General features: G+C 47.2%; 1 protein-coding gene and 1 long non-coding RNA gene across 2 annotated transcripts; both read left to right on the top strand.

Annotated features, from left to right (window-relative positions):
- The first annotated feature begins 5,495 nt into the window (after positions 1-5,495).
- LOC115614120 lies at positions 5,496-14,828 on the top strand. The gene is made up of 2 exons (XR_003993634.1): positions 5,496-11,514; positions 12,677-14,828. It is a non-coding gene; the product is annotated as an uncharacterized LOC115614120 (long non-coding RNA).
- Positions 14,829-40,195: 25,367 nt separating this feature from the next.
- On the top strand, positions 40,196-103,184 carry MMP17 (matrix metallopeptidase 17). Its single transcript, XM_030501894.1, has 10 exons — positions 40,196-40,769; positions 80,141-80,273; positions 82,104-82,230; positions 88,959-89,242; positions 92,093-92,269; positions 92,404-92,503; positions 94,669-94,751; positions 98,745-98,897; positions 101,111-101,368; positions 102,194-103,184. The coding sequence occupies exons 1-10, from the start codon at positions 40,641-40,643 to the stop codon at positions 102,520-102,522; spliced, it is 1,773 nt and encodes a 590-aa protein (XP_030357754.1). The 5' UTR covers positions 40,196-40,640; the 3' UTR covers positions 102,523-103,184.
- Positions 103,185-104,567: the final 1,383 nt, after the last annotated feature.

Genomic DNA, 104,567 nt, shown 5'->3' on the forward strand with positions numbered 1-104,567 from the left:
TGCAGTGTTAAATTTACAGCAGCTATATTTTTCCCTTCTAAATGGAGTTAAAAGTCTCACCATAGTTAAATAATTGGCAGATTGGATGCCAGTTGTTTGTCATGTAATAGGAAAAAAGCCCAACTCTTTGATAAAATAGACTGGGCAGCTTGTTTTGCTGCTGCTTTGCAGATTTATTCTCTTTGAGAAGGTTGTTGCTTTAATGACTTCTTAAAATATTATCCTTCCCTCTGAGCAAGTCTTTTTTGTCCTTTTTTTTCTTACTCCGTTTTGTGGTATGAAGTGAGATGAAGGGTTTATCACCAAGAAGATTTAGATTAAACTACATTTTTATACAGTTTCTGTTGTTTACTGAGGTTTGTTTGCATTTAGCACTCTCTCATGGGTAGGTGTATTCTCCAGAATTTAAAAAGTAGTAGTGATTTTATGGAGTTATTTTTCATTCTTTCCAACCACAATGGGCACTTTCACTGTATTAAAGGAGCTTGAACTGCTTTACTCGAATAATTCCTTTGTATGTATTCACATTTAGAAACCAGTGCTGCTTTTTTTGGTCTGTCTTCACAGGCACTGGCTGTGTTATAACTGATGGTGAATACAGCATGGAGCTTGTGGTACAGTTGGTACTGTTTCTGGTGTCTGGTGTATCAAGAGAATGTGTAACCAATAACAAGAAAGTTGCCTAAGAACTTCAAACTAGAAGATATTCACATTTCTGTTTTCCAGGTACAGATTTTCAGTGCAAGCCCTGGAAGAGACATCCGTATGGACCCAGTTACAGGACCCTCCTGAAGCATCTGGGACCACAGGCAGTAAGTCTGGGCTTTGCAGAAAAAGGGAGATTGAAGTGGTGCTTGTATCTACCTCCTATCCCCAAAAACTGTATGTACTCAATTCCTTGCAATGTGGCCACACACCAAGAGGTCCAAAGAGGCCCTGTGTCACCTGACTGTATTGCCAGAATCTTGTTTCTGATGGGAAATACATGAGGTTGCTACAATGGGGAGTTAGGGATTGTAGTGGTAGGACAAGGGGTAATGGCTTCAAACTTAAACAAGGGAAGTTTAGATTAGATATAAGGAAGTTCTTTACAATGAGGGTGCTGAGGCACTGGAATGGGTTGCCCAAGGAAGTTGTGAAGGCTCCATCCCTGGCGGTGTTCAAGGCCAGGTTGGACAGGGCCTTGGGCACCTGATTTAGTGCCAGGTGTCCCTGCCCATGGCAGGGAGTTGGAACTAGGTGATCTAAAGGTCTTTTCCAACCCAAACCATTCTGTAATTCTATGATTCTATTCTAAGAAATTGGGAGAGCTTCAGCTGGAAGACAGGGGGCTTTAGGTAGTAGGAGGCTTCATGAGGAAGGCACTGTGGTAGCTCTGAGTTGTCAGCAACTCAGTTTGAATTTTTCAAATTTGTCAGTTTTGTGGGAGCAATATGAGACTGCTTTACTTAAAATTTGGTCAAATGCAGTAATTTAAGCAACTCTTTAGCTATAGGTGATTCGAATTATTTCCTCTGCATGTGTGTAAAAAACCAGAAGGACTTGAAATGTTAACTCTAGCTTTCCAAAGCACTTTGGAAGGGCCTTCTTGCCTGTAATGTGCTAGGCAGTCTGTCCTCATTGTCTTAGGAGTTTTAGTCATAGTTCTGAGCGTAACTTTTTTTAATTGTCAGTTTATACAACAAACTTTATTTTCTGTATTCGTGCAGAGTAGCCTTCTCTGCAAACAAACAAACACTGATAGTAGGAGCTGCTCAAGAGGTGACAGTTTTTTGTCTATGCAGATTAAAGTTCAACTGAGAAATCAAAGTACTTGGTTACGCTTTGAACCACTAAATCATTTGCAGACTTGGGTATTTGTAGGTGTTACAGACATTTTCTCAGTGATGGATAGCTTTATGAAACAAAGCTAATGGGACAAAGGCATCGCTGCAGCAATTGTAGTCTTTAGCCTTGAGTTCTCCACCTTTCTTTGTCAAATGGAAGTGAAAGAGATGAGTGTTAGGTGCTTGTATGCATCTGTCCTCCAGTCCCTGTTATCAATTTCCTTCAGAGTGTATTTCTCAGTACAGCTGTCTACTTCATCAGCTTTGCTCAATCTGCCCATCTAAGTATAATTTCATAGCTCAAAAGGTGTATTAAAGATGCTCTAATTTGAATTAGTTAGATATGTTCAAGCTTCCTACTTGGCTCCTCAGTCCGCTGGTGGATAACCTGTTAATAATGAAAAAGTTAAAGTAACTTAGATATCTTAGTATATACTTCTTGGTTTTCTACAAGTGAAGGGACCTTGCTGCCACTTGTAGGGCAGCTCCTATTGAACTGAGTTAATAGTTTGGCATTGAACAATTTGACTCTGTCAAGAAGCTGACAGCCATTGAGATGGATCTGCCGTCTCCTGGCATTGATCATGATTTCACATCTATTGTCACTTGTAACATTTTGTATTGTAACATTTTGTTTGACAGCAATTACTTTGAAATGTACACTTTCTCACTTGTAAATTTCGTGTATTAGAGACAATCAAACCCATACGCTTCATTTTTCAGCAGGGCAACAAATGATAATAACATTTAGAATTCATGTTTTCTTGGATTTAATGCAATGTCTATTATCTTTTTATGAAGAAATTTTTTGGGGAAATCCTATTACATTTCTACTTAATTGAATTGTATTTATCATCTATTCCTCTTTTCCCATCCCTACCTAGCAACTAATTACATGAAGCAAAGAAGTAAAAGACCTGTGGACTGAGGTTAGTAAAATGATAAAGCATCTTTATTAATTTTCCTTTTGCCCCGTGATCTGAAATGATGAAATACAGCATCACACTGATCTAACATCCTTATTTTCATCTTGTAAATTAGCTTGGCTACAACTTTATGGAAATTTGTTTGAAATTCTCCTCGATGCAGCTCTTAAAAGTTGAAAACTCAGTGTTTGATTTTTTTTCTCTTGTGATTTAAATATGCATATGTTCTGAATATTTTGCTTTTAGGCAGATCCTCTCAGCACCAGAAGTGTAGTTCAGTTAAGAATTAGATGTAAAAGGAAAGGCTTTATTGGAGCAGTTGGTTGGAAACTAATACCTGCCTGCACACTAATTAGGTTTCAGTCTTTCTGGTGGCCAGGCTTGGCCTAGTATTGCTTTTGTTATTATGTTTGAAGCATTGAAGGATCCTTGATAATTCTTAATGCAAAGCATGTCTTTGATTTTTTGGTGTAATTTTTCCTGCTCTGGATTACACAGGAGGTGAATATAGGTATGGGAACACTCTACTGGATCTTGTGTTAATCTTAAAGCAAGTCCTGGCTGTTTATAACAAATCTACTTTTACCTTCCAGTGAACTTCAAACTTCCATGGTATTAATTTAATATCTTTAATTTGAATGGAGATTATAATCTCTCGGCAACAATTAATCCTGAACATGCAGCATGACAAATGTTACAAAAAGCTCTGCCAGTCCATTCTAAAAGCAATGGTGATGATCTGCCATTTCTGGATCCCTGCCATACTCCACTTGGGAGATGTCCTTATCAAAAACATCTTATAGTACAAAATGGCTGCACATCTAAATGCATGATGGCAAACCCATTTTTCTCTTTAGACTGGGTATTAAACTGTTGATGACTAAATAGAAAGTGTGATGACTTCTTGATGATATTTGACAGTTACGAATACAGCTGCCTGGTTGAGTAAGAGAAATCCCAGTTTGCAAGACTGGAGAAGGGCAAATGCGACTTCACCAGAGAACACAGAGTGGCAGATATGATATGTTAATACATGGTATAATTTGGGGATCCAAGATTTTCCTTGTCCTGTTTCTTGTAAAATAATTTCTAAGGTTGTATTCTTCCAGGTAGAAGTCCCATATATGCTTATATTTCTTCTATTAAAGCTAAGAGGATTTGGGGTTTCTCGTTAAAATGCAATCCAAATATATATATCTGCAATTTATTTATTAGGATATGGTAGCCTTGCTGATTGTGGGACTGTCTGTTAAATTATTGCTCTGGCTTGTTAGAACAGCTTTTTTTTCCTTCATAAATGCTAAGGCTTGAAAAAAAAAACCTAACCGTAAGTGTGATCAAGAAACAGGTCAGAAGGTTTGGAATCACGAGGAAGAAAATAAAGCTAATCTCTCTTTTCTATTATTATTATCATCATTATTATTATATTGTTATGAAACTCTTCTTAACTCATGGGTTCTACCTTTTCTGTGATTCTCCTCCCCATCCCACCAGGGCAGGGGGAGTGAGTGAGTGGCTGCATAGTACTTGCCAGCTGATATTAAACCATGACAACTGTCCACAGGTCTTAGAGTGCCCTCGCTTATGCACAGTGAAGATTATAAATCACCACATTATTATTAAAATCATAAGATGTTGACTGAAAAAAAAAAAAAGTGGGATGGGTGAAGACAGTTTTACAGTGGCATCAATACAGTCAATTTTCAGTAAGCTGTTTATGCTGCAAGAGAATTTAGGAAGCTATATGATCTTGACCTCACCTAGAAACCTTTTCCCAGTGGATACCCAACACAGGGTGATAAAGGCAGCTACTCAGAGCTACTCAGAAATACTTCTGGCAGTAAACCCCTTATTCCCTTGTATTCTTATAGTTAAATATGTGGGATTTAAGTGTAATGGTATCATAATGACAGGCAGAGAAATGAAGGTTCTTTAGGTGCCCCAATCTATTGTTTTGTATTCCCAGAACTAAACATTTCATGTATTTGCATAATAATAAGCCACCAGTTTACTCAGTTGAATCATGAACTGTGAAAGCCTTTGAGTTTGTAAGTTAATAGTTTTCTCAGAATTGCCTTTGCAAACAGAGAATAGACAATCATTATTCTTTTGTGCTGGTCACTTACCTGTTTAGGTTCACGCTGTCCCTGTGAGTTGTGCTGCAATTTACAGTGGGAAGATATTTCCAGCTCGCTTGTGTTGTCTGTATCAGGGCCCTGAATGCAGTAATACACCTTAATGGTGCTGACCAGCCTGGCATGGGACCTTCACCCACAGCCTCTGACCCAAGACCCCGTTTCAGCTCAGCACCTTCTCTCTCTGCTAAACTGGCTGTAGGTATGTCTCTCTAGGTCCATCACGGCCATGGGCCTCCTTCAGGGAGCAGTTGGCCCTTGCTGCTCCAGTTTAAGTAGCTGTTGTCATTGCCTCAAGAGGTTGTGGAGTCTCCATCCCTGGAGACAGTCAAAACCTGACTGCACACAGGCCTGGATGCTCTGCTCCAACTCTTCTTGCTTTGAGTCAGGGGCTTGGATGCAACGACCCCCAGAGGTCTCTGCCAACCTCAGCTATTCTGTGGTTCATGTTTGCTAACACTCCAAGACTGCCAATCTTAATCAGGGTGGAAATGACTGTGGTTTTGCCTCCACTCTGCATATTCTAGGTGAAGTGGTCCCCTGTGTCTCAGGAATAGCTTTGCAGAGGGTATATTAAGTTCAAAGGTGAATGCCTTCTGTCGTACCACAATAGGCAATAGAAATGGCCACAATGACTGAAAAAAGCCGGTATGCTAAAGTAGCTTTTCTTGAACTTCCCTTCCATAAAAGAGGCATTAAAAAAATAGTAATATGCTGTGTAATCTGGGAAACCTCATAGGTGAACATTGGCAGCTTCATGATCCAATTTAAACACTCCCTGAACCCACACATCCCATTGCCAAAAACTTCTTATGCTTTAAACGTTTGTACATCACATAATAATTTGTATTCAGTTGCATCTTCTGTTTGTGCTTCTTGAACGGGCGTAAGCTTGTCTGGTTTTTTAATCAGGAAATGGGAGAAAGTGGCAGCCTCAAGCTGTCATTGTGCACAGAAAACATTGAGACGTACCTATTAATCCTGCAGAAGCAGCATGTTAAATTCCCACTGTTCGTAATCTCCCGTTGGAACCGATATTGGCTAATGACTTTAATGGTATTGCACTTGGCAAAAATTAAACACATCTTTCATCCTTTCCTAAAGCTATTTCTGTTTCAAAGCATTGTAGATAAGGAGGCAAAGTGGACAAAGAATTATTATATGTTGTATTTAAGAGAATAGTGTAAAAATGAGTGAGTTATGCTGGCAAATCTGATGGCATTTGTCCAGTGTTTCTCAACTGGCAAAGAGACATTCACTCAGTTCTGACAACCTAATGATTTTGATGACACTCTGATAGTTTCTTGAGCGTAGGTACAATAAGTGGTGTTGAAAAGCTGTTGTTCTCATACTGTGACAGTGAAAATTTGCTGGATTTTAAGGCCAGTGCAACTCTGCCAATGAATGAAGTCTTATATCTTTAGAGGCAGAAGCAATTCTGTTTCCTTCCCAGGATAATGACTACTTTACATGGAGCTGAGGATAACAGGCAGTGTGCAATCAGAGTGCTTGCTTTACAGAAATGATTGAGCTACTGGCCTTCGGTATCATTGAAGTTGCTTCTTCTTTTTGACAATCCTCCAAGCCCAAAGCAAAGGTATCATTTAGGAAAGCTAGGAATGTGCAATCTGTAATATCTAAGTTAGGTAGGTCTTTTTTTCTCAAGGGCAAATCGGTTGAATGCCGTTTTGTAAGTAGGGGGTTGGTTTAATTGTCTGTGTCTCTATTCGATGCAATAAACAGTTCATTCTTCCTATGGGTAAGTGGGTGACATCTCACAGAGAGCCAGAAATAGAAACAGCTATTGAGGATGTGCATGGGTGAGAAACCTCTGCTCTGTGAAGTGGCTGCTCCTGATGAGGCAGGGGAGTACTTAGATTCCCCAGCTGCCCAGTTTAGACTCACTGTCTTCCTGCATACACTGTACCGAAATTTATACTGTCAGAGGTGCTCTGAAATGTCACTGGAAGTTAGGTTTTGTATCTTGCTAACTTCTCAGTGTTTTCTAGTGACAATACAGAAGAACATGAATGTGATGATCTTACTCAAGCCACAAGCAAACACAAGATACCATCTATTCTAAAAGGAAAGAATTTTATTTGCTCTTATGCTTTAAGAATATGCAGATATAATAAATACTACTATTTATCCTTTAAAAAGTTATGTTCTGGGAAATCTCCTTCCATCAGTGGCCTGTTTGCATGCAAAGAGAGAACAGAATGTATTCTAAGTACCAATTAAAACAGTGTACAGAGTTTAAAATGGCAAGAGTAGATTCAAAGGGGTGTTACGAATTACATGTAGAAACTTGTTCAGGTCCAGGCAAGTATAACTTCACTCCCACAGCTGGCATCATTCAGGAAGTCAGGTCATAGGTAGAACGAACTAAGTAGGATGATTTCCAGTTTCAGCTACAGTTCAAGATTATTTTACTATTGGGTTTTTTTCCTTTTTGCCTTTTTTCTTTATTTTCAAAATATCGTAGATTCCCAACCTTGCTTTTAACAATAGAAAATGTAGTTCTGTATTTCGTTGTGCTTGGCTCAGACTTACTGATGTTCTTTCTCATTTGGGAGTGAAGAAGGAGAACAGTGCTATGATTTAATGTGTTCACAGATTCAGGAACCAAGTTGTGAAAAACTGAGTTGTAAGAAATCAACAGCTGGGCTGAGGCATCATCTAAACAATGACAGGTGAGTCACAGTGAGTTGAAATGTCACAACCAGTTTATGTACAGTGTACATCTAAAACCAGTGGTAGGTACATGGTTGAGGAGCTGTACCTCCATTACCAGTGGTCTGTAGCTATGGGTGAAGGTAATACGCTTGGCTGCTATTTTTCATGCTTCAGAGTTGTCCCTTTCCATTTCGCCTTGCTGAAGATCTGGAGGGTATCTTGTAAAGTCTGAAAATAATGACAAGTTTGAGCAGCCATCAGCTGATTTGATCCTCTCAGGGAAGTACTTTCTTGGCCTCTTAAAAGGCCAGATATCTCCATACAGTCTCAGTTATTGTTCTGTTTGTGAGTGGATCTAGCTAGATGAAAGCAGCCAGTCCCCAAATGCTTATAAGCACTTTTTCCCTTGTGGTACATGCTTTCTGCTTGGCTAAAGGCTCGCTTGTGGCCAGTCCAGCTTCATCCTGAGCCTCCTGAAAGCCCCAGTTTCATGCCAGAAGTCACAGCATTCTCTGAGGAAAGAAGTAAGCAGTTGTGACCCTAAAGTAGTACCCCATGATGAATTTTTGTTTCTAATAATGAGTACCTCAAAGCTCAGTTCTAACTCTGAACTTGACAGATGATACAAAACCCATTTTTTAAAGGTCTCTCATCGTCTGAACGCTGGAATGTTCAAGACCAAAGTTTTACAGCTTTTAGCCCTTAGCTAGTAATGAGTTTTACACCTTAATAAAAGCTCCAGCAAAGTAAGATCTATCTGCAGTTTCTTTAAAGTCACTGAAGAGTCACTGATTTCATTCAGGCATTGTCAGCAGTACAAAAGCAGCTTCTCAACAGTCTTCTATAAATGAACTGTTACCTTAAGAAACAGCTTCCCATTACTTGTTCTCATATAGTTACTTTTTCTATCCAAATCACATAGTCTAACTTCAGTTGAAATATTGTTCACTCCGTTACAAAAAGCTTTCAATACCATTGCCATTGCCTAGACAGAAATTAGCAGGAGGGAGGTTTCACAGAACCTCCCTGAAAATGCGTGATCTTTGCAGAATGGACTGCTTATAAAAAGCCTTCCAAATCCTCCTCTTGTTCATACCACAGAGGCCAGGTCTGTGAATGATCTGCCAATAAATAAAAACGATGTGCCAATCACACTTGTTTTTCTCCACCTTCTTAGAGAGGTATTTCAGTGTTCAGTGCATAGCCGAACTCTCTGAAAAGCATTCTAGATGATCACTCATTGTGTCAAATTATGCTGTATTAGGTGGCTGATAGGCTGATAGGTGGCTATTTGCTGGTGTGCAGCTGTAATTCGAGTTACATATGTGGGTTTATTAGTCATGGCTTCAGACAATGGAAATGAGGGAAATATTCCATTTTAACAGCCAAAGCAGTATGAAAGTAATGGTTAAGAAGTGCCATTTGGGGACAGGGCCACTCGCGGCACTGCTGCAGGGCTGGGGAGGAGAGGACATGCTGTGGTGCTGTCCCACGGGCAAGGTGCATTATATGAGATCCTGCCTTCTGCTGGCTACGCTTCTCAAGCACATCTGCAGGCTCACGCTGGCACCAAGCTCTTATATGACTGATGGGACAAAGAACTTCAGGACCGTTTTGAGAAAGCGGTGGTGACAATCAGAACATTCAGGAGATTTTAATTCTTTTAAGAGGGGAGGAACAGGTAAAGGTTAAATCTTAAAATACTTAAGCCTAGTTCAAATGTGTGACTGTAATCACAGTATCCGGAAACCTGTTTTTATGAAGAAAATGAAACATGGTCATTGCAATGTAAAAATGCTTCTTTCAAAAAAGTCAGTAGCCTGTAAATGGAGGAGAAGTCAGCCCCACAAACAACAAATCAAATAGAATGTTTTTTATTCTGCCAGCTGTTGATGTCCTGAAATAACAAAGAAAAATGCTGTAAACACTGCTGTATTGGAACACTGAATCACTGAATCTAACTTTCCTTTTAATTGGACTGTCTGGAGGATGAGCCTCTGCAGTGTCTGGAAGTACCCATGAAAACTCAAAAGGAGGAAAAGGGAATATATTAAAGCAGCTAATTTGTAGCATGGTGCCAGTCTGCCCTTTCCATTCTCCCTATCAACAGAAATCATAACAAGCTAATTCCTCACTGTAAAACGTTCTTTGTTATTTGTACCTCTGAAGCTAATGGCATGCTGCACAGAGTGAAAAACAGGGAGAGGGACTGGTACTATCAGAGAAAATAATCATCTCATTCCCTTCGAGCAGCATTGAAAGTTATTCTGCAGAAATGGTCACCCTCACAGAAGGGAGAGGAAAACCTCTCTGCTGCCACATAAAAAGCAGAGGAATTTGCCTTTTCTATTGAATATTATAAATTATATTGCTTAGAGTTTTAGTAACAAAATTTGATGAGAAAGAGGAAATCTAAATCTCGGAATCTCGTGTTATCTTTATTGGTCTATCTTTGTAGCATAAATGCAGCAGCTTTATTGAGGAAGGACCCCTGAGCACTGGAGTTGATGCTCATACCTGCAGACTCAGGGCATTCACTGCTGCCTAAGGACTGCAGAGTTCCTGTGAGTGCTTCCCCTGGTTCCTGGTTGAGCTGTTGGCTGCATTGTTGACTTGCAGTGAGAGGTGTTCAGCGATCTGTGTCCTTCAGCCTACCTCCTGCAACCCCGCTGATGAAGAAGGACTGTTAAAGGTGTGTGAAGTCAGTGTGTCTTTGCAGGAGCGCTGCTCCTGGCTGGCAGGTTTGTGTTGTGAGGCCGCAGGCAACAACAAGGATGCAGAAATTGTAACTAAATGCATAAAAGAAGGGACATTTGGAGGTGTTTTGTTGCTCCTGTGTTGGCTGCTACCAAAGGTAGGGGTATTTCAAGCCTTTAGGTAAATGTAAAAAAAAAAAAAACCCCAAACAAAAACCAGGCAACAACGCAATCCTTTTACAGCCAAACTATAACCTGAATCCGAGCAGCACACGGCGCTGCCATCCCCAAATACTGCTGGTCAGAGAGATTTGCAGGAAGTGCCTTAAAGATTGTGTTACAGCTTCTGTTCTAGTTTATATTCATTACAACTTTTATCTTTGCACAGTATAGCTTAGCATTGTGAATGTTATTAGCTGCTGGCTTTGATTGTCAGGATTTGTACAAAAATGTTGCTGTTTGACTAATTGAAGTCCGGCCAAGTGCACAACGTCAGGCATTGGGCTCTTCTGCTAATTGCACTGAGCTTTCTATCTGTTAATTTATTTGGATAAATATTATCAAAAGGCTTTGATAATTAAAAGCTATTCATGGAATGTGCTTATCACCTGTCACCATCCTCTTAGACTGTGGTTGTAATATATGGTTGAAGACTGCTACTCCAGCTCTGAGCTCTGTCTATTTGTTGTCCTGTGCAATGAGGCTAAAATCTCCTGGAGACCACACTGCAATGCAGGTAGTAATCCTGCATTGAGATGTCTGCTGAGATGTCTGCACCCCGTTCTGTGAGCATGATGTTCTCCATACGCAAGTGTCTGATAAGAAATGCACTTCCAGTAGTGTAGAGCTACTAGGAAATACCAGTGCCAGAGGTGCTGTAGGAGACTTTTCTAACTTTTTAAACTGCATTTTTCCCCTTTTCTAGAACTTAGAGCTTACTTGATTTTCATCTGCATCATAGCATTAAAATTGGCTTTTGGGTTAATTTAAAATAGATTAAATTCTTGAATAGTGGAATCTTAACAGTGCTATGCTAGATTATGTGCATTTAATTTTCTTTGGGTTTGCGTCCTAAATGCCTTCACATAGAGAAGGCAATAGTTTGCACTTGTGTGCAAGAAAATGAGCTCGGTGATGATGTATGAAGAAACTTTCCTTGCCTGGTTCCTTCTGATGTGTGTGCTTTTTCTCATTTCCAGCAGCAAGAGCACTGAAAACTTCCTTAACTGATGGCTTCATTCAGGACATCTCAGAGGTAGGTAGGGAAGATAACTATTGACTTAACAGAGGATGGAACCAAAAAGATGAATGCATAGCTAAAAATGACATCTCAGGTTTTGAAACATGAAGTTTTCTGGGCTGTAAATAGTCTCTGTTTAATATCAAAAAAATGAAGCTGAACCTTAGCAATAATTCTATTTTTCAGCAGTCTGTGCTGGGATATTTTTGTAATCCTAGTTATTGATCTTCTGAAGAGCTGTTGTGTTGAAATAATTATTTCAGAGATTGAAGGAAAAGCAAGATCATCTTTGCACAAGAGTTTTTTTTCATCACTTAAATATATTCATTGTAGAAATATCTCCCTCAGATAAAAAAGGTGAAGATCATTCCCAGTATCCAGGGCTGCATTTTTGCAGCTCCATCTGCCACAAGTTTTGCAGCTGGCACAATTTATTAATTTTATTCAATCTGTGTTCTCTTAAACCAGCAATGAATTTGATAATCAGCATCCTAGGTTTTGAGCATACAGTTTTCTTTTTACTCTGAGCTACTCACCAAGTAATACCATGCAACACAACAGCTTTTTCCAGGGGTTTCTCTGGAGTGGTAGAGTGGAAACATCAGCATATAGATGGTGTGATAGAATTTCCATCTCCTTCATAGGAAACTGGTTAGTGCTGGTGGTGGAGCTCATTGGAATCTGGACCCGTTATGACTAACATTAGCACTAAGAAGGGACCAGTCCTATCGCCTTCCTGAAGGGAAAATCCTACAATTGCCAAGATGGCCCAGGGCATCAGAGCAGACTGGGATAGAGGTTGAGAGGAGGGAAGAATTTGTAACAGAACAGCTGGGGAGCCCAGGGAACATGGACAAGGGTGCAGGGAGGAGGAAAAGCTATAGGGGCAGTGGGAATGAGCATGAATAGGAATAACTGGAAAGTCCAAGGAAAGAAAAGTGCATGTGAGCGACAAGCCTGTATAAACTTGCACAGATGTAAGCGTGGATAGATATAAACAGGGAAATACCAGGCATTTATGACCATTTCCATAAAGCATACTCATCTTCAAAAGCATACTGCCTACCTCTTCTTATTCTTCTGAAAATTACTGTTTCATGACAAAGCCTCAGTCCTATAAAAGCTCCTGATACATAATTCATGTAAGTAAAGGATTCTTTTTTTTTTTCCCTTGCAGATCTTCCCGGAGTACTCCAGGGAGATCAGTTTATCAGGTCCAAAGCAAAGCTTTGTTTTTCCCTCTCCTCCTTGACAAAAAGCCATCACTAGGTTCCAGTGTTCAGAGCAGCACTACAGTCTGAATGTGTACGAGACCCCATTGTACTGCCGCATTCCTGTCAGCTTTCCTGTGAGTGACAAACTGCTGCTGCCTTCATCTCTATACGTGTGTAATATTAACAGCAGATTTGTTGACCCTTGCATTTGCTTTAAATGTGTCTCAGTAGAGTTGAAGCAGCACACACAGTTTTTGCAGGGGAAATAATAGGCAGGTGACTTAATGGAGAAATCCACCCACTCCTTTGACTACCCTGTACAAATGTTTCTATAGCTGCTGGTAAATTCATACAAGCTAATGAACTGAGAGCAGCTTCCCAGGATGGGAGAGACCAATCCTGAAATCTTCAGCTTGGCTGCCCACAGGGCAGCGTGTCTGAATGAGTGGTGGGGACTGCAAAGACAGAGCTGTCAGTGTACAGCCGTGCTTGCCGGCTCCGTGTCACCCTTCCCACCCTCCTCTGCCCCGTCCTCACTTGCCCACAACACTGTGCACTCCCCAGAGAAGCAGTTTTGATTGTGGTCAAAGTGTAGTGAAATCCTTGCCTCAAATCATTGCAGACATCTCGGTGATCCTTGCCCTACGTGAAAAGCCAGCAGTTCACCTTATCCGCACCGCCCCATACAACTCTGGTCTATTCTCCATGTTGTGTCCTCCACTGCTGCAGAAGGAGCTTTCTTATGCACAGGAATTTTCATCGCATTTATTTTCCTTGTGTCCTTTTCACATACCCACATTATTTTGTATGCAGCATGGAAAAACAAAGAGATTCCTTTAAATATGTGTATTATTTCCTCTGCTAAACCTCGATTAGCTTTTTCTGATGGTTATTATTAAAAATCATACTAATTTACACTGCTAATGACGGGTTTACTGGCATTCATGCGACTCTTATTGTCAGTATAGTTTAAAAACTACTGTATGTGTGTTATTTCAGAAGCCAGCCCTACCAAGTTCTGTTTGCAACCAGTGGGTGCCATTCTGTTGCTTTCATTGGCATTTCAGCTATTCTTTAGCAGCTGGTTAAACCTGTGTGCTGTTGGTGATGGTTTTGTTCCACAGAACAGGGGGAGGAATCGGGAAATCTGAATTAAGTTGAGAGTTTCCACCTCAATAGACTTCCTATTGAGCATATTGCTTCCTATTGTTTCCTTGAGCAAAGCAATATCTTTGCCCAGTCCCTGTTTGCAAATAGGCGCATAGGCAGGTAGGGACTCCTGTCCCATGGCCTCAGCTGAAAGGACTGTGGTGGGTTGACCCTAGCCAGCAGCTAAGCCCTCACCAGCCCCCCTTTTCTGTTCTTTATTTTTGTTTGGTTTTGTTTGTGTGTGGGGATTTGTGGGTTTGGGTTTGTTGGGTTTTTTTGCATTCACAAAGGTACATTGATCAATTCTTCACTATTGAAGTCTTTCTGTTTAAGATGCATTACCAATGGGGCAGGATGCAGAGTGCATCCTTTTTGTTGCTGGCTGTTAAACAATGTGTCATGTTTCCACTTTGAAATCCCAGATAATTAGCTAAATGTACCCAAGGAAACCCTACTTTACACAAGGTTGCTAAATAACTGTTACATTCGTTTAAAATTAGCTAGATTGGAGTATTTTCTGTTCTGCCTTTGCTGATGCCCTCTGGAAATGGTGGGGATCTGGCTGTTTGCTGAAGACAAGGACCTCTGAGACAGGTAAAACATGACTTTTATGCTGCTGGGGCATGTCCTCTCACCTCAACACAACTGGTGGTATCTGCACGGGAGGAAAGGGAGCTCAGGATGGAATATGGGAAGTTTTTGATCATATAATTGACTTCTCTCCTCGTGTGCTGAAACACCTGTAAAAGTGTCTTACTTTCTGCTAAAAATAAGAGAAGCAGCCTCTAACATCCAATTATCTTGGACTGAGAGAAACAGTTGTGTAAGGTTTTAAGGCAGCCTTCAAACAGGCATCTGAAGCTATGTCCAGATTGCAAGCGTAGGCAGATGTAGGGTAGAAGAGAATGTGATTAGCAGGCATTGACTTGAGGGGTGCATGGAGTAATAAAAGAGGTGTTAGAAGATGGTAGATAAAACCAAGGGATGTGGGAAGAGCGAAGTGTCTGTGAAGTAGCTGTTGATGGAAGAGGAAAAGTGGGAAACTGCTTGAATGGAGATGTTTGGAGGAGTAGTCTAAGGCCACCAGCTTTTGAAAAGAACTAGCACGCTGGATATAAGTGGGTTTGCCTTCTCCTGGGGATGGAGCACAGGAAATAGGGTGGCTGAAAAGCTGGTTTATGGAGAAAATTCAGAGTTTTCCAAGTATATTTTGTTTTCCTCTAAAGCAAAACCAAACCCCTTCTTGCAGCCTCTGTGCAGTGCTGTTGAAGAGGCAGCCCCTCACCATGCTGCCCTGCCTGCACCAGGGCTGGGTTCCGTCCTGGGGCAGTGCTGCACTCTGCCTGCTGGGGCCAGGTCTAGTGGTGAAGCCTTGGGGCTTGAGCTGCTCTGTGTAACTAATATGCATGGATCAGGGGAAGGCTGTCAATGTCTCAGTGGTAAAGGTGTTCATCTGATGGGCAATAAACCTACCCAGAGCAGAGCTGGGAGCCCTAAACCACCTCCTCCTCCCTCACTGCCATCCATCCCCACAGCAACCCTCCATGGACAGTCTGCCAAGGCTGGATGGTTTGTTTATGTCAAAAATGTCTCTGCAGCAGAAGTGCCATTGGTCCATCCACACTGTGTGCTGAGATCTGAACCCAAACCTGGGTCTTTCCTTAGTTGCCCTGCATGTTGTTCAAATCCAAAGGACCTGGAGCAAAGGGGCAATGTCAGCCCCAGCCCAGGTCTGCCAGGGCTCACCCTGAGCATCCTCCAGCAGTCCATCGCAGGGACAGTGGCTGCTGGTGCTGCTGTTTCCCTGCAGGGATGTGCATTGAACTTGGCCAAAGCCATGGGCTCAGGCTTGGTGAGAAATACACACTGCAGACCTAGTCTCGAGGTAACAGCATACCCTTCTGCATGCCCTCTCTTTAATGGTCCTTTCGGCAAAGTGCCCTGAAACCCTGAGTTCTGTCTGAATCCTAGAGCAGAGAATTAATTTATTTAGGGGGTTTTTCCCCTCCCAGAAATCCCACTGCTGCCTCAATGCCAGTTTGCACTCTTTCAAGCCTTCTCCAAACAGTTCCCAGCTTCTCAGAGGCTGAGCAGGAGGAAAGACACAATCAGTGCCCCTCTTGGTGGTTGTTGTGACCTGACACACCTGATATATTCTTGGCTGCTGGAGGCAACCGGTGCAGCTCAAGTGCCTTTTCATGACACTTGCTTTCCTTGGGAAGGAAATAACATCTGACTCTTTCTCAGTAACAAAACCCCACCAGAACTCAAGGGATTTGTTGAAATTGCCAACACACTTCCATCAAGTGCTGAAACGCTTAGAGAGTGGAAGCCAGGGAGTGGTGTGGCTGCGGTCCCCGCCAGGCTCAGAGTTGTTGCTCCCCACTAACATCCGTCACGACACTTGTCAAGGCCCAGACAGACACCGAGCAAGGGCAGGGAGGGAGCAAAGCCCCCAGCTCTTTTTCTGCAGATACTCTGCAGCCAGAAGAGCCAGGGTTTCTTTCTGTATTATCAGTTTTCGGATGTGTGTGGGAGACTTTGGCAAGGAACTTGCAGACGAGACTGCTGTTTGTGCCAGCAATCAGAGCCGAGTTGCGGGACCTGATGAAGAGAGGGGACAAGGACACTGAATCAGTGTGCAATCTAACCCAATATGTCAAAGGCAGAGGGGAGGTACTTTGGTGGTGCTTAATGGACTGTCCTTTAGAAATGCAGTGTTTGCCTCTGGGGATGATGCACTCGCCAGGCTGAGCTGGGAGTGCTTGCAGTGAATTAGGCTGTATAATTTCAGGTTGCCTTTGAGTCAAAGAAAGTTTTTGGAGATTTTCTTTATTTATTGATGTGTTTTCTTTTGCTTCAGAGAAAGAAAAGGAAATTTCCTGCAAGATGAAAAAAAATAAAACCACTTTCCATCCTGCCTGTAAAAAGTGCCTCAGGATTTTTATGAATTCCTTGTTACAAATTGCCAGCGAAGTTAATCGGAAGACTGGACAAAAACCCAGATTGGTTTTTTTGCTTTACATGAATTATTGCCTTTGCTTTGTCTAAGTGCACTCAGTGCCTGAAATATCAAATGTGTGCATGTGCAGAATACTCGTGGAAAGTTTAAAAAAAAGAAAAAGGAAAAAAGCAACTAAACCCAACCCTGAATTGCTCAAAATAATTCTTGCATTCTATCTTGTTGGCTTAAGGCTGACAGTACCTCAGAGGTACAAAAAAGACAAAGCAGCTGTCCTTTCTCTGGTAGAGCAAATTGGAGCAATATGCCAAGACAAGCTTTTGTTGTTCCTGCAGCCCAGCTGGGGCTGAAAGCACCCAATGTTTTGTGCTTCCCTTTTGCTGATCAGGGTGGCCATTTCTAGGCACCTGGTGCCTTCCAGAACCTCCCATGCCTGTTTGTAGCTGCATCTCCTCACAGTCGTGGTAAACTTATTAAAAACCTCTGCTGGGAAACCACTGGCTTTTCTTTTGGTCTGGCTCTCACAGCGGTGGAAGAAGCAATGATCCGTGCTGCGAACAAGCAGGAGGTAACAGGTTTCAACATGCTTTACTGCACGGGAATTACAGTGGCATGGCAGCTATTATCATTCATTTAGGGGCATGGAGGCTGACTTGGTGGAAGTAAGCCTCTAAGGTGAAATCTGCTCCATTATTTTCAATAAGAGATGTGCAGAGCATAAACAGGTCGGTATCTTCAACATGATCAGCAAAACAGCGCTGGATTAACTACCGTGTAATGCTCTGCTTTATTTATGACAGGTCTGGATGTGCCTTGTATGACAAATGTCCCCACAATTTAACCAGTCCTCACCTGCAGCAAGGCTGGTGGCCCCCAGCTGCTCACACCGCAGCTTGAGGGCTGCAGACGGGGCAGTAAATCGGTGTTATTCCTTGAGCTCCTTTCTTGGCACAGCCCAAGGTTTGTGCAATTTATGTCATCCTTTGGCAAACAGCTTCCACACCGATAAACCAGAGTAAGAATAACTTACGTCTCCTTCCTGCTGCCTGATTAAGGTTTTTAGGGTCAGCATTCTCTCTTAGTAGCTGTGTCTTATACCTGCTACTGTATGGTCCGGTCTCAGTCAAGCCCTTTCAGGGCTGTTTTCGTACCAATAAATGCAACCAGATGCAGGTTGGCTTGGGGCTGGATGGTACTGTTATATTGCAGTCACATTCCTGAATGGCAGCCAAGGTTCCCTGCCTGGTAAAGAAAAATATATAGCAGCAAGTTTTATGACTTGCTGAGACTATGGCAAGATATGCAAGGTGGAAAGTCTTTCTTAAGGCACTTATTTTCATGTGAGTACACTGCATTTTAAGATTAAAAGGTTATCCATTTTCCTTATGTGCTGGAAAGTGTATAGGGTGTGTTTTCTAGCAAGAGGGACTCTCTTTCTCATCTGCTGCTGTGAACTTCACTGACTGGGCTGACAGGTCACTGGCTTGGATCTGCAGCTCAGCAATAAGACCTTTCTAATGCGCCCAGCTCACCCCGAGGCACTCCTTGCTGATGGCAGGTCCTGCATGGGAGCCTGGCACCTTGTGGAAAAATGCATTTGGAGTGAGAGGGGAAAGAGCAGGAGGACACATGGAGGTGGTGGGGGGAGGTGGAGGGCTGGGTGTCACAGTCTGGTGGCTGCAGGATTAATGCTCAGCTGCTTTTCGTCTTGCATGAAATACCCAAGAGATGAGGAATTAAAGGAACCAAGCGGTGACTATACAAGTATGTATGTAGTACTGGCATAGTGAAGTCAATTGTGTCAGTGGTTTTTGACTGAGCATGACCGGAGCTGCCAGCCAGGTGCCAGTGAAGGGGAAGAAATGTGGGTCTGGTTCTACCCCTGAAGATGCTGCCCTGAGCCCTGTGCTGATGTGCATGGGGAGAGGGAGCCGGGTGCTGGCATCACTGTGGGAGCCAGTGGGACTGGAGCAGCCCACCAGCACGGGCAGCTTCAGAGAGTGGGGAAATGACTGCCCCACGGCAGGGAGTGAACTAGCCTGGCCCCTACACGGTCTTGAGAAAAGCAGATACTACCCACCTTTGCCTACCTTGGGGCTGCAGAGCAGAGCTGCCAGGGCACCATCACCCTCCCTCCCCATTCCACCCACTAATTATTATATGTTAATATATATATAAATATTATATAATATATATAATATAAACAAAACCTTGTAGTAAAATCTTCCGTTTTTAAAAACCTGCTGGCTCCCTCTGCTCTTTGGTCTGGCAGGGAAGGAGAAACAGCAACAGCCAACTTAGCTTCCCTCTGCCACCCACTACATTGGGCAGATCTCTTGCAGCTCATGTTGTGTGTGTCCTCTGCTGCAGATGTGCTCCTTTACCACTGGGCTCACATTTCTCAGACAGCTTCGCCTCAACTGGACACACCACATTAGCTGAAGTGCCTTGTTTGACATTAGCATGGTTGGTTTTTGGTATAACTTCTGCAGGCCTTTATCATCTGCATGCCGATTACTGATTTTCACCTCCCTTATACCCAAGTGAGGTCCAAGAGCCCTGTAATCCTTCTCTCTCAGCACATTAGTGTAAAGCCTCATGAATCTCTATTAAATTTGAGAGAGAACATGAAGATAGTTTGCAGCTGCCTTGTTGATTTTATATTTCCTCTCATTGTAGTGCCTTGCCATGAAGCTGAGAATTAAATGGCTAATAAGGCATCTGCTCCAAGCAGGAATTTCAAGATTGTGACAAAAGCAGCTTACATCAGGGTTGAGGTTATTGGTTTTTCTTGCTGTCATATAATCATGTTATTAAAATCTTTAGCGATACCTGATTAGAGATAGTGACTGTCAAAGCCAGCTTAGCTGGCATAGCACATGAGTAGGCAGCAGCTGGGACATTGGAGCTATCTCCGTGGGTTGGAATGGATGCTGCAGCTCTGCCTGCTTGGTCGCTGCAACCATGGGGCTGGGCAGCATCTGCAAGCAGAGGTGTGGGTGCATCATGTGTGATTGATAAGGTGGAATCCTTGAAGAAATAGGCTCTGAAACATGAGAGTGCTCCATTTGGGGGTGACAGCTGGAACAGGCATTAAACCACCTCCTAGCAGCCATCTGGAAGAGCAGTGCCCAATGGGAAAGGAGCCATCTCTGGAAGTAGGAGGTAGGCAATGGCTGGGCCAAGGTCAGGCTTGTGCACCACCAAGTGATGAGTTAGCTGTGGGCCTGGGGAGTGACAGTGGTCCTCTGGCTGGATACTTGGGTAGGAGCATGAGCAAGGACCACAGAGCTCTGCACATGTATGAGCTCATCTGCTCGTGAGGAGGAAGATGAGGGTCAGCAAACTGAGGGCAGAGAGACCCGATGACAAAGGGAGATGATGGGGTTGTTCCAAGCCCCAAGAGCCTCAGCTGCGTGTGGGGGCATCAATGGGAGCAGGACGGGCCTGTCTTAGTGTGAAAGCTCAGCAGGCATCTTGGACAACAGATAATGCACTAATTTTGGCTTGGGTGCAGATAATTGACTTTTAAAAATTTTTTTTTTTTTTTAATTAAAAAATAGACTGTCAGACCTGTCATTTTCATGTTAATTTGAACTCCAAGTTCATGCTAATTCAATTAATTAAAGCTATAGCTTGATGGAATGGGTCTTATCCATTGTGACTGTGGCCTTCGTTGCTGTGATTAGCAATGCCTTGAAGATACGTTATTTTTTCAGGCATTGCTTCTGTTGTTTCCAGTTAGAAAGTGTCGCTTATTGCAGGGGGCACAGAGTCACTGTGGCTGCTACAGTGATGCACCTAGGAAAAACGAAATATTTTTCTTATTAATGAAATTGCCCCATTTTCATTAAAATAGGTCTGTACTACTTTGTTAGGACATTTCTATCATTTTTTTCTTTAATGAGAATTTGCTCTAGGCTGGTAACACACATTTTTAAAGAGGAGGTGCAGGTAATATAAACTAAACCTCCACTATAGGCAGTATGAAGCTTGTCTCATCACTTCCAGAAATGAGGCCACTTTGGCCTTCCAAGGTAAAAAACTTGGAGTAATGATCATCTCATGTGTGAAACAGAGTTTGATTCCATTCTGCATTGTTGATGGCTTTGTACAAGTACCTTGTCTGCTGAGGACTTCTGAACTTGCATGTTCCTTGTGATGTTCAACTATTTCTTCCTGACATCTCAGGTGCGGTACCCAGAGCAGAGGTGCCCTTGCAGCTCCGAATTGCTGCAGAGGGCATGCGAACCAAAGCACTTCATGGTCTTTCTGGTGATTAAACCTTCACCAAAGTTCACCTTTACCAACTTCAGCTCCGAAGTTTTTCAGTACAGTTTAATTAACTTTTGAATGAAGACTGATCTCTAATAAGCAACTGTGTCTTCTAGGTCTTTGGCTGCATTGAAATCAAATTGAAGCATATGGGTATTTTTATTCTTTTCTTTCCCATCTCCTCAGACTCACACCAAGCGTAATGTCTCCAATTTCAGGGATTAATTAGGCCCACATTTTGTAGTATAGTTAAAATACCATCCAAAGAACTCTGCAAGAGGTTTTCTGCTCTGCCCTAAGCCTCGAGTGCTGTATGAGTGAGAAAGACACACGTTTGTACCAGCAAAGACAATTCTGACAGTTCCTGATGGATTGGTGTGATTTGGCACTTCCCTCATATATTTTTTTTTCCCCTGCAGATGAAATTCACTGTTAAAATTGGAATTTGCTGTGTTAGAAATCATTCCAATGCATAACCTTAGCTCCTGCTTTTGAATTTCTCACATAAATACTGAGAAGAGGAGGCTGGTGGTGAATGATTTGGGGAAGGAGACTTGCCTGCTTTCTGGGTCCTGCTGAATCCCTTCTGCTATGTAGCTTCCTACTCCTTCCTCTGCTCTCCAGTAGCTACCACAGATGCCTTCAGACTGATCTAAGCACTGCCAGGCCTTGGGTGGGTTATACATGCACATTTTACTCCTATAAAACTCTCAAGATGGAAAGAACAGCATGCTTGTCCTCTCTCAGCTAGTCAAACATTCCCATCTCTGCTTGATGCATTCTGAAACTCTTCCTCTAGACTTTTCTTTTCCCTCTTCTTAGAAAGGAGAGTTTACATGCTCATTTCTATCCCACTTCAGGTGAGTTTGTTTTGCCAAGCACCATGGCCATTGGCACCAGGCTGAGATCTTCCGAATGTAGGGCTGATCCTCCCTTCATCTCCACATGGGGCAGTCCTGCTATGGCCTGACCCTCCAATGCTCTTTACGCAGATTATCTTTTGCATAGGTAATTGCTGTCTAGTGATACTAACCTGACCAAAGTAAGTCATTGCTTATTAAAAGCACATTGCCTTCCCCTGGCCTTGAACTGCTGCAAAGGTCTAACTTAAAAAAAAAGGATGTTACATTAAAAACAGTCTCTAAGTATCTGATGTCTTGGCTCAAGGTTTTCGACGTGGCTGCAAAATGTTTTCCCAATGATCTGTCAGTGATGTGCTCTGCAAACGCTGTGCAAGCTGCTTTTGCTGGTTTCTTATCTGGATCTCCCAGTTTTATACATGTGAATATGTACCCATGTTTCTCACGTTGCTCTTAGCTCCACAAGACCCTTGGTTTCCTGGCTCAGTCAAAAGTCTTCATGCTGTGGTTGTGTCCCCTGAGATGGAGGTGGGTACTGCAAGTCCAGGACGATAGTCACTTCACTTCCATTTTAAACATCTAATTCTGGCTTCAGCAAGATTGGTCTTCACCCCTTCCCCTTTGCTCCCACGTTAAACACCTTCTACGTCTTGTCCCTTTTGGTTTTAACATGCCCAGATTAACAATGACTATGTTCAGTGAGTAGGAAGGAATATATATATATTCCACTTGACTTTGCTGGTGCTGTTCAGGTCAATGGGAAGAAATTTTTCTGGTGCTAAAGAGAAAGGCTATTTAAAAATAAAACTGTGACAGCCTATGCTGCCAGCACCTGAACTGAAAGGATGAGTTCATTTTGGGAGTATTAAGTCCTCTCCTAAAATACTTCACTGTTTCTAGTCACACAAGTACATGTTTGGCTCCAGCAATTCTCAAAGAGCAGGGTGATGGTGATGACCAAGATGAAGAGTAATGGGAAGGCTGATGGCTGGTTGGGCTCTAAAGCTCAGGACAACCCAGTTTCCAGCTCTGGTGCTGAATCCTGATATCTCAGTCTGGGGGAGTCTTTCCCCATAGTACAGCCAAACTAAGTTCTGATTGTAGTGATGCCCTATTTCAGCACCAGGATGAAAATATCATGATAATTAAATATTTTAAATGGATTGTAATTATTGCAGCAATTCCAGGATGGAGCTCCCACAAAGGGCTGAAATGTGTGCGACACTGCCTGCTGGCCCGATGAAGACATCCCGATAGCGGAAAATGGAGTGGGGCATGAAATCCATGTCAGGCATGGCCAATAGCCAGCGATGGGACTAGTAAAGGTCAAGACAAAACCTCTTAGTTCAGTATGTGGGTTGCTTGTCACAAGCTGGGCTGATGGGGCTGTCCTGCACCATGGGGGCCACTTTGTCTCTCCCAGGGTAATGTCCTGGCTGTGCATGGAGTGGTGTCACCTTTCAGCAATGCAGAGGCTGAGATGCTTCTTTTAAGAGCTTCAAAATACAGCTCTTAAAGATAAAACACCTCCTTATACACCCCTAAATACTTACAAAGCCCCTGTGCCTCTGGCACAACTTAACTGTATAAATGAACTCCACTCTGTCCTCACTGCCAGTGCTCAGATTTATCACAGTCATATCCCCCAGCTCCATACCCATTGCTCACACTGGGAGCACAGGTGCCATGGTACCCAGAGGATGCTTAGGATAACTGAGGATCCAAGAAGAATTTCTGTCTGTGGCCAGCTGAGAGTCCTCGAGTGGTCACACAATTAAATGGTACCTGAAAATCTCATCAAACAGAGCCCTATTCACACAAGATCTGCAATTTACATTAAAGTCTCTGAAATTAGCCCTTAAACTTCTGGGTATCAAACTGATGTGCCCACTCTGAGGATGGCTCAATGACACATTACATACCAGCTTGTCTCTTACTACTTTACAATAGCATTCAACGGGATTTAAATTAGCTTCAGCACTCTAATCGTGTTGCTTTTATAACAGCAGCAAGATAACTCCCAGGCGTTGGTTATATAGTCTGTGAGGGAAAAAGATTTTGGACGTGTTCAGCAGAAATGCACTGTGTGAGCCATGGTTATAATTTCATTAAGAGGATGCTACATGGCTCCTGCTGGGAGTCGGAGGAGATTAGCATTATAATGGGGATCAAGCGCCTTTCCTTGTGTTCACACTACTCTCCAGCCTGCAGGACGAAGAGCTGTCGGAAGATGTGATTTTCAAACCTCTAGCCCAGTATTTGACCCACTCATGAGGCTGCTCCGAAAAGGGGGATGCAGTGCTGCTGTCAGCTGCAGATTGGGACCCACTTCTCTGCAGTGAGATCTGCTTGCTGGGCTCTGGCACCCTGTGCTCAGTGAAGGGTTGATCCCGTCCTGACAAGCCTCCGGCAGAGATGCTGACACACAGTGATGGATGACAGAGCATGCTGGGGGGTGTTTTCAGTGAGGCATCAGTGGGATGCTGCCTGGGAGCTGAGGAGCTGAGTACCAATGGGATGCGCCTGCCACCCCTTACAGGCCAGGGTCCTTGTGCTTTCCTGAAATGGGCTGTCCCATGGCAGGAGTTTGCTCTGCAGTGCCTGAGGCACAGCCCTTGCAGGACAAATCTTCACTAGGCACTCGGACAGGCTCCAGGTGGGTTTGGGCTGCATACATGGCCAAGAAGTTGTCCTGGGTTCAGCCTAGATTTACTGGGTTCTCTGGCATCCTGGAAACCTTCAGGTCCCCTCCAACCATCTCTTCCCCAAGCATGGGGGCTGGCTGCGGTGTCTGGCTCTGGGGACAGGCAGGTGGGTATCCATGCAGTGAAAGCCCTGGATCCTTGCCAAAGGACACTCATAAGTATTGACATTTAAATCCCTGCCTGCTCTGCAGACAGGGAAGTGCAGCCCCAGCAAGCCAGAGCTGTATGAGGCTGACATTTCCGAGAGCCCTGGACACCTCCTGCTCAAATTATTGTCTGTGAACACTGAGCCAAGCACTCACAGTGTGCATCCTGTGGGAAACTCCAACCTTTGCATTAACATCCGTGACTATGCATACAGGGAAGATGTGCAAAGCCCGTGTTCAGCAGGCAGGACAGCTGGGACAGCCCAGCCAGGATAACCCCATCCCATAGCCGCTGGACTGGCAGCTTCCTGCAGTCCTACCAGTGCTGGCAGTCAGATCGCACCCCTGCCATTAGCCTAGGAATACTGAGCACAGCGGTGGGAAGAACAGGCATTGATGTCTTCTCTTGCAGAACTGCACCAGAACCGGCACACGCCATCGGCAGCAATTTCCATGGATCTATTTAACCTTCATGTCACACAAGTGATGGGCACTGACCACACTACCGCAGCGCAGGCAGGAGCTTTCCTCTAACGTCGAGCAGTACCTGGGTGTTTAATAGGAGATCACAGCAGCCTGTGATTGGCACACATGTAACCCCCAGGGGACCAGCAGGACCCTGGGAAGGGAAAAGGACACACCAGAGTGGCAGCAGGCCCGGGGCATGAAGCTTTCATACCAGTTTTCCTATTGCTTTTTCAAGTACTCAAGAATTTAAACAAAGCTTTTTTGGGATTTTTCCTGGAACTCCACTGTTTCTCCATCACTACAGCACCATTTCAAGTCCTTTGATGCGCAGGAGGCCCCAGGGCAGTTGGTTTTACTGAGCGGATTTCTCACCTTACCATGTACTCCCATGGTTCATTCTCTTCAGCTTGTTTTATGCATTTCAGGTCAAAACACAAGATTTAACTAAACCTGTCAGTGCCAGGATCTGACCCAGCAGGTTCACCCCAGCCTGGGACTCTCACTGGGGGCCGTTTCCCCAGGAAGGAGCTGGCCCAAGGCCTGCACCAGCTGTAAAACCAGTGCTGAGCTGTGCCTGGAGGCATCTCCTATCTTCCGGCTGTGCTGGGCATGATGTGGTGGTTGAAAGGGTCTTTGCCTTTGGGATATCTGACTTCATTTCACAACTGCCTTTGGCTGATTTGCACCTCATGGACAGGATCCCATCAAGGCGGATGCCCCAGCTGCTGACCTCTCCAGCCTTCCCCCGCTTGGGAATGTGTTTCTTTTCTCTCCCAAAGGAAAGAATTTAGAAAGCCAAACTTTTAAAAGAGAGCTATGAAGTTTCTTGTTCATACTTTTAACCAATGAAGCCACACATTTTTGGTAGAAAACTCCAATTAGTTTAGTAGTTTTTTGGGTTTTTTGGGTTTTTTTTGGTTTTTTTTAAATGAGCTGCTCAAAGCATGTTATAAAGCAGAAGGAAAGAAATTGGTGCCATTTTACATCTATGTGAAACCTTCAGCAATTTTGTTTGAGTGCAGCATCAGTCTCCTAACACTCTGCAGGAGGGGGCCTGTGCTCTGCAGTAAGATTTTTCCTTAAGCTATATCTGCTGGTTGGAATAGGATGCAGATTTGTAATGTCTGGCGTGTCTGATTGCTTGATATGAAGGAGCTGGGGCTGGGAGGCAGTTGAGGAAGAGTGATAGAGTTCAGCTGCTCAGGGGCAGAGAGGGAAAGCCTCAGAGAGCTCATAGTAGATGGTTCCCAGCAGGCTGGGTGGCTGATGCTCTCACTCTATCTCTGTGTTGGCTGGCTGGATCCTGCGCAGCAGAAGAGGGGAGGTGTGGAGCAAGCATGGCTTGGAGATGTGGGAAAGCATGTCTGAGAGACATGGTGCAGGTAAAGCTAAGCATGTGTATTGTATGATTTCTATTAAGTGTGAGGGTAGGGGTGAGATGGGAAAGGGGAAAAGTGATCTTGAAGTGTGGTAAGGGAGCAGGAAGTGATGTGCCCCTGCTTTTTCAGGTTGGATTTTTTTTGTTTTCTACAAGTGCGAAGTCCTACCTTAAAGAATTTTTTAAAGAAAATGACTAATGCTTAAAAAAAAATCCTTTTGTTTGCAAATAATTTCCTCAAACATGTAATTCTTCCAGATAAAAGAGAATCTTTAATAACTGGTTTCTTAGCATTTCTTAGTATATTTTCCCTGTATGCTCCACGCTGGGTTTCAGTGATGTGTTTCTTCTTGTCAGCTGGTTCTTCCTGGGGTTTGGTCACTGGCTGCTGTAGCCGTAGCAAACCTGGCTGCTGCTCCTTCCCTGAGCACTCCAGAGCAGTTGAGCCTCTTCTCCCACATCTTAATGGTGCTTGGAATGAAATTATCTTGGTTGGAAACAGGGCAGAAACATGCCCTGGGCTGGCAGGGCCATGGCTCTGTCCCTTTGAAGAAGTACACTCAGCACTTCTGGGTGCTGAGAAGTTGCAGAGAGCCCCACGTTTCACCATCACCTCCTTGTTCAGTTCAGATAAACCAGAGAAATCCTGCTGGAGCAGCTTTCCTTCTGCTGCTGTGGGGTCACCCTGGGCTGTGTAATACACTTCCTCCCTTAAACCACTCTGGAGCAGCGAGTGCTGTGTCCCATTTACCACTCTGGAGTAATTGCCAGTTCTTTGACTGCCTTAGGGTGGGAAAGCTCTTGTAGGCTGCTGGGAGATGCTGTGGAGGGGGAATGTGGGGCTGGGCTGAGTGCTGTGGGCTCCAGGAGAGCAGGGCTGGAAGGTGCGGAGTAGGAAGGCTCTTGGGGCTATTCCCTGTGTGGAATTGAACAAGTACTGAGTTTGTGTGCAGTTGCTGTGTTTGTGTGCAATTTATGAACATAAATCTTCTATAAAGCAGCATGTCAGTTTCTCTCCTCTTGGTTACTGGTGTCAATAAAAGGAGATTTCTCTCTGCTGCTTTTGAAAGAATTTCCAGCTCTTATGTGATGGCAGAAATTTTGTCCCCTTGATTGTGGCTGTAAAGGTGATGGGGGATGTGATGAGAAGGAAAAGCCTTGGCTGGGGGGTGGTGTGTGGAAACAGGAAGCAATCCCAACAGCAGCAAAGCAGCACTGCAGTTATCAGTGTAAAGCAGGAGCTGAGCCTACTCCAGGATGGGGGATGCTCCTGTGCCCCTGGCTGAGTAGCTCTGGTCATGCTGGAGATGAGGCTGACAGGGAACGGTGCCCTTACAGATCCTGTAGAGGCTTTCTGGGTGAGACAATGGAAGGTGGTGTAAATCTGTGGCACAGTAAATCTGTGAGCAAGGAGCTGCTGTTTGGCTCCTGACTCTCATAAAGTGCATGCAGCTGACTTGAAGCATCACTTACCGAGTTTGAACACTCCCAGACTCGCAATAGGCAGTGCAACAAGCTAGTTTGGAGAGTCTCTCCATATTGTGGCTTGCAGAAGTGCTGGAGGTGCATCTCCTTCTGGTTGCTGCCTGGGAAGAGGCTTTGGTTTTCTTCTGCCTCCCTCCCCCATGAGAACAGCCCCTGCCTTGGGCATGGCCACAGCCTTGAGAAAAAGCCTCCCCTGCCACTTCTCCAACAGCATCTGCCTGTGCTGTCACTTGTACCTCTGGGACACTGCCACCTCCAAATCCTGTCTCTGTCCTTCCTTCACACTCACATAGGTTTCTTTGGTATCCAGTGATGGGAATTACCTGGATTTGAGAGAGTTCTGGAGAGAGACCTGAGTTCCAGAAACTGCTGAGTATCCAGCTGAGCTGTGTCCCTGGGAGCTCATAGGCTCTGGTGGGCGCCAGGAATCCTGCAGAGCAGCTGGTCTGGTGTATCCGTGTTTGCTAGTGAGTGATTTAAGAGGGCCTAGGGGAAAACGACTGTCAGTGGCTAATAATTGTGCAAACTGTGGAGTTTTCGGTGTTGGAGATCTCAATTTACCAACACAGCACTGCCTAAGCAGGCCAATGCTCACGCTGGTGTTCAGCTCCCAGTATGAGGCTAATCACTTTGACTGTGGTGTGTGATAACTGCATTGCTCCCTGTCTAAAACAGCACTTCACATTGGATGCTCCTCTAAAGCATCCTCAGGGCTCCAGCAAGCCTCCTGCCTGTTATTTTGATACACAATGAAAATATTCATGCTTTTTAGCTGGCTGCAGTCAGTCACTTCAGTTTATGGCCCATTTGGGAAGGTGAATGTCTTCTCCCAGCTCTCCTCTTTAACCTCTCTTCAATCTCTCTGCTAATGGCACATTCAGCAGCTCTCTTTCCACTGCCCACAGGCAATTGCTGCTAAAATTATATATCTTTTACTAGAACCTTTTGAAATAAATGGTTCTATTTTAACTGTTAAATCTTTGTGGCTGTCCTTTAAGCATCAGAATAAAGGAAAAGTGTTTTGTTTTGGCAAGATTGTTTAAAAGGGGAGGGAGGAAACCCGAGAAATTTAAGATCAATTTCTCTAGTTATTGTGAATGGTGCGTTGGTTTGGGGGTTTTTCGCTAGTTTCTACAAATAAAACCCTTTATCTGTCAAATTCCTATTGATCCAATACTGTGCCTTTCTCCCTCAAAGGGACTGCTTGCTTCTCTTGGCACCAAAGGGGTCTTTTCTACTCTGAAGTCTTTGCAGCAGCTCCTGTGATGCTCCGCTCTTGAAGCAAATATCAGAGCAAAACAGACAGGTAGGACATGGCTAAGTTTGAGAGTAGTTCTATACATTCTGAAGTATCTGTCCTTAGGCATGTTTCTGGAGCGGGTGTGATGAAGTTCAAAGCAGACCTCCGCAGGTCTCTCATTTTCCAAGTAGGTTTTTTGTTTTTTGAAGTCTAAGGAAACGTGCTTTTATTTCCCCCTTTTCATAGGAAAAGCTTGTCAGAGGGATACAATAGCTTTCTTGCATCTAGTATCTATGTGCAGAGCAAAGGATGTGGAAGACAGGTGTCAGAAGATCTGCTTATTTAGTCAAGAACTCTTTTCCTCCCACAGTACCTAAGATGTTCCTGATCCCAGATATAGATATATATATATAAAGATTAGTGAAACATTACAGGCCACAGCAAATTAGCATTAATCATATTCTGATTTCTTCTTCTTGGGTGTTTTCCCTCCTCCTTTCCCTAAGTTAAGCAAAGCATTGTCCAGACTTGGCTCGTGGTCTCTGTGAAGCATGTGCCTTTTTGGAGTCAACCCTGTGGGCCAGCAAACCTCATGGGGAGGAGACCCTGGGCTAGTTGCCATCATGTTGTATATGTCAGGCTTCTTTCAGCAGCATTTTTTCTTCATCCTTCTACTTTACTCCTGTTCTTGTTGCCACCCATCCCTTAACTCTAGCTGCTTTTGGTGCAGGAGAGACAAGAGGGCTCCTGGCTGGTCACTTCTGCTGCTCATCCCAAATGTCCTGCCATTACCCTGTGCAGGTCCTGGCCAGGGGCAATGCTGAGCACATCCCTGCCCCAGACCTGCAGCCCTGCTGCCCTCTGAGCATGCTCCAGGAGGAACAAGACGATACCCCATCGCAGCCATTATCTGAGTGACTACAAAGTGCCATTAACTGAAGGAGCCACAAATGCACGCAAGCTCCTGTGCTGAACTAGCATCCTCACACAAATTAAATTATGAGTAGGAATAAGCCTAACTGTAGCAGACAGCAATTAGTGTGACTTTCCCATCAGGAGGCAGCCAGCTCATGCTGGGCAGGGAAAGTTGCTTCTGTCCCCTGGGAGGGAACTTGTGTGCACTGAGAGCTCCAGGGATGGCTCTAGGGGGATGGGGGGTGCATTTGGGATGGTGTGTGTTGCTGTGAGGTAGGAGGTGGGTAATTAAGGTGCTCTGATCCAGTACACCCATCACAGAGCCCTTACACCCATGTTCATGCACACTTCTGACTGCTCCCACACATGGGTGCTGCTGAGCAGAGCATCATCAGCCACTGGTCTGGATCAGGGTATTTCTTGGAAAACAATGGATTTGGGACCCCAGACCTTTGTCGTAGCAGCCTGATTTCTTTTCACAGGCTTATCACCACATTAGCTGCACGTCTCGTGCTCTGTCCCGTATCCTCCTCGTGAAGCCTCTGAGAAACATGATGCTGCTGTTGGATCTGGGTGACTGGGGGCAGCTGGTTGTGCCCAATCTCACATGGCATCTCCAGGCCAAAGCGTCGCCTGCTTGCCCACCTTCTCCATCCTGCTCCCAAGCAGTGTAGCTGCCTGGTCTCAGGAAAAATCAGGGACAATAATGAGCAGAGCTGGACAGTTTCAGGTCTCCTGTCCACTGACAGCTGTCTTCTGACAGCTCAGATGTAATGAGTTCAGGGCTGAGTCACTTGGCACTGAGGCTTTAGAAACCCCAAACTCAATTGACTGAGGATTTGCAAGAGCTAGACCCTAGTCTCCTCATTGAAGCTTTAATAACACAGGGAATTAGTGGTAAAGTATTAGATGATTTAAAAATAATAAAAAATTTCTCTAGTGAAGCTTAAAAAAAGGCATTTGATTATACTTTGATTAAGCACTGAGAGAGGCTGTATATAAAACATCCCTTTGGACATCTTGCTGCTATAACCACCATAATAAAAGTTTGGTTTATGTAACAGCTTGCAATCTATGTAATGCACTTTAGTCTGCAGTGTGGACATAGAGCCGAGCTATGCTGTGATTGCCAGGAGCCATGGTAATCTGTTATTTTGAGGACACAAGGGGTAAATAAGAGCTTTTCTATAAAGCGGGGAGACTTTTCAGTAAGACCTTTAATAGAGCAGTGAGATTTTTTGCGCTATATACCTGGGAATCATTGCAAACTGGAAGATTTACTGGTAGCTTCAAGCCAGAAGGTTCATGAGCAATTTATTTCTAAAGCACTGTGCTACTGCCCAGGTTTGTTCTCAGTAAAGGAAACCATCCAGGGGTTTTTCAGGTTTCTTTGCTGGTTTTGTTGTTTTCATTTGTTGTTTTCTGTGGGTTTTTTTCAGGTCTGATGCTGTACTCTCTGCTGCAGCTTCAGTTTCTAATGCAACATGACATAAGTAGCTGCTTAGGATCCAGGGAGTAGAAAGGAGTCATTAAAGTCGAATCCCGAGAAATAATTATGTCTCCAAAGTTACTCCACAAATTATGCTACTGTTTATTTCGCCTGGCTCTGACATACAGAGGCATAATCCTTCCAGCCTGAATGGGGCTTTTCTTCACCCTTCTTCAATCCAGGGGAGAGTAGAGAAGGATGTTCCTCCTGGGTCTTGTCTTGTGTTTCCAGTAGTGAAACCTCCCTCTTCCATAAGCAGCCACTTACTTTTGACCTTCATGGAAACTGCCATGGATGAGAATGGCCAGAAAGAGAAAATATGAGTGTTGCCACCAAGAACAGGTTACTTAGTAAGCATTTGTTGTATTTAACTGATGCTTTCCCTTCAGGCTTCAAGCAGGGAGGACTGATCAAGAGGATTAAACTTCCCTTTGCTTGTAGTTTTGCTGAGAAGATCTAGAGGAGGCTGTGGAGTATTGCAAGTATTGATTTGTCTGGATTTGATGCACTGGAACAGCTTTGCATGAGAGATGCATTGTTTTCCCATTAGGGCGATAACAGGGAATCTGAGTGGCACTGGCAGCCGTCCTCAGGTTGTGCTTAGCTCTGCTAAGGGCCGCGTTAGCTTTGTGGGCAATGGATCTATAGGAGATTAATTGTTTATAGCAAGAAAAGGTCCTGAATTTGCAGCAGTGTCTCCAAAATACCCTTGGGTTTTGCTGACATTTAAAAATGGGCTCCATGGATGCCAGGTGGGCTTTGTAATCAACCAAGCCAAGGAAAACTCCTGGACATGCAATTGGGTAAGTGTTCAGCTCTGAATCATAGAGTCATAGAATAGTAAGGGTGGAAAGGACCTTAAGATCATCCAGTTCCAACCCCCCTGCCATGGGCAGGGACACCTTGCCCTAAACCATGTGGTCCAACGCTCTGTCCAACCTGGCCTTGAACACCGCCAGGGATGGAGCATCCACAACCTCCCTGGGCAACCCATTCCAGTGCTTCGCCACCCTCACTGTAAAGAACTTCTTCCTTATATCTAATCTAAACTTCCCCTGTTTAAGTTTGAACCCATTACCCCTTGTCCTGCCACTACAGTCCCTAAGGAAGAGTCCTTCCCCAGCATCCTTGCAGACCCCCTTCAGATACTGGAAGGCTGCTCTGAGGTCTCCACGCAGCCTTCTCTTCTCCAGGCTGAACAGCCCCAACTCTCTCAGCCTGTCTTCATACGGGAGGTGCTCCAGCCCTCTTATCATCCTCGTGGCCCTCCTCTGGACTCGCTCCAACAGCTCCATGTCCTTTTTATGTTGAGGACACCAGAACTGTACGCAGTACTCCAAGTGAGGTCTCACAAGAATCCAAATGTGTGGCTCAAACACATCTCAAAGGTTCTTTACTTACTGAAAAGAAAAGGTTGAGTTTGAAAATTCAAGCTCCTAAATCCCATTCTAAAGGGGATATTGTGCCATTGCTAAAGTGCAGATCTGCCTCTGTAGGGTACAGCGTATGTGTGCATGCTACGGATTGCTGGCTTTTGATGTATGCCACATAATTTGCTGTCTTCCTGACTGACAGGAAGCACAAACACTTATTAAAGCATTATGAAAGCAGGTCAAAGGCTTCATGGTTTTTCTGAGATGAAGGACAGTCTGCTGGTTTTAAATAGTGTTAAAATTAGTACTTTTTTTCCAACTGGAAAACTCCAGATGCTGGTTTGTAGCTTTTAATTTATTTTTGGAGGTTTTTTGGGGGTTGTTTTTTGGTTGGAGATTTTTTTTTTTTTGGCGGGACTATGTTCTACTTCTCATTAATTAACCTCTGGACTTCTCTCTATTGCTTAAGCAAGACAGTGCATGAAAGGGTGTTGTTGTTGTTAAAAAGCAATGGGAACAGGGATGGGAATGCTGCTGGTGAGGAGACAATTACAATTTAGTTTGCTTTAATATGGCAGTCTGGCCCATCCTTCTGCCTGGCTCGTTATTGCAAGATCTTGATGGAGGCTTTGCTGCGTTGAAGCTTGCAGCAAAGCCAAGCCAAGAGAACATGTGCCTCTTTTGTCCTGTTTTATAATTCATGGTTGCTAATGCCTGAAACACTGTTCGTGAGAAGTGCAGGATGCAGCGGGGAGGCAGAAGTGGCCAGTGGTGTGTGATGTGGTGTCTGCTCAGTGGCAATGTAGCTGTGAGCTGAATAATTGGATGTTGTAGCCATCACTGATGTTACTGTAGTGCCAAGGGACTCAGGCAGTGTATTAAGATGACCTCATGTTAGGTGTCCCACAGACTTGGGAAATGGAATGCTCTTACCTAGGAGAAGACACAAAACAAGGGATGACTGCAAGGAAGGGAGATGAAGGAAACTACAACTCATTGGAGCATAGTTGTATTGGAAAAAATATACCTGTGGGATCCTGACCTTATAGGATATGTTCGTAGGCAAAGGGAGGGTAGCACAGTTGACTTGGGTTTGCTTAGAAGGAAAAATCTCCAAGCCGAAAGGGCAGCATGGGAGAAAGTATGCGTGTGATTGAGAGCCTAGCAAAGGAAGAGAGAGGCTGGCTTCATGGTCAGCTGGAGAAAGCAGCTGATTTCTTGCTGCTAAGTGAGTAATAAAAGGCAAAACAGAGTTGTCCATGAAGGCCTTTGAAATAAAGACAAGCAGTTTGCTTGATCTGATAGACAGAATTCAGCAGAGCTGCGCAGAGAGGAGTGCAGAGAGGTGGTCAAAGTGATAGCCTTGGAAAAAGATCTCTGAAACAGCATTTGATACACGTACCTGTAGGACTGGCAGGGGGAGATAAAAGGGCTCTACAGCAGGCGAGAGAAGGATCTGGGGAGAGCTGCCTCTGTGTGGAAGCCAGGGAAGGCTGCGTTTTTCAGGTGTTGTGTGGGAGAACCTGCAAGATTTAGACTGCAGAGCGAGTTAGAGAGGCCTAAGCTGTGTTAGTGGACTCAAGTGGGATGAGCTCTGAGGGGAGGTGGTTAGTGCTGCTTTGGCCTGTGGAGCTGGAGCTGACAGATACCCAGAAGATGCTGGAGATCCTTTGTGCCAGAGGTGCAGAGAACAAGACTACTGCGACCAAGAGCACTGCAAGCACCTCTGCAGCATCCCTCCACTCCAGAACCCTGGCCTGCAGAATACTGCTTTCCCCACCTCTTCTGACTTTGGCTTCCCTCCTTTCATGTAAGATATTGAAGAAATGTCAGCAGGTTGTTTATTCAGAGAAGAGGGAAGCAAACCAGCTGTATGCTCCCATGCCACCTGTAAATGCCCTGTTCTTTGTTTTTGCTCATGGAAAAGAAAGATTTCTAAACCTCCCATGAGTAATACTGAACACATGTAACTGGGTGTCTTCTACTGGTCTCTGAAAAATAATCGATTATTTTTTATGATCATTGGTCACCCTGCAGTCCTAGAAGTAGGCAGGCAAATAATTAGCTTCTGGGTGATATTAATTACAAGCAAGCAAATTAGATGCCAGTAACTGATTTTCCCATGGCTACCAAAGCCTCTAGGAGAACAGCAGGATAATATCACAAATGTCCTCATTCTCACACTTCACAGCATAAACTGATTCACTGCTTGGGCTCAGCAAGAAGCCTGTCCTTTGGGAATGCTGTTTGTGCTGTCGGAGCGGCTGCTCCCAGGCAAGGGGCACCACGTCAGCCTGGGCCCCGCTCCACTGCGGCACTGTGATTTCTGTCTCCCTGGTTGATAGGGCAGAAAATTATCATTTCCCAACTTGCCAAAACATGAGCCTCTGCAGTGATATAACAGGGCAGAAGAAGTTGTCGGGTGTCTCCTGATAAGAACTACTGCATACATAATGCAAAGGGTATTTTCAGTATAGGTGTGTAATTGGGAAATTAAATAGTCTGAATGTTGTCATACATGCTAATTGTACTAAAGACACTGAGAGGGAAAACCTTCGTCTTGCGCATAGTGTGTATAGTTAGGAGATAATGACATTTTAAATTCATACTTGCCATCTTGGTGCATAAAGGTGAAAATATTTTAAGTATGTGCATTTTGTTTGGAACACCTGTGGAAAGAGAATAAATATAGTGCACTTGTCTACAGGTTCTTCCAAACACTGGTAATAATGGGCAGATCAGGGAAATGCAAACTTGCAAATCAGCTTTACTAGCATTTCTTGTTTTGCATTAAGTTTTGTGCTAAAAAAGGCTATAGGTACCACTATAAACAGCTATGTGCTCTGTCTCTCAATTTGCTTGTTCTTACTTACAGATGATTGCAGTTATCTGTATTTTGTTGTTGTGCAAAGCAAATATTTTGGCTAAAATGTGTTGAAATGCTGTTTTAACCGAGTCATTCATTTGCAACAAGTGAAGCATAAAGAATGCATTTTGGAAGCTACACTTAACAGAATTAAAATCATCACGCTGTTCCTTCCTTAAATAAATTCTATTCACCAACTCGCCTGGGTAATGAATGGCATGAAAACTCTACCTACCCCCACATTGTTCTTGTGACATGAACATGGAGTTAAACTGGTGTCGCCGAGGTGAGGCTTTTATTGACTGAAAAGGAAAGAGAGGAAGAAATATTCACAGTTCAGTTGGTTCTAACTAGGTTCTTCATATTGCCCAACTCTGCTCTCTATAGCTGCAAGGAGCATCCATACAATCTGCCTCATTATATTGTGCGTAGCTTCCACCTTTCCAGAAGGAGATGTACTTTCATTACCTTCCTTTCATTAGAGTGATGTCAGCATGATTACTCATACACTTATAGTATATATCCTACAACAGTCTGAGGGTTTTGAGCTTCTCTGGTATTTCTTTGGGCCTTAATGATCAAGCAGTGTTTTGTTGGAGGGGGAAGTCTCATGCAATTAAATTAAACTATTAAAGAATCTCTCCATGCTGTTTGCACATGGCATGATCATAGGCTTTTTTGGTATTGTAATTTGTGACGTCTTTTGATTAACAAGCAGAAATCTGCCATCTTGTCTTTTATAAATGTGTGCTAAAGATGCTTATAAGTATGTTGGGAATTGGTTTGAGTAGCCTTAGGGTATGGACAAAGCATCTACTCATCCAGCATATATAATTAGTCACACCATAGGTTCTTGTGGTGCAAGATTGGCTCTCAGGTGCTGTCACAACACAAGATGCTAATAACTAATACCTGGGCACATGGTGAAACAGAGCAGATATTGACAACTGCAGAAGCCAGAGGCTAGAAAATTCCTTTTGTTGGGTTGTTTTTCTTTTAAAATCTCAGCCAGATCTGGAAAACTGTCCAACTCCTACCTGGCATGTGGCTCTGTTCCAGTCCTGGTTGGAGGAAGGTATATGGATCACAGCCCTGGACCCAAGCCCGCACCAAAGCTGTTTGGGTGCAAGTGGTGATCCTGAGCTGTAAGCTGAGGTGCTTCATTGAGCAGGACTGAGGATGCTGCCCATCCACCAAACTTACACTGGCTGGAACATTGCCGCCTGAAGCTGATTGCTCAGGGCCCTGTTTCATCAGTGGAGAGCAACACACACACCTCTCCTTTTGGTGCTCATAGAGGGGGCCAAGGCAACACTTGGGCCTTTAAAGTTGCAGACAAAACTGTCCTGACCACCCAGGAATTCAAAATTCCGCTCTGTTGGTGAGCAGCCTAGCCAAGAAAGCAGAGAGTCCATCCAGCCCTTGCTAACCGAGCTCAGTGCTAAAAGCCCATGTCCTGGGGACCTGTTCCCATATGCCACGGAGCAACTGGGGCTAAAGGAGATTCAGAATCATGATCTGGGCAGTGCTGGTTGTGAGTCCTGGCTCTTGTAATATCTGCAGCTATCCTAACGTTACAGTGCTCCCCAGCAGGGGTTGTTACCAGGAATAGATGATGCATTGCTTCAGCACATCTGACCATCTGCTCCACCAAAAGCTGATCTGCCCCAATCAGGGTGAAGCTCATTTCTGATATGCTGGAGGCAGGAGGTTGTGCAAGGGAAAGCTGGTGGGAAGCTGGGCTTCTGCACAGTGCTCCTCAGTGGGAGGATGGAGCTGGCAGCTTGGGTCGAGTCTGCTGCAGCAAAACGTTTTACAAACACCCAAAGCTCTGCAATTGCATACAGTGTAATACACATACATGAGAAATGGCTGTGGGGAAAGTATTCTCTTGCAATAGGCAAGTTTTAGTATGGTCTACATTTGGTAAAAATGGGTACACTTTTACATTTAATGCCACGGGAAAGAATCTAAATGGATTAAAGTACATTTGACATAGAGCGGCATCTTCCATTTGCACTGCTGTCAATCTGCTTAAAATACCTGGAAACTGGTGAAGATTTTGTCCCTGATGTGCTGCTGTGGGAGGATGACCTAGGAGGTGACAGTAAAACTGTAGCACATGCCATAAAATCTTGATCCTTGAAGTTAAGAGCAAACCTCTTCTAGTTGAAGTGGGCTCAGCCTTTATCTTTTGGTCCAACAGCTTCCAGGCTGCCCATGATGAACCTTTATACTTCATTGCCCTCATGTGCAAAATGGGATTAAAGGTCAGGGTGGAGCGTGCAACATCTTCCAGAGACATGAGGAAGGCAGCTGAGGTAACGTTGCTGCTACAGGATGTGGCCAGCACAGGAGAGGTGGCACTGTGCGTATGGTGTAGGACCAAGCCCTGGAGCTTCAGACTGCCTGGTCTTTTTGTGCTGAACAGGTAAAAGATAGCCCCAACCCCCTAGAAAGCATTCCCAGGTGCTGAGGTGTTTGTCAGTGATAACCCCAGACCCGTTTTATGTCAGTGAACTTGTGCTGGCAGCTTTCACCCAGTCAAGGCTGTCACTGCAGAAGCTGCTCGCCCCAAGGGCTTCAGGCTTGTCCTGAACTGAGATTTTGAGTGTCTTCACAGCCCTGTGTGGCTGTGCTGCCTCTGCCTTCCTCCCAAGGATTGCTTTGATCTGCCCACAGTCAAGTCAACTGCCAACAAAAATGATCCCTAATAAGAAGAGACTCTGGAGCTGCTTAGCAGGAAATTACTACATGTGATGTTGTTAAGTAGTGTCAGGCTGACATGGCTGCCTGGAATAATGCTTCTCCACTGGAAAATCCAGGAAAGGTTGAGGGGTGGTGGGTGGCTGCTGCTTTCTGCTCAGAGTAGTGGATTCTGGAATACAGCAAATAATAATCCTTGTCAGGGTCAGTGTGATATTGTTGGAAGTGAGAAACACATCTCCCCTGAGAGCAGCAGCTGTGGGATGGACAGGAGGAAGCCAGAGCAGCAGGAGGAGAGAGTTCTGTAGTGAGGAGAGGGATGTACACACAGGGAGATGAGTCTTTGCAGCGAGATGGCTGTGGGCATCTTCCCAAAGTGACGTTAAATGGTCAGTGGGAGCTGCCAGCCCCATCGCTCAGCACCTGGGCATGAGGAGCACCTGCCCTGCAGAAACCCCATCCCTGCATGTGCGAAACCAGAGAGTGGGCTTTGGTGGGCTTTTTAAGCTGCTGAACTTTGCTCTGCTAATAAGCAAAGCTCTGGAGATAACAACTCTAGAGCTACACTAGGTAGCTCTAGTTCGGTGAAGCTCTAAGCCCCGTAATCCAGGGTTTCCCTCTGATTTGTCTGGTGTTGAAGCAGTAATTTCAGCCCAGCTCATGGGAACACAGGGTAGCATGAACTTGCATGCAGGAAGCGAGCTCTCCCTGTCACTTCTTTTTAACCAATTTCTTCTGGGCAAAGATTTCTTCATTCGTCCTCCACTGCTTTGCTCTAGTGCTGTCTGATAGTAAATATCTCCAGAAGCAGCTATGGTTCATTGCTGAATTAATCTGTTTGTGCAGAAGGTGTCATATCAATGTCCATTACAATTTCACCCCAGCAGCATCTAGAAGCAATTTTTCATCTCTGCCAATTCTTCATTATTTCAATTTTTTCTTTAAGAGTACATTTGCAGTTTCCATTTTAAAACAACTTTAAAGATCATTTGCAAAGTTGTTGAGTATATTAATGTGCTAATAGGAATTGGGGAACGCAGATGCTGAGAATGAAGTGCATTTTCATCCTGAACTGGCAGGAGCTGGAGATGTCAGGGTGTCCCCTGCCATCTGGCCTGTCAGAGCATGTAGTAGATTCACTGCTCTCGGGGGAGGGCACACTGCAGAGTCCGTAGGATCCCATTACGCTGTTTATGGGGACAAGCCAGACATCTGTCTCGCTGAGACTGGCTATTAGCTGGGGACGCACCAAGCACCCAGTCTTTAATAACAACATCTTGAAAACTCGGAGGATGAGCCTGGTACTGAAACGCTTTTTGATGCTTACAAAGAAGCGCCTCGGAAACTTGAGGCTGGGAGGGGACACAACCTGCCCCCGGTGCTGCGCGCTCTCCCGCAGCCGCGGCGCGGCCGGTGCTCGGCGCTGCACAGCTCCGCGCCCAGACCTCGCTGCGCCGCCCCCTCCGCGCCGGAGCTTTAACACCGCCTTTCTCATTAGCATCCTTCCTCCTCCTCCGCCGCCGCTGACCGGGCGCTCCGAGGCAGAGGGGTGCATGGCAGCAGCGACGGAGCCGCGGCGGCCCCGAGCAGCAGCAGCAGCCGCCGAGCCGCGCTCTGCTCCTCGGCAGCGCCCGAAGCAACTTTCTCCCTCCGCGGAGTGCGGGAGCGGGACGATGTGAGCCCGCAACCGCCCCGGCGGCTGAGCCTCCTCGGCAACGCAGCGCGGAGCAGCGCGGAGCGGAGCCTCTCCGGCGGCGCGGACGCGGAACGGAGCCCACCCCCCCGCCGCGCCTCCCTCCCCGGCGGCGCCCGCAGCCCGGGGCGGGAGCGCGGATGCGGCGCGGAGCCCGGCGGAGCCCAGCGCGGGGCCGGGGCCGGGCCCGGGCCCTGCGGGCGGGCGGCGCGGGGGGATGCTGAGCCCCGCCGCCCGGCCCCGCGCCCGCCGCCGAGAGATGCTTCTCGTGGTCGCCCTGTGGCTGGCGTGGCAAGAAGCGCCCGCGGCGCCGACCCCCGCGGCGGACGACATCACCCGGGGAGTTGTGAGTTACCCGCGACCCCCCCGCTCCTCTCCGCTCCCACCCGCACCCGCCTCTCTGCTCCCCGCTCCTTCCACCTCCGGGCATCGCCGGCCGCCGCGGCGCTGGGAACGCTCCCCGGAGCGCCCCGCTGCTCGGTGTCCCCCTTGCAGCCAGTGCCCTCCGGGTTGCACCCTCTGCTCGATGCCTCTTTACGCCCTGTGTCTCCTCTCAGCACTCTCTTCGTGGTGCCTCTCGCTGCACCGCGCCCGAGGAAGGGTTCATTTACCCCCCGCACCCATACCCACTGCACAGAGCCCTTTTGAAGCCGGTGTCCCCCCTCCCTTGCACCCGCTGTACCATGCATCCCCTTGCACCCATCGCACACCCCCTGCATCCAGTGCATGGTACCCCCTGCGCGCACTGCGCTGTGCCCCCTGCATCCCGGCGCGGTGGCTCAGATTTCCCCCAGCCCGGCACCCGGTGTGATGGCCCCAGCAGCGTTCACACATGGATGGTGATTTTTCAGGCGCTGAGAAAGGGCTGAGCCTTTCCTAAGGGCTCCCTGCCTGCGGTGGAGCCACACAAACTCCTGCCAGCAAGCTGGGTAAAATGGCACGTTTGGAGTACGAGTGATCTCTAAGGACTGGGACACACTGAGGGATGCGTTAGGGGCTGCTCTGTGCTGCCGACAGGCAAGGGTTGACTTCATTGCAGTAGTCTGCACAGCGTGGGCATTCTCCTGGTCCTGCTTCTCCGCTTACAGGTGCCTACTCGGTTTGCAGTGAGGTGACAGGTTTTAGCAGGCAGCAAGGGCTCAGGTCATATCCCTGCCAGGTCAGGGTGCTGGCAGCTTCATGCCTCTGAGAGGGGAGAGATGGAGGCTTTTCTCCTGGAGGAGGAAAAGTTTCTTTATCTGATACCAGCCGTAGCTTAGAGGAGCTCCGTGACCACATCAAACCACATCAAAAAGCCGACTGTGGCTGGGAATGAGTGGGCATTCCTGGGGCTGGACCTGCCAATTTGGACAAATCCCCTGAAATACAGTGAATTTCAGAGCGCTGCTGTGAAGGAGAGCGGGAGGATGGATCTGTAGCATGGCAGGGTTATCTAATGAGCGGGGCTCGCACGGAGCAGTGCGCCAGAACGCTGCCTCCGCCGCCACGTGCGTGCTCCGGCTCGCAGGCTCCTGCACAAACACCTGCCGGGAAGGACAAAGCCTATCATTTGCCATCAGTTCCTAGCTGAATAGAAAATGAGAGGAGAATAAGGTACATCTGCACCGTTATGGTTCACTTGCTTTCCTCTATAACCAAATGTTAAAGCTGGAATTAATATTTCATGCAAACAGCACACAAATTGGTGTATTCTGCCCCAATGAATTTGACTCAAACTTCATCTTTGACCTGCTTTTACCCTAGCCTACGTACATGCTGCACTCAGCTTTTACAGGTTAAATGTTAATACTCGAGGGGGTTTACTAGTTTCCTCTAACAGTTTTCAGGCATTAAGGCATCTTCTTATGTCCTGGGCTGGATTTGAGCAGTAGCTCAAAACCATGCTGAAGAGCTGTGCCAGTCTTGCGAGGTGAAAGGTGGTGGGGATGGTGGTAACAGTGCAGAAGTGAACTGCAGGAGAAGGGAAATTACAGTGTCCTACGTTAAGACTAAGCCCTGTTTAGGCTGGGAAATACAGAGCAGATGATGCTAGATGGGTGGCTGGGTTATTTCTCCCCTCTGGTGGGTGTGCTTGCTGGGGCAAATACATCTTACTCAAGATGGTGCTGGTGGGGTTACGAAGGGGTTGACTGTAGGTAGAGCAGGTTTGTGCTTATGCCATCTAATGAGCAGCAGGGAGTAGAAAACGCCAGGTATTTTCAGAGGTGTGTGACAGGAAAATACCACTGTGTGGAAAGTGAGAACTTTAAGAAGAATTATTTGATACCCACTTTCTGAAGCAACTAAGAAATTAAAGATCTGTGGTGCATTTCAACCAAATATTTGAAAACTAGGAAGCATGAAACCATAGCAATAGAAAGCTCCACTAACCTTTGAAAATTATATCCAGCAATTCTCTGCAGTAAATAGAGCACAATGTCAACTGAGCTTTTACATCCCAAATACTCCCCCCTTGCAGCCAAAAGGTTTTCAGCATGGGGCAGGACTGTGTCTCTGAGCTGCATCCTCCGCTCCAGTCCTGCTATAGGTTTGTGTTAAACAAATCAGTGATGCTGGGCCAAATTAAAGTTCAGCAGAACGAAAGAGGGCTATAATTCAAAGGCAGCTCTTGTTAGAGTGCTGTCCAAAGCAATATAATATTGAATGATTCTCCAGATTTCATTACCAGTGGAATATCCTGCCCAGTTTATAAATCTAACTTGATTATTAATGTTTTTATTGTTCTCCATTAGCTTCTCTAACAAAGAGAGCATAAAACAGCAGATGGAACGGAGCTTGACTTAAGTGTTTCCTTTGAATTTTAGTGCATTGCTTTCGAGATTTACTACTTTGCATTTTGCTCTGCTGTCTTTACAGTAAACCCCCCAACCCCTCCTCACTGCATTCACAAATTGCATCTTTTTCTGGCTGTTGAGCTTGAGCATCTCCGGTGGGGGGGATGACGACAAGCAGCAAAAACTTTATATACATTAGTAGTAACTGAGTAGTAAGAGCTCTCACTTCGCTGGGCTTTGAACCAGGTCTGAAGGGAGGTCTGCCTTCAAGTTCTATTTTTCAGAAGAGCTGGCATGGTAGAGTCTGTGCCTGAAGGTGTTGACCTGGAGACCTGCTGGTTTGCACAGGAGTTGGCTGTTAAAGGGAGATGTTTTGCCCTGGTGCTGAGTGGTGGTAGCATCACCGAGGTCACCATGGGCTCTGGTGTCAGTGCCCAAGGGATGCAGGAGTGCCAGGAAAGTTTGGCTGCAAGAGCATGGGTGCAAAAACCAGACTCTGAGCTGCTCTTTCTCGACTGTGTGGTCAGGGGTGATGGGGAAGGTCTGTGTGTGCCCCCCAGGCGTTTCTTCAGCTGAGGCTTGCTGGGCATTCCTGGGGGCTTGCGTATGACTGATGCCTCTCTCAGCCTCCCGCTCACAAAGCCCGTCTGTGTTGTTCCCAGAGAAGTTGCTCCCAGGGAATGGAGGCATTTGCATTCATCGGTGGAGACCACAGACCCGCATCCCCCTCTGCGTCCCAAGCGGCTCTTTGTTCAGGGCAGGGCCCTCGCCTTTGTGGCAGCTTCTCATTTGAATGACAAGGATGCACTTGTGGGGAGAGCCCGGGTGGCACAGAGCCCTGTGATGCTGTGCCCCCCCGGCTGGCTGTGGTGGGCCAGGGGGACAGACAGAGGTTCCTCTGTGTCCTCACATCAGGGAGGAGCAGCAGTTTCCTATGGGTCTGCCCCATGTCTCCCAGGTGCTGAATTCCAAACTAAAAGCCAGACTGGGGAACGGGCTCCTTCTTGCTGTTTCTGGGGTGCTTTTCCTGCCTGCAGAGAGTAGGAGCATCCTGCTGCTGTGGCTGGCAGATGCCCACGTGCAGCTGCATGTTCCAGTCCAGCCACCTCCCATTCCCACCTGCTCCAGGATCCGCCAGGATCTCTCCTAAATTGCTGCATTTAAGCACCTGGGGTTGGGCGCTGTGTCCCTGAGACGTGGCTTACCGCCTGGTTCAAGGCTTTGGATAATTAGCTCTCTGAAAGTAAAATCCTTTTATGGGAATAGCCTGTTCCCTCTATCAGGAGAAAATACCAGACTCGTAACCTTCTGTTTCTGCTAATGGGGAAATTAAAAATAGATAATCCCAGTTGGAGCTTCATTCAGCCTTCCAGAATGACAAGTCTTGCAGGGCAAAATGCTCAGTAGATTCCCTAAACCATGTCTTCAGGCCAACAGCTTTGGAGAGGGGAGCTTTGCTTGGCCCCTCTGACATTGAAGCACTTCATTCCCTTCCTGTATGGAGCAGTGGCCATCACAGGTCTGTGAATTCCCTCCAAGTTAAGCTACCATGTTAAAAAAAGAATACAAATGTGCTGCTGGTTACATTTTAAGGTACCTCATGAAGCCAAAATACAATGCAAACTAAATTGGCTTGACAAAAGGCTGGCTGGAAGCTTTCACATAGACAGGCTTCTGTGAAAGCATTTAATCAGGTATTAAAGCCCTGGCTGGTTTGAACTGCCACTTCTCTTTCAGATTTGAGCACCCCAGACCTCCAGATACAGTAATGCAATCTCCTCCTGGGCTTGGCTGCTTTTGTGGGCCCAGCCATGTGAATTACCCAGGATAGTTAAGCTAAACTACCTGCTTTAATGAGACTCTGCCTTCAGGAAGGGTTCGGAGCAGGTGGATGAAATCCTGCTGTTGCTGGGGACCTCCCCATGGTTGGCACTGGGGATGGATAGGTGAGCTCCCACCTTGGCCTTGCTTTTCCTTGGGTGCTGCAGTGAAGTGCTGAGGGGTAGAAGAAGCTCCTGGCTGGCAGGACCCCCTAGTTAGACCCCACCGTCCCTGGTGGCAGCATGCAATGGAGCTGTACCTCAGTACCTTCCTTTTGCCCCTAAGAGTTCCTGGGGCTCTCCTGAGGGAGGCTGCTGCCTGTGTATGCCTACCTGGCTCTGCGTGTGAGGTTTCATTACCCTCCCTCATTCAAACTTCCAAAGAGGCAATGAGAAATGCACCGTGTCCCCACCCCCTGCTGGCAACCCATGGGGCTCTCCCAGTTTGGTGTCTGGGTATGACTCACCAGTGGGACCATGTGCATTGACCCCACTGAGGACATGGGTGATGTCATCATGAAACGGGGGGGTTTGGATGTCAGCAACACCCTGTTTTGTCCCTGCAGGTTCATTAGTGCCAGTGGCGGCTCGCTCTGGCTCGTCGCCGTGGCCGCACGCTAATTTCTCATTATTTACTCATTGGCAAAAGTGCTGCAGGAATGGGCTGAGCGGCTCCGGGAAAGGTCAGCCTGCGGCTGGGGGAGACTATTTCTGGATGTTCTGAGAGCAGGCATGTACCCTGCATGGGTCTTGGGTCTTATCATCCGCCTGGAGATGACAGCGTGGGAGGGATAAAGCTCTTGCATTCGGGTGCGAATCACTGGCTGTGGTAAACGTGGACCACTGCATCGTCACTCTTTAAAGTGTCTTGTTCAGAGTAGAGCTGCACTTGAAAGCCAAGGATTTACTTTCAAAATAACCCGAGATCTGACAGCAACAGTTCTCAAAATGCTTTCTTTAATCAAAATCACTTTAAATGGGTAGATTTGGGAGTTTCGGAAGCTCTCGCTGCTGCATGTGTGCAGCTGCGTCTTCTTTGTCCCAGATTTTTATGAGGATTGTCTCTGATTTCTGGGTCAGAGAATTAAGAGATTTGATGTTATATTTAAAAAACCCACACCAAACCACACAGGCAAAGTTAAATCCAGTGCAAAACAGAGCAGACGTGCAGGGGCTGAGGGGAAGAAGCTGCTGAAGGACCAGAGAGTTTTAGATGAGCTCAATGAGAAACTGCCTTTGACGACGGGTTTGTTCAGAGAAAAGTCCTGCCATGACTGACATGGAGTAAATGCCGATATCCACTGAGGAGTGTGGTCTTCAGATGGGACTCTGGCAGGTTGATTAGCATGATGATTTAATAGTAAAGAACACAATGAAATCTGAGGAATTTCCTGCATCAGAATAAAGCATGTACACAGGAAATCATTCTTCCAAGAAATCTGGAGATGATCTAAAGGTCCTGGCGAGAACGGTCCAAATACAGTGATTTGGAAAGTGACAGCATATTCAGGATTCTTTTAATATTGTTTTTTCAAGAGGGAGTTCCTGCCTGTGGACTGTCAGTGGCCAGGCTGAGTTCTTCACACCGCCTGACGTATTATTTTATCCTGACAATATTGATCTTTTGGGTGGACAAAAGCAATTTTACTTGTGTCACAAGGTCCTTGCTTGAAGGTGATGGACATGTTTGGATTGTATCATCTTGTAATTTAACAAACCCTGACTGGCATCTCCTGTGGTTCAGCTCCCGGCTGCTGAAGATCACCCGACAGCCCAGGCACTGCATGGGGTTGCTCTGCAATTCAAGTGTGTCCCATGCGGCCTGCTACAAACATCCCTTTTTAAGGATGCAGCACAAAAGTTTTCCTCATCCAAAATACAAGTGGGAGATAAGAGGTCTGGAGTGCTTCATCCACAGGTTTGCCTTCATTTGCAGAGGTTGTCCTGCACCATGGTGGGGACATTTAACCCCTATACATCTTCCCCAGGGCTCCCATCCCAAACCACCTGGCTCTGGATTTTTCCACTTCCCAACAAATACGCCTTGCTGGAGGTGGCAAGCTACCAGGAGATCAAAAGGAAACTTCATGGGCTGTTGACAGACTTTGGGGATCTCACTGTCCAAGGCTTTTTTGACTTTGAGGAACCAGAGAACGGAGATGGAACCAAGTGAGTGGCCAAACCCTGGAGGGACCTGAATGAGATAAAAAGATGGAAAAGACCAGTGTGTGAGGAAGGAGTTCCCATGGGATCCCTTTTGGGAGGAAGCCCTGGAAACACTCATCTGAGGAAGCATGCACTAGATTGGCAGCTGTAGACTTTCCAAAATACTGCGAGTTATAGGCTACATGGCTTGTTCTCAGGCTTTGACTGCCTACATATTGGTCATCCCTTCGTGAAGATTTGCACTTCTCTATGAGATGTTGTCACGTGCAGAGGTACTACTGCTGATACTGTGGCTGCAGCACATCTCACGGGATGGATTTTCATGTTTCCCTGGAAGTTGAGGCTGTGACTCCTGGTGTCCTGAGCTGCTGGGTGGCTCTGCTGGGCTTCTCCACAGCCACCCTGGAGGCAGTGCCTTCCTAAAGACCTACAATTACTAAAAACTTACTTGCTGAAGGATGTAACTACAAGAAGCTGCTCCTTTTGTCTTACTGTAGCTCCTGGGAAGTTCAGTTATAGGATCCCAAAGAAAGCACAAGGAGCAAAATGATACCATGACCGCTAGAGACAATCCCACCGTGACTCCGGACCTAATTACCTGTAAGCTCTTGAGCTGATGAATTCAGCCTTTGGGAAAGAGTGACAGGTCTCGTTTATCACTGAGCAAGAGAAAAACAAAGCAGTCTCTCCTGTTTTTCTTGAGACCAACATGTGGGATGTCCTCTGGAGATATTGCATCCACTCAACATTAGTTATGTCCTAGCTGGTGCTTGGTGGAGGCTGCACCTTTAACAAGGCATGTGATGGGGAGCATGCAGAGCTCCTACCAGCCCGTGGGCTTGTTCCCACCTTGTTACTTGTGTTTACTTTGTCATTGCTGTTCCTTGTTTATGCTCATAGTGTCCCTCTGGCACATCTGCCAACAGAAGGGCAGTCAGTGATGTGCTGAAAAGCATCTTTGCTCCTTTGATAAATCCTCTGCATTAAATTGGCTTTTATTTTTCTTGTTTGTTCTCCATTTTGTTGCTGCTCAGCCAATTCCCTGTTGCTCTGTACCAAGCCATGCTGCCTCTACCTTTGCATCCTTCGTGTCAGAGATGCGTTTTTGTTCAAAGACAAGAGGAAATTGGGTTCACAAAAGAGAAATCCCTCATAGACATGCCTGTGAAATAGCAATGTGTTTTATATAAAGGCTCAGCTAAAGAGAGGTAGGTAGTTCGAGACTTTTGCCACCTTTTGTTTATGCTACAGAAATGCATCCTCCAGGTCTGATCAAGGAGACTCTGAAATGAGGAACAATCTTGCATGGCCTCAGTCAGCACTAAAGTGCACAGCAATCCAGTTCTTCCTCCTGGGCTGGATGCATGTCATATTTCATGACAGAATGACAGTCCCATCAGACAATCTGTTGCTGTTTTGGCATTTCTAATACACCTCGTGCTTTGGTACACACTCAGTGTCCAGCAGGATCAAGATAATCTAGAGGAAATCAGCTGTCACACTCCAGGGTCTCATATGGGCAGTGAATAGACCAGCAGTGATTTGAGCAGTCTTCTACAAGCTCACCTGGGTTAAAAAGCTCAGCCAAGAAGAATCTAAAATAATCTTTCTCTGCCTAAAACCTGGAGGACCAAATGCCTGTTCTGCTGGGCTCTGAGGCGTGAGATGTAGTTGTTGGCTGAACAACTGCATCACTTACTGAAAAGTGACCTGAGCTCTGAACACCAGGTTTCCAATAGTAGTGGAGGAAGAAGCACTTGATGTATTTGCTCCGAGTTGTGGTATGAATGCAAGTGCACACACTCTGTTACTGGGGGCGTTACTTTCACTGGTCTATCTCTTTCCAGCTAGGTCTTCCCGTGCGTCAGGGCTTCCCATAAGCCCACCAGTTCTGTTTCCCCAGAGGACCAGCTCCTGAGGGCTCATGCTCCCTGCTGGGGCTGTGCACGGGGATGCAGAGGTTGGAGGAAATGGGTGGTGGTGGGTGCCCCTCTGGGCACACATTCCCTTCCCCACAGCCTTTCAGTGTTAGCAGAGCTGTTAAAAAGAATCGCCTTTCTGAGCAAAAGGGATTTCTTCCTGCAATAGCAAACACTCGGTGGGCCAGGGCTCCTGAACTGACACCTCCTCACTCCCAGCCTTTGCAGGGAGCTCTCCTCGGAGATGTGTATCAACCGCTTTCCTCCTGCAGACAGAACCGCAGGGCGAGATCCTGTCCCTGAGCCTCCGGTGTGCCTCTGCTCCTGCCGCGGGTGCCGGGAAGGGACGGTGGGAAGGGTCCGGCAGCCCCCGATGCGGGGCGGGCGCTGCTCGGGGACACGGTTGTCCCCATCGCTGTCGTGCCGGTGCCCTCTTGTGGAAACTGGGAAAACATCCGAGAATATAGGTTGATGCTGGGCTGGGAGCAGAGGTTGGAAACCCGCCCGTGGGAGCAGGATGGGGTGCTGGGCTCTCCCCGCGCGTCTGCGCCCCCAGGCTGCTGCCCGAGTGCCTTTTCTGGTGCTGTAATCAATAGGGGGTGAGGGAAATGGTATTAACTTAGCCTGGGAGGCAGGGGCTCCATTAAAATCCTGCCCCATGGTGCAGACCTTTGGTCACTAAACCCCTGTGTGGCGACAGTAGTCCATGCTTTAAGTGGACAAAGTTGGCAAAGCACCTTCTGTGCCTCCTTGCTCTTATCTGCAGTAATTGCCATTTACCTCCTAGCACATAACTTTATGAACAGCTGCACAAACTTTGACTTTCTTCTTGAAATAGTCTACCGCAGTGCTGAGCCCACTGGGTTTCCTGCAGCCAAAGAGCAGGCACAGACGAACCACTGCCCATGCTCTGCTGCTGTCCCCAGGAAGGTGTTAATCTGCTTCAGCTACCCCCTGAAAACATCAGCAGGTGAACATGCCCATGGGACAGCAGTGCCAATGTGCTGGCTCTCGCCTCCGCAGCCCAGCACCACCCCTTCAACACACTTGGGCAGCTCTGGCTGCAAAAGATCATGATTAATATCTGCCCTAGAGCAAACCTGCTGGTGCCAAGCATCTTCTGACCCCGCCAACCGCCTCGCTTCCAGGCCCCTCTGCAATAGGTGGCAGAAATTGCACCGTCAGTCCGTTTTCCATCCTCTGTTCTGGTTTCCCAGCCCTGTGGGACCCTGGTGAGCCACATGCCTGTCTCCCTCCTCTGCTACAGGAACAGCTCAGGCAGTGGATCTAGCCCTGTTGTTCAGGAAGCCCAAGTCCTACAGCTTCCCCGAGTTAAAGTGCTCCTTATCTTCTCCAGGATGAGAGGGGCAGCGGGGATTGCTCCATTGAGATAATCCAAATACCTCAATTTTTTCAAGGGCTTACAGGTCTCTGTCCACACCATCCTGGATGAGGAGCTCCTTCCTAGGGGGAGGCCCACACACCAACATTGGGACCAACATTGCTTTCCGCTGTGGTTGTATCATCAAAGTCCAGATGGGACATGCTCAAGCTATCCAAAAAGGAGTTCACCAGAACCAACTTTTCTTTGGGGACTGTGCAGAAATAGGGATGTTCGACTGAGGGATCACTGCTGGTTCCCAACTTGCCTTACCTTCAACGGGCATGAGAGCTTATTAGCTAGAAAAAAAGGCAATTCTACTCCTCATTGAGAAGCATAAAGGAAATTAGTTTTTTCCACAGCACCAAAACAGCAGAAGGAAGCTGGTGGGCTCCATTCTCCCCAGGCCTGACTTGCTGGCACATGTCAGAGTGGGAGGTGACCTTGGCAAGAGCCACAACTGAAACAGCCACAAACAAATCCTTTAAGGACTCTCCTGAAATAAATAAACATGGAAAATAAATGATGTCCCCGACACTCTCCCCTCAACTGATGAGAAACAAGCTGCATTAACATAGTAGTTCAATAACCTGGAAGAGCTTCAAGAGAGACCTGCTCACCAGCCCCAGGAGAAGGGGGAGCACTGCCTGTGAGTGTGTGAAACAAGGTTATGGAATGTGGCAGAGCACAAAACGGTAGGGTAAGGAAGTACTTGCAATTTGAATTATGAGACATTATGGTTTTCCTACAAGGAAGAGCAGAAAGGAGAAGAGATGTCTGTAGCTGGTATGGATGTGCACAGTGAGGGCAACGGTGCGGGTTTGTACCATGAACTTTGGAGCTGTGACCTGGGAAAGTGGCCTGGTTTTCTGTTCATCACACAAGTAGTAATTGTGCTTTCTGCACAGAGGAATATGCTGAGCATTAAGGTAAGGGCACATAGAGGCACATAAAGTGATGTAAAGGCACATAAAGTGATGTAAATCCCATCCCCAAAGGTGCAGAAGTAGGTGCCAAGGCAGAGGCGGCTGCCGGGGTGGCTGCTTCTGCTGTAGTGAGCGGCTGCTCTCGCTCTTTGTGGCACAGAAAGCCCTGAACTTCACCCCCAGCCCACCCCGCTCCTTCCTGCTTCCCACCTGCTTCAGCCCATCTCCTGCTTTATCCTCTAATTAGACAGGACGGGGCATTACCCTGGTATTCAGCGCTCCCTGAAAGCTTCTCTCTTCTGGCAGCCTCTGGACAGATCCACAGGCTTACAGCTTCAGACTGTTGCATTTCTCCGGCTTCTCTAGAAAATTCCCTTTGTCCATTAAACGACCTGTCTGTTAGGGCCCAGATGGCTGCTTTTCTCTCGGCTTTAGAGATCGCCTGCTTAATTTCCCTGGTGCCCTGCCAGCCCTGTGCCGGGGAGGGGAAGGCGAGTGCACGGTGTGCACTGAGATGCTGCAGCCAAGAGGCACTTACAGGGCTTCCCCAGCACCATCCCTGCTCATGGGGACAGCTCTGGGCAGGACAGAGAGGACCAAAACCTGCCATGATCTGTGGAGTGATAGCTGGAGGATGCTCGCTACCCGCTCAGGGTCTCCCGGTGGTCCTGTTTCTCCCCCTGTGCTACCAAAACAGCACCTAGGGGGCTCAGTCCCAGCACTCACATCTCTGGCAGCCTTTTCTTATTCCCAGCCTTGTGCTCGTGCTGTTTCATTGCATTTTGAATTTAACTCTTAATGTTAACTCTTGATTTTGGTGCACTGCACTTGTGATGCCAGTGACTCATGCCTGTGGCAGGCATTGGGTGCAAAAGGCATCATCCCTGGGCATCACCACCTGTATGTGCTAGCAAAAAGCTGGGCACTCAAAAAACCTCACACCATTCAGAGTGCAGGACAAGAAAACTGGACATGGCTGAAAGAGGTGCAAGTGTTTTAGGTGGGGGGAAGAGTACTGAAGCCCCGTCTGGGTTTGGGGAGGCTTTGCAGGAACCTGCCCTGCTCTGCTGTGAATTCAAGAGCAAGAAAGCATGGCTGAGAATTTCCTTGGTGCTCAAGGGAAGCTGTGTTACAATCAGGCAAGGCCTGAATATTTCTTATATATTGACTTTCAAGATGCAGCTCTATTCTAGAGAAAATGTTGTTTGCAGGGAGGGCCATCGTGTGAAAGCAGCACTCCATCAAGGCAGCTGACAGCAGCGCCCTGCGCGGAGGCAATGCTTTATGACTGCTCACTCGTGGGTTTTGCAGCTTTCTGCTCTCTTCCTAAAGCCACTTTCACAGAGGAAGGCAAGCCTCCAAAAGTTCGGGTGGTGACTCAACCAACACACACCTGCATTGATGTCTTTACTGCAGAAGCAGGCTCAGGACCCACTAAAAGAAATCACATCTTCATTGCAATTCTTTATTCCTTTGCTGTGGGTAGCATCACAGATAAGAGGCCTCTTTGCTGAGGGGGTGGTGGCAGCTTTTATGGGATCAATCTCTTGCTCATTTTCACTGCCTCATTTCACAGCTTTTTTGAGCTGTCAGGTGCATGTTGTGCTTTTATGTAGGAAGACGAGTTTGGGCCTGAGATGGGTGAGGTATGCACATACTGCAAGTGCGTTTTGGGGTCCAGTGTGCTCCTGAGGTGCTGGACACTGCCTCCTGCCAGAGGAGGGTTCAGCAGGGGCCTGATGCTGCTGAACCCCTCTTGTTCCCCCCCACCATGGCTACCCTTCTTGGGGGTACCACCTGCCCTTCATATTTCAGATGTAATGCAGAAAATGCATCTTATCTTGAATGAATCTTAATGCAGTCATGCTGAATTTAAAGGTCACCTTGGCATGGCAGCCTTACTCATGAGTTTGCTCATTCGTCTTGCGTCTCAGCATCCCTTGGTCACACCCAGGTTTGGATTACCCTCCTTCATCTCTCGCTCTACCGTTTTTGGCTGGTCCAGCACTGGAAAATGATTGCTGCTGTGGCTGAGTTACAGTGGGATGTTACTTGCAGTGTATTAAATTATGTTAAGTACCTGAGTATATGCTCTTATTGAAGTATTTGTATAAATCCCTCTGCACGACCTTGGGTTAACTCTCATCTATATAAGCAAGCGGCTTTCCCCAGAGGGTGTTTTTACTCAATACAGTTCAGCTGTCCAAAAGTATGGGTCATAGGGTTTGATGGGGTTTGCATTGACTTTTCATGGATTTTTAGAAAGTCCTTTACCTGCTGAGGTATTTGGCTTCTCACCCATTGTGAGGGGCTTGCAGTAGTCTTCCACCTCTAGCAAAAGGCTTTATTACCTTCTGATCTTATAGAAAAATGAGCACTGGTGGTTACTTCTAAAGGGATGCCAGAGGTCAGACAGGTTTCCCAGCATGGCTTGATTTGCTGTGCCCATCAGCAAGGCAGGGGCAGAGCCAGGGGTGCCCGGACCAGTGGCCAAGCCTGTGCTGGGCAAACCTGGCTGTTGCCACCCGAAGCAGGGAGCTGACCTTGGCTCTGGCAGCATAAGCCCAGTCTGGTCTGCATTAACCAGCCATCACCAGTGCTGTGGCATTCCCCATAGGTGAGCGGAGAAACAGCTAATGACTTCTGCCTTTTGACAAATGTTTCCTGACACCGCCGGGGAGGTCGTTGTATTTCCCCCAGAGCCATTTGTCTTCTCCACCCTCCCATGTCTGCATTCAGACCGCATCCTGCCTTCCCTGGCTTTGCACAGCAGCCGCTGCCTGGGAGATGCTGCCTGTCCCTGGGTGCTGGGGGAGAGGGATGGCTGCATTCAGCTCTGTGCAGACTGGTTTGGTGCTGTTGAAATCCCCTCCGAGCGCAGGCAGCTGAGGGAAGGTGTCTGTGGAAGTGCTGCTGCTGCCTGTGCCCTCAAAAGCAACCTGCTGTGTTGGAGAATAGCCCAGAGGATGGTGGGGAATGAGAGGAAAGCCCTCTTGGTACATGTCCAGGTTCCCTGGCTGCCCTCCTGCCACTGCTGGAAACCTTCACCCTATTTTCTGAGCCGCTCCATGCGTCCAGCAGCCTGGGTGGTGCATCTGGCAGCTCCCATAGGTGATGCAGCTGCTGCTCAAGCCCTCTCCATGCTGTCAGGGGGCCGTGCTCCTGCCTGTGCTCCCTCCATTCATGGCAGCTGCTGCCACACTGAATAATTTACAGAGGAGCTGCCTGGTTTTGAGGAGATGCTGCCACCCGCTGCACCCACACTGGGCTGGCTGGTGCAGGTCCTATGGGACAGGCATATGCTGGGAAGCTTTTTCTGGTGGCGATGGTCAGGGAGGAGGACAGACAGCAAGCCAGCAGCCTGGGCAAGTCAGTGCTGGGAGACCAAAATCACTCTGCTGTTGGGGTTCTGTTGGCACAAGCCTACGGCTTGGCTAGCTGGTGTGGGTCCCCCTTCCTGAGCATCCAGAGCTGCTGCACAGTGGCACATAGAAGGAGAACTGGCTTTCTGAGCACTCCTGGTGACCGTCACCAGCGTGCCGCTGCCCATCTGCCCATACCCAGGGCCTGATGGAGGGTGGCAGCTGAAGAAATGTGCACAGACACAGAAATCCAGTGAGCAGCTCCCTCACCAACCCCAGCACAACACAGCTGTGCTCTGCTGATGTGTCCCAGCCTGAGCCAACAACTTGCACTGCAAGGAGCATTCTGTGTGCGATGCCGTGTTCGCTGGCCCCCGCACAGGGTGCCATGCTTTGCATTGCGTGTATCTTTAGCAAAAGATGGAAACTATATCCAGCTCCAGGCAGTTTTGCCTGGGAATCGATTTTTTGGCCCTTATTCTCGGTTAAAACACTAACTTCAACCACTTAAAACCAAAGAAAAATAAGGTAATAAATAAAAGTCTCCAAGTGAATGAATAGCAAGACCTCACAAGCAAAATCAGATTAGACAGAGGAGTCTGGAATTTTGATGTTGGAGAAAATGCCTTTTCCTGAATGTATTTCCCCTTGAAAGGGTGAAAGTGCTTCCAGCCAGCACAGGGACCCCTTTCCTGGGGTGCCAGTACCCATGCAGAGGGCAGCAGGGAATGGCAGGAGGTAGCCCAAGCATCCGGGAAGAGGGAAAGAAGGGCTGGATCCGGTCCTGCTGCAGAAGAGGCAGCACTGGGTGGGTGCAGAGCTCAAAGATATCACTCCTGGCTTCACCACTGAAGGAGTGGAGCGTGGCAATGCCAAAAAGGCTAGTGAAGGTGGAAGTCTTGCAAGACAAGGGCTCTGCTAGGGAGAGCATCATCGCTTGGGAAGCTGGTGTGTGTTGGAAACCATTCCCTTTGATTACTCTTTTCCTCTCGCTGTGCTGGGAGATTTTGGGCTGGTTGGGCTTTTTCCAAATCACTCCCATGAGGGTGGAGAGCCAGGCGGGCTGCTTTTCACGTTTCATAATCCCTGTGACTTGATTAATTCAGCCGTATGTTAAAAACCTCATGAAACTGGCCAATTTTGCTGAGGTTTAAAACAGATTATATCCATCTCCTAACATCAGTTTTGCAAATAACCACTTGGTGGCTTCTTAAAATGTTAAAGATAGGGGATAGACTGCACGCTGCCAAGGAGAAGGCATATTTAAAAGAGATAATATGTCTTCTGTGTGAGCTCAAATGAGGAAATGGACGTTTGTGAAGCTCCTTAAAACATGGTTGTGTCAAAAGCAAGGAGATCACGTTTATTTTTCATTTGTATGCAAGGTGAAGAAAGGGCAAGCAATTTTTTTTCTCCTCCTCCGAACTCTTACCATCTTGCACCATAGGAATCGGTCATAACTGCTACGAAATGGCCCAACTGGGTCAAGGTGTAATTTTGAACCTTGAGTATCTTTCACTCAGTGAGAAATTCAGATTATTTGACTTCGACACCTTGGCAACCCATCACTGGAATTAATAGAAATATGGAGAGTGGATGCCAGCTGCAAAGCAGCATTGATCCTGGGCCCTGGGAAAGGCCAGGCACTGCTTCTCCTGACACCTAAGAGCCTTTTCCATTGATTCACTTCCTTTTGGGTAATTAGCTTTTGCACATCAGAATGGGAAGTACTTTAGAAGCTGCTTTTTTATCTTTTTCCTTCTTTCTGGAAGATTCACTTAGTTTTGAACTAAGAAAAGGAAAAGTTTTGAGTTGTGAGGATGAACTTGGAACAGCAGGGCAAGGGTCCTCAGGATGCACTTGTATGTGAGTGGGATGTGGCTCAGCAGGCACATCCAGCGACCCTGCTGCTGGATTCAGCTGCAGCCATCGGTGCAGTGTGCTGTGGAGTGGGATGAGGTTTTGCATTCTGTGTGTGCAGTCCCTCATGTAGGACAAGACCTCATGTCCCTGCTCACAAATACCGCTCTGCCGACTGCATCCCTGGGACAGAGGAAACTCCTGTTTAATTACTGCGGCTTTGATTGTGACAGCACGAATTTCCCTTGCTGCCTTCTGAACCTTCAAGGGCTCCTGCCAGCAAAGATAAAGCCCCTTTGCAAAAGTTGTTTGCTCCCAGGAGGGTCCCAGTGCTCCCATGCTGGATGAAAGCATGGGGAGGAGTGGAGAGTGATGCATGCCATGGCCACGGCCACAGGACTTTCATCTGATGATCTTGGAAGGCTTCAAAAATGGGAGTTATTCCAGCCTGCAGCAACACCTCCTGTGCATAAATGGGGCTGGAGGGACAGGGGCCATGGTTTGGGATATGCTTATCAAGGAGCTGATCCTTTGGGTTTTGGGGAAGAGGCTGAGAAGGAGCTGGTTGGGGCAGAGCCTGCCCAGCCCTGCCTGCAGCAATTAAGGCACTGCAGAAGCCTGCCTACACAAGGCTGGATCGGGCCCTTTACAGAATGGCGCTGGAGGTGATCCCAACCATTCCCTTTACCAACATTAGCAAATGCTCTGGGTTTGTCTGTGGGAGGGATTTGGAAGAAACTCATCATCCAGGTAATCACTCAGATGAAGTGCTGCCTGTGCTTCGTTTGACACCATCAGCTGTGAATGTTTTGCCACTGTGTTGGTGCACCAAACCCACTATCAGTTTAATGAGAACTGTGGTTTCATTAGCACTGCTGGCCAAATCTGATGTTACCTTGGAATATGTTTTAATTAACCATCTTACTGCAGAACAGAAGGCTTGAACAGAGCCCGTGCTGCCTTCCACATAGCACATGCTAAAGAAGCAAACCCAGAGAGTAACCCCACAGCACATAGATGCACTTGCCTCCCCTTTGCAATGCAAGAGTTGTCTCCTTAGCAGCTACTCTCAATCTCCCACTTCCTTGAGCTGAAGATACACACAGGTGCCCCATGAGAAGGGATGGTGGAAGCAGGGGCTCAGGGCAGCTCCCTGCATCTCTCCTCTTCCACTAAGCAATGCAAAATCAATCAGTTTCAGGAAGTCTTGCCTCAGAGGTGGGGAAGCAAAAGGGTCTGTGTGATGGCAGTCAGGCAGATCCAGTCTGATAGCTCAAAAGCACTGATTCAGCAGTCAGTAAAATATGAACATGTGTACTCTCTTCAGTAACGATTAATTTATTCACATGCTTAGAACTTAAGCCCCTGCTTATTTCCCATTGACCTTATTGGGTCTTAGACGCAGGTGTTTGCTGTAGCAGGACCAAAAGAGAGAGAACTTACATGCTTCCATCTCCAGGTATCTGTTGTTTTAGCCTATGCATTTTTAATGCAGCTTCACTGGGGGAATAAATATAATGTAAAAATGTAGAGCAAAAGCCTGGCTGTGTGGATGTTCTGTGGTGAAAGTCTTAGTTCTATGAGGGTAGAGATTGCTTGGGTGGACTAATCTTTAATTTCCCTTTATTGGAAGGAAAAAGGGGGGCAGGTACATGAAAAATTAAGGTGTTTTTCTGTGTATCTTGTGTAATTAGGAAACTGACAATTAGAAAAATTGGACAATTAGATTGTTGCCTAGAATAACTAGTGGTGTTTCCTCCTCGTACTGCTGGGAGGTGAGGGTCTTGCTTTAGCTCTCCTGGGTTTATTTTGCACGGATGCTCGTTCTCAGCAGCTGCTTGAGACCCTTCTTATTTCTCCATGTGGTTTGAAATGCTGTAACAAAAGACATTGGTAAGGGAATGTTCTTGCTTAGCCCAGTTTGTGTAGCTGGCTATGGGTCTCCAGGGCAGAGAGGTCCATGCAGCTGAAGGTTTCTTTCCTTTCTCTCTGTGCAGCTCTTAAGCCGGTGTTGCAAACTCCCTGGCAGGCTCTCAGCCTTGGTGTGTGCTGGAGACCTCTCTTGTATATGGATGATCACCAAGAGATGCTCTTATTGCATAAACTCCTCAGCTACAGCTTCTAAATGAGCATGTGTGGCTTGGAGGAGCTGTATATTGTTACCTTCTAGGTACTCTGGTATGAAATTAAAGTGTCAGATGCCAAGAGAGTTTCCAGTAGCCTCCTTCCAGGATTGCTGCTTTTGGAGGAATTGGTGCCTTGTTGGGTATTAAATTATTTGTAAGCAGTTTTGTTGGTGGTTGGATTTGAAAATTAAAACATATTTGTGAAATAAAAGTTTTCAATAGTGAAATAAGGTAACAAAAAGGTAAAGCCATTTTATGCATAATTAAAATGATACATAACTATATGTTCTTTATGTAGCTACTTCAGCATCTCGGTTAGCTCATTAGGCTGAGTAATCAGCCCCTGAAGCCTCTCCCAGACTGGGTTTGCCTCCTGCTCTTTCTAAAGGTGCTGCAGAGCTGCTTGGAGCAGGGCCCTGGTCAGTCCCACAGGGACAGTGGTCCCCCCTTCATCCCTTCTCCCCTAATTTCTGGGATTGGAGAGTGGGATATCACATGACACGGCAGAAAGGAAAAGTCTTAAAGCTGCTAAATAATCTTATTTTATCATATCCCTTTGCTGGTGTATTCTTGGTTCCAGGTTTCAAGGTGCTCACAGTCTTCTGAGGGGGCACTGGGGGAGTTTCATACATCCCTTTATGAGAAGCAGTAAATATTTCACCCTTGTCTATTAAGTAATCTGTTTCTTGGCACAGTATAGAGATCAGACATGATCTCTACAGTAGGCCAGACTGGGAATGCTTCCCTTAGGAGAAGAAGCTCTCCCTGCAGGCACATAGCATAGGGCGTGCTGGTGAGCAAGGATGGAGGTGGCTGTTGAGAGAAGCTGGATCAAACCCTCTTTCAAAGACTATCCCAGAGCATCCTATGAGGTGATAGAAAATACAATGTCCTGCTACTGTGGGACAGGTCTTCTGCAAGGGGAGCTGGATGAGGGATTGTGGCTCTGCAGGTGCCTTGCTTGGGTAGAGGGCCACAGGGAGTGTCTGAGCATGTTGGACCTGCTCAGTCCCTCTAATTAACCAAGGCGACAAGGAAGAGCAGTATCTGAGGATGCTGCTTTGGTTTTCCCAGGGGTGTCTTGAAAACTCCCAGTCAAAAGTGCCACAAAATGAGCTTCAATAACAGCATACTTAGCCAGCTCATTAATTAAAATAAGTGTTTTTCACCACTTCTCTAGCTACTCCCAGCTGGAGCCTGCACTGGGCTGGAAGGAAAAGAAATATAATCTCCTGACAGTTCTTGCTTTCCCTTGAAGCCCGAAGCTCCCACAGCAGCCAGACCCCACATGGGGCTGCGCTTCCAGCAACTTAAGCAACACGAAAGACGTCACTTCTGAGCCTCTGAGTTCAGAGAGAATAATTTAAGCTTCTTTAACCTTTCCTCACAAGATCCATTTCAAAAGAAGCCTTGCTGTAAAGTCCACCCTTACATGATATTAAAATGCACTTATGCGTTGGGGCTCTGGGGGAGGCTCCCATCCCTGGCTGCTCCCTGCTTACACACCAAATCTTATTCCCCCCGGCTTCATCTGCCCAAACAGCAGGGGATTTTGCATTTGCTTCTGCTCTCCTTATGTCCCTGGATTTGGGATGGCTAGGAGCTGCCTGGTACATGCCCAGATCCTGCCCACATTGGCCAGGGGACGTTCAGCCCTGCTTGCAGTGCAGGAAGCCAGCGGAGCCCCCAGCAGCAAAGGGAGGCAGGAGCAGCACATGGAGATGGTATTTCTTGCTGTCCAGGTCAAGTACATCTTGAATTTACTCTGCTTATATTTGTTAAAGTTGTGATAGTTGTTAAAGTTTTCTTACCCAAAGAGCTTGCTTGCTTGCTCCTAATAGTTTTAGTTTGCTATGTGGTGGTGGGTTTATTGTTAGAAATGCTTTCATGCCAGATTGCTCAAGGTGGCAGGGTTCATCTCCAATGCTTTGGGTGGAGGCAGGAGGATAGATGTGGTGGGTGCAAAGGCAGGGGAGTGGGGAGCTCTGTGCCTGTTTGCCAGTACTTAAACCCCAGGGGAAAAATAGTGATGGTTTTGTGGGCAGCATAGCTCTGGGCTGCTTGGCAAGACAGGTGGGGTGCTGATGCTGCACATGCAGCATTGCTGGTGCAGGAGAATAACTGCATGAGTGATGCTCCTGGCTGGCACAGCGCACCTTGGGGAAGCTGTCCATCTCTTGCAATGTGCCTGCTGCCTGCCTGCTGAAGGCTTGGGAGGGTCTGGGGGCAGCAGGAGGTGGTGGGCCATGCTTATGCTGCCCTGGCAGCATCCATGGTGGTGAGGCTTCTACCAGCACCAGTTCCTTCTCGAACCTGCCTTTGCTATAGAAATCCCTGTAATGCAGATTGCTACTGCAATTTTCTATTTAGCCAGATCTTCATCAGGACCTGTCTTATTTCTGCTCTTGTCTGAGACTTGCCTTCTCTTACCAAGCAGCCTGTGATGGTCTCTATCAGGGTATGCAATGCTTTCTTCTTGCCCTCTCATTGCATTTCCTAACTTGCCTTGCATGCTGCTTTCCCACCTGCCAGGCTTTGGGGGGGGTGACCTGGTGGAGCCTGCCCACCGCAGTGCCCCACTGAGCGGGTCCCCAAGCTGTCTTATCTGTCATTCATGCTCTGAGAGCTGGGAAGCTGCTTTAATGCTCTTTGTAGTACACTCCGTGGTGCACGATATACTCGCTTAAACACAAAGCAAACAAAAAGTCTATTAAAATGGGCCCTGCTGAGCTGGTGGGCTGGGGTTACTATGGGCATCTGCCTGCTGCTGCCTTTGTGATTGCAGCTTTTAGTCAGATTAAATTGTGTCAGTGCAATCTGAATAGATTGTTTTCTGTCCCTCCCTCTCCATCCATCAGTTGGAGGATGCCTTTTGCTGATCTGTTTATACTCCCACTCAGAGCAAGCTGTGGCCATCACTAAGGCTTGGTCTCGCTGTGTGATGGGTAACAGAGGAGGAAAGTGACTTCTCAGACCTCCTCAGCTGGGTGATCAGGTACGGGGGAGAAATCCTGGCTCCCCTTCTTGCTGTGGGAGTCTTGGCCCAGTTTCAGAGGAGCTGAGATTTCACCCTTCCTTTGCCTGCCCTGTTCCTCCCAGAACCTGCCAGCCCATGAAGTGGCAAACTGGGAGCCAAATGAGATAAGATTTGCAGCAGTGCAATGCCGTGTTGTGCTCAGTGCTGGCCTCCAGAGAATGGCAATTTATAGCCATGGAACTAAGAGAAAAATACAGTCTTTCAACTTTTGCTGCTCTTGCTGTGACAAGGACTTGGTTTTCAGCTGCCCCTCTGCAGAGACAGGTGGGGAGGAGCACCCGGCTGCTGTCCAAAAGCTCCATCCCTGTAGGCTGCGGTGCTCCTTCGCTCCATCCAGCAAGCTCAATTAATCAGATCTATTTGGACTCCTGTTTGATTCTTTAGCCTCTCCACTCTATTAATTACCAATTTTTTTCTTTCTGGAGTTGGTCATAGAGAAACTGTCTCCTGAGTGTTTTCACATCGTGTTTTCCCTGGAGCTCTGACATAAGCTTCGTGATGGTGGCTTTCCCTTTATTTTGGCAGTTTGGGGAAAGAAACATGCCTTCGTATCCAGTATCCAGCTGGGTTCATGTATCTGATGTATCAGGTGGTCGAGAGGAGGGCTGGCTTTGAGGGTGAGGGGATGCTGGGTCAGGCAAGGTCCTGGTACGCTGGTGAGAGCACAGGTCTCACCGCTCCATCTCGAAGCCCGTCCTGTGAAGGGCGAATGTGCTCTCAGCTCCCACTGGCCTTGTCTGTAATACTGTGTGAAATGCTGCTTCTGAAAGGAAAGATTCCTTCCTGGCTGTTGTCAGTCAGCAATTAAGTCCTGATATATATAAACTGATTTGATGTCTTTCTTTCCCCCCTCCCTCCTCATATGCCATTATCTGGCTTTGTATAGCTTGAAATATTCTTGATGGTCATAAAATTATCTTGGTCTTTTTAAAAGTCAATACTTGCTACTTAGTAAAACTATGAGCCTACAGGCTGGAAAAGATTCAAGTCTTGCCAGCTTAGCTAAAAGGCATTAATTCACAGAATATATACATAACAATGCTGTCCTGACCTGCGGTGAGGTCTGCCTGCAAGATTTCTTTCCCTGTCTACAAGATGGACTTTGGACATCTTCTTTTATTGCTTTGAAAGCTCAGCCTGATGGATAGATTGGCCAAAGCCAAGTGAGGTCTTTGTATTAAAGCAAGAAAAGAGACAGATCAAAATTAAGTGTCGGGATGACTGAGATCAGTAGGGGCTGGGTGAAGCCACCCCGCTCTGGGTTGTCTGAGAGCAGCGGCAAAGGAGGGGGCTCTGATATGTGGTTTTGGCTGCTGCAGAGTAACTTTACTCTTGGGGCAGGTCATTTTCTTCTCTTGTGTTTGTTTTCCTTACGCTGTACCTGGTTAGCGGATATGCTTCATGCTGCCCTTGGTGCAGCACTACCCTGTCAGACAGGAATGTCTCTGAGGAATTCCCAGCTCCAGCCCAGGCTTGCCCAGGGCATGCTGGCCGCAGGAGGAGAGCGCTGCTCATCCAAACCTGATCCCATCCCAGCAGCCAGGCTGTGCCCCTTGCTGGAGGGTGATGGAGCCTGGAGTAGGGAGGAAATAGAAGACAGTGGCTGGCAGTGGGTGGGCAGCCATGCTGCATGCCAGGCATCGCATCGTGCTCGGGCACCTCCAAGAGATGCCAGTGAAGGTTTCCACTGGCTTTGTTCCTCTCCTCATTGGGCCAGGCTGAAGTTTGTCCCCCTGTGCTGGCTGTGACATCCCCACATTTGTGGGGAATCGGGCAATGCAGCCCTCGATGGCAAAACCCAATTGATTATCCTACCCTTCAGTTTCATTCCATTGGGAGCACAAACACTTTTATTTAGGGATCCTCAGGGAGCCCTGCATGCCTCAGTTTCTCAGCTCACGGCCACTAACCACGGTCCCCAAGCTTGTCTGCAAAGCAGGAAGGAGAGGGAAAAGATGACAAAGGGCATTCATTTAACGAAATAAAGAAAAGAAAGAAAAAGGAAAGGCTCTTGCAAGCCCCTTACTCTTCCCACACAGCCAGATCTGACATAACCTCATTAAATGCAGGCGCTTGGCTGTGTCCTTGTTCACAGAAACCTGGTTTCTTGCGGAAAATTCACAGGACACTTACATGCAAAACCATCACTTTTCCCAAAGGCCTCATAAATGGTGGCATTAACTAAAGAAAAGGGAGCAAAATAAAGGCTGCCAGGGGTTCGTTTACCATTATGGCCTGATGTGTGCTGGTGGGGAGCCACTGACAGCATTGCTGCCATGCCGCCTCCCCAGCAATGCTCCATCAGTTGTAGATACTGAAAAGAGAAGAAAATACTATTATCTTAAAAATCCAGACTAAAAAAAAAAAAAAAAAAGTTGAACCTGAGGCTTTAACCAGGAAAAAAGCTAGAAAATAATACATAACACAAAGTGCTGCTGTGAGTAATTGCTGAGAGGCACTGAGGTTCAGTGGCCAGGGCATCTGCCTGAGACATGGGGGGCATGTTGTGCTCCCCACAGTGTGACCTCCAGCCCACACCTCCTCCTCCCCATTTCCCTTTTGCCATTTCTCTTGCTGACATGGAGAGATCAATCTGGGGGAAGGATGGGCTCTGCCTGTCTGTGTGTAGCCTCTGTGCACCCTGCAGGACAGCAGCCTCAGAGCCAGAGACGCCATTCCTCACAGGGCTATTATTTGTACCATTGCTAGAAGAATATTAATTTTAGTGCTGCTAGATTAAGCAATGACATAAATATGTGATGGGCAATCTATGTGAAAGCTTGAATTTGCATTAACTTAGGGGTTTACATGTTGATTTCTGTGTTTATTTTACCAAGAACAAGATTAAGTCAGTTTAATAGCTTGATGGCTGAAATTGGCCTAATCATGTTTTCAAAGTTACATCCCTTTGAGAAAGAGGCGGTGTCCTACCTCTGTGGCTGCTGCTGTGGTTTTGCTTGGGGACAGCTGTCTGCTAAAGTGAGTTAATTGCACAGCAGCAGCAGATCTGCTTGCCCCGAGATGTCTGCATCCTTGCTATGGAAGATAATAAAGGATAATATCTACACTGCTGGCTGTAGCATGTATTAAAAAAACAAACAACCCCAAACCTGAACAAAACAATGCTACTTTCTTACCACAGCTAGTCAAGTCCCAGCATCCAGCCTGCTTAAAGCTGTTTGAAAGCTCTCTGTGCTACCTTTGCATTCTTCAGGCTAGATGTACCCCAAAACATCTTCTAAAAGGCGAGCTGGAGCTACAGAAAGCTGCAGATGTCTGGAAAGATCAAATTGTTTTGTTCCCTGTGTTAAAGCAAGAATAACACTTGTTTACTGATATTTTTATAGCTCTTTTGTGCTCGCTGCTATTTGAGCACAGCAGCATCCTTCCCTTCCCAAGCAAAGCAGGAAGAATTGGTATGTTGGTCAGGAGGAACAAGGACTCACCTTGCTCTTTATGAAAAAGAAACTCATCACCTGCATTTCTGAAGCTTGTTGCATACTCAAGACAAAACCCTAAGCAACACAGTTGGCAGAACCTGGTGCTTTGCCTTAGTCCCCCTCAAGGACATGCATGTCCTGTTGTCTTCTACCTTTCTGGCAGGTTTTGTTGACCTTTTTCCATAACGATGTCTGTTGTAGCATCACTGCTCTGAGTCCTTGAGACCCAGCGTGCTGCAGTCATGGCCATGTACAGCTCCTCATCCCTGTGGGAAGGTGTTTGGCTCTTTCTGGGGTATTGCCCAGCTCTGTGAGCTTTGGAAATAGATGTGTCAGCAAATTGTGGGTGTTTTTTTCTAGTCTAACCAGAAGTACCTGTAGACTCTGCAGTTGCAGGATGATGCTGATTACCCTTCTGCACAGAGTTCAGCAGGAGATTAAATTGTTCTTGCAGTATTTAAGGCAGGAGACAGCAGACCTGGACAGCTGGCTTCCATGTAGTTAACAAATGGTACTTGAGATATAGATATATATGTATATATATATATGGCCGAAGAGAATGGCAGCCCGCTCAGCATGCCAGGGCATGTCTCTGCCTCTGATGAAGAGCCGTCCTGGTGCTGCAGAGACAGCGATTCTGCTCGTGACATGATTCAGATGGTCACTTTGACATTTTCAATCAAATGCGTTGACAGAGCTTTGTGTCGTGAGGCTGAAGAAGTCAAAATATATGAGTCTTAAGGAAGAAAAAAAAAAAGTCAAAACAAACCTGGTGCAATTAAGTGTATCCAATTTACCGGATGGATTTCTGCTCTGCTATGCAGGATGGTTTGTTCCAAGAGCTTCTCTGCATTTCATATTCTGCTTATGTAGGGAATGTTAGACCTTTCCTTTTAATGAGTTTGATTGGTATCAAAACCTAGTCTCCGTTGTTCCTGCTAGAATAGGTCTCGGGAAGCAGCCAGGGAATGAATTTCTGCATAAATCTCATGAGCAGAGCAGCATTTGCCCATAATGGAGTCATCTGCCTCATCCTGCCATTGCCACCAACACCCACAGCCCTCACAGATGTACTTTTAGCGAAGATTCAACAAGATAAAAATGCCTGTTTTCCTTTATTGCTTATGCTATACAGGTTACCATGCGAGGCAAAGCAAGCCAGGGAAGCATGGCTGAGGGTTAAGGAGACCAGCGGTAGCTGGGGCGGTTGGATGGGATCCTTCTACCTGGGTCTCAGCATGGGGTATGTGACTGGGAAGCTGAAACCCCTTAATCGCAATATTTGTCTGTGCTGCAAATAGATCTAATAGGTATATAAAGCCTGGCTGTTTACACTTAGAAAGGTGAAGGATGCCTCCAGCTGTGTGAGGCTGTATCAACACCATAGAGAGGCCACAGAAGATTGGGGATATTTTCCCATTAAAGCTTTTTCAAATATGTAAGTTTTATGATCTTTTTACTTCATCATTTGCCGCCCAGTAGGGGAGAGATGATCTTTGTGCATAAATGTGCCTGTTGCCAGCCGTGCTGGGAAGGGGATGTGTAGAGAGGCATGCTGGAGGGCGGTGGCGAGAGTGGGCTCCTTTATCACAAGCCTGGAGTGGCTTTTGATGTGTAAAATCGAGGCACTGGCTTTAATTTGCACATCCCACATTCCTGCGATCAGGACTGCAGTGAGCGAATTGCTGCTGCTGTAATTAAGATCAGGGTTGGATCCGAGGTGCTGCACGCAGCGGCCGTCATGCGGGTGGCCATCACATTGGGAAAAGGCTTGTTCCTGCCTAATGGCTTCAGGGTGCTGCTGTCCCCCACCCATCCAAACCCACATGAACAGGGGTTTGAGGTCTGCAGGCTGGTGAGAAGATGGCAACAGAGGGACCCTGTGGCCATGGGCACATGGCATCAAGCCACTCAGCAGAAACCTGGGGTTGGGGTGACTGGCAGGATGCTGATGCTGCTGGGGACCAGCCTCATGAAGGGGTTATTTGAAGCTGTGTGGGGGTACATCAGGACAGCCCATCCTTCAGCGCATGGCTGCCCAGTCCCCTCTCCGTTCAAATAGACATGAGTCACAACAACACTTTGTACCCATGTTCTTCAAGGGAACGTTAAAAGCCACCCAAATACTATTTATTAACTGGAGCCTGTACATAAAGCATCTCCTTTGACTGAATGGCTGCTGCAGTTGGTGCCATCAGTCACAGCAGGCACCTTCTTGCTGCTCCTGGTCCAGAGCTGGGAACAAGGACTCCTGATTAAGGATGTAGTTGTTCACGGGCAATGCTGAACCAAGCCAGGTCGCCCCTGCCAAGCCTTGGTTTTTGGGAGATACTGTGGAGAAGGAGGAACCCCTTTCCCTGACACTTTCGTGAAGCCCCCTGCCTTCAACCCCGCTGGCAGGAGCCTGGAGATGATCTTGAGCTCCTGAAATGCCTGTGCTTAATGAATCATAGAATGGTTAGGGTTGAAGTGCCCTTGCTGCAGCCTGCCAGATCACTGTGCTGGCTGCACACAGCTTCCCTCTCCCTCAGGTGCACAGTCCTGAGCTGCCCTAAGCATAACAGTGTCTGGAAAACTGGGACATTTGGGCAAAATGGAGGATTTTCAAAATGGGCAAGTTATTGGTACTATTTCAGCCAGGGACACTTTCAGCCTTGGTTTGGATCTAAATGGTCAACCCCTTGTTGTGAAATACTCCAAAACCAGCGGGACCTTCTGAGGATATTTCCAAAGCCACCTTATGATGAGTGCTGGGCAGATAGAAGTTCTCATTACTGCAGGTGGGATGTGGGGTTTGGATCTCGCCTTCCTCTGAACTACTTGGGTAGGACCTAGACAATGGTCCTCCCATCCTTCCATCCATGAGGGTTCCCAAACCCCAGGAATGGGTAGTGTGGGAACAGCAGCCAAAAGCCCCTCGCACCGCTGTCTGCAAAGTACAGTTATGTGCTGTTACCAGTGATCCAGCACTCCCCTTTGCTGCCCCATCTCAGTTTCCCCATTGGTAAAACAGGACCTGTGCTAAGAAAATGTTCCTGATTAGCAGCCATGGAGTAAAAGGGACACATCTCCTGGCTGCATGAGTTTTCCCTGTGTCATGCATGTGAAGAAGAGCAGTTGTGTGCTGATCACTGGCAGTGTGTGTGCTGGGGAGGGAACACTGTGTAGCTTCCCCGTGGAGCTGCAGTCCTGGCAGGGGAGGAAAGAGCTGTGTTACAAACAGCAGCCTCTCTCCTAGCAAGGAAGCAAAAAACCCCTACTTTTCCGATATCCCATCAGTGTGCACTTAACCGGGATGAATCTGTGTGCCTGGAAGCAGCTGGCAGGCGGTGAGCAAGGGCGAACAAATCTGGTAGCACAGACACAAACCATAGCCTGTACACACGATTCTGTTGGATAAAACATTGCAAAAACTCTGCTCTCAGCCTGTTCTTGGTGTGGCAGAGGCGCAGGTGCCAGCAGTGAACCCGGTGTTCCCAGTGTTCTTGGGGAGGAGCAGTGGGGTGGTTTGCAGGAGGGATGACAGCTGTGCACAGCGGGAGGGTTGCATGGGTCCTTGGCAAGAGGAGGGCTCAGGACTCACGTCCTTGGCTCTTGCTCTTGTGTGGGAGCTAGTTATTGCTGTTTGCTCAGTCACGGTGGTCTGGTACATACACAACTGGTGCTGCATAATTCGGTACGGCTTGGCATGCCTAAAGAGATAAGAGTGTGTGTAGATGTGCAGATTTCTTATTATTCAAACAAGCGTTTGGGGCAGGGGGAGTGCTGGTAAAAACAAGTTCTCTGTTCAGCTCATTTGCCAAAGTCAGGTACTGTATAATTTGAATCCCCCTGGGGAGAAGCACAATCTGTGGTTTTGTTTGGTTTCTGCTTTGTTCTGGTTGTTTTCTGCAGAACCGCTTTGGTTCCAGGTCATGATTAACACCAGCTCTCACTGAAAGTAGAGTCATCCGGGTAGCCACAGGAAAATGCCCTGGGCTAGTCAGAGCAGGTTAAACTATTCATTCCAGTTAGCTTGTTTGAATAATTCAGGAGGTTTTGTCATATTTTGCAAATTGCCCAACACATTGTGTTGATGAAGGGTTCTTTTTAATGTAATCTGCTGCTGTTCAGTGGGTAACTTCTTCCAGCTTGTACAGCCTGTGGGGTGTTCCTGAAGTACACCTGCAGAGTTCCTGGTGTTTGCACCTGAGGGCTGGTCTCCTGAGAATTGTGATATTATTGTTCCTTTGGTTTAATAGCCTGGCTCGTAAACAGAAGGTTCCTTTTTTCTGTTTGACAGTTGCCCACAGCATCGATAATTGTTCGAGACACTTGTACAGCTAATAGAAAGAGCCTGTCAACAACAAAAGCTCATTGTAATACCACTGTTTTAAAGAGATTGGGGGAAGCAGCAAAGCCAACCAGGTAGCAAATATGTTGTTCCTGCAGTCACATAGATCCAGGGACAGGAGACACTAAGTGGGGCTTAATTTTCTCCCAAATGGATGCTCTATTTCACACCCCAGCACAGCTTCTGATTTATGTATTTCTTAACATCACAATATTTTCATTGCTAAAAACTAAATGGGAAGATGCAGGTAAGACCTGATCTAAAAGCTGCTGAAGTAAACACAGGGACTGTGGCTGTTGTTAGCAGCCCTTAGACCAGTCCTAGCACAGAGCATGGTGATAACAGCATATGAATTCCCAGTTCACAGAGGACTAGAGAATTTCTGCAGTCTCTTGAAGAGGATGTTGAGCCACACTGTGAACATATTTAAACAGGCAGACTGTGTCCTGAGGTTATCTTGAAAACCAACCCTACTCAGCTGGAGGAAAGCCTGATGCTACAAGGGGGAGGAAGGAAGCCACTGATCTCTGAGCTAATGAGTGGAGGAGAGATGTGCAGCTGAGCTGATTTGTCAAGGTAAAATGTTGTTGACTGCTATAAATGGGCAAACAGTTAAGCCATGCTGAAGCTTCAACTCTGCAGCCTGAGTTGTGAGTGAGGACATGGACTGGCCAAGGCAAACTCTGGCGTTAGGGGTCATGCTGCAGGTCATTCCTGGAGAAGACACTGTCCTAATAAAAGATCCAATAAATGGAGTTAGCAAGAGATTTGTTTTGATGTATAGCAGTCTGTTCAGTTATCTATCAATCAGATGCGGTTTGTTTAATGACTGAAACCAAAAGAGTAGGAGCTCATCTCGTTGAGACCAGGAGAGAATATAGATTAACACCATTGTGTTCTCAACGTGTCATTGACTTCCACTATGTACATGAGCAAACGTGCCGTTCAGGTCCAATGAGATGACAGGCTCATTAAGCAAAAGCAGCATCTCTAAAGTCACCCCCTAGGAGAGCCTTGCTGTGTAATCTCACTTTGGTAAAGAGCAATTTGTACTTCTTTTAAAAGAATTCATCATTTTCTTGCTCATCTTGGTCCTGATCCAGCTGGAAGACAGGAGTGTTTGGAAGTTCTCTGCATAGTCTGCTTGGGTGATGTCAACAGCCCCACCTCAGATACTTGGGAGGCTTAAATTCAAAGATTTTAATTAAATGTCCAAACATCTGTGTGCTGGGATGAACCAAATCCCCGGGGAGCCCATGCTGCAGAGCCTCCTCTCTGCAAGTAGACCAGGAGACTCAGCTCCCGTGGTGGAGAGGGCTTGGGGAGACTCCTGATGTGGGATTCCCCTTGGGCAAGGGGCACAGCAGCTGCCCTCCCTGCCCGCACTCCTGCTTATGGATGAGTTGAGGTGGAGGAGTGCTGGGAGAGGAGGGCCAAGGCACAGTCTGTTCCCTCCATCCATCTCCAGCAGATGTTTCCTGAGGAGCACTGTCCAGCTGGCTCTGCTCACAGCAGCCCCCGGCAGCACTGGACTCCAGTAAGTCCTTGTGCAAAATCATCCGAGAAACCACAGACATTCCCATGTCCTGTGCCCAGAAAACCCTGAATTCACACAGTCTTGGCTTTGATTTTTTTCCTCATAGAGAGGATGTGATTTCAGGGATGAGGCAACCTCTCACTGTGATTTATTGCACTGTGTTGAGCAGGGAAATCTCTCTGGCTACGTGTGGATGGCAGCTGGGTACACAGGGAGGAGAGTTCTGGGCTCACAAATGCTGTCAGAATTGTATCTGGTGATGCTTAATTTAACCCTGTCACCTGATCTGACGTTAGATTTGATCCAGTTGTACCTGGCAGGCATGCTTGGAGTGATGCTGATGCGGAAAGTGAGTGCCAGGGGGATGTGGTCCCTGGCTCTGGGTGCTCCTGGGGCTGGTGTCTAGGAGAAACATCTGCCCTGGGGCTTTGTATGAGCTGTGAACACTGCAGATCATCATTTGCAGCTGCTTCAAGAGTGGTGGATGGCAGGTCTCATGGATGGCAGTTGCTCCATCTCTCACGCTGGACTTGGGCTTTATCTTCTACCTGCTTAGACACTGTCTGTCCTACCTGGACTCATTTGTCATATGGCCATATTCTGGTTCATCCTGTGTAAATGGAGCTGGAGTGAGCCTTTTAATTAACCCAACAGCTACCACCCTCCATGAAGCAGATGAAGGTGGGCATAGCCTGGGTACCAGCAGCACAGATGGTCTAAAGTAGATGTTAAAGCACATCCAAACTCTGCTGCTGGTATTTATGTGCCATATGTTGCAATGGTAATTACTTACTGTGCTTCTCAATGGAATAGAGTATTGAGGTGGTTTAGAATCCCCCACGGTAATGTTACCGGTCTCTGGGACAACCAGAGGAGAAGAACTCATCACATCTTTGTTTTTAGTGCAAGCGCTGGCACTTTTCTTTGTAATAGGCAGGGCTGGGGGTATTAAGGGAGAGCCAAAGACCCAAGGTGCTGTTCAGCACAGGATCTGGCTGGTGGCATCCATCACCAGGACGCAGTGCTGCCAAGTACAGAGCCTCCAGCTACACCTGCACAACAGAGCAGGGTTATTTTCATAAGCCATGCTAAGCAATGAGTTACATGGGATAGAGCTATTTTTGTAGCAAGATAAAAGAATGCTAATTTGGTCATTTACCTAACTTCCCATTACAGATCAACAGACTATTATACGCCAGGACTTTCTTCTTTTTTCTTCCTAAATAAGTCAGCAATGACAAAGGATACTTCACCATGACAGGCAGCATTATATAAAACTAGGGCTGATTTAAAAAGAAAACCTATTCCCATTGAAATTCCTTTTTGATGGTCATGTGGAGTTTCAATTACACACAATTTTGTTTGCATCGTTCATTGCCTTCGAGTGGAAATTTTCAGGATGGGCTGAGAAACATCCAGTCATTGAAGGCCTCCCTAAAGCCCTTCTGTATTAAATCTCCACCAAGAAAAATACACACTTATGTTAAAAATGCAGGATAAACTGTACCTTGTTTATGTGTTTTGTCACTTTGTCTTACTCTGAAATGAAATCTAAACCGGCTGTAGTAAACATTGTTCTGCGCTGCACTGTTCTGCCTGCCTTCTATGGGTGGGAATTGGTTCTTTGATCTTCAGTTCAAAGAGGTTGAAAAGGCTGTTTCTGTGGTCTGCAGAGAATTTCTGATTCTACAACATCTCTTGATTAACTCTGTGTTTCTGGGGAAGCTCTTGGTACCCTTCCAACTAAAGCGATGCTTAGACCTTGTGTAACATCTACCACAGAGGGGTTGAAGTTTGCTTCCAAATCACCTTGCCTGGTGGAGGACATCATCCCCCAACAGCCAGGAGAGTGGTAATGTGAGCAGAGCCCTACAAACAAGTGTTCGAGTCTACAGGAAAGACCTGATCACATCCGACAAGACCTGCAGGCAGCCAAATTGGCATCCAGTTGCTGGCTGGGAAGAAAGCCGTGCTGGAGCAGAGGTGCTCTCTCCACTGGATCCTTAATGACCCAGATGTCCCAGGTCCAACGTCACTGAATGGTTTGATCTATCCCTTGCCAAGGGACCTCTTGTCTTCAGGACTTGTAGGCTGTGGCCTCTTGTAACACCACTGTTGTTAACCTAATTGAACATCTAAAGCAAGGAGGAGGGAAAAGGAATCATTAGCAGCTGCATTAACTTCTACCCTGGATTCTGTGCACAGCGTTCACTAGAATTAAATAGCTGTTTGGATTCAAGTGACTCCGCCGGCGTGAGCTAATGAAACCAGTCCTGCAGTTGAGCAGTGGCATCCACCAAAACCCTGGTTGTAATCCAGACTGCAGTTTTTTCTCCTAATGAATTAATCAGTTGATTCCGTGCATGCGATAGCTCATTAGAGAGGTGCGTGGCAACCTTTGGAAGGGAATTATTGGCTTTGCGTGGCCCGGAGGCCTTTACATTACCCTTGGAGCATCACAGCACCATATGTGTTGCTGTAATTAACAGGTGTTGTTCCTGAGGTCGTTTGATCTCAGGAAAATGAGTGTAAAATGTTAATACTGTAAACCTTTGAAAACTTGGAAGAAAAAGTCAAACAGCCAAAAGCAATTTCCCTTTCATCGAGCTGGTGGTGGTAGTGACTTCTTATTTATTTTATAAGCTTCCACCCTGTTTTTAATGGTAGCTGCAGAGATAAAGTGAAGCGTAATTTGGAAATTAGTTCCGGGTGTTTGAGTTGTAGCTTTATTTTTAGTAATCTGGGTCATTAATTTTGTTGAATAGTTTGTTTGGATTTTCTTCCCTGGCATGTGTGAAGCACGACTGCACCCAGGGTATAAAGAGACTTCCAGCAGGAAAGGGAGATTGCAAAGGTCTTTCCCTGGCGGTTGACCCTACAAAAACAAAGCCTGTTTCTCTGTGGTTATCTGGCATGGACAGCAGGGTGCTGGGGTGGTTTGTGCTCATGCTGCAGCCAGGAACATTGGGCACAGTGGGGAGGGACCTCACCGGAGCTGCCCTGCTGGAAAGCCCAAGGCCACATTCAGGTCAGGGTTTGGGTTTAGCTTCTCAGCCATGACAGAAGTCTTTTCTTATGAATAAAAGCAACTTGTAGCTTGATTAATGAGCAAAGGTGCAGTTTGGTAAAGCTTTTCAAGGGATATTAATGAAAGGGATCTTCTGAGTAAAAAAATTGCTTCTGCTCAAGCTTTGAACTGCCCTGAAAACATGGGAATAGGGACATACCAGCATCCTCTCCATCCACACCCAAAGAGTCTCTGGAGGACTCTTGCAGGTCACTGCAAGTGCAGCTCCTTGCTGCAAAGAAGTGTCTGGAGCAGCACCAGTGGCCATGGCATGGAGCAGGGAGAGGTGCCCACGGGTGTCACCACTGGCAGTCCTTAGGCAGGGCGTTGTGGGTGATGCTTGCACCCCTGCCAACAGGGACAGGAATTCAAACATGGCATTGATAGGATGGGAATGGAGCCAGTCTGTGAGTCCAGGATGCTGGTGCAAAGCTTATGGTCCAGACTAGGGATCTGCAGAGGAGCCAGGGACTGGGAGTAAAGCTCTGCTCTTCTCTCCACTTGGTGCTGGGTAAACTGGGAACAGCTACCTACACCCCTAAGCAAAGGGAGGGTTACTCTGCAGGATTAAGGCTGTTTTTACCCCTGTATGTTTATGCAACATAGAGGATTTAAAAAAAAAAAAGAGAAAAAGACCCTGTTTTTTGGGGGGGCTAAACTTTAGAAACATGGTCATTATAGTAACACAAGAGCAGGCAGAAGGATGCAACTGGCTTGGGTCAAGTTTTTCTGCTTATCCTGGTTTCTGTTCTGCTGTTTATCCTATTTATCCTCTCCTTGTTATCCTGAACTAGTTTGTCTTCTTGTAAACACCACCCTACAAGTCTTAAAAAGAAATCTTCAGGAAGAAAACTTGCTGACTGAGTCTTTTTCTCTCCTGTGGCAGTTGAATAAGCCCATCAGCTTATATAATATTAATATTTGTAAAAGTAAACCTGCAGAGCTCATAAATCTTCCATAAAAGAGGGACAATACCTAGATCTATTTTAAAGTGAAGCAGATAAGTAGGTTCTAGGACAAAAGGGTATCTATACAAAGGAAGCGGAGAGATGAAAGAAATAAAATTGCCATTTTAATCTGAAAATTGGCTCTGCATAAGTGATACCAGAGGCTTCACTGCTGCTGGAGCCAGCGTTTTGCTCTGGGTCATCACTTCACTCTGGAAAGCTCCAGTCTCTGGCTGCTGCCACAGCAGTGTTGCTCCCAGGTATTCCATACAAGCGGTTTAAGGAGTTTAAAAGAAGTCCAGCATTGAAGCAGGATTTGTCTGCAGAAGAGAGGACTTCATTGATACTTTTCCTCACTTTGTGCCTTCTCCAAAAGAAAAAAAGTGCAAAAAAAATTCTGCAGTTTGGATTCTGTTAACCATGTTTTAAGGCAAGAAGTAGGCTTTTCCCTATTACGCTATGCCACAGCAGTATGGGAACCCAGACAAGAAAAAAACAATACAGCTTATTTTTAGTCAACCAAGTGAGCAATCTGTCTCCAGACATACGCACAGAGTGGCTCTGTGGAGGAATGATGCTGCTGCATCACTGTTGACATAGTCCCTTATCAAAGGAAAACTGCTTTGAAGCAGTTGCTTTAAGACCTTGTTTATTGGGTACCACCCATGGTGGGATGGGAGCACTCAGCAGTGCGAGGGCTCTTGCTGGCAGCTGTGTTTATCTGGCACAGAGGAGGGGAGGTGCAGATGGATGGGTGTCTTTGGATCCTTTTGCCAGGCGTGTAGTTCTTCCTTCTTTCTTTCTTGTTCTTTTTGTCCTGGCCCTGAGCACAATGGGAAGCCTTTCATTCTGTATTGCTCAGAAGTGGAGCTGGATCAGAGGATTCCTCATGGGCTTTGCTAAGTCCTTCCAGCTTTCCCCAAGCCCATCTTTGCTAACTCTGAGCAGTAGAGATGACCATTTTGTGGGTCCACTTTCAGTGATGGCAGTGAAACACATTGGCTGGGTCCAGCCTAGGAGCCCCCCACAGTCAGGGTTAAGCAGAGCAGGGGACAGGCTGCTCTAAAGAGTTCAGAGTGAGCAGTACCAGTAGATGGAAGACCAGGAATTGCGGGGCCAGAGGCACAATGAGGTGATTCCCACAAAAACTGAGCTGAGGTCCTCTGAGCCCCAAACTGATGTACATACCTTGGCCCACAGCATGAGTCATGTAGCGCAGCCGTGCTCTTTCCCAGCTCATCTTGGAGCTGGAAGATGGTCAGGTCATTGGCTCAATCTGAATTTTCTGAAGAAGCAATTTTTTTTCCTTTTAAAATGGGGAGTTGCTGAAGCTGAATCTCCTCCTGGGATTAGGTCAATTCATTTAGCACAGCGTATTTTTAAGGAAAACTTTTTATCGTGCCAACTCAGGCAAGAAATATGCTCAAAGAATTTCAGCATTCGGCTCCAATCACTATTTCATTTAAACATTTTAAGCTAATGAGAGTTGGCAAAAAAGCTCTTTTTTTTGTTAAAAAAAGAAGTGGGAATAAGAAGGGAACATGTTGAAGTCATCTCAGTGCAAAATGTTTTCATATTTTTCATTTATGGAAGTTCGTAAGTTTAGCTTTTGTCCTAATTAAGGGCAAGAAAATATCTGAAAAGCTTTCACAGGGCACACAGATAAGTAGCCAGACAGTTCCTGCTGCTTTTTCTCATCTCCAAGTCCAGCTGCATTTTGCCTAATGAAATTTTCTGCCACAGCAAAGGTGGGATGTGAAGGTTCAATATTATGGATCAGCTTTGCGTACAAGGAGGGAGGAAACCGGCCAGAACCTATACATGAGAAAAGAGATGAATAAGAGCGATATCACAGAGGTCTATAAAACTATGGAGGACTTGAGTAAGGCATGATAAACAATGGTCTAGATGAAAAATCACATGCACGAAAATCAGGGCTTGCAAGGGAGATCAGGTGAAGGACTTGTGCTATCTGCCTTTTCCTCCCATCTAGCTCTGGGTTATCCACTTGCATTTGTCCTTTTTCTGTCCCTTTTGGTTAAGAAAGAGAGATGATGAGGAGCACCTTGGCTGGACCTCACTGTGCCTTTGCTTTCCCCAGCCTGTTGCTGCCACCTCCTTCTCCAGGCGGGCCTGGGCAAAGCTCAGTTGTGTCTATCTCCAGCGTAGCAGCGTCTCCGCTGTTGTTAGAGGATAAATGACACTGTCTCCATGGCCAGGGAAGAAACCAAATTAAATTCCACCATTCCCAGCAGCCGATGGGCCAGCTGCCGAGCTCTGTGTCACAGCTGATTTCTCACAGACAATCAGGGGTGAATTGTATCTCTAATTCCTGTCACAAATGTTTCTGCTATGCAAAGGGACAAATAGGAGCAGGGAGAAGAGGAGAGAGCGCTTGGCCTGTCCTTCTGCCTTATGTTGAGGGAAGGTTGCAATGATACTAACATGCTCCTAGCAAGGTAGTGGCTGATGTCGTTGCATTAAGCAATGAGAAATGGCCAGATAAGCTGCTTTCTCTGGCTGTAATAGCACACCATCCCACTAAAGTAAGGCAACTGTGAAGGAGGATGAGGAGCAAAGTGAATTGCTGGTGAGAAACCTGGCACAGGAGAACATGCTCCCCAATGGAGAACCACTCCAAGCGTGGGGAGATCTATCATAAAGACATAAAGCTATGTACGTGTGAAATTATTTCATTTGGCTTGCCAGAGAGGGCCTGGGGATGCTGTGGCATTCAGGGAACCCCAAGCTGTGAGACATTCAACCTCTAGCAATAAGCAGGTACTGACTTGTGGCACTAATCTGACTACAATATATTTGCGGTGTATTGACCACAGTGGAAGTCCAGATCATTATCAGTCTTCAAGAGGCTCAGTAGATCAATGCTTCTTTGATACAGATAAACAAAATAGAGGGTAGGTGTTTGTGGCTTTCCCTGCATGTGGTGTTATTATTCTTTGCTGATCTTTCCACTGAGGTAGGGGAGGGGAGCGAGAAGGAAGGTGAGAAATCATCTTTAGAAAGATGATTTGCCAGACATTTACAAAGTGGTTGTAAGAAGCACATCTGTGGCATTTTGTTCATCAGTTTTTGGATGAAAAGAGGAAGATCTTCATAAGAATGTTTTGTCCTTTGAGAGACAAATTCCTATCAAATAATGGTCTTGGGTTTAATGAGGTGCCCATGGCAGGGTAATCTCTGGCACGTGGCCGTGCTTGCTCAGGCTTTGGCAAAGAGGGATGTGCAGGTGTTCCACAGGTCCCCACTGCTTTGGGTGGTAGAGATACTCACACCCGGCTCTACATGCTTCAAGGCAACTGGTGGGAAGGTGGTTAAACCAGAGCATGTGGAAATGCTGGAGAGGAAGGCACAGGGAAAAAAGCCATTTGTTTCTCTTCTGAAATAAATCTGCTGGCTCTCTTAGGGGCTGTAGCTGATTGAGGTTTCAGTTTCACCAATAAGCCAATCCAGGCACTTGTGGTGCTGCTGGGGTGAGGGCAAATGACAATTTATCCCCTTGAACAAATAATCCGAAGTTAAGAAACCTGTTGCCAGCATCAGTGGGACTTTCTTACGGAGTTTTTTGGGTTTTTTTAAATCCATTTATATATTTATTTTTTAATTATGAGGGCCATCAATCACCAGGAATGACTTTTGGCATTGGCCAAATTTTAGGGGAAGGCTGTTGCAGGGTTTTCTCATGCTCCCTGTCCCTATACCCCTTCCTGTCATGGTGGAAGGGTGACGGCACCCCTGGGAAACCATTGGCTCTTGTTGGGGCAGTGTTTTGGTTTCTGGAAGCTGAGACTTTGCAGCTGCAGTGCTCGTTGCCAGGGAACTGGTGGGAAGGGACCAAGCCAAGGTCCCACCGCACATGGTGGCCTCCAAGGAAGCAGCTTGGCATGTTTTGTCTCCATGATGTTTTTCTCCAGAGAACTCAGTTTTGTGTCAATGCTAAGGTCGGTCATCCGCCTCGGGTCTTGGATGACTGTGCAGCTCAGATGGGGGTTGGAGACTTCATTATTTGCTTCCAATGAAAATCCTGGTGTTTTGAAGGTCAAGGTAAAACAAGCCACCCTCATAGAATCATTTTAGTTTGGAAAAGCCCTTTAAGATCATCAAGTCCAACTATCAACCTCAAGCCATCAGGGTGCACTGGGGGGTCTTGGACTGCAGGGATGTCCTCAGCCCTGTGTCCCAGCTTGTCTCCACCGGGTGAAAGGAGCCTTTGTCAAGCTCTTTGCATCCTTAATGCACTGCAGCCTCAGAGCTCATTCACCCCAGCCATGTATGGACTAGAAAGCAGTCGGAAGTCAGAGCAGGTCAATTATTGTCACAGCAGGACAACAGCATCATGGCAGATTGGCTGAAGGGACCTGTAGAGCAGGCACAGCCCTCACGCTGGTGTGGGGACATGGGGGGACTTGCAAAGGGTGCTTGGCCATGGAGGTGTTCACTGTGCTGACAGGGACCCCTCCTCTCACCCATTATGGGAAGCTGTGACCTTACTGTAGTGCCTGTGTGGTACAACATAAAGTTCAAAGCCCAACACACATGGTCAGAGAGGTTTCTCCACCAGACCAGGGCACCATCCCCACACCCCTGTGGGCTCCCACTGGAAGTGAGATCCCGAGGGAGGTGGCATCGCCTGGCCCCTGTGACGGGCAGTTTTCCTCCCCTTGCTGCAACCAGTCTCCACTCAGAGCTGCCAGTGTCCGGGGGAGAATCAAAGGCGCCTGTGTGACCCATGGGTTGGGGCTGTGCTGCCATCAAAGATGGTCTGCAGCTGCGTGGGGAAATGAGATGTCACCCTTGGAACATGTGAAGGTCACCAGATCCCAGTACTGAAGTGATGTGAACAGATCTGCCCATGTGTTAGCAGAGACCACACAGTTCCATGGGGAAGCTGGGTATAAACATGTAAATAGGAAAAGCACTTCCAAGCAGAATAGACAGGAGCATCTTTCCCTGTGCCTGTATTCCTCTCCCTTCCTTTTCTCATCCCCATTCTCTGTTTCACAGGACTGGCTGATGAAATTTGGGTATCTGCCCCCTCCGGATCCGGTCACGGGACGGCTGCAGACACAGGAGGAGCTCACCAAGGCCATCACTGCCATGCAGAGGTTTGGGGGGCTCGAGGCGACAGGGGTCCTAGGTCAGTGGCTCATGGTCCTTCCTCTCTTTGATGCAGAGGGATGCAGGGACAGCTCCTTGCAGGCCTGGAGAAGGAGGCTTGGCACTGAGTTGTGGAGTAGCATCATCTCCAGGAGAAGCTCACGCGGGTGTAACATACGGCCCAGTTTGCAGCTGTAACAGTAATTACATGGCTCAGGTGCTTTGTTGCCTTGTGCTTTCAAGAACCTGAGGCAAGCAATTATTTCACCAGACCCACACACCCTGGGGATCCCGTTATGCTTAAAATAGCTCTTGGTGTGTTGAAAGAAAACAAAACCAGAGAAACTAAGGCTGATAGGGTGTCCTCTTCAAAGCCTTCATTGCAGCATTGAATTGAATTCAACAAAAATCCTGATTAAGCCTCCCAATTTGTATATGTAGATATTCTGGTTTCTTTGCTGCTAGGGCACAGCGCAGGGGAGGGAGGAAGATGCTGTTGCATCACCCCAGCACTGTTCACTCCTGCCCATGATATGCAAGCCATGAAGTGCCTGAAGAGCTGGCAGCGGTCTCCTTGTTCTCTCTGGGCACCGGGCTGCCTCCCATGGCCAGATGAGAGCCCATAACCAGCTCCACCAGCCAGCAGGGACAGGGCGATGAGCGGCTTCTGCCCGATGTGGTGGTTGGGAGGGCGCAGTCCAAGGCCAGGATCAAGCAACACAAGTTCCCCAGCTGGCTGAGGTCACTCCTCTCAATGTCCTCATTGAGGGGAGGAGAAAGCCAGCATTATCCCGGCTGTCAGAAGGGTGTCTGTTTGCTCTCCTCACTTCCCTGACACACATCTGTGACCCCTTGCTGTGAGGCCAGCTTTCTTCCGCTGCTTGGAACAGGATTAAGGGGAAGTTTCTATTAGGGGGGCTGCTGTCCATCCATCCTGACACCCCATCAGCCCTCCACTGGTCCTCTGGAGCAGCTGCCACCTCACAGACACTGGCCGCATCCCGTCAATGAGACTTTCCCTCTGCTCTTGACTGAGCACGTTAAGTTATTTCTCTTCCACCCTGTCACATGCTGCAGGAGGCCTGGGAACAAGGATGGTCTTTCAAATGCATTTGCATTTTCATTTTTGGAGGGGGTGTTTGAAACAGGCCTGAGGGGCTGCCCTGGGCAGGTCATGGATGTGGGTTTGTGTTAGAAAACAGTGTTAAAGTGGTGAAGCCAGCATGGAGAATGAGTGAATGAAACAACTCGTCTGTTTCAGCAGTTGAAAATAGAGGCTTTAAGCTTTCATTCAGTCTTAAAAATAAACAAGAAGGACTATGAGCTCCTAACTGTGTAGAGAGACAGTTTATTTACATGTGAATGTCTCTCTGCTTTGCTAGAGGACTAATGGGAAATTCAGCAAGAGAGAACAAGACCAGAATAATGTAAAAAATATTTTCTTAAATATAGTAAAATCTGGACACAGGTGGTTTCCACATGAATTTTTGAGATCTGTGAAGTGTCACAAGACAGAACTTGCTGTTTTCTCCTGAAATCAATAATTGTCCATTGGCACTAACGGCAGAGGTAGCACCAAACCCCCAGCCATGGGTGTCATCTGGCAGCCCCAGCTAGTGGGTGCTTTGAATAAGTGGGGTTTCAGCAGGAACTGCTGGTGGTGATGGGTGCACAGTGGCATTGAGGGGGCTCAGTGCCCCATGGTGTCACCAGGAGTGATGCTGGAGCTGGTGCTGTGCCCCAGCGGGCTCTTGGACATTGCCTTTTGCTCTGCCGCCGAATCCTTACCACTTCACTTCCCATATCCCTGTTTCCCCTGGTACTTAATAACCCACATTCCTATGATTTTATGGGGTTTTCCTCCCCCTAGACGAAGCCACGCTGGAGCTGATGAAGACCCCTCGCTGCTCTCTGCCCGACCTCACCACCACTGAGACCAGGAGGAAGCGATTCGTGCAGGCTGTCACCAAGTGGAGCAAAAGGAACTTGTCTTGGAGGTAGGAATTCATCTTCCCCTACTGAAATCTTGCAGACCTGGGCTAAACACAGCTTTGTGATGAGTTTCAAGGTGATGTGTTAAAACATAAGCTCGCAGGACCCCACAGACTATTTAGTTGAACTCTTTTCCTGCCAATCCCAGCCTTGGGATGACTCAGACCTGCTTGGCTGCTGGCTGGGAATGGTGCAGATTTGTCTGGCGGATTAGCTAGAAGCTTTTTGCTGAACTGCAATGGTTAGAGCATCATTTCTCTTGAGTTCATCGGGAATTTGCAGTTCCTCAAGCAGCTGGCACAGACGTGGCTCAGCACAGATGCAGGAGCATTTGCTGGGTAATAGACTCACTTTCTTTCTTCTAGTCCTTGCCATGGGGGAGTATTTTCCCCTTGACATCAGGGAGCAGCGCATATGGGTTGCTCTGAACCTGTGACACGCAGCAGTTCTGGTCGAGCTTCCAGAGACACTGCAGTCACACTGCAGGTTGGGGTTGTCAAACAAGTTGATCCCTGTGCCACCAAGACCTGTGCTTTTTGGGACTCATTTTTCCTCCCTCAAAGCCCATTTGCTGCAGTGATTGTTCCTCCAAGAAAGATTATCCCACCATGAGGTGCTCTTACTACCCTGGAAATGCATGTGGATGCTATGCAGAGATGTCTTACTAATAATAAGCTGCTCTGATTCTGACATACTCCCTAGGGTGAGTCTACCTCCCACTGCAATAACAGATCTCAACTTGGCTGTGGCTGTTGACACATGTTGAACTGTGGCCTTACCAGGGATTTGGTCCATGTTCAAGCACATCCCTCTGAGACCTTGTTTTCAGAAAAGATAAACATAATTCAGCTTCAGTAAGAAACAGCTTTGGTTTCACCTTCTTGTAGTGAAGTGACCCACGTTACAAACCTCAGCCTGTTCCCCTATTGACCAGCCCCATCTTGATGAGTAAGAGGAACAAACTTTGTATTTCAGAGGAGAAAATCCCTTTGGGTGAAACAAAACCTGGCACAGTGTCCTCAGTCCCAGGCTGGAGCAAAGCGTGGAGGGGGAATGGAGCCAGACTATCCTCATGGACACGGCCCCAGGATACCCCCCACCTCCCACCCCCTTGGAAGCTGTGATGCTGCGGCAAAGATGGCCATAAAAAGGGGTTTAGGTCTGAGACAATTTTATATGTGACATAAAAAAATCCATCTCCTGACAAACTCGTTTCTGCTTTTTATTCTTTGATCCTTTCCAAGTTCTTGGCATTTGTTCAACAGAGGGCTGTATTTTATAACTGGAGGTTGTATAAGCCAACAGAAAGCTATATCATTATAGAAACTCAAACGTAGTATTTATTTACACTCAACACTTGAGATTAAAATAGCTTTATTGAAAGTGCTGTGAAAATCCACCATAGAGACATTAAGTTTTACCTTTTACACGTTGGTTGAAAGGTTTTAAGAAAAGAAAACTAAACCATGCATTTAAAAATTAAAGAAACGCCTGAACAATTGCAAGGCTGGAATAAAAACGTAAGCAAAGCCGAGCTGTACTGAAGGATGGTCTCAGGATAGGCACCCGTACTGTTGGAGAAGGCAGCGTTTAGCAATATAGGCATATAGGTTGCTCAGGTTTCTTCTTCTTACCCTTGAGTACAGCCAGCCTGTGGGACTGGATTGCTCAGGGAGCGAAACAGTACAGGCTGCATCCTGCACAGCCCACAGTACAGCATCCTGGTACAGCATCAGACATGCACGGTCTTCTGTGCCTCACCTCCATGGGAAGTTTCCAGGACATTACAGCATATAGATCTCCTTTTCATGGGATTTTATTATTATTATTTTATGTTTTCTGCGTTGTATGTAGGTACTCAGGTCCTTGGTAAGCTGATGAGGTGGCAGTGGGATAGATTTGGGATGTGAGAGGAGCGTGCTGTGGATGCCCTCTGCTGGCATCATCGCCGGGAGCTGCCAGCACCGAGTTCCCCCACCGCGTTTGCAACCTGGTTATTCTTTTGCTCATTTTCCTTTACTGCTTCTGGTTATGCCCCACAGGAGGGGAGTTCACAGCCGGCCTCTCCATCTCCTCCCAGGTGCTCACCATCTCCTTGCAGCCACGGGGAAAGCAGCATCAGGGCCATGCCCCCTCTCTGAAGGCTTCAAGCTCCCTGGAGCAGGGGGAAGCGCTGAAGCTTTCTACATTTCCTGTTTTCTTTCTTGCTGAAACCTCAGCCTGGTGCCAAACGGAGCTGACTTTCATCCACCTTTAGTTAAGGACAAGTCCCTGGCGCCACTTCATCAAAGCTGCAGTCTTTGGAACTGCGATGCTCAGAGCATGGGGTGCTGGAGCTGGAGCAAACTCAGGCAGCAGGGGAGCAGTGGTGTCTGTCAGTTGCTGCCCACCATCACTGTGAGCATCCTGAGCCCACCCGCAGCGGAGGTGTGCCACCGCCTGAGCCAAGATGTGGATTTACTGAGGCGTGGAGGGGTGGCAGGTACCACTGGGTAAAGGTGTGCAGCCAGGATAACCCCCAGTACCATGCTCCAGTACCATGTGGTGGTCCTGCGCCAGCAGCCCCCCTGGAGCAGCCACTCCTCTCACAGACTGAGAAACCAGCTGTGAAATCTGATTTCACCCACCTCTTCTCCCCGGGATGGATTACTCCTGTATTGGCACCCATTCCTGGGATGCAGAGAGCTGCCTATCACTACATACATGTTAAAGAACAGGAGAAGGATTATCACCCCGAAATGTTCAGTATTTTTTGCAAAGTGCTGGGGTAGACGTGGTAGAGGGTACAAACATCCCCTCTGCTTTCCTCTTGTGGCACTGGGGTGTTGCAGCAGTGCCGGGGTAGCACCAGGGCAGGGCTGGGGTGCTATGGTTGGCTCTGGAAGGCTGGGAAAGCACCTTTGCCGTGGCAGCAAGCATCCACCCTTTCAACTATCCCCTCTTTCCTCCCCAGCCCAGATCAATCTGGGTTTATCAGACACTCCTAAGCCTGCTGTGTTTGGTAGTTATTACTATTTGTTTTATTTTTCTGTGGTTTTAGGGCTGCAGAAGGTGAAGGAGCGCCTTCATAAACCACCAATTGATTTCTCATACATCACTAATACTCTTCCACTTTTGTCTTTGGGAGGACAAAACCCAAAAAAGGAACCTCAGAAATCAAAATAAGCATTGCTGTGGGTGCCCCGCAGCAGCAAACAGGGACAGATCAGCCCTCTCTGGCCTCTGCTTATTAACCAGCTTGGACCCAAACTCTGGGATGGGACAAGCAAAGGAGGGGATTCAGGGGACATGTGAAGGGCTGGCAGCAGCTGGGTGAAAGTCAGCTTTCATTTGTTTGCATGGCACTGCTGCTGCCTGGGTGAGCTCTAAAAGCAGAGCAGAGATGTTCTTCTTGGCATCCAGTTGTGCCACTTACAACCACGTACTGCTCAGCAGCTCCTGTGTCAAGCAGCTCCATCTGTGGGGGGGACAGATGCTCCTCAGGGCATCCCAGCATGTGGCTTTGCAGAGGAATGTGACTGACCCCACAGTGCAGGGCAGTGTTGGTGAGGTGGATGGAGGGGGCTGAGCAGCCCAGTCCTCATCAGCTTCCCGGTGGCTTGGCAGGGACCATCTGGAGGAGAGAGCTTTCTCTCCAATTACTCACATCAGGCTTTTGCCTGAGATTGGAGCTGTGTAAGAGGAGTCTCAGGAGGGATTAACACCCAAGAAGAAGGAGTGCTGCTCTCTGCTGGGTACCTAACACCATTTACTACAAATAATAATAATCGAGGTAGGAAGAAGCTTATTTAGTCCCATCTGCATTTGCATGATGTTAGAAATGTGCCTCCTTCTCAGTGGAACTGGGTAAGGCAACGGTGACAAACATCCTATCAGCATAATAGTCTTCTACTAATCTCATCGAAAACAATTAGCAGAGCTCCAGAAATCAAATTAGACACTGAACTGAAAAACTCTGATGGGATTTTCTTGACAAATAACAGTGGTAACGAATAAAGGATGGGGGGGTTTTCACTTGCACCTGCAGCATGTTAACAGAATGTGGGGCAGCTCAGAAGTGCAGGACCTCTTAAAAGAAGCAAAATAAGTATTGATGCTGTTTCTGCCTTCATCTAACATTTCTGGAGCCAGGGCTTGGGAAGAATGTTAATAATGTTTGTCTCTTTAGACAGGGCTTTTCATCCACTATCCTTTTACAAGGGAGATTAGATTTCTCATCCTCATTTTACAGCTGGAAAGAGAAGGAGAGAAAAGGAAAAGAAAGGAAAGGGAAAAGGAGCTCATAATGTCTCTGAATCTGAGCCAGTGCCCTAGGCACCAAGATCTTGGAGACAGGTCACAGTTCCTGGACTAAACATGCTGTGTTTTATACATATAATGCCTTGTTCAGTAGGGATTAAAGCAGCAAAGGGTTTACTTAAATCCAGACGAATGTTGTGGAAGATGAAGACACCCAGTTAAAGAACATTTGGAAATCAGGTGACCATGGGGTATTTTTGTACTGTAGAGGTTTACACCAGCAACAGTCTCTTCTATAAATTAGAAATTGCCTGAAAAATTGTCTTTTCTAATCCCATGCCTATGCTGTTTGTATCTGTTTGTGCTGTCTTCTTTAGAAATGTGTTTTGTTTGAAGCCCTACCATTATCTACTGCTATGTGTGTGCAAAATTGTTTAGTTTAGTAGATAAGGTCTTTGTTTGCCCAGAATAGTTTAGGGGTAGCAAAGGCACAGATGAGTGATTTTTGTTCATCCAGCTGTGATGTGTTTTGCCTGATTCTCCTTTCTCACAGTCTCTAGGATGGGGTTCCCAAGCTCCTCAGAGAAACTGTGAGATTTTTGCTTGTTCTCATGAATCCCTCTTTGTTCTGTCCTGTATTTAACCCTCACTAGTTTTACCCAGGTCAGGAGGTGGTACCCACCTTGAGCTGCATGTCTCTGAGGGCATGGGACACATGCAAATATCCATGAAAGGAAGAGCACCCAACCTCAGTCAGCAAGTGATTTCTACTCTGATCCATGTACCCAAATCACTGCTCATAGGAAGAGCTTGAGTGACGTGACATCCCTTTCTGACACCTGTAATTACCTCTAGAGGTTTAGTCAGGTTGTTACTTCACATCGGTGCTGGGGAGTGGTGAAATACTGAGCGATGCTCTCCCAGCTATATTATGCAGGAGGGCAAGTGAGGTGATCATAATTGTTGTTTCAGCCTTTAAAAATCTGTCAAGTTATGAATATTTCATGATCACTTTGGCTGGTGTGCTGGTACACAAGAAATAAAGTATCTGTTATTACTGGGGCAGAGCCGGTCAGGAATTTTCCAGCAGAATTGGTTTTTGTCAATAATTATTCAGTCAACAGTCCGTTTTCCTGGACCATGTTTATTTTAGTCAAAATTGTCATTGAAAGATTATCTAAGCATACTCTTTTAGAAGCCAAGGTGCCTTGTTGCATCTTTGTCTTTTCATCTATTAAACCAACAATATTAGGAATTCTTTTTCAAGGCTTGGTTGTATGGGAAATACTGACATTCATTCATTCCAGCTCAGACCAAAAGGGAGGTTTGAATCGTGCAGCTGCAGGGCAAGCACCAGCACACAGCTCATCCTACCTGGCTTCTCTGCCAGGGCAAGGCAGAGCTGGGGACCAGGGGATGCAGTCCTGCTGCAGGGAGACTGTACCAGCCCTGTGATGTGTGCAGCAGTGTTGTAAGCCCCTGCTCATCAAATGCTTTTCCTACCAAGAAGCAAAGCAAGAGCTTCTCAACTGCAGTGCTCCATCAGATAGGCTGTCTCCTGCAGGCAATAGGCTGGAGGCATTTGGAATGCGATTTCCATCAAATGCATCCTTTCCTCTTTCTCTTTGTTATGGATTGCAGGCTCAGGCATTGCTGGCATTTACTGCCTTCACAGCCTATTTTATACCTCCAGCAGACATGCTGCGAAATATACAGAGGCAGCAAAGCCTTACTGGATTTCTGTGTGCATGTAATAAGAACGGACAATGACTTGCTGTCTGTTACAGGAAAACTCATCGGTCTGTGTGTGGTGCAAAGGCTTCAGAAGTCGGTAATCTTTGCATATTTGAGTTGCACTTGGAATGAATAAGTGGTGAGAAAATAATTGTCAATAGGTCTGAAAGGGAGCTTTGAAAAAAACCGGGCTAGCTCTGGAAAGGGATTCATGGTGTTGGTTTTTCCCAGGCTGAGCAAGGGTTGTATTCCTGGGCATTAACAGCAGTTTGCACATGAGGCTGGGTTGGATGGAGTCTTGGGTGACATGGTCTAGTGTGAGGTGTCCCTGCCCATGGCAGGGGGTTGGAACTGAATTATCTTAAGGTCCTTTCCAACCCTAACTATTCTGTGATCCTATGAAGCATGGCTCTGTGGCTGACGGATGCCTGGTACAGCAGGATTGGGAGGTATTGGGGTTCAAACCCTGGTTGTGTTTCACACGTGTGGGATGTTTCACACTCTGGTGGGCAAGACTGGCTTGGCACTTCCAGAGGACCCAAACTCAGTCTCTGAAATCCTCATAGCTCTGGAACCAGTGTGATTCAGAGACTTATAAGGATATATAAAGGGTGTTAGGGCACTTTGAAAGGGTGCTAAGAGCTCTGGAGGCCTCGCTGAGGCTCCGTGGTGCACCAGCTACCTGCAGAGCCGTTGCAGGTGGTCCTCAGAGATCATTCATGCTACTGACCTATTCTCTTTTTTACTCTCTCTATTTCAGAGTTCGCACCTTCCCAAAAGAATCCCACCTGGGCCACGATACCGTCCGAGCCCTGATGTACTATGCCCTGAAGGTCTGGAGTGACATTACCCCACTGAATTTCCATGAAGTGGCTGGTAACAATGCAGACATCCAGATAGACTTCTCCAAGGCAGATCACAATGACGGCTACCCCTTTGATGGGCCTGGTGGGACAGTGGCACATGCTTTCTTCCCTGGAGACCATCACACAGCAGGAGACACTCATTTTGATGATGATGAGTATTGGACCTTCCGGTCATCAGGTAGGTTAGGGTGGGAGAGCTGCAGCCAAATGCTAGGGCTCCCAGTTTCTTCCTTCTGCTCTGGTGGTTAGAGTGGTGTGGCCACTGCTGTGCCTTCACCCTGAGCTTGAGAATCCCAGCACCTTCTTCTGGTTTCCCCCTCAGTGAAATGAGAGGGAAAGCAGCCTTGCTAGTGAAGTGGAAACAGTTAGCGTTGAGAACCTTCTATGTTCCTGGAAGCCTCAATGACATCTCTATGTTTCTCCCCATCGTACAAGCAGTTGGAGAACTCCCTAGCCCCATTCTCTTCTGGGACCTGGACAGCCACAGGCTGGGTGTGTGGCTGCTGGAGCTCTTGGAAGGAGACTGTATTCTCTGACTCTGGCATCTTTTGGGTGCTTTCACTGCCACGTATCCTGGTTTCCTATTTTAAAGCATATTTATAAGCTGACCTGCCTGGAAAGGGCTCTGTGGTCTGCAGGGAAAAAGCCCCCTGTGAACACTAGTTTTTTCATGCCATCTCGTGTCCATGACCTGACATCAGGATGGCTACAAGTTAGTTTAATTCTTTTTTCTCCTTTTATTCCATCTCATATGGCTGGAGGAAAGCTTTAATAAGCAGAGTGAATTCAGAAGCAAGCGTTCCTCAGCTGTGTGAGCCATCTGTGGGGATCAGGTCCCCAACCTTCGTGTCAGGCGTGTTTTGACAGAATAGATCCTCTGCAGTCACCAGCTGCTAATTTTCTTGTCACTCTACCTCCTCCGCCAGCCTCCCAATGGGCTGCTGCTGCCTCAGCTTAATGATTTCATTTAGACCTAATGGTTGTATTTCCTGAAGCCAGCGAATGCCTTCCTCCTCCCCACCCCTGTCCTCCCTGCCGTCCTCATCCCTGGTGAGTGTTTGTGGGCAAGAGTGTCAGCCAGATGTGCTGGAGGAGACCTGAGGTTAAGGCTAAAGGTCTGGGCCGGCTGATGCTTCAGGGTTCAGCTTGCTCCTTGCTTCATGCCACTGTGTCTGTTCACGGGGAAGGAAGAAAGCAGCAGCTCTGCTCTGCAGACATACAGGGAGGAGGCAAGGGCTGAGGTCTGTAGCTCACTTTAGTGGATGTGTTCTGTGATGAAGTAAAGAGTGGTGCTCCTTTTGTAGCTGTTGTAGAAGAGGGTCTTATGGAGGAGCAAGCTCAGGGCCAGCGGCCCCACAGGGAGGATCCCTCCAAGCAGTACGGGGGCATGAGGGGATGAGCCTGATGGCAAGAAAGCTGCCTTCTATTTTGAAGGTCTTGGAGCTACCCAAGCTTCATCTTTAATTTATTTTGTTCTCTCTCATAGGTGATATAAAAATATCCCCAAGGTTGTCAGTTTGGCATTAAAATGTCAGAAAGCATATGTCTTGTTCTACCCTAGAACTGGGGAAAACAGCACAGGTTATAAAATCCTGGCTGTTTACAGACATATAAATAATAGTCATTAAGAAAAAAGCAGAATTCAGCAAAAATATCCCCCCTCAACACCCCAAGCCCAGTGGGGAGTGCTAAGGACAGTGCGGGATCAGCCATGGCTGCTCCTGTGTGATTGTCTCCTTTGGTCCTGACTGTGGCTCAGGGAACGTGGGGCTCCCCTGAGCTCTGCAGAGACCTTTCTGTCCTCACTGCCTGTTTATTACAATACTTGCAATCACGATCTTTGTAATAGCCGTGCTTAAAATCACTGCTGCCCTCTGGTATTGCTCTGCAGGGTGTTGCTGTGCAGCAAGGGGCCGCAATTGGATGAATGCTTGGCTCAGCTGGGGGTGGGAATGCATCGAGCAGGACCAGCGCCATATAGCTCTTGGAAGCAGTTCTTCCTTTGCTTTAGCAGCAGTGGTATAGGCTTGGAGGTGGACATTAGCCCCCCTGACCTGTGTTTGAGGCTCTGGAGAGTATGGGATGGGTCTGTGCGTGTGGTGTGAAGCACTAGGGGTTGGATTGCAAATAAGAAAATATGGTGGAAAAGAACAGAGAGTGCTCAGACTGAGCGGGGAAAAAACTCATCAAGGGAGGTATCAACGTCCAATAAATTCCCCCTGATGCCCAGTATGGTGTGTGAGTATCTAAGTGTTTGCCTAAGGGAGCAGACCCTGGAGCTGCAGCCCCACCAGCACATGGTGCGGAAGGGAAGAAGAAGGGCAAGCCCCCCGAAAACAAGCTGGACATGGTCACGTTCCCCTGCTGCCAGCTCCTGTCAGGCCAGCAGAGAGATGAGCAGGGTTGGTGTGTGATGAGCGGGTGAACAGCTCTGTGTTGGCATGCGTGCAGGAAGGCGCTTGTGGTGGATTTGGCCGGCACTGTGAGGCAGGGAAAGCCCAGCAGAGCACCGTGGGCACTGCTGGGCACTCACTGCTCCTTGGCACATTATCACAGGCTTTGATGAGCTTCTGGCTACCGGCTGCAGCAATGTGGCATTGTGGGGATCACAGGGACTGTGCTGGCAGCTGCTGCAGGGTGAGATACAGGAGGAGGCTGCTCTGGCCTGGCCTCTGCAGTGCTGGTTGGTGGGGATGACAGATGGTTGTGCCGAGGTCGCTGTCTCAGATGTTGGTCCAGCTCTTTCTCAGGTACTGTCAGTGATCTGGGAATAAGAGGGGTGATCCCCTTATGTCTGTGGGGCTGAGGCCTCACGCTGTGGGCTGATGTTTGCCTTGCTTTCTGTTTTCATATGATACACTTCAGTCTCCTTTTTCCAACTGAACAAAAATTTCTTTTTCAAATTTCACCTATCCAAAGCTTTGCTTTCCAGTTTATCCAACATACACTTTCTCTTACAGCCCACCCAAATCCCCAAAATACAACCAGCATGCAGTGACTTTTATTTCAATTCTATCTTTATTTCCAGACGCTCATGGGATGGACCTGTTTGCTGTAGCTGTCCATGAGTTTGGCCACGCCATTGGCTTGACTCACATCTCTGCCATAGAGTCTATCATGAGACCCTACTACCAAGGTCCAGTGGGGGATCCTCTGAAGTATGACCTACCTTACGAGGACAAAGTCCGAATCTGGCAACTCTATGGTAAGTTTGTGTCCCTCACCTGGGTATAGCCTGTTTCTGCCATGGGGCGTGCTGGAATAGCTATTTTATAGGGGTGAGCGGAGCTGGTGTGAGGAGGGTGTTCCCCACTACTGCTTCTTTGTCTTTACGCACAGGAGTCAGGGAATCTGTGTCCCCCACAGCCAAGCCTGATGTAAGCAAACCTGATGACCACCCTGTCCTGCCAGAGCTGCCAGAGAACCGCTCCACTGTCCCGTAAGTCAAGTTTATCTCTTTCCTGCAAAGGACATGTAGTAGTGAAGCTCCATTTAGTGAAGCCTCCTCACTATGGCTCCAGTATTTCCCTCTGGACCTCTTGCCATCTGCAAAATACACACACAGAGTGCCCCTTCTTCCTCACATCTCCTCGTTATCTCCTGCATACACTATTGCTTTTATTAAGCAGTATGTGGCCAGCTAGCCCACAACTGGAGGGTTAAGAGCAAGAACAAGTGACAGTTGCTGTTTATCTCTCAAGTAATTTTTATCATCCAAGGCATGTCCAGAAATTCTGTAGCATCTTGCAGTGCTTTGCATTTCCCTAAGACTCAACATTTTACTCGTGTTAATGGAAATCTGTCCTCATCACCCTTAGGTAAACTCCTCCTTGCTGAAATTTTAATCAATTCCTCTGCAGTACCCTGAATTGTGCAAGCATAACTTACTAAACCTCTCCACAGTGAGCAACTCCCTAATGTACCTGTGGGGGTGAATATTGGAACAAGTGGACCGATAGCCTGCTTCCAACGCAGGTTTGCGTTGGCAAAGGGCTGCATACACTGAGCGTCATCGAGCAACCAGCGTGCCCTCATTAAGGGACATTCTAGATCTACCTCATTAATAAACGTTGGAGTTACCAAATTATTTTACTACCAGGGCAGCAGAACAGTAATGAGAAGATGGGTCACTGAGCAAAAAGGCAGGAGTTCATGGCCACACATATGTTTGCCAGATACCAGGAGTGGCCCAAGTGGGAGCAGCAGAGATGGAGCAGCTCACCTTCACCTCCTGGTCTGCCCCATGTGGGGTGTGACCTTCAGGAAGTCATTTCATCTCTCTGTGCCTCGATGACCCATCTGCAAAGAGGGGATCACAGCACTGAAGCATTAACGACCAGATCGGCCCTAAAGTAATTGAACCAAGAACAATTCAATCTTGAAAAAGTATCCCTGTGCTGCAGTTGCTTTTCTCACTTCAGCACCTTTTTCATCCCATTTTGCCCAGCTTGGTGTGATGCCCACAGTACACAGGTGCTGAGAGCCTGCTCTTGGTGGAGGTGTCCCAGCTGCCAGGGCTTGAAGAAAGGCTATGAGGGCCCTAAGGGATCCTTTGCCTTCAACATGCTGAATGCTGTTAGTTATCTGTCTTCCTGGGTAGCATCTAATGGAGCTTGTCCACAAGGCTCTGTGTGGCCGTATTTTGACCTAGAAACGAGAGCATTTCTCCCTGCTGCTGTAGGAGACCATCGTCTCACACCAGCAACAGGAGGAACTGGTAACTTGTTCATGCCAACGCCTTCTTCCTGCCCAGTGGGAGGGTGGATGGGGTTCACCTCCATGTCTGTCACTTTGTGGCTGAAGATGGTTGTGAAGCTGGTGCTGGCAGCCCAGCACAACTCTTCTATCAGCAAATTAGATTTATGACTCCCTGTCACTCACAGCAGCTTTTCCGTTCATGATCCCAGCATCCTCTCCTTGTCCTCCATCAATCATCATTTCTTACACAGGCTTTGTGGCTTTTTCAGTCCTTCATACTCTGCCTTCCACACTCACCTTGTTAAAAGCAGCTCAGTATCTTGCTGTGACTTGCCAGGTGGCATTCACTGGGTATCCCAGGGCACCATCGCTCCTCCAGGTCCCTCTGTTTTGGCTCAGCTGCTTTCTGCTTTGCAGCTCTGTCACATTTCCAACCACTGTTGCCTTCAATATGACAAGGAGCTCAGCCTTGGAGCAGCAATGTCCCCAGCCACTGGAGCAAGATGCTGCTTGGCTCTTATCCACCGTGTGTCCTGCTGCCTGGTGCAGCCAGCCAAGCCATGCTGTGCTACCAGGGAGCAGGAAGCCAGCTCAGCCCTCACCAGTGCCACTACCTGATAGATGTAGAATGTGTCCCTGCTTGACTCCCACTGATGGCCTCTGATGGGTCAGGAAGCATCTGCCACAAAGCTGTCTTCAGGCTGAGGGTTGCCCAAGCTCGCCTTGGAAATCCCTGTGCACATGGCTGGGTTTGGGCATGAGCAATGATAGATGGATGCAGCCTGTGGTCTGCTGCTGGCGGGTCTGGCGGTAGGGGAGATGTGGTCCATGGGATGGGAAGCGCCAGGGAGGGGACAGCCCCTCATCATCCATCTAGTCAATGCTTAGCTAGGCATCTCTCCACAGGATCAGGCGGGATGTGCCTAACAGATGCAACACTCACTTTGATGCAGTGGCCCAGATACGGGGAGAGGCTTTCTTCTTCAAAGGTAAGCATATGCTGTGGTCTTTGCCCGTGTCACCCTGTGGTGGCATTGCTGCGGTGGCATTGCTGCAGTCGCACAACACTGCAGCGGCAATGTCAGACAGGCTGGGGCAGGCAATAAGGATAAGCTGGATCGGGGTTTGCAGGCTGCGGGGCCAGCAGACCCAGGGAGGTGTCTCACATGCCACTGATTCCTTCTGGCTCAAATCAAAGGGCTTAGACCTTTAATCTGCCCGCTGAGGCTGAGGACGGGTGATAAGGAAATGTTAATGTCGATGCAAATCAATGCAAATCCTGCCTCTGGTGCAGAAGGAAACCACCCAGCTTGTGCCCTGTCTGTCACAGCACAGCAGAGGCTGATGGCTGGGGACATGCAGTAGCATTGCTGGGGGACCATCAGAGATCACGGCTGAGTGGGCACTGTGAGGGAGGCGGAGGAGAAGGGATGTGGTAGAGGTACGCAAAAGACTGAGCAGTAAAATTGAGCATTTCTTCTATCCAAAAAGGAGAAAGCCAGTGAAACTTAAACACAATTTATTTTAAAACTATAAAAATGGATGCTCTTTACCCAAGACCATAATTAACATGTGGGACCTGTGGCCAAGAGCAATTCAGTGGCACAAGCAGGTTGGGTTCTGGCAGGTGGTTAGGAAGGAGAGACCATTGGGGGCACTGGGCCTGGCCAAGCCACTGCAGTGTGGTGCCCACAAGGGATGTGTGTCCTAACACCAGGGCAGATGTGTATCCATGTTCCAAGTCCTGGGGTTTAGCGCTTCCCTCTGAAGTGGCCAGGCTGGTAACAACCCAGCATGTACCATGCCACACTGATCCATCATACTGCACCACCCAAGGAAAGAACTAAAATCTGATATCTGCATGTTCAAAGTCAAAATCTAGGTAGAACCAAGGATGAGCAGAGCAACAACAGCTCTCCACTGCTTTTTTCCTGGATACCTCCAACTTTCCTTCCTCCCACACTTCACCTTCCCTAACGCTGCTTGCTGAGCATTGCCCAAAGACAACATGCACATGATTGCAGAGCCGTCTAGTTCCATGTCAGCAAACACTTGTGTGTCCCTGGGGTGCCCGACTGTTGACGAGGATCCCATCGGTGCCTTCTCAGCTGTACAGAGCCCATGTAGGCTGGAGCTTATTTTGCCATCTTTCCAAAATGGAAAAATGCCCACTAGGCACTTCTTTCCATCCCTGGGCACCGTTTGGCAACCCCAAAGCCATCCGGCAGGGAAGCAGAAGCATCTTCCCAAGGATCAAGAGCAGTGTCCAGGCGCATATAACCCATCTGGGTATCACAGCGCAAGTCTCATGTTGCAGGCAAGGACGGCAAAAGGGCTCCAGAGAATTCAGTGTCTGTGCCCTTGGGGGAGCATAATAGGGAGGCTGTTCCCCTGTGGCATTTGCTCAGATGCCGGTTCCAAAAAGCCACAGTGAAGAAGGGAAAATAAGAGACAACTGGCGTCCAGGATAAATGGCTGGCTGTCTTTCAGAGGGTGAAAAAACAGATGAGAAGTAGAGAGAAATCCATCTCAGTGTCTATTCATGGATATATTTATTGTGGGCCAAAATGCAAATGCAAAGAGCACAGTGTCAGTGGATGCCAGCTGCAAAACTGTATCCGGAGTCCAGCATCCTCCCTCGGAGCCCCCATCGCTGCGACCAAACCATCCTGGGCACCAAGGAGCAGGGATGTCACCTCTGGGGCAGGATTTTAACACCCTCCTCCAGTGAAGAGCTCCCTCCACCAATGGACACTTGTTTTGAGCTGGTCTGGCTGGTTCCTTAGCTGGAGAGAAGCATCTCCCACCACACAGGCATTGGTACCAGAGCTCCCCAGGGCTCCCAGGCTTGTCGCATTGAAGGCAACAGTGAGTTGGAAATGCTGCTTGTGTTGATTTAGGTGCCGTGCTACAGACTCCTGAAGTTTTTAATACGACTTTGGCCTCTGTGTGTGTCTGCACAGTGTGTGCAGCAGCCTTGCCAGAGGCAGCCAAAGTCTAGAGAGCATCATACGCAGCTGGGATCAAAATCACCTGGTATTAAAGAAAGCAATTGCTTCAACCCTTCATCCATATAAAATGAGACGCTTGGGACTGCAGGACTTCACACTTGGCTTTCATCCTGCTCAGTTTTCCAGCTAAGACAGTGGCTTTAAATCAAGTTTTTGAAACAAACATGGGGTTGGGATTACTTTTTTTATATTATTATTATACTTCTGCATGCTAATGGCAGCAATTCCCCCATGGGTCTGGCTTTGGCTAATGATCATCCAGCACTCTGGCAAGCAGGCTTGACTGTGACAAAGCACGAGCACAGGCAGACTAGGGCTGATGCATTCAGAATTCCTTGCTACTTGCTATATTTTTTTGCTTTTTGCTGATAGCTTAAAAAAAACCCAACCAAACCAACCAACAGCCCAGGCTGTGCCTGACTTTGAGGGTAGATTTAAAGCTTGCTTGCTGCAGCTGCACACCCGCTGAGCCCATCGCTGGCAAATGGTTGTAATGTCAAAAGCACTGAAGCTTCCCTCCTTGTCTCAAAGACACCCAGGCCACTCCAAAGCTCAGTATCTGCTAAAGAAGGAATTATCTTGAGCTGTATTTCTTGTTATAAAAGTGAAGATCTGTGTTTGGTGCCTCACTAATTAGAGATGCAGAGATCATCTTTATTTAATTACATGTGTTTCCATCGATATACAATGACCACCAAATTTGAATCCTTTTTTCTTTTACGTTCTTCAAAAGAATCTGTAATTATAGCAATTCCTACCACATGTGAATGTATTATTCATTGGTGTGCTTCGGTCAGATCAAATATGCAGACTGGAGCAGAAGAACAAGACTATGATATAAATCCTTATAATTAGAATAAAAGCGCCCTCTCTGCAGATGTTTAAGTGTTAAAGTTTCGCCTTCTGCATTATTAGGCTAAAATCCAATTTCCATAAAATTTTAAAAGATGGTGTCACAATCTGCCGGCTCTGGAGGAAGGGCTGAGTGTCATGAATACAAATCTGAAGATGCATCTTGGGTTTCTGTTGCTTATCCCCCTCGGGGGAATCCATGCGAGAGCAGATATAAATAACATGCAATAATTTCTAACAGGCACTAACAAATATGAGACAAAGTTGAGAGCTGCCTCTTGGACATGTTGCTCCAGCTCGGATCTCACTGTGTGGAGCTCTTTGGGAATAATGCAGCACAAGGTGTGTTGCACAAACTGAGGCTGAAAACCCTTCAGAGCCGGGTTTTGAGTTGCCCCTAAAAAGCATTAAGACTCCTCAGGAAATCCCACATAAGGGTCCTTCAGCAGGAATAAGTTTGGCATCCTTCCCACAGAGAACCAGCCTGTTTCCTTCTCCATTACCCAGAACATTCCAGAAATACCCCAACCCAAACTCTTTTCAGGCTGGGGCTGTGGTGCTGCAGGTGCTGGAATTGTGTCTGCTTACACCACTAGCACATTCAGCCTCTGGGAGCACCCTACTTATCCTTCACGTCTAGATGGTACCAAACTCCTCAACTGTGCCTCCTTCCCCACCTCAAACCCTTCCAGTTTTATTAATATAGTTTCCTCCTCTATTTTCTTACTTCCTTTCTTCATCTAAAAAAAAAAGCCTCTGGTATTTCCATGTTTTATCATAACATGATACACCTTTCTAAATGTGACAGCAGGGAGGGAGGAGATGAAAGGCTCCTCTCACCTTGCTCCGGCTCAGCAGTGCAGCTTCACACCACAGCCAGGAGGATAACCACTCCGATGCAATGTCCAGAGGATTATTTTGATCCCCCAAAGGGGATTCTTCTAATGGCTGCCAGAAATAGAAAGCACGAGCAGCTGCTGCTGGAAAGCAGGATGCCTCTAATTCATAGCTCCCATCTCACATGCTTTGCTTTCGGCTGCTGCCACGTGCCCAGCGCTCATCCCTGCCGGTGAAGGTGGGTTGCAGTGTGGTTCAGTAATGTCCAGTCTGTTCCTCCAGGCAAGTACTTCTGGAGACTGACTCGCAATAAGCACTTGGTCTCCCTCCAGCCGGCTCAGATCCACCGTTTCTGGCGGGGCTTGCCGCTCAACCTGGACAGCTTGGACGCGGTCTATGAGAGAACCAGCGACCACAAGATCGTCTTCTTCAAAGGTGAGACCAAATGGAGGTAGCATGTGCGTCTCCCCAGTGTAGAGCCCGGTGCCAAGATACCTTGGCAGCGTTTTGACCTCTCCTGCAGGCAGGAGACACCAGCAGCAGCCATTGAGCATCTCCCAGGGCAGGTCCGAGACCTGTTTTCTATGAGCAAGGCCAGGAGAAACCAGCGCACAGGGAGGGCAGGCAAAAAGTAGCAGTCATGTTCCCCAGAAACTGAGGGAAATGTCATTGAAGACAAAGTTCAGCCACATCTAACTGAAATCTTAGCTTACCAAGAATGAAATAAAAGCAGGAATCGCCCATACACAAGCTTTACAGGCTTTAAGTTCCTTCTTTGGCCTTTTCTCTTTTTAGTATTTGCTGCTGAGAAGAGAAGCAGCAACAGAGGGGACAAAAACGAAACCTGAAGGGCTTGGGTTTGCTAATTATATTTCTGTTACTTTTTTTTTCCTTAAAATAAGTGTCATCATCCTCTCTTGTTATTCACAACTCACAAGTTTCTTTCTGAAGAGCTGGTGGAAAGAGATTAGCCCTTGGTTCCTATACAAATGTCCAAGTCCCCCACAAACCACGTGCCCATGCTGGTTCGATGTTACCTACATGCTGAATGTCACCCAAGCCCTCAGCAGCCACCAGCTCTTGTTTTGCAAAGGTTGTGCACATGAAGAGCTAAACACATCCCAGCCCTCCGTGCTCCCCAGCTGGAAACTGCTTTTGTCCCTGACTGCTGTGCTGCAAGCGTGGTGCAATTATCGGTTTCAGAAATGCTGAACTGAGCGCTTCTGAAAGCAATAATTTGGTTTCGATTCCTCCAGCAACGCTAAAGGAATGGCTAATCCTGTGCGAGGCTCTGTGCTCACAGAAGCGTTTCTAAGCCCAGCCAAAGCCCTTCCATGCACTGAGCACCGCAGAGCAGCGCCAAGCCCTGCATCTTCCCAAGGGACAGCACGCAACAGGCTCTGCTGCACGTTTCCAGCTGCCTCGGGCAGCCCGCCCTGCTCTGCCTTTCCACTAATCCGGAGGGAATGGGGCCAGCTGGAGCGTGGCAGCCCTTATGCCTGGCACCAGACCCTCTCAGCCAGGTCTATGGACCACAGCAGCACTCATTCACTTCCTTCCCTTCTCTCCATGCTAGGGACACACAGACCTCAGCAGCTCAGGTCCAGGGGCTGCTTGAGAGGCCAAATTACAGCTGTGCCAACAGCTGGGTCTTGCAAGGCACAGCGCTGCATGGTCACGCATGATGTGTGTTTGTCCTGCCTAGCTCCTAACGTTAAACTCAAGATTTTCTTTCCAGCTAGAAAATACTGTCTCACTCTCCAGCGCCGTTTCATTTGTCCCTGGACAGAAACCAAAGCACACAAATTACCCCAGCCTCTGAGGTCCTGCTGCTGATACATGGGCATGTATTTAAGTGCCTCTTCAGATTTTCTAGAAAACCAAGGGAACAAAAAGCCTGATCTTTAAAATAGGTTGTGTAATACCTAAAAGGACTCTGCAGCTTCCTAAAGAGACATTGTGCAAACAGAAAGACTGCCCCAGTGGTTAGAGGATTATGTAGGAATTAAGAGGTCTGAGTTCATTTTCTTGTTCTGCCACAGAGCAGGGACCAGTCATGCTGTGCTTCATTTTTATCAGGGGGAAAATAACCCGTATTGACGATTCTCGTCTGCCTAGCATAGGGCTGGAGTGGGGTGGCTGTGTAGGGCACCTAAGAGCAGTGAGCTGCTCAGATGGGATTTGTCCAGCCCCTGTGCATCCTCCTAACATTTCTTAAAATCCACAGGTCCTTCAGCCTGGCTGGCTCTAGAAAGTGTGGTGATTTCTCTCCCAAAGCAGGACTACATTTGGCTTCTCAGGAGTCAAATAGTAGGCAGAAAGCACCCAATTTGCCTACAAAAGCTGCATATAACTATTTCTTGCAGCTGGATAGCAGGCAGAATTCAAAGGGGCAGAAAACCAAATGCCACCACCTGCAGCCATTCAGAAGCGAAGGGGGGCTGTGCTCTATGGAGAGCGTGACACAAAAAAGCCAACTATCTATTCAAAGATCTAAATTCTGCACCATCCCCATCCTTAAATGCCAAGAGATTGTCCCGAGGATTGTCACGGCAACAGATAATGAAACATCAGCTCGTCTGTGGGGTAATGATGGTTTTAGCAGTGAAACAAATGTGATTTTGCTCTGTGCTTCTTTCCTTTTACAGGAGACAGATACTGGGTCTTCAAAGACAATAACGTGGAGGAAGGATACCCACGGCCCATCTTGGACTTCGGCCTGCCACTGGGAGGAATCGACGCTGCTTTCTCCTGGGCCCACAATGACAAGACTTATTTCTTTAAGGACAATCTCTACTGGCGTTATGATGACCACGAGCGGAGGATGGATCCTGGGTACCCTTCAGAGACCATGCTGTGGAAGGGAATACCAAGCCCTTTAGATGATGCCATGAGGTGGTCAGATGGTGAGTCCATATGCTGGTCCAAAAAACAAGAAGAAATAAACAATCAGTGCTTCATTTGCACTTGAGCTATAGCCCCTTCTGACATAAACTGCTAAGTCCCAGATGAGACAACAGTTCCTGGTGTCTGAAAGCTGAAGAGGGAGGTAGGTTTCCAGCCAGAGCTCCCTGCATGCTCACTAAAAGTCTTTGTAATTTCTAGCAGACAACAGAAATATCTTGGGGGCCTAATAAATTGATTTGATTAAAAGAACACAGTTGATGTTATTTTGCAGTGGGTTTTATCCTAATATGTGCTGATTTGCTCCTCACTGAATTTGTTGTCATTGGATTTTTAGCTAGATATATGAGGATGCGGATAGAAAATATTTTTAAGGGAGATGTTTTCCCCAGAGTTACAACTTATTTTGCAGGGATGAGATTTCTCAGTAGTTTCTTCCCCCTGAAAAGACCACAAGTGGCCCCTGATGGCCATTGAGAGATACGTATGGTGTGTGCAGCTGTGGATTTACTAGAGCTTTTATCCTGCACACTCTCAAACCAGGGGGATGCATCTGTTCTAGGACCCTCCATAGAAAAGGCAACATCTCACCACCTGCCTCCCATCTGTCTGGTGGCTCCTGGCCGATGTGAGAGGTCCCGGCTGAGCACAGCATCGTCTTTTTGAGCATCCCACCAGCAGCCACTGTGCTCTGCAGTGAGAGAGGGTATTGGCAACAAGCAGCAGTATTGCATATGTCTCCCAGCTCCAGTGGGAGTGTTCCAAGTGCTCCACTGGGAAAGCACCCATCACGCTCACCTTGCCTTTGGGTTTTGGTCTCTTCGCAGGTGCAAGTTACTTCTTCAGGGGCAAGGAGTACTGGAAAGTGCTGGACAGTGACCTGGAGGCGCAGCCAGGTTACCCACAGTCCATCGCCAGAGACTGGCTGGTGTGCAGTGACATGCAGTCCGACTCGCCCGAAGCGGCCGGGAGCAGCAGGACTGGGGCACGCTCCAAGCCGGGGCAGCACGACGAGAGCCGCTCCGAAAACGGCTACGAGGTGTGCTCCTGCACCTCGGCCTCCCCATCCCTCCGTGCATGCCCTTTGCTCAGACTGGCAGCCAGCCTCCTGCTGACCAGCGTGTGGACAGCAACACTGCTGCGTCCAGCCCTATGACACCTCATCCTGCACAGGCAACACCATGGTGCTCCGGGGAGGGAAGGACGATATGATCCCGTGATGCTAACTGTCGCAAACAGAAAAACATTCCTAGAAACTTGCCAATGAAGGGTTTGAATTCTCCATGAGAAATGAACTGTGGTTTTTTGTTTTGTTTTGGGGTATTTTTTCTTCTTAATTTTAGTTTAAAGGTCTAATAACAGATTTTGAGTTCTGCACCTCCTTATTCCCCCATCCAGTTAAAGATGAGAGCAGCCTAATATTTAATTTAGTAATGTTCCATAGAGATGTGTTGCTTTGGATGTTTAAACATGGCAAATGAAGGAGGGGAGAGCTACTGTCATTGAATGGGAACAGAGGAGATGCTGCTGAGACAGATGGCAACATCCTGGAGGAAAGGCAGCAAGGCCACAGGCGAGAGGTGGTAGTTATGCATCCTATTGGATGTACTAGCTAGGAAGAAACTTTGACTCCACTAAGATTAACTGCAAGGTGACAATTTAATGTCAAACCCTCTGTGGTCACTGATGTCTCGGTAACCTGTATCAGTTTCTATGGGTCAGAAACACCTTTGCCTTTCAGAAGGCAGTGCAGCTTATCTTTGTACCAGAGTCATTTAAATCTAACAGTTTCTCTAATAAACCTTGGCTGCCTACACAGAGATCTCCCACTCCTCTGCCAGACCAAGCCTGCCACCTGCAGTAAGTGCTGACTACTGAGGCTGGGGAGCAGCCTCACCTCTGCGCAAGGAGCAACCTTGTGCAGCCAAGTGAGATGCAATGACACCCATCACACCTGCCTAATCCATGTACATGAAGTCCTGCTCTTGGAGTTCTTGTTTCAGGTTGGTTTACATTTTGGGAGGGATCAAGATGTATTCCATTCATTCGTGACTCTGTCAACCTGTGGGCCCTGTGGAGGATGGGCTGGAATAGGGAGGGATGCTGAACAGTCAGCATCAAACTCTTCTTGATGCCTCTGCCAGGAGTTTGGAGTGACAGAAGCAAGGTCAAGCACTGCTTTAGGATGTTCCTGGTGGGTTATTTCCCTAACTGCTAATCCATTTTCTGCAGCACAATTTGGGCATCTGAGAGTCCTTGAAAATGGTGAGAGAACCTGTGCTAGTAACTGTATGTGATTGAGATGTCAGGAAGGCCAGAGTCCTCCAGGCTGGTGGTGTCAAGGAGTTGAAGGAGACAAATGAGCAGCAGCAACTGGGACATACTATTCTCTCCTCTGCTTCTGTAAAACTCTTACAGAGATGCCTCTTGCTGCCTCTGCTAGGGCCAGCTTTTGGGAGAGATCCGTCAGGAGGCAGGAAGCCACAGGCAGTGAGTGTCACTGTGGGACCCAAGGCTGCTCCACTCGCCCTGGTGCCAGCCAGGGCTTTTGCCGTGGGGCCAGATATAACACAGAGGCCTCTGTGGCGCAGGGGGAAAGGCAGAAGTGCCTCCTGATAGAGAACAGGGGTCACCCTGAGTTTTCCTCTCTGTTGTTTGCATTTTTAAACAGTCCCAGTCATTCACAGGGTGCTGCTATTTTCAGGGTGATGTGCTACAGTGTGATGTTACGGGGCATGAGTCAATGGAAACCTCCCCTTAAACCATTAAATAGCCTTAAAAAATATACAAACCAGAAACCCTCACACATAGCAGCTCACTCTGCTGAGTAAAGCTGCCTCTGGTGTTCGCACTGCAGCTCCCCATCCCACCTCTTGCCATCATGGGAGATGGGGTTCTCCTTCAGTTCACATCACTTTTCTTCCTCTCCCCTCTCTAGAAGACATGGCTTTTAGTCCTTGCTGGGGTGACACTGCATGAATGTCAGCATGTTACAGATTTCCCTTGGGAATGAGGCCAGGTAGGAGCACAGCATCTCAGGGAAGACATCCTCTCTCTTTTTTTTCCCCCTCTTTTTTTGTCTTAGTCCACCAAAGAACTACCCAGAAGCTGCACCTGAAGCATCAGAGGAGGCAGGGACATGGTTAGCACTGCTTCCACGACTGCTCCAGCCCAACCAAGGAGCTTGCTGTGACACGGACC

Source organism: Strigops habroptila, chromosome 11 (assembly GCF_004027225.2).
Source record: "Strigops habroptila isolate Jane chromosome 11, bStrHab1.2.pri, whole genome shotgun sequence".
Lineage (NCBI taxonomy): Eukaryota > Metazoa > Chordata > Aves > Psittaciformes > Psittacidae > Strigops > Strigops habroptila.

Coding starts and splice junctions, on each gene's coding strand:
- MMP17 (XM_030501894.1), top strand. CDS start 40,641: ATGCTGAGCCCCGCCGCCCGGCCCCGCGCCCGCCGCCGAGAGATGCTT. Junction 40,770..80,140: donor ACGACATCACCCGGGGAGTT/GTGAGTTACCCG, acceptor TCTGTTTCACAG/GACTGGCTGATGAAATTTGG. Junction 94,752..98,744: donor AGAGGCTTTCTTCTTCAAAG/GTAAGCATATGC, acceptor CTGTTCCTCCAG/GCAAGTACTTCTGGAGACTG.